This window comes from Procambarus clarkii, chromosome 46 (assembly GCF_040958095.1).
Source record: "Procambarus clarkii isolate CNS0578487 chromosome 46, FALCON_Pclarkii_2.0, whole genome shotgun sequence".
NCBI classification, from domain to species: Eukaryota; Metazoa; Arthropoda; class Malacostraca; order Decapoda; family Cambaridae; genus Procambarus; species Procambarus clarkii.
In genome coordinates, this window is record NC_091195.1 from 5,426,756 (window position 1) to 5,570,934 (window position 144,179).

Consider the following 144,179-nt stretch of genomic DNA (forward strand, 5'->3'; position numbering starts at 1 on the left):
CAAACTGAACTGCATAATCGAAATAGGTCCTTACAAGAGCAAGATAAAGGCAGAGAATAACATTACTAAATGCTACACCGTATATTTCTGTGTGAGAAAATGAGCACCATTACTCTACCTAAACCAGAAGCCAACACCACAATGATCACAGGAGTTAGGTCAAAATATTGACAAGTTTTAAATTATAAAATATATAAAAAAATTCAGGAGGCAGACTTTGGAACTTTATTTGTTTTAGTGATCTCAAAAATGTATTTCTGACCCAATGTTTAACACTAACATCTTGTTTTAATAACGTTAAATTGTTCTTCCAGATGACAGAAATCTGAAGAGTATAAAGACAGAAGAAATTAACTAGTCAAAGAACAAATTGAAAATAACAAATAAAGCTGGAACCGAATATTGCATTAACATGTGAACACATTTTGTAAAATTTGGTTTATTTGGAAATCGCTTATATTTTTGGTCAATTAAGTGACTGAATTGTGGTTAATGCAGTCGGATCATCACCGATTAGATCCGAGTTTGATTCCCTGGCAGTGTGAGATGCTCAGCCTCCTGATACCTCTGTTCACCTAGCAGTAAACATTAACCTGGAAATTAGTCAACTGTTGAGGGATGCATCCTGAGGAAGGTCTGTCGTTGGCTTAGGAAGGCCTACACAAGCCTAACAAGCTGCCCGTCTCCGACAGTGAGAAACAATGTTATGTTTTTAAACATAATATAATAACAAAACCAGCGTGGGACATTTACTGCTTGTGTGAAACTTGACAACAGTTGTGTGAGGTGAGAATCATACGGGCCAATATGGCGGCCTCGAGTCCTGTTATCCAACCGGAAGATGTGAACAGATTGCGGTATGGACTGGCTGTGACTAAGGCAGGACGAGACGCGCTAGCAAGTGTGTTTATGTGGTCGTACCGGGGCACCTTCCCAGTAGTGACTTACCTCACTCAGGACTTGGGGTACACCAATGCTCAGTACAGGCGTGTCTTCGATGCTCAACAGAGGGATAAACTCGAAGCTTCCTCTGACGCAGCAACTTTTGACATCACCCTGTTGTATAAACTCCTGCAACGTGTGTGTGGTCTGGCTGTGAAGGATGACCCCACGTGGACCACTCCAGGGCCTCAGGGACCATCACTTGAACACCTCATTTACAGCGTGAAGCAACACCGAAACACGTTGGCCCATGATAATGTGGGAATGTCAGAGCAAGATCTTACGTCAACACTGACGGAGCTCAGTGACTTATTGGCTAAGATGCTGGCTGAGGCCGGCGTCCGGTGTGGGACAAACAGCCAGGATGTGGACCACGTGACCAGAGATGTCACCAAGTATATTGGTGATCTGCTAGCGAAGGTCAGAGAGCCGCTGGATCCCTCAGATGTGGCGTACTTGCCTCAGCTCCGCCAGGAGATTAAGATGTTCAGAAGCCACATCACAGAAGAGGTTAAGCAGATGAGCAAGCAGGAGCTAACTGACGGGTTTAAACTGCTGTACCAGATTGTTCCCGCACCCTGGCTCCTCCTCAACATTAACCACAACCCAAGTCTTGCTTTTACAGGACAGCGACTCCTTGAAGATCCCGTCATAGGGGCAAGACCCTCCCACGCTGCCAAGGGTCAGGATATAAACTATGAAGACATCTTGAGTATGAGACGAGAGGACGGAAGAGTCCCTCAGTGTGTCCTCCTGACGGGGGAAGGTGGTATGGGCAAGACAACTTTACTCAAGCTCATCCTCGAGAAGTGGGTAGAGGAACCTGATGTCATATGTCACCTGGGCACTGTGGACCTCGTTTTCTATGTACAGTGCAGGGACACACATCTTAATACCTTCGATGGTCTACTCCGCCAGTTACTGCCTCAAACACTTAGTGATTCTGACGCTGACTTCCAGCTGTTTAAGGAGATAATCTTGAGCTTAAATATATTAGTCCTGATTGACGGCTACGACGAGGTCAACGACCATTCAGGAAGGCTGGTGAAGGAGCTGTTGCACCTGCCTGGCAAGGATGTGAGGTTGGTGATAACCACACGGCCGGGGTGGGACCAACAACTGTCACAGCTCGTCCCACACACCAGACCTCGCTGCAACATCCTCGTCTTGGGCATCACTCCAGAACGTCGCGTGGAGTTCGCCGAGAGAACCATCAAGGTGCTGGTGGAGGAAGAGAGCCAACGGAGTGTTATCACAGGGAGGTTTACCCAGCGGCTGGAGCAGATGAGTCAGTTCCTGGGTGAGTACCTCAACACTCCACTCACCTTGACCTTGTTGGCGCTGCTGTGTGTCGAGGCTCCAGAAGAATTTAACAACCTCACCACAAACACTCAAGTCTACGAGAAGATTCATGACTTCATAACCAGTAAACTGGTGTCCAGACTCACAGACAAACACGTGACCGAACCCAAAGGTAAATGTGACGAAAATGTGAAAAAGTTTTTGAGGTTCTTAGAAGAGATTAGTTTAAGAGGGATCCAGAGGAAGGAGTACGACCTTTGGCCGGAGACGGAAGCGGAGATTAGGGAGAAGTGTGACACTCTGGGACTGCCGCAGGAGGAGGTCTTGTCCAACTATTTCACAAGAACCAGCTACCGTCGGGGCCTCAATGTGGTGTGGGTGTTTGGCTATTTTCACGCCAGGTACCAGGAGTATTGTGCCAGCAGGGGGCTGGTCGATCTCTTGTTGAGGGCTGAGCAAGACCGAGGTGATCCAGCATCACACCGTGTGTCAGGGGAAAGGTCTACAATCATTGACCTCTTGGTGGATGTTGTACGTAAGGAAAAACGCTCCTTGGGAGATCACCTGAGAGGGTCAAAGTTTGATATTAGCGACGTGCAACAAGAGTTTAGGGAGCGCCAGAGATGGCAGAACATTTTACTCAGCACTACCGGGGTGCTGTGTCCCCGGGGAGTAGAGCACAGGTTCATTACTCACATAATTGACCTGTGCGTGATGGTTACATATGAGACTGACGAGCTGTTGAAGCATGTAGCAGAGTCCCGCGGGAGTGAGCACGTCATCCAAGCTGTGTGTGAGAAGCTGCGTACAGAACAAGAGTGGAGAATAATGAATGTTGACTCGTGGGTTGTCCTGCCGCTTGTTCTTAAGAAGGTGACACCTAAGAACATTTACCTAATCATATACGATCCATCCACACTAAAGCAGTGTCTGTCTACACTGTCAGTGCTGGCAAAAATGAAGGTAACCATATTCTTAGATTTTGTCTATAGTTTAGACATCAAAGGGACAAGTGTTATATCAAAACAATGTATGGAGAGGCTGACAGCTCCCGGCAGTAAGTGTACCTTAGAGAAGTTTGATGGTGTCTTGTCTGAGGCAGCCATACCCCTCCTGCCTCACACCCTCGAGAGCCTCCACCTGTGCCTCACACTACAGCAACTGACCGTCCTCATCCGTCACCTGCCTCACCTTCCTCACCTGCAGTATCTTGGTAAATATTCATATTTTCCACCATAATTTTTAGAGTTATTTATTAATTCCAAAATTACACAAAGGGCTTCATTCGTCATGTTTAATATAGTAATTCAGATTTACATTGTTTACATATATGTTTACAACCTTATTTACGAAAGATTCCTTATATTGTTTACAAACATAATCACCTTAAGGGAGACAAACACCAGATATTGTTTACAAATATATTCATCTTATGGACAACAAACACCTGATATTGTTTACAAATATAGTCACCTTAAGGGAGACAACCCCCTTACATTGTTTACAAATATTGTCACCTAAAGGGTGACAAACCTTCCACTTTGATTACAAATATAGACTTATTAAGGGCGACTACTCCATGAATAATAAATTTTCGAAACATTCCGCTGCTGTATATATTCTTGTGCATAAATAATTTCATGAAGTATTTAGCGACGCCAAACTTTTGGTTCAGATGACTTACCACTTTGACTTTGACTCGTGGTACAGATCTCCTTTCACTGTGACCTAATTCCTGTTCAGGATGACCTTTCACTGTGACCTAATTCCTGTTCAAGAAGACCATTCACTGTGACCTAATTCCTGTTCAGGATGACCTTTCACTGTGACCTAATTCCTGTTCAGGATGACCTTTCACTGTGACCTAATTCCTGTTCAAGATGACCTTTTACTGTGACCTAATTCCTGTTCAGGATGACCTTTTACTGTGACCTAATTCCTGTTCAAGATGACCTTTCACTGTGACCTAATTCCTGTCCAACATGACCTCTCACTGTGACCTAATTCCTGTTCAGGATGACCTTTCATTGAGACCTTATTCCTGTTTAAGATGACCTTTTACTGTGACCTAATTCCTGTTTAAGATGACCTTTCACACTGACCTAATTCCTGTTCAAGATGACCTTTCACTGTGACCTAATTCCTGTTTAAGATGACCTTTCACTGTGACCTAATTCCTGTTTAAATTGACCTTTCACTGTGACCTAATTCCTGTTCAAGATGACCTTTCACTGTGACCTAATTCCTGTTTAAGATGACCTTTCACTGTGACCTTGATCCCTTGGTTAATTAGACCTTCCGTAACTTTGATCCTTAATTCAGGTGACCCATCTATCCCTGTGACCTTGATACTTGGTCCAGATGACCTTTCACTGTGACCTTCACTTAGTTTATATGACCTAATAATGAGACCTTGACCATTGATAAAGATGACCATGACTGTGACCTTGACCATGATACAGATGACCTTGACCATTGACACAGATGACCTTGACCATTGACACAGATGACCTTGACTGTGACCTTGACCATTGATACAGATGACCCTGACTGTGACCTTGACCATTGAAAGAGATGACCTTGACCATGATACAGATGACTTTGACCATTGATGCAGATGACCTTGATTGTGACCTTGACAATTGATAGATAACCTTGACCATTGATACAGATGACCTTGACCATTGACACAGATGACCTTGACCATTGATACAGATGACCTTGACCGTGGCTTTTAAAAGCTATTAATACATAGTTTAGATGCTATTAATACTGTCCAAAATACGGACTTGTCATCTGGTAATAAACCCAGCAGTAAGGTGAGTGGATGGCTCAGTATGTCTTCTTGTTATATCTTAGAACATACCAGTAACGACAGTGACTGTATCTCAGTGTATGTCTTCAGACATTACCCTGGACGCCAGGGGCTATGTGGACCCGGACACCCTGGACGCCACGGGCTACGTGGACCCGGACACACTGGGCAGTCTGCCGTACCAGGGAAGGGAGCTCCGCCTGACCATCACGCGGCGCCTCACTGATGACGACCCCGCCATAGACTGGTGCTGCCGCCTGGCGGCTCAGCTGTGTCCTCCCTCAAGAGGAGGGTATAGTCGCCTGGACTTCCGTGACACGCGTCTCACCAGTACGTATTGACTACATTTTAACACGTGAATATCTGTAACTCAGTTGTTTAATTCACAGTGCTTCCAGTGGTTTCAAAAATATTTTTACATTAAAAGTCATGAATTAGAGAACTTATAATGCTTCTTGAGTAACTTTGAGCACCGTTTAGCGACCAAGAATATTCGTTAAGCAAGCTTCACTGCTTATAAGATAACACAGATCAATATTTAGCCCAACATTGTCTTGCTTAATACAAGCTAGATTTACTTGATATAAGTTTTCTTTGGCATGAGTGTGTGACATAGACAGGTGTGGGTGGAGAGAGTAGCCAGGTGTGGGTTTTAGTGTTCCCTCTCATGTGCAGGTGTGGGAGGGGAGAGTAGCCAGGTGTGGGCTTCCGTGTTCCCTCTCATCTACAGGTGTGAGGAGGGAGAGTAGCCAGGTGTGGGCTTTAGTGTTCCCTCTCATGTACAGGTGTGGGTGGGGAGAGTAGCCAGGTGTGGGCTTTAGTGTTACCTCTCACGTGCAGGTGTGGGTCGGGTGAGTAGCCAGGTGTGGGCTTCCGTGTTCCTTCCCATCTGCAGGTGAGGGGAGGGAGAGTAGCAGGTGTGGGCATCAGTGTTCCCTCTCATGTGCAAGTGTGGGGGTGGAGAGTTACCAGGTGTATACTGCAGTTTTCTCTCTCATCTGCAGGTGTGGGTGGGGAAAGTAGTCAGGTGTGAAGGAGACAGGTGTTGGTTTACTGTTCCGTCTCATCTGCAAGTGGCGCTGGCAGTGGTCCCAGCTGTAGAATTCAGTATTTACTCTGAGATGCAGGTTTGGATGAGGAAAATAGGCTGGTGTGGGGCTCCTTCTGTAGGTGTGGGTGGGGAGAGTAGCCAGGTGTGGGCTTCCGTGCTCCCTCTCATCTACAGGTGTGGGTCGGGAGAGTAGCCAGGTGTGACAACGTTTGTTTTCATGTATTAGCTACGTTATTGTGTGGTTGTAAATAAGTTGCCACAACTTACTGCACAACTTTGGCTAAACAATTTTGAGACCGTGTCGCAACCTTAAATGTTGCATAAAAATCGTTTTCCTGATTGATGGAATATATACAAAAAATGTAGAAATATATTAAAAATATATTTCTACATATACTAGAAATAAAATTGAAGCATAATAAAATGTAGGTTAAAAATATTTTATTCATTACTTTCACTTAATGGAGAATCCATGGTAGTGGTGGTGGAATTGTTGGTGGGTTGTAGTTGGTGGCTGTGGTGGTAGGTTGTGATTGGTGGCAGTGGTGGGTAATGTTTATTGTTGGTGGTAGTGGTTGGTTCTACTGGTGGTTAATAGTTGTGATTGGTGGTGGTGGTGGTTGATTGCTGTGGTTGGTAATTGTGGTGGCTGATGGTTGTGATTAGTGGTAGTGGTAGTTATTGTTAATGGTGGTCGAGGTTGTCGTGGTTTATGGTATCTGGCTCTGCTCCACTACCCTCCTCCACATCTGCAACACTGCCCTCCTCCTCCTCTGCACCACTACCCTCCTCCTCCTCTGCTCCACTAAACTCCTCCACCTCTGCACCACTACCCTCCTCCTCTGCACCACTACCCTCCTCCACCTCTGCACCACTACCCTCCTCCACCTCTGCACCACTACCCTCCTCCTCTGCACCACTACCCTCCTCCACCTCTGCACCACTACCCTCCTCCTCTGCACCACTACCCTCCTCCTCTGCACCACTACCCTCCTCCTCCTCTGCTCAACTACCCTCCTCCACCTCTGCACCACTACCCTCCTCCTCTGCACCACTAACCTCCTCCGCAGCACCACTACCCTCCTCCTCTGAACCACTACCCTCCTCCTCTGCACCACTACCCACCTCCTCTGCACCACTAACCTCCTCCTCCTCTGCTCCACTACCCTCTTTCTCCTCTGCACCACTACCCTCATCCTCCTTTGCACCACTACCCTCCTCCACCTATGCACCACTACCCCCTCCTCTGCACCACTAGCCTCCTCCTCTGCTCCACTACTCTCTCCTCTGCACCAAAACTCTAATCCCCGTTTGCACCACTACCCTCCTCCTCCTCTGCACCACTACCCTTATCCTCCTCTGCACCACTTCCCTCCTCCTCTGCACCACTACCCTCCTCCTCTGCACCACTACCCTCCACCTCTGCACCACTACCCTTCTCCCCTGCACCACTACCCTCATCCTTCTTTGCACCATCACCCTCCTCCTCCTCCTCTGCACCACTACCCTCTTCTACCTCCTCCTCCTCTGCACCACTACCCTCCATCGCTTTCTCTGCACCACTACCCTCCTCCTCTGCACCACTACCCTCCTCCTATGCACCACTACCCTCCTCCTCCTCCGCTGTACCACTACCCTTCTCCTCCTCTGCACCACTACCCTTCTCCTCCTCTGCACTACTATCCTCCTCCTCCTCAGCACCACTACCCTCCCCCTCTGCACCACTACCCTCCTCCTCTGCACCACTACCCTCCTCCTCCTCCTCTGCACCACTACCCTCCTCCTCCTCTGTACCACTACCCTCCTCCTCTGCACCACTACCCTCCTCCACCTCTGCACCACTACCCTCCTCTTCTGCACCACTACCCTCATCCTCCTTTGCACCACTACCCTCCTCCACCTATGCACCACTACCCCCTCCTCTGCACCACTAGCCTCCTCCTCTGCTCCTCTACTCTCTCCTCTTCACCAAAACTCTAATCCCCGTTTGCACCACTACCCTCCTCCTCCTCCTCTGCACCACTACCCTTATCCTCCTCCTCTGCACCACTTCCTTCCTCCTCTGCACCACTACCCACCTCCTCTGCACCACTACCATCCTCCTCTGCACCACTACCCTTCTCCCCTGCACCACTACCCTCATCCTCCTTTGCACCATCACCCTCCTCCTCCTCCTCTGCACCACTACCCTCTTCTACCTCCTCCTCCTCTGCACCACTACCCTCTTCTACCTCCTCCTCCTCTGCACCACTACCCTCCCTCGCCTCCTCTGCACCACTACCCTCCTCCTCTGCACCACTATCCTCCTCCTATGCACCACTACCCTCCTCCTCCTCCGCTGTACCACTACCCTCCTCCTCTGCACCACTACCCTCCTCCTCTGCACCACTACCCTCCTCCTCCTCTGCACCACTACCCTCCTCCTCTGCACCACTACCCTCCTCCTCCTCTGCAGCACTACCCTCCTCTTCCTCTGCACCACTACCCTCCTCCTCTACAACACTACCCTCCTCCTCTGCACCACTACCCTCCTCCTCCTCTGCACCACTACCCTCCTCCTCCTCTGCACCACTACCCTCCTCTTCTGCACCACTACCCTCCTCCTCCTCCTCTACACCACTACTCTCCTCATTCTTTGCACCACTACCCTCCACCTCCTACTCTGGACCTCTACTTTCCTCCTCCCCTGAACCACTACCCTCCTCCTCTGCACCACTACCCTCCTCCTCTGCACCACTACCCTCCACTTCCTACTCTGGACCTCTACTCTCCTCTTCCCCTGAACCACTACCCTCCTCCTCTGCACCACTACCCTCCTCCTCTGCACCACTACCCTCCTCCTCTGCACAACTACCCTCCTCTTCTGCACCACTACCCTCCTCCTCCTCCTCTGGACCTCTACTCTCTTCCTCCTCTGCACCACTACCCTCCTCCCCTGAACCACTACCCTCCTCCTCAGCACCACTACCCTCCTCCTCTGCACCACTACCCTCCTCCTAGCACCACTACCCTCCACCTCCTCATCTGGACCTCTACTCTTCTCCTCTGCACCACTACCCTCCACCCCTGAACCTCTACCCTCTTCCTCTGCACCACTACCCTCCTCCTCTGCAACACTATCGTCATCTTCCTCTGCACCACTACCCTCCTCCTCCTCTGCATCACTACCCTCCTCCTCCTCCTCTGCACCACTACCCTCCTCCTCCTCCTCAGTACCACTACCCTCCCACTCTGCACCACTACGCTCATTCTCCGCACCACTACCCTCCCCCTCCTCCTCTGGACCTCTACTCTCCTCCTCCTCTGCACCACTACCCTTCCCCTGCTCAGCACCACTACCCTCTTCCTCTGAACCACTACCCTCCTCCTACTCTGCACCACTACCCTCCTCCTCCTCTGCACCACTACGCTCCTCCTCGTCTGCACCACTACCCTCCTCCTCTGCACCACAACCCTCCTCCTCTGCACCACTACCCTCCTCCTCTGCACCACTACCCTACTCCTATGCACCACTACCCTCCTCCTCTGCACCACTTCCCTACTCCTTTGCACCACTACCCTCTTCCTCATCTGCACCACTACCCTTCTCCTCCTCTGCACCACAACCCTCCTCCTCCTCCTCTGTACCACTTCCCGCCTCCTCCTCTGCACCACTACCCTCCTGCTCCTCTGTACCACTACCCTCCTCCTCCTCTGCACCACTACCCTCCTCCTCCTCTGCATTACTACCCTCCTCCTCCTCTGCACCACTACCCTCCTCCTCCTCTGCACCACTACCCTCCTCCTCCTCTGCACCACTACCCTCCTACTCTGCACCACTATTCTCCTCCTCTTCACCACTACCCTCCTCCTCTGCACCACTACCCTCCTCCTCTGCACCACAACCCTCCTCCTCTGCACCATTACTCTACCCCTCCTTTGCCCCACTACCCTCCTCCTCTGCACCACTACCCTCCTCCTCTGCACCACAACCCTCCTCCTCTGCACCACTACCCTCCTTCTCCTGTGAACCACTACCCTCCTTTTCCTCCACCACTACCCTCCTCCTCCTCTGCACCACTACCCTCCTCCTCCTCTGCACCACTACCCTCCTCCTTTGCACCACCACTCTCCTCCTCCTCTGCACCACTATCCTCCTCCTCCTTTGAACCACTACCCTCCTCCTCCACTGCACCACTTCCCTCCTCATCTATGCACCACTACCCTCCTCCTCCCCCTTTGCACCACTACACTCCTTCTCCTCTGCACCACAACTCTCCTCATCCTCTGCACCACTATCCTCCTCCTCCTCTGAACCACTACCCTCCTCCTCCTCTGCACCACTTCCCTCCTCCTCTCTGCACCACTACCATCCTCCTCCTCCGCACTACTACCCTCCTTCTCCTCACCACTACCCTCTTCCTCCTCCGCACCACTACCCTCCACCTCCTCTGCACCACTTCCCTCCTCCTCTCTGCACCACTACCATCCTCCTCCTCCGCACGACTACCCTCCTCCTCTGCACCACTACCCTCCTCCACCGCACCACTACCTTCCTCCTCCTCCGCACCACTACCCTCCTCCTCCTCCTCCGCACCACGACCCTCCTCTGCACCACTACCCTCCTCCTCTGCACCCCTACCCTCGTCCTCCTCTGCACCACTACCCTCCTCCCCCTCTGCACCACTACTCTCCTCCTCCTGTGCACCACTATCCTCCTCCTCTGGACCACTACCCTCCTCCTCCTCTGCACCACTACCCTCCTTCTCCTCTGCACCACTTCCCTCCTCCTCTGGACCACTATCCTCCTCCTCTGCACCACTACCCTCCTCCCCCTTTGAACCACTACCCTCTTCCTCCTCTGCACCACTACCCTCCTCTTCCTCCTTTGCACCACTACCCTCTTCCTCCTCCTCTGCACCACTACCCTCCTCCTCCTCTAGACCACAACTCTCCTCCTCCTCTGCACCACTATCCTCCTCCTCTGCACCACTACCCTCTTCCTCCTCTGCACCAGAACCCTCCTCCTCCTCTGCACCACTACCCTTCTCCTCCTCCTCTGCACCACTACCCTCTTCCTCCTCTGAACCAGTACCCTCCTCCTCCTCTGCACAACTACCCTCCTCCTCTTCTGCACCACTACCCTCCTCCTCTGCACCACTACCCTCCTCCTTCTCTGCACCACTACCCTCCTCCTCTGCATCACTACCCTCCTCCTCCTCTGCACCACTACCCTCCTCCTCCTCTTAACCACTACCCTCCTCCTTCTCTGCACCACTACCCTCCTCCTCCTCTGCAACACTACCCTCCTCCTCTGCACCACTACCCTCCTCCTCCTCTGCACCACTACCCTCCTCCTCCTCTTAACCACTACCCTCCTCCTCCTCTGCACCACTACCCTCCTCCTCCTCTGCACAACTACCCTCCTTCTCCTCTGCACCACTACCCTCCTCTTCTGCATCACTACCCTCTTCCTTCTCTGCACCAGAACCCTCCTCCTCCTCTGCACCACTACCCTCCTCCTCCTCCTCTGCACCACTACCCTCTTCCTCTGAACCAGTACCCTCCTCTTCCTCTGCATCACTACCCTCCTCCTCTGCAACACTACCCTTCTCCTCTACACCACTACCCTCTTCCTCCTCTGAACCAGTATCCCCCTTCTGCTCTACACCACTACCTTCCTCCACCTTTACACCACCACCCTCCTCCTCCTCTGCACCACTACCCTCCTCCTCCTCCTCCTCCTCTGCACCACTACCCTCATCCTCCTCCTCTGCACCACTTCCTTCCTCCTCTGCACCACTTCCTTCCTCCTCTGCACCACTGGCCCCTCCTCGGCACAACTACCCTCCTCCTCTGCACCACTACCCTCCTCTTCCTAGCTGCACCACTACCCTCCTCCTAATCTGCACCACTACCATTCTCCTCTGCACCAATGTCCTCCTCCTCCTCTGCACCACTACCCTCCTCCTCTGCACCACTACCCTCCTCCTCCTCTGCACCACTACCCTCCTCCTCCTCTGAATCACTACCCTCCTCCTCTGCACCACTACCCTCCTACTCCTCTGCACCACTACCCTCCTCCTCTTAACTACTACCCTCCTCCTCTTCTGCATCACTACCCTCATCCTATTCTGCACCACTACCCTCCTCCTCTGCACCACTACCCTCCTCCTCCTCTGCACCACTACCCTCCTCCTCCTCTGCACCACTACCCTCCTCCTCCTCTGCACCACTACCCTCCTCCTCTGCACCACTACCCTCCTCCTCCTCTGCACCACTACCCTCCTCCTCTGCACCACTACCCTCCTCCTCCTCTGCACCACTACCCTCCTCCTCTGCACCACTACCCTCCTCCTAATCTGCACCACTACCATTCTCCTCTGCACCAATGTCCTCCTCCTCCTCAGCACCACTACCCTCCCCCTCTGCACCACTACCCTCCTCCTCTGCACTATACCCTCCTCCTCCTCTGCACTACTATCCTCCTCCTCCTCTGCACCACTACCCTCCTCTTCTGCACCACAACCTTCCTCCTCCGCACCACTACCCTCCTCCTCTACACCACTACCCTACTCCTATGCACCACTACCCTCCTCCTCTGCACCACTACCCTCCTCCTAATCTGCACCACTACCATTCTCCTCTGCACCAATGTCCTCCTCCTCCTCAGCACCACTACCCTCCCCCTCTGCACCACTACCCTCCTCCTCTGCACTATACCCTCCTCCTCCTCTGCACTACTATCCTCCTCCTCCTCTGCACCACTACCCTCCTCTTCTGCACCACAACCTTCCTCCTCCGCACCACTACCCTCCTCCTCTACACCACTACCCTACTCCTATGCACCACTACCCTCCTCCTCTGCACCACTACCCTACTTTTATGCACCACTACCCTCCTCCTATGCACCACTACCCTCCTCCTCCTCCTCTGCACCACTTCCCGCCTCCTCCTCTGCACCACTACCCTCCTCCTCCTCTGCACCACTACCCTACTCCTCCTCTGCACCACTTCCCTCCTCCTTCTTTCCACCATATCCTCCTCCTCTTCCTCCTCTGCACCACTACCCTCCTCCTCCTCTGCACCACTACCCTCCTCCTCCTCTGCACCACTACCCTCCTCCTCCTCTGCACCACTACCCTCCTCCTCCTCTGCACCACTACCGTCCTCCTCTGCACCACCGTCGTCCTCCTCTGCACCACTACCCTCCTCCTCTGCACCACTACCCTCCTCCTCCTTTCCACCATATCCTCCTCCTCTTCCTCCTCTGCACCACTACCCTCCTCCTCCTCTGCACCACTACCCTCCTCCTCCTCTGCACCACTACCCTCCTCCGCCTCTGCACCGCTACCCTCCTCCTCCTCTGCACCACTACCGTCCTCCTCTGCACCACCGTCGTCCTCCTCTGCACCACTACCCTCCTCCTCTGCACCACTACCCTCCTCCTCTGCACCACTACAATCCTCCTCCTCTGCACCACTACCCTCCTCCTCTGCACCACTACCCTCCTCCTCTGCACCACTACCCTCCTCTTCCTCCACCACTACCCTCCTTCTCCTCTGCACCACTACCCTCCTCCTCCTCTGCACCACTACTCTCCTCCCCCTCTGCACCACTACCCTCCTCCTCCTCGGCCCCACTACCCTCTTCCCCCTCTGCACCACTACCCTCCTCCTTTGCACCTCTACTCTCCTCCTCCTCTGCACCACTATCCTCCTCCTCCTTTGAAACACTACCCTCCTCCTCCTCCGCACCACTACCCTCCTCCTCCTCTGCACCACAACCCTCCTCCTCTGCACCACTATCCTCCTCTTCTGCACCACTACCCTCCTCCTCGGAACCACTACCCTCCTCCTCCTCTGCACCACTACCCTCCTCCTCTGCACCACTATCCTACTCCTCTGCAACACTACCCTCCTCCCCCTCTGAACCACTACCCATTTCCTCCTCTGCACCAGAATCCTCCTCCTCCTCTGCACCACTACCCTCCTCCTCCTCTGCACCACTACCCTCCTCCTCCTCTGAACCAGTACCCTCCTCCTCCTCTGCACCACTACCCTCCTCCTCTGCACCACTACCCTCCTCCTCTGCACCACTACCCTCCTCCTCCTCTCCACCACTACCCTCCACCTCCTCTGAATCACTACCCTCCTCCTCTACACCACTACCCTCCTACTCCTCTGCACCACTACCCTCCTCCTCTTAACTACTACCCTCCTCCTCTTCTGCATCACTACCCTCATCCTATTCTGCACCACTACCCTCCTCCTCTGCACCACTACCCTCCTCCTCCTCTGCACCACTACCCTCCTCCTCCTCTGCACCACTACCCTCCTCCTCCTCTGCACCACTACCCTCCTCCTCCTCTGCACCACTACCCTCCTCCTCTGCACCACTACCCTCCTCCTCCTCTGCACCACTACCCTCCTCCTCCTCTGCACAACTACCCTCCTCTTCCTCTGCATCACTACCCTCCTCCTTCTCTGCACCCCTACTCTCCTCCTTCTCTGCAGCACTACCCTCCTCCTCTGCATAACTACCCCCCTTCTCCTCTGCACCACTACCTTCCTCCTCCTTTACACCACCACCCTCCTCCTCCTCTGCACCACTACCCTCCTCCTCTGCACCACTATCCTCCTCTTCTACACCTCTACCCTCCTCCTCTGCACCACTACTCTCCTCCTCCTCTGCACCACTACCCTCCTCCTCTGCACCACTACCCTCCTCCTCCTCGCACCACTACCCTCCTCCCCCTCTGCACCACTACTCTCCTCCTCCTCTGCACCACTATCCTCGTCCTCCTCTGCACCACTACCCTCCTCCCCCTCGGCACCACAACCCTCCTCCTCCTCTGCACCACTACCCTCCTCCTCCTCTGCACCACTACCGTCCTCCTCTGCATCACTATCCTCCTTCTCTGCACCACTACCCTCCTCCCCCTCTGAACCACTACCCACTTCCTCCTCTGCACCAGAACCCTCCTCCTCCTCTGCAGCACTACCCTCCTCCTCCTCTGCACCACTACCCTCCTCCTCCTCTGAACCAGTACCCTGCTCCTCCTCTGCACCACTACCCTCCTCCTCTGCACCACTACCCTCCTCCTCCTCTGCACCACTACTCTCCTCCTCCTCTGAATCACTACCCTCCTCCTCTGCACCACTACCCTCCTACTCCTCTGCACCACTACCCTCCTCCTCCTCTTAACCACTACCCTCCTACTCCTCTGCACCACTACCCTCCTCCTCTGCACCACTACCCTCCTCCTCCTCTGCACCACTACCCTCCTCCTCCTCTGAATCACTACCCTCCTCCTCTGAACCACTACCCTCCTACTCCTCTGCACCACTACTCTCCTCCTTCTCTGCATCACTACCCTCCTACTCCTCTGCTCCACTACCCTCCTCCTCCTCTTAACCACTACCCTCCTACTCCTCTGCACCACTACCCTCCTCCTCTGCACCACTACCCTCCTCCTCCTCTGAATCACTACCCTCCTCCTCTGCACCACTACCCTCCTACTCCTCTGCACCACTACTCTCCTCCTTCTCTGCACAACTACCCTCCTACTCTTCTGCATCACTACCCTCCTTCTTCTCTGCACCACTACTCTCCTCCTTCTCTGCAGCACTACCCTCCTTCTCTGCAACACTACCTCCTCCTCTGCACCACTACCCCCCTTCTCCTCTGCACCACTACCTTCCTCCTCCTTTACACCACCACCCTCCTCCTCCTCTGCACCACTACCCTCCTCCTCTGCACCAAAACCCTCCTCCCCCTCTGTACCACTACCCTCCTCCTCTGCACCAAAACCCTCCTCCTCCTCTGTACCACTCCCCTCATCCTCCTCTGCACCACTACACTCCTCCTCCTACTCCTCCTCTACACCACTACCCTATTCCTCCTCCTCTTCACCACTACCCTCCTCCTCTGCACCAATACCCTCCTCCTCTGCACCACTACCCTCCTCCTCCTCTGCACACTGCCCTCCTCCTCTGCACCACTACCCTCCTCCTCCTCTGCACCACTACCCTCCTCCTCTGCACCACTACCCTCCTCCTTTGCATCACTACCCTCCTCCTCCTCTGCACTACTGCCCTCCTTCTCTGCACCACTACCCTCCTCCTCTGCACCACTACCCTTTTCCTCCTCTGCACCACTACCCTCCTCCTCTGCACCACTACCCTCCTCCTCTGCACCACTACCCTCCTCCTCTGCATCACTACCCTCCACCTCCTCTTCTGCACCACTACTCTCCTCATTCTCTGCATCGCTACCCTCCTCCTCCTCTGCACCACTACCTTACTCCTCCTCTGCACTACTACCCTCCTCCTCCTCTTAACCACTACCCTCCTCCTCCTCTGCACCACTACCCTCCTCCTCTTCTGCACCATTACCCTCCTCTTCTGCACCACTACCCTCCTCGTACTCTGCAGCACTACCCTCCTCTTCCTCTCACTCACTACCCTCCTCCTTCTCTGCACCACTATCCTCCTCCTCTGCACCACTACCCTCCTCCTTCTCTGCACCACTACCCTTCTCCTCTGCACCACTACCTTCCTCCTCCTTTACACCACCACCCTCTTCCTCCTCCTCCTTTCCACCACTACCCTCCTCCTTCTCTGCAACACTACCCCCCTCCTCTGCTCCACTACTCTTCTCCAATGCACCACTACCCTCCAATTCTGCACCACTATCATCCTCCTCCTCTGCACCACTACCCTCCCCCTCTGCACTACTACCCTCCACGTCCTCTGAACCACTTTCCCTCCTCCTCTGCACCACTACCCTCCTTCTCTGCACCACTACCGTCCTTCTCCTCTGCACGACTACCCTCGTTCTCCTCTGCACCACTACCCTCCTCCTCCTCTGCACCACTACTCTCCTCCTACTCTGCACCACTAACCTCCTCCTCCTCCTCCTCTACACCATTACCCTCCTTGTCCTCTGCACCACTACCCTCCTCCTCTGCACTACTACCCTCCTCCTCTGCACCACTACCCTCCTTCTCTGCACCACTACCCTCCTCCTCCTTCTCCTCTGCACCACTACCCTACCCCTCCTCCTCTGCACCACTCCCCTCCTCCTCCTCTCCACCACTTCCCTCCTCGTCCTCTGCACCACTACCCTCCTCCTCCTCTACCTCTTCTGCACCACTACCGTCCTCCTCCTCTACACCACTACCTTCCTCTTCCTCTGCGTCACTACCCTCCTCCTCCTCTGCACCACTACCCTCCTCCTTCTCTGCAGCACTACCCTCCTCCTCTGCACCACTACCCTCCTCCTCTGCACCACTACCCTCCTCATCTGCATCACTACCCTTCACCTCCTCTTCTGCACCACTACCCTCCTCCTACTCTGCACAACTACCTTCCTCCTCTGCACCACTACCCTCCTCCTCCTTTGCACTACTACCCTCCTCCTCTGTACCACTACGCTCCTCCTCCTCTGCACCACAACCCTCCTCCTCCTCTGCACCACTACCCTCCTCCTCGTTTCCACTACGCTCCTCCTCCTCTGCACCACAACCCTCCTCCTCCTCTGCACCACTACCCTCCTCCTCCTCTGCACCACTACACTCCTCTACCTTTTCCTCCTCTGCACAATTGCCCTCCCCCTATTCTTCTGCACCACTACCCTCCTCCTCTGCACCACTACCCTCCTCCTCTGCACCACTACCCTCCTCCTCCTCTGCACCACTACCCTCCTCCTCTGCACCACTACCCTCCTCCTTATCTGCAATATTACCCTCCTCCTCTGCACCACTACCCTCCTCCTCTGCACCACTACCCTCCTCCTCCTCTGCACCACTACCCTCCTCCTCTGCACCACTACCCTCCTCCTTATCTGCACCATTACCCTCCTCCTCTGCACCACTACCCTCCTCCTTTGCATCACTACATTCCTCCTCCTCTGCACCACTACCCTCCTTCTTTGCACCACTACCCTCCTCCTCTGCACCACAACCCTCCTCCTCCTCTGCACCACTACCCTCCTCTGCACCACTACCCTCCTCCTCTGCACCACTACCCTCCTCCTCTGCATCACTACCCTCATCCTCTGCACCACTACCCTCCTCCTCTGCACCACTACCCTCCTCCTCTGCACAACTACCCTCCTCCTCTGCATCACTACCCTCCACCTCCTCTTCTGCACCACTACCCTCCTCCTACTCTGCAAAACTACCTTCCTCCTCTGCACCACTACCCTCCTCCTCCTCTGCACTACTACCCTCCTACTCTGCACAACTACCCCCCGCCTCTGCACCACTACTCTCCTCATTCTCTTCACCGCTACCCTCCTCCTCCTCTGCACCACTACCTTCCTTCTCCTCTGCACCACAACCCTCCTCCTCCTCTGCAACACTACCCTCCTCTTCCTCTTATTCACTACCCTCCTCCTTCTCTGCACCACTACCCTCCTCCTCCTCTGCACCACTACCCTTTTCCTCTGCACCACTACCTTCCTCCTCCTTTACACCACCACCCTCCTCCTCCTCCTCCTTTCCATCACTACCCTCCTCTTTCTCTGCAACACTACCCCCCTCCTCTGCACCACTACCCTTCTCCAATGCACCACTATCCTCCAATTCTGCACCACTATCATCCTCCTCCTCTGCACCACTACCCTCCTCCTCTGCACCACTACCCTTCTCCTCTGCACCACTACCCTCCACGTCCTCTGCACCACTTTCCCTCCTCCTCTGCACAACTACCCACCTCCTCTGCACCACTACCCTCCTCCTCCTCTGCACCACTACCCTCCTCTTCCTCTGCACCACTACCCTACTCCTCCTCTGCACCACTACCCTCCTCTTCCTCTGCACCACTAACCTCCTCCTCCTCCTCCTCTACACCACTACCCTCCTTATCCTCTGCACCACTACCCTCCTCGTCTGCACCACTACCCTCCTCCTCAGCACCAGTACCCTCCTTCTCTGCACCACTACCTTCCTCCCCCTCCTCCTCTGCACCACTACCCTCCTCCTCCTCTCCTCCACTTCCCTCCTCGTCCTCTGCACCACTACCCTCCTCCTCCTCCTCCTCCTCTGCACCACTACCCTGCCCCACCTCCTCTGCACCACTTCCCTCCTCCTCGTCTGCACCACTACCTTTCTCCTCTGCACCACTACCCTCCTCCTCTGCACTACTACCCTCCTTCTCCTCTGCACTACTACCCTCCTCCTCTGCACCACTACCCACCTCCTCTGCACCACTACCCTCCACCTCCTCTGCACCACTACCCTCCTCCTCCTCTGCACCACTACCCTCCTCCTTCTCTGCACCACTACCCTCCTCCTCTGTTCCACTACGCTCCTCCTCCTCTGCACCACAACCCTCCTCCTCCTCTGCACCACTACCCTCCTCCTCCTCTGCACCACTACACTCCTCTACCTCCTCCTCCTCTGCACAATTGCCCTCCCCCTATTCTTCTGCACCACTACCCTCCTCCTCTGCACCACTACCCTCCTCCTCCTCCTCTGCACCACTACCCTCCTCCTCTGCACCACTACCCTCCTCCTTATCTGCACCATTACCCTCCTCCTCTGCACTACTACCCTCCTCCTCTGCAAAATTACCCTCCTCCTTCTCTGCATCACTACCCTCCACCTCCTCTTCTGCACCACTACCCTCCTTCTCCTCTGCACCACTACCCTCCTCCTCCTCTGGACCACTACCCTCCTCCTCCTCTGCACCACTAACCTCCTCCTCTTCCTCCTCCTCCTCCTCCTCCTCTACACCACTACCCTCCTGGTCCTCTGCACCACTACCCTCATCCTGTGCACCACTACTCTCCTTCTCTGCACCACTACCCTCCTCCTCTGCACCACTACCCTCATCCTCTGCACCACTACCCTTCTTCTCTGCACCACTACCTTCCTCCTCCTCCTCCTCTGCACCACTACCCTGCCCCTCCTCCTCTGCACCACTACCCTCCTCCTCCTCTCCACCACTTCCCTCCTCGTCCTCTGCACCACTACCCTCCTCCTCCTCTCCATCACTTCCCTCCTCGTCCTCTGCACCACTACCCTCCTCCTCCTCCTCTTCCTCCTCCTCCTCTGCACCACTACCCTGCCCCTCCTCCTCTGCACCACTACCCTCCTCCTCTGCACCACTACCCTCCTCCTCCTCTTAACCACTACCCTCCTCCTCTTCTGCATCACTACCCTCCTCCTCTTCTGCATCACTACCCTCCTCCTCTGCACCACTACCCTCCTCCTCCTCTGCACTACTACCCTCCTACTCTGCACAACTACCCCCCGCCTCTGCACCACTACTCTCCTCATTCTCTTCACCGCTACCCTCCTCCTCCTCTGCACCACTACCTTCCTTCTCCTCTGCACCACAACCCTCCTCCTCCTCTGCAACACTACCCTCCTCTTCCTCTCATTCACTACCCTCCTCCTTCTCTGCACCACTACCCTCCTCCTCCTCTGCACCACTACCCTTTTCCTCTGCACCACTACCTTCCTCCTCCTTTACACCACCACCCTCCTCCTCCTCCTCCTTTCCATCACTACCCTCCTCTTTCTCTGCAACACTACCCCCCTCCTCTGCACCACTACCCTTCTCCAATGCACCACTATCCTCCAATTCTGCACCACTATCATCCTCCTCCTCTGCACCACTACCCTCCTCCTCTGCACCACTACCCTTCTCCTCTGCACCACTACCCTCCACGTCCTCTGCACCACTTTCCCTCCTCCTCTGCACAACTACCCACCTCCTCTGCACCACTACCCTCCTCCTCCTCTGCACCACTACCCTCCTCTTCCTCTGCACCACTACCCTACTCCTCCTCTGCACCACTACCCTCCTCTTCCTCTGCACCACTAACCTCCTCCTCCTCCTCCTCTACACCACTACCCTCCTTATCCTCTGCACCACTACCCTCCTCCTCTGCACCACTACCCTCCTCCTCAGCACCAGTACCCTCCTTCTCTGCACCACTACCTTCCTCCCCCTCCTCCTCTGCACCACTACCCTCCTCCTCCTCTCCTCCACTTCCCTCCTCGTCCTCTGCACCACTACCCTCCTCCTCCTCCTCCTCCTCTGCACCACTACCCTGCCCCACCTCCTCTGCACCACTTCCCTCCTCCTCGTCTGCACCACTACCTTTCTCCTCTGCACCACTACCCTCCTCCTCTGCACTACTACCCTCCTTCTCCTCTGCACTACTACCCTCCTCCTCTGCACCACTACCCTCCTCCTCTGCACCACTACCCTCCACCTCCTCTGCACCACTACCCTCCTCCTCCTCTGCACCACTACCCTCCTCCTTCTCTGCACCACTACCCTCCTCCTCTGTTCCACTACGCTCCTCCTCCTCTGCACCACAACCCTCCTCCTCCTCTGCACCACTACCCTCCTCCTCCTCTGCACCACTACACTCCTCTACCTCCTCCTCCTCTGCACAATTGCCCTCCCCCTATTCTTCTGCACCACTACCCTCCTCCTCTGCACCACTACCCTCCTCCTCCTCCTCTGCACCACTACCCTCCTCCTCTGCACCACTACCCTCCTCCTTATCTGCACCATTACCCTCCTCCTCTGCACTACTACCCTCCTCCTCTGCAACATTACCCTCCTCCTTCTCTGCATCACTACCCTCCACCTCCTCTTCTGCACCACTACCCTCCTTCTCCTCTGCACCACTACCCTCCTCCTCCTCTGGACCACTACCCTCCTCCTCCTCTGCACCACTAACCTCCTCCTCTTCCTCCTCCTCCTCCTCCTCCTCTACACCACTACCCTCCTGGTCCTCTGCACCACTACCCTCATCCTGTGCACCACTACTCTCCTTCTCTGCACCACTACCCTCCTCCTCTGCACCACTACCCTCATCCTCTGCACCACTACCCTTCTTCTCTGCACCACTACCTTCCTCCTCCTCCTCTGCACCACTACCCTGCCCCTCCTCCTCTGCACCACTACCCTCCTCCTCCTCTCCACCACTTCCCTCCTCGTCCTCTGCACCACTACCCTCCTCCTCCTCTCCATCACTTCCCTCCTCGTCCTCTGCACCACTACCCTCCTCCTCCTCCTCTTCCTCCTCCTCCTCTGCACCACTACCCTGCCCCTCCTCCTCTGCACCACTACCCTCCTCCTCTGCACCACTACCCTCCTCCTCCTCTTAACCACTACCCTCCTCCTCTTCTGCATCACTACCCTCCTCCTCTTCTGCATCACTACCCTCCTCCTCTGCACCACTACCCTCCACCTCCTCTGCACCACTTCCCTCCTCCTCCTCTGCACCACTACCCTCCTCCTCCTCTGCACAACTACCCTCCTCTTCCTCTGCATCACTACCCTCCTCCTTCTCTTCACCACTAACCTCCTCCTCCTACTCCTCCTCTACACCACTACCCTCCTCCTCCTCCTCCTCTTCCTCCTCTGCACCACTACCCTCCTCCTCTGCACAACTACCCTCCTCCTCTGCACCACTGCCCTCCTTCTCCTCTGCACCACTACACTCCTCCTCTGCACCACTACCCTCCTCCTCCTCTGCACCACTACCCTCCTCCTCTGCACCACTACCCTCCTCCGTTGCATCACTACATTCCTCCTCCTCTGCATCACTACCCTCCTCCTCCTCTGCACTACTACCCTCCTTCTCTGCACCACTACCCTCCTTCTCTACACCACTACCCTCCTCCTCTGCACCACTACCCTCCTTCTCTGCACCACTACCCTCCTCCTCTGCACCACTACTCTCTTCCTCCTCTGCACAACTACCCTCCTCCTCTTCTGCACCACTACCCTCCTCCTCTGCACCACTAGCCTCCTCCTCCTCTGCACCACTACCCTCCTCCTCCTCTGCATCACTACCCTCCTTCTCTGCACCACTACCCTCCTCCTCTGCACCACTTCCCTCCTGCTCCTCTTAACCACTACCCTCCTCTTCTGCATCACTACTCTCCTCCTCTTCTGCATCACTACCCTCCTCTTCTGCACCACTACCCTCCTCTTCCTCTGCATCACTACCCTCCTCCTTCTCTGCACCACTAACCTCCTCCTCCTACTCCTCCTCTACACCACTACCCTCCTCCTCCTCCTCCTCTTCCTCCTCTGCACCACTACCCTCCTTCTCCTCTGCACCACTACACTCCTCCTCTGCACCACTACCCTCCTCCTCCTCTGCACTACTACCCTCCTCCTCCTCTGCACCACTACCCTCCTCCTCTGCACCACTACCCACCTCCTTTGCATCACTACATTCCTCCTCCTCTGCATCACTACCCTCCTCCTCCTCTGCACTACTACCCTCCTTCTCTGCACCACTACCCTCCTCCTCTGCACCACTACCCTCCTCCTCTGCACCACTACCCTCCTCCTCTGCACCACTACCCTCCTCCTCTGCATCACTACCCTCCACCTCATCTTCTGCACCACTACCCTCCTCCTACTCTGCACAACTACCCCCCTCCTCTGCACCACTACTCTCCTCATTCTCTGCACCGCTACCCTCCACCTCCTCTGCACCACTACCCTCATCCTCCTCTTAACCACTACCCTCCTCCTCCTCTGCACCAGTACCCTCCTTTTCTTCTGCACCACTACCCTCCTCTTCTGCACCACTACCCTCCTCTTCTGCACCACTACCCTCCTCCTCCTCTGCAGCACTACCCTCCTCTTCCTCTCACTCACTACCCTCCTCCTTCTCTGCACCGCTACCCTCCTCCTCCTCTGCACCACTACCCTCCTCCTCCTCTGCACCACTACCCTCCTCCTCCTCTTAACCACTACCCTCCTCCTCCTCTGCACCACTACCCTCCTCCTCTTCTGCACCACTACCCTCCTCTTCTGCACCACTACCCTCCTCCTCCTCTGCAGCACTACCCTCCTCTTCCTCTCACTCACTACCCTCCTCCTCCTCTGCACCACTACCCTCCTCCTGCTCTGCACCACTACCCTCCTCCTCTTCTGCACCACTACCCTCCTCTTCTGCACCACTACCCTCCTCCTCCTCTGCAGCACTACCCTCCTCTTCCTCTCACTCACTACCCTCCTCCTTCTCTGCACCACTACCCTTCTCCTCTGCACCACTACCTTCCTCCTCCTTTACACCACCACCCTCTTCCTCCTCCTCCTCCTTTCCACCATTACCCTCCTCCTTCTCTGCAACACTACCCCCCTCCTCTGCTCCACTATCCTTCTCCAATGCACCACTACCCTCCAATTCTGCACCACTATCATCCTCCTCCTCTGCACCACTACCCTCCTCCTCTGCACCACTACCCTCCACGTCCTCTGAACCACTTTCCCTCCTCCTCTGCACCACTACCCTCCTCCTCTGCACCACTACCCTCCTTCTCCTCTGCACGACTACCCTCGTTCTCCTCTGCACCACTACCCTCCTCCTCCTCTGCACCACTACTCTCCTCCTCCTCTGCACCACTAACCTCCTCCTCCTCCTCCTCCTCCTCCTCTACACCACTACCCTCCTTGTCCTCTGCACCACTACCCTCCTCCTCTGCACTACTACCCTCCTCCTCTGCACCACTGCCCCCCTTCTCTGCACCACTACCCTCCTCCTCCTCCTCCTCTGCACCACTACCCTGCCCCTCCTCCTCTGCACCACTCCCCTCCTCCTCCTCTCCACCACTTCCCTCCTCGTCCTCTGCACCACTACCCTCCTCCTCCTCCTCCTCCTCCTCCTCTGCACCACTACCCTGCCCCTCCTCCTCTGCACCACTACCCTCCTCCTCTGCAAAACTTCCCTCCTCCTTCTCTGCGTCACTACCCTACTCCTCCCCTGCACCATTACCCTCCTCCTTCTCTGCATCACTACCCTCCACCTCCTCTTCTGCACCACTACCCTCCTCCTCCTCTACACCACTACCCTCCTCTTCCTCTGCGTCACTACCATCCTCCTCCTCTGCACCACTACCCTCCTCCTTCTCTGCAGCACTACATTCCTCCTCTGCAACACTACCCTCCTCCTCTGCACCACTACCCCCCTTCTCCTCTGCACCACTACCTTCCTCCTCCTTTACACCACTACCCTCCTCCTCCTCTGCACCACTACCCTCCTCCTCTGCACCACTACCCCCCTTCTCGTCTGCACCACTACGCTCCTCCTCCTCTGCACCACAACCCTCCTCCTCCTCTGCACCACTACCCTCCTCCTCCTCTGCACCACTACACTCCTCTACCTCCTCCTCCTCTGCCCAATTGCCCTCCCCCTATTCTTCTGCACCACTACCCTCCTCCTCTGCACCACTACCCTCCTCCTCTGCACCACTACCCTCCTCCTCTGTGCCACTACCCTCCTCCTCCTCTGCACCAAGACCCTCCTCCTCTGCACCACTACCCTCCTCCTTATCTGCACCACTACCCTCCTCCTCTGCACCACTACCCTCCTCCTTTGCATCACTACCCTCCTCCTCCTCTGCACCACTACACTCCTCTACCTCCTACTCCTCTGCACAATTGCCCTCACCCTCCTCTTCTGCACCTCTACCCTCCTCCTCTGCACCACAACCCTTCTCCTCTGCACCACTACCCTCCTCCTCCTCTGCACCACTAACCTCCTCCTCCTCCTCCTAATCCTCTACACCACTACCCTCCTCCTCCTCCTCTTCCTCCTCTGCACCACTACCCTCTTCCTCTGCACCTCTACCCTCCTCCTCTGCACCACTACCCTCCTCCTCTGCACCACTACCCTCCTCCTCTGCACCACTACCCTCCTCCTCCTCTTCTCCACTACCCTCTTCCTCTCCACCACTACCCTCCTCCTCCTCTTCACACCTACCCTCCTCCTGTGCACCACTACCCTCCTCCTTTGCATCACTACATTCCTCCTCCTCTACACCACTACCCTCCTCTTCCTCTGCACCACTACCCTCCTTCTCTGCACCACTACCCTCCTCCTCCTCTGCACCACTACCGTCCTCGTCTGCACCACTACCCTCCTCTACTGCACCACTACCCTCCTCCTCTGCATCACTCCCCTCCACCTCCTCTTCTGCACTACTACCCTCCTCCTCCTCTTCTCCACTACTCTCCTCCTCTGCACCACTACCCTCCTCCTCCTCTGCACCACTACCCTCCTCGTCTGCACCACTACCCTCCTCTTCTGCACCACTACCCTCCTCCTCTGCATCACTCCCCTCCACCTCCTCTTCTGCACTACTACCCTCCTCCTCCTCTTCTCCACTACCCTCCTCCTCTGCACAACTACCCCCCTCCTGTGCACCACTACTCTCCTCATTCTCTGCACCGCTACTCTCCTCCTCCTCTGCACCACTACCCTCCTCCTCCTCTGCACCACTACCTTCCTCCTCCTTTACACCACCACCCTCCTCCTCCTCCTCCTCCTTCTTTCCACCACTACCCTCCTCCTCTGCACCACTACCCTTCTCCAATGCACCACTACCCTCCTCCTCTGCATCACTACCCTCCACCTCCTCTTCTACACCACTACCCTCCTCCTACTCTGCACCACTACCCTCCTCCTTCTCTCCACCACTTCCATCCTCGTCCTCTGCACCACTACCCTCCTCCTCCTCCTCCTTTGCACCACTACCCTCCTCCTTCTCCTCCTCTACACCACTACCCTGCCCCTCCTCCTCTGCACCACTACCCTCCTCCTTCTCTCCACCACTTCCATCCTCGCCCTCTGCACCAATACCCTCCTCCTCCTCCTCTTCCTCCTCCTCCTTTGCACCTCTACCCTGCCCCTCCTCCTCTGCACCACTACCCTCCTCCTCTGCAAAACTTCCCTCCTCCTTCTCTGCGTCACTACCCTCCTCCTCCTCCTCTGCACCATTACCCTCCTCCTTCTGTGCATCACTACCCTCCACCTCCTCTTCTGCACCACAACCCTCCTCCTTCTCTGCACCACTACCCTCCTCCTCCTCTGCACAACTACCCTCCTCCTCTGCACCACTATTCTCCTCATTCTTTGCACCACTACCAACCACCTCCTCTTCTGCACCACTACCCTCCTCCTCTGCACCACTACCTTCCTCCTCTGCACCACTACCCTTCTCCTCTGCACCACTACCCTCCACGTCCTCTGCACCACTTTCCCTCCTCCTCTGCACAACTACCCACCTCCTCTGCACCACTACCCTCCTCCTCCTCTGCACCACTACCCTCCTCTTCCTCTGCACCACTACCCTCCTCCTCCTCTGCACCACTACCCTCCTCTTCCTCTGCACCACTAACCTCCTCCTCCTCCTCCTCTACACCACTACCCTCCTTATCCTCTGCACCACTACCCTCCTCCTCTGTACCACTACCCTCCTCCTCAGCACCAGTACCCTCCTTCTCTGCACCACTACCTTCCTCCCCCTCCTCCTCTGCACCACTACCCTCCTCCTCCTCTCCTCCACTTCCCTCCTCGTCCTCTGCACCACTACCCTCCTCCTCCTCCTCTGCACCACTACCCTGCCCCACCTCCTCTGCACCACTTCCCTCCTCCTCGTCTGCACCACTACCTTTCTCCTCTGCACCACTACCCTCCTCCTCTGCACTACTACCCTCCTTCTCCTCTGCACTACTACCCTCCTCCTCTGCACCACTACCCACCTCCTCTGCACCACTACCCTCCACCTCCTCTGCACCACTACCCTCCTCCTCCTCTGCACCACTACCCTCCTCCTTCTCTGCACCACTACCCTCCTCCTCTGTTCCACTACGCTCCTCCTCCTCTGCACTACAACCCTCCTCCTCCTCTGCACCACTACCCTCCTCCTCCTCTGCACCACTACACTCCTCTACCTCCTCCTCCTCTGCACAATTGCCCTCCCCCTATTCTTCTGCACCACTACCCTCCTCCTCTGCACCACTACCCTCCTCCTCTGCACCACTACCCTCCTCCTCCTCCTCTGCACCACTACCCTCCTCCTCTGCACCACTACCCTCCTCCTTATCTGCACCATTACCCTCCTCTTCTGCACTACTACCCTCCTCCTCTGCAAAATTACCCTCCTCCTTCTCTGCATCACTACCCTCCACCTCCTCTTCTGCACCACTACCCTCCTTCTCCTCTGCACCACTACCCTCCTCCTCCTCTGGACCACTACCCTCCTCCTCCTCTGCACCACTAACCTCCTCCTCTTCCTCCTCCTCCTCCTCCTCCTCTTCACCACTACCCTCCTGGTCCTCTGCACCACTACCCTCATCCTGTGCACCACTACTCTCCTTCTCTGCACCACTACCCTCCTCCTCTGCACCACTACCCTCATCCTCTGCACCACTACCCTTCTTCTCTGCACCACTACCTTCCTCCTCCTCCTCCTCTGCACCACTACCCTGCCCCTCCTCCTCTGCACCACTACCCTCCTCCTCCTCTCCACCACTTCCCTCCTCGTCCTCTGCACCACTACCCTCCTCCTCCTCTCCATCACTTCCCTCCTCGTCCTCTGCACCACTACCCTCCTCCTCCTCCTCTTCCTCCTCCTCCTCTGGACCACTACCCTGCCCCTCCTCCTCTGCACCACTACCCTCCTCCTCTGCACCACTACCCTCCTCCTCCTCTTAACCACTACCCTCCTCCTCTTCTGCATCACTACCCTCCTCCTCTTCTGCATCACTACCCTCCTCCTCTGCACCACTACCCTCCACCTCCTCTGCACCACTTCCCTCCTCCTCCTCTGCACCACTACCCTCCTCCTCCTCTGCACAACTACCCTCCTCTTCCTCTGCATCACTACCCTCCTCCTTCTCTTCACCACTAACCTCCTCCTCCTACTCCTCCTCTACACCACTACACTCCTCCTCTGCACCACTACCCTCCTCCTCCTCTGCACTACTACCCTCCTCCTCTGCACCACTACCCTCCTCCTCTGCACCACTACCCACCTCCTTTGCATCACTACATTCCTCCTCCTCTGCATCACTACCCTCCTCCTCCTCTGCACTACTACCCTCCTTCTCTGCACCACTACCCTCGTCCTCTGCACCACTACCCTCCTCCTCTGCACCACTACCCTCCTCCTCTGCACCACTACCCTCCTCCTCTGCATCACTACCCTCCACCTCATCTTCTGCACCACTACCCTCCTTCTACTCTGCACAACTACCCCCCTCCTCTGCACCACTACTCTCCTCATTCTCTGCACCGCTACCCTCCACCTCCTCTGCACCACTACCCTCATCCTCCTCTTAACCACTACCCTCCTCCTCCTCTGCACCAGTACCCTCCTTTTCTTCTGCACCACTACCCTCCTCTTCTGCACCACTACCCTCCTCTTCTGCACCACTACCCTCCTCCTCCTCTGCAGCACTACCCTCCTCTTCCTCTCACTCACTACCCTCCTCCTTCTCTGCACCGCTACCCTCCTCCTCCTCTGCACCACTACCCTCCTCCTCCTCTGCACCACTACCCTCCTCCTCCTCTTAACCACTACCCTCCTCCTCCTCTGCACCACTACCCTCCTCCTCTTCTGCACCACTACCCTCCTCTTCTGCACCACTACCCTCCTCCTCCTCTGCAGCACTACCCTCCTCTTCCTCTCACTCACTACCCTCCTCCTCCTCTGCACCACTACCCTCCTCCTGCTCTGCACCACTACCCTCCTCCTCTTCTGCACCACTACCCTCCTCTTCTGCACCACTACCCTCCTCCTCCTCTGCAGCACTTCCCTCCTCTTCCTCTCACTCACTACCCTCCTCCTTCTCTGCACCACTACCCTTCTCCTCTGCACCACTACCTTCCTCCTCCTTTACACCACCACCCTCTTCCTCCTCCTCCTCCTTTCCACCATTACCCTCCTCCTTCTCTGCAACACTACCCCCCTCCTCTGCTCCACTATCCTTCTCCAATGCACCACTACCCTCCAATTCTGCACCACTATCATCCTCCTCCTCTGCACCACTACCCTCCTCCTCTGCACCACTACCCTCCACGTCCTCTGAACCACTTTCCCTCCTCCTCTGCACCACTACCCTCCTCCTCTGCACCACTACCCTCCTTCTCCTCTGCACGACTACCCTCGTTCTCCTCTGCACCACTACCCTCCTCCTCCTCTGCACCACTACTCTCCTCCTCCCCTGCACCACTAACCTCCTCCTCCTCCTCCTCCTCCTCCTCTACACCACTACCCTCCTTGTCCTCTGCACCACTACCCTCCTCCTCTGCACTACTACCCTCCTCCTCTGCACCACTGCCCCCCTTCTCTGCACCACTACCCTCCTCCTCCTCCTCCTCTGCACCACTACCCTGCCCCTCCTCCTCTGCACCACTCCCCTCCTCCTCCTCTCCACCACTTCCCTCCTCGTCCTCTGCACCACTACCCTCCTCCTCCTCCTCCTCCTCCTCCTCTGCACCACTACCCTGCCCCTCCTCCTCTGCACCACTACCCTCCTCCTCTGCAAAACTTCCCTCCTCCTTCTCTGCGTCACTACCCTCCTCCTCCCCTGCACCATTACCCTCCTCCTTCTCTGCATCACTACCCTCCACCTCCTCTTCTGCACCACTACCCTCCTCCTCCTCTACACCACTACCCTCCTCTTCCTCTGCGTCACTACCATCCTCCTCCTCTGCACCACTACCCTCCTCCTTCTCTGCAGCACTACCCTCCTCCTCTGCAACACTACCCTCCTCCTCTGCACCACTACCCCCCTTCTCCTCTGCACCACTACCTTCCTCCTCCTTTACACCACTACCCTCCTCCTCCTCTGCACCACTACCCTCCTCCTCTGCACCACTACCCCCCTTCTCGTCTGCACCACTACGCTCCTCCTCCTCTGCACCACAACCCTCCTCTTCCTCTGCATCACTACCCTCCTCCTTCTCTTCACCACTAACCTCCTCCTCCTACTCCTCCTCTACACCACTACACTCCTCCTCTGCACCACTACCCTCCTCCTCCTCTGCACTACTACCCTCCTCCTCTGCACCACTACCCTCCTCCTCTGCACCACTACCCACCTCCTTTGCATCACTACATTCCTCCTCCTCTGCATCACTACCCTCCTCCTCCTCTGCACTACTACCCTCCTTCTCTGCACCACTACCCTCGTCCTCTGCACCACTACCCTCCTCCTCTGCACCACTACCCTCCTCCTCTGCACCACTACCCTCCTCCTCTGCATCACTACCCTCCACCTCATCTTCTGCACCACTACCCTCCTTCTACTCTGCACAACTACCCCCCTCCTCTGCACCACTACTCTCCTCATTCTCTGCACCGCTACCCTCCACCTCCTCTGCACCACTACCCTCATCCTCCTCTTAACCACTACCCTCCTCCTCCTCTGCACCAGTACCCTCCTTTTCTTCTGCACCACTACCCTCCTCTTCTGCACCACTACCCTCCTCTTCTGCACCACTACCCTCCTCCTCCTCTGCAGCACTACCCTCCTCTTCCTCTCACTCACTACCCTCCTCCTTCTCTGCACCGCTACCCTCCTCCTCCTCTGCACCACTACCCTCCTCCTCCTCTGCACCACTACCCTCCTCCTCCTCTTAACCACTACCCTCCTCCTCCTCTGCACCACTACCCTCCTCCTCTTCTGCACCACTACCCTCCTCTTCTGCACCACTACCCTCCTCCTCCTCTGCAGCACTACCCTCCTCTTCCTCTCACTCACTACCCTCCTCCTCCTCTGCACCACTACCCTCCTCCTGCTCTGCACCACTACCCTCCTCCTCTTCTGCACCACTACCCTCCTCTTCTGCACCACTACCCTCCTCCTCCTCTGCAGCACTTCCCTCCTCTTCCTCTCACTCACTACCCTCCTCCTTCTCTGCACCACTACCCTTCTCCTCTGCACCACTACCTTCCTCCTCCTTTACACCACCACCCTCTTCCTCCTCCTCCTCCTTTCCACCATTACCCTCCTCCTTCTCTGCAACACTACCCCCCTCCTCTGCTCCACTATCCTTCTCCAATGCACCACTACCCTCCAATTCTGCACCACTATCATCCTCCTCCTCTGCACCACTACCCTCCTCCTCTGCACCACTACCCTCCACGTCCTCTGAACCACTTTCCCTCCTCCTCTGCACCACTACCCTCCTCCTCTGCACCACTACCCTCCTTCTCCTCTGCACGACTACCCTCGTTCTCCTCTGCACCACTACCCTCCTCCTCCTCTGCACCACTACTCTCCTCCTCCCCTGCACCACTAACCTCCTCCTCCTCCTCCTCCTCCTCCTCCTCCTCCTCCTCTACACCACTACCCTCCTTGTCCTCTGCACCACTACCCTCCTCCTCTGCACTACTACCCTCCTCCTCTGCACCACTGCCCCCCTTCTCTGCACCACTACCCTCCTCCTCCTCCTCCTCTGCACCACTACCCTGCCCCTCCTCCTCTGCACCACTCCCCTCCTCCTCCTCTCCACCACTTCCCTCCTCGTCCTCTGCACCACTACCCTCCTCCTCCTCCTCCTCCTCCTCCTCTGCACCACTACCCTGCCCCTCCTCCTCTGCACCACTACCCTCCTCCTCTGCAAAACTTCCCTCCTCCTTCTCTGCGTCACTACCCTCCTCCTCCCCTGCACCATTACCCTCCTCCTTCTCTGCATCACTACCCTCCACCTCCTCTTCTGCACCACTACCCTCCTCCTCCTCTACACCACTACCCTCCTCTTCCTCTGCGTCACTACCATCCTCCTCCTCTGCACCACTACCCTCCTCCTTCTCTGCAGCACTACCCTCCTCCTCTGCAACACTACCCTCCTCCTCTGCACCACTACCCCCCTCCTCCTCTGCACCACTACCTTCCTCCTCCTTTACACCACTACCCTCCTCCTCCTCTGCACCACTACCCTCCTCCTCTGCACCACTACCCCCCTTCTCGTCTGCACCACTACGCTCCTCCTCCTCTGCACCACAACCCTCCTCCTCCTCTGCACCACTACCCTCCTCCTCCTCTGCACCACGACACTCCTCTACCTCCTCCTCCTCTGCACAATTGCCCTCCCCCTATTCTTCTGCACCACTACCCTCCTCCTCTGCACCACTACCCTCCTCCTCTGCACCACTACCCTCCTCCTCTGTGCCACTACCCTCCTCCTCCTCTGCACCAAGACCCTCCTCCTCTGCACCACTACCCTCCTCCTTATCTGCACCACTACCCTCCTCCTCTGCACCACTACCCTCCTCCTTTGCATCACTACCCTCCTCCTCCTCTGCACCACTACACTCCTCTACCTCCTACTCCTCTGCACAATTGCCCTCACCCTCCTCTTCTGCACCTCTACCCTCCTCCTCTGCACCACAACCCTTCTCCTCTGCACCACTACCCTCCTCCTCCTCTGCACCACTAACCTCCTCCTCCTCCTCCTAATCCTCTACACCACTACCCTCCTCCTCCTCCTCTTCCTCCTCTGCACCACTACCCTCCTCCTCTGCACCTCTACCCTCCTCCTCTGCACCACTACCCTCCTCCTCTGCACCACTACCCTCCTCCTCTGCACCACTACCCTCCTCCTCCTCTTCTCCACTACCCTCTTCCTCTCCACCACTACCCTCCTCCTCCTCTGCACCCCTACCCTCCTCCTCTACACCACTACCCTCCTCTTCCTCTGCACCACTACCCTCCTTCTCTGCACCACTACCCTCCTCCTCCTCTGCACCACTACCGTCCTCGTCTGCACCACTACCCTCCTCTTCTGCACCACTACCCTCCTCCTCTGCATCACTCCCCTCCACCTCCTCTTCTGCACTACTACCCTCCTCCTCCTCTTCTCCACTACTCTCCTCCTCTGCACCACTACCCTCCTCCTCCTCTGCACCACTACCCTCCTCGTCTGCACCACTACCCTCCTCTTCTGCACCACTACCCTCCTCCTCTGCATCACTCCCCTCCACCTCCTCTTCTGCACTACTACCCTCCTCCTCCTCTTCTCCACTACCCTCCTCCTCTGCACAACTACCCCCCTCCTGTGCACCACTACTCTCCTAATTCTCTGCACCGCTACTCTCCTCCTCCTCTGCACCACTACCCTCCTCCTCCTCTGCACCACTACCTTCCTCCTCCTTTACACCACCACCCTCCTCCTCCTCCTCCTCCTTCTTTCCACCACTACCCTCCTCCTCTGCACCACTACCCTTCTCCAAAGCACCACTACCCTCCTCCTCTGCATCACTACCCTCCACCTCCTCTTCTACACCACTACCCTCCTCCTACTCTGCACCACTACCCTCCTCCTTCTCTCCACCACTTCCATCCTCGTCCTCTGCACCACTACCCTCCTCCTCCTCCTCCTCCTCCTCCTCCTTTGCACCACTACCCTCCTCCTTCTCCTCCTCTACACCACTACCCTGCCCCTCCTCCTCTGCACCACTACCCTCCTCCTTCTCTCCACCACTTCCATCCTCGCCCTCTGCACCAATACCCTCCTCCTCCTCCTCTTCTTCCTCCTCCTTTGCACCACTACCCTGCCCCTCCTCCTCTGCACCACTACCCTCCTCCTCTGCAAAACTTCCCTCCTCCTTCTCTGCGTCACTACCCTCCTCCTCCTCCTCTGCACCATTACCCTCCTCCTTCTGTGCATCACTACCCTCCACCTCCTCTTCTGCACCACAACCCTCCTCCTTCTCTGCACCACTACCCTCCTCCTCCTCTGCACAACTACCCTCCTCCTCTGCACCACTATTCTCCTCATTCTTTGCACCACTACCAACCACCTCCTCTTCTGCACCACTACCCTCCTCCTCTGTACCACTACCTTCCTCCTCTGCACCACTACCCTCCTCCTCCTCTGCACTACTACCCTACTCCTCCTCTGCACTATTACCCTCCTCCTCTGCACCACTACCCTCCTCCTGCTCTGCACCACTACCCTCCTCCTCTGCACCACTACCCACCTCCTCTGCACCACTACCCTCCTCCTCCTCTGCACCACTACCCTCCTCCTCCTCTGCACCACTACTCTCATCCTCTGCACCAATACCCTCCTCCTCTTCACCACTACCCACCTCCTCTGCACCGCTACCCTCCTCCTCCTCTGCACCACTACCCTCCTCCTCCTTTGCACCACAACCCTCCTCCTCAGCACCACTACCCTACTACTCCCCTGCACCACTACCCTCCTCCTCCTCTGCACGAATTCCCTCCTCTGCACCACTACCCTCCTCCTCCTCTGATCCACTACCCTACCCCTCAGCACCACTACCCCTCCTCCTCCGCACCACTACCTTCCTCTTCCTCTGCACCACTTGTCTCCTCCTGCTCTGCACCACTGCCCTCATCCTTTTCTGCACCACTACCCTCCTCCTCCTCTGTACCACTACCCTCCTCCTCCTCTGCACCACTACCTTCCTCCTCTGCACCACTACCCTCCTCCTCCTCAGCACTACTACCCTCCTTCTCCTCTGCACTATTGCATTCCTCCTCTGCACCACTACCCTCCTCCTGCTCTGCACCACTACCCTCCTCCTCCTCTGCACCACTACCCACCTCCTCTGCACCACTACCCTTCTCCTCCTCTGCACCACTACCCTTCTCCTCCTCTGCACCACTACCCTCATCCTCTGCACCACTACCCTCCTCCTCCTCTTCACCACTACCCACCTCCTCTGCACCACTACCCTCCTCCTCCTCTGCACCACTACCCGCCTCCTCCTCTGCACCACTACCCTCCTCTTCCTCTGCACAACTACCCTCCTCTTCCTCTGCATCACTACCCTCCTCCTCCTCTGCACCACTACCCTCCTCCTCCTCTTAACCACTACCCTCCTCCTCCTCTGCACCACTACCCTCCTCCTCTTCTGCACCACTACCCTCCTCTTCTGCACCACTACCCTCCTCCTCCTCTGCAGCACTACCCTCCTCTTCCTCTCACTCACTACCCTCCTCCTCCTCTGCACCACTACCCTCCTCCTGCTCTGCACCACTACCCTCCTCCTCTTCTGCACCACTACCCTCCTCTTCTGCACCACTACCCTCCTCCTCCTCTGCAGCACTACCCTCCTCTTCCTCTCACTCACTACCCTCCTCCTTCTCTGCACCACTACCTTCCTCCTCCTTTACACCACCACCCTCTTCCTCCTCCTCCTCCTTTCCACCATTACCCTCCTCCTTCTCTGCAACACTACCCCCCTCCTCTGCTCCACTATCCTTCTCCAATGCACCACTACCCTCCAATTCTGCACCACTATCATCCTCCTCCTCTGCACCACTACCCTCCTCCTCTGCACCACTACCCTCCACGTCCTCTGAACCACTTTCCCTCCTCCTCTGCACCACTACCCTCCTCCTCTGCACCACTACCCTCCTCCTCCTCTTAACCACTACCCTCCTCCTCCTCTGCACCACTACCCTCCTCCTCTTCTGCACCACTACCCTCCTCTTCTGCACCACTACCCTCCTCCTCCTCTGCAGCACTACCCTCCTCTTCCTCTCACTCACTACCCTCCTCCTCCTCTGCACCACTACCCTCCTCCTGCTCTGCACCACTACCCTCCTCCTCTTCTGCACCACTACCCTCCTCTTCTGCACCACTACCCTCCTCCTCCTCTGCAGCACTACCCTCCTCTTCCTCTCACTCACTACCCTCCTCCTTCTCTGCACCACTACCCTTCTCCTCTGCACCACTACCTTCCTCCTCCTTTACACCACCACCCTCTTCCTCCTCCTCCTCCTTTCCACCATTACCCTCCTCCTTCTCTGCAACACTACCCCCCTCCTCTGCTCCACTATCCTTCTCCAATGCACCACTACCCTCCAATTCTGCACCACTATCATCCTCCTCCTCTGCACCACTACCCTCCTCCTCTGCACCACTACCCTCCTTCTCCTCTGCACGACTACCCTCGTTCTCCTCTGCACCACTACCCTCCTCCTCCTCTGCACCACTACTCTCCTCCTCCTCTGCACCACTAACCTCCTCCTCCTCCTCCTCCTCCTCCTCTACACCACTACCCTCCTTGTCCTCTGCACCACTACCCTCCTCCTCTGCACTACTACCCTCCTCCTCTGCACCACTGCCCCCCTTCTCTGCACCACTACCCTCCTCCTCCTCTGCACCACTACCCTGCCCCTCCTCCTCTGCACCACTCCCCTCCTCCTCCTCTCCACCACTTCCCTCCTCGTCCTCTGCACCACTACCCTCCTCCTCCTCCTCCTCCTCCTCCTCTGCACCACTACCCTGCCCCTCCTCCTCTGCACCACTACCCTCCTCCTCTGCAAAACTTCCCTCCTCCTTCTCTGCGTCACTACCCTCCTCCTCCCCTGCACCATTACCCTCCTCCTTCTCTGCATCACTACCCTCCACCTCCTCTTCTGCACCACTACCCTCCTCCTCCTCTACACCACTACCCTCCTCTTCCTCTGCGTCACTACCATCCTCCTCCTCTGCACCACTACCCTCCTCCTTCTCTGCAGCACTACCCTCCTCCTCTGCAACACTACCCTCCTCCTCTGCACCACTACCCCACTTCTCCTCTGCACCACTACCTTCCTCCTCCTTTACACCACTACCCTCCTCCTCCTCTGCACCACTACCCTCCTCCTCTGCACCACTACCCCCCTTCTCGTCTGCACCACTACGCTCCTCCTCCTCTGCACCACAACCCTCCTCCTCCTCTGCACCACTACCCTCCTCCTCCTCTGCACCACTACACTCCTCTACCTCCTCCTCCTCTGCACAATTGCCCTCCCCCTATTCTTCTGCACCACTACCCTCCTCCTCTGCACCACTACCCTCCTCCTCTGCACCACTACCCTCCTCCTCTGTGCCACTACCCTCCTCCTCCTCTGCACCAAGACCCTCCTCCTCTGCACCACTACCCTCCTCCTTATCTGCACCACTACCCTCCTCCTCTGCACCACTACCCTCCTCCTTTGCATCACTACCCTCCTCCTCCTCTGCACCGCTACACTCCTCTACCTCCTACTCCTCTGCACAATTGCCCTCACCCTCCTCTTCTGCACCTCTACCCTCCTCCTCTGCACCACAACCCTTCTCCTCTGCACCACTACCCTCCTCCTCCTCTGCACCACTAACCTCCTCCTCCTCCTCCTAATCCTCTACACCACTACCCTCCTCCTCCTCCTCTTCCTCCTCTGCACCACTACCCTCCTCCTCTGCACCTCTACCCTCCTCCTCTGCACCACTACCCTCCTCCTCTGCACCACTACCCTCCTCCTCTGCACCACTACCCTCCTCCTCCTCTTCTCCACTACCCTCTTCCTCTGCACCACTACCCTCCTCCTCCTCTGCACCCCTACCCTCCTCCTCTGCACCACTACTCTCCTCATTCTCTGCACCGCTACTCTCCTCCTCCTCTGCACCACTACCCTCCTCCTCCTCTGCACCACTACCTTCCTCCTCCTTTACACCACCACCCTCCTCCTCCTCCTCCTCCTTCTTTCCACCACTACCCTCCTCCTCTGCACCACTACCCTTCTCCAATGCACCACTACCCTCCTCCTCTGCATCACTCCCCTCCACCTCCTCTTCTGCACTACTACCCTCCTCCTCCTCTTCTCCACTACCCTCCTCCTCTGCACCACTACCCTCCTCCTCCTCTGCATAACTACCCCCCTCCTGTGCACCACTACTCTCCTCATTCTCTGCACCGCTACTCTCCTCCTCCTCTGCACCACTACCCTCCTCCTTCTCTCCACCACTTCCATCCTCGTCCTCTGCACCACTACCGTCCTCCTCCTCCTCCTCCTCCTCCTCATTTGCACCACTACCCTCCTCCTTCTCCTCCTCTACACCACTACCCTGCCCCTCCTCCTCTGCACCACTACCCTGCTCCTTCTCTCCACCACTTCCATCCTCGCCCTCTGCACCACTACCCTCCTCCTCCTCCTCCTCCTCCTCCTCCTCCTTTGCACCACTACCCTGCCCCTCCTCCTCTGCACCACTACCCTCCTCCTCTGCAAAACTTCCCTCCTCCTTCTCTGCGTCACTACCCTCCTCCTCCTCCTCTGCACCATTACCCTCCTCCTTCTGTGCATCACTACCCTCCACCTCCTCTTCTGCACCACAACCCTCCTCCTTCTCTGCACCACTACCCTCCTCCTCCTCTGCACAACTACCCTCCTCCTCTGCACCACTATTCTCCTCATTCTTTGCACCACTACCAACCACCTCCTCTTCTGCACCACTACCCTCCTCCTCCTCTGCACTACTACCCTCCTCCTCCTCTGCACTACTACCCTCCTCCTCTGCACCACTACCCTCCTCCTGCTCTGCACCACTACCCTCCTCCTCTGCACCACTACCCACCTCCTCTGCACCACTACCCTCCTCCTCCTCTCCACCACTACCCTCCTCCTCCTCTGCACCACTACTCTCATCCTCAGCACCACTACCCTCCTCCTCTTCACCACTACCCACCTCCTCTGCACCGCTACCCTCCTCCTCCTCTGCACCACTACCCTCCTCCTCCTTTGCACCACAACCCTCCTCCTCAGCACCACTACCCTACTACTCCCCTGCACCACTACCCTCCTCCTCCTCTGCATGAATTCCCTCCTCTGCACCACTACCCTCCTCCTCCTCTGAACCACTACCCTACCCCTCAGCACCACTACCCTCCTCCTCCGCACCACTACCTTCCTCTTCCTCTGCACCACTTGTCTCCTCCTGCTCTGCACCACTGCCCTCATCCTTTTCTGCACCACTACCCTCCTCCTCCTCTGTACCACTACCCTCCTCCTCCTCTGCACCACTACCTTCCTCCTCTGCACCACTACCCTCCTCCTCCTCAGCACTACTACCCTCCTTCTCCTCTGCACTACTGCATTCCTCCTCTGCACCACTACCCTCCTCCTGCTCTGCACCACTACCCTCCTCCTCCTCTGCACCACTACCCACCTCCTCTGCACCACTACCCTCCTCCTCCTCTGCACCACTACCCTTCTCCTCCTCTGCACCACTACCCTCGTCCTCTGCACCACTACCCTCCTCCTCCTCTTCACCACTACCCACCTCCTCTGCACCACTACCCTCCTCCTCCTCTGCACCACTACCCGCCTCCTCCTCTGCACCACTACCCTCCTTTTCCTCTGCACAACTACCCTCCTCTTCCTCTGCATCACTACCCTCCTCCTTCTCTCCACCACTTCCATCCTCGTCCTCTGCACCACTACCCTCCTCCTCCTCCTCCTCCTCCTCCTTTGCACCACTACCCTGCCCCTCCTCCTCTGCACCACTACCCTCCTCCTCTGCAAAACTTCCCTCCTTCTTCTCTGCGTCACTACCCTCCTCCTCCTCCTCTGCACCATTACCCTCCTCCTTCTGTGCATCACTACCCTCCACCTCCTCTTCTGCACCACAACCCTCCTCCTTCTCTGCACCACTGCCCTCCTCCTCCTCTGCACAACTACCCTCCTCCTCAGCACCACTATTCTCCTCATTCTTTGCACCACTACCAACCACCTCCTCTTCTGCACCACTACCCTCCTCCTCTGCACCACTACCTTCCTCCTCTGCACCACTACCCTCCTCCTCCTCTGCACTACTACCCTCCTCCTCCTCTGCACTACTACCCTCCTCCTCTGCACCACTACCCTCCTCCTGCTCTGCACCACTACCCTCCTCCTCTGCACCACTACCCACCTCCTCTGCACCACTACCCTCCTCCTCCTCTGCACCACTACCCTCCTCCTCCTCTGCACCACTACGCTCATCCTCTGCACCACTACCCTCCTCCTCTTCACCACTACCCACCTCCTCTGCACCGCTACCCTCCTCCTCCTCTGCACCACTACCCTCCTCCTCCTTTGCACCACAACCCTCCTCCTCAGCACCACTACCCTACTACTCCCCTGCACCACTACCCTCCTCCTCCTCTGCACGAATTCCCTCCTCTGCACCACTACCCTCCTCCTCCTCTGAACCACTACCCTACCCCTCAGCACCACTACCCTCCTCCTCTGCACCACTACCTTCCTCTTCCTCTGCACCACTTGTCTCCTCCTGCTCTGCACCACTGCCCTCATCCTTTTCTGCACCACTACCCTCCTCCTCCTCTGTACCACTACCCTCCTCCTCCTCTGCACCTCTACCTTCCTCCTCTGCACTACTACCCTCCTCCTCAGCACTACTACCCTCCTTCTCCTCTGCACTACTGCATTCCTCCTCTGCACCACTACCCTCCTCCTGCTCTGCACCACTACCCTCCTCCTCCTCTGCACCACTACCCACCTCCTCTGCACCACTACCCTCCTCCTCCTCTGCACCACTACCCTTCTCCTCCTCTGCACCACTACCCTCATCCACTGCACCACTACCCTCCTCCTCCTCTTCACCACTACCCACCTCCTCTGCACCACTACCCTCCTCCTCCTCTGCACCACTACCCGCCTACTCCTCTGCACCACTACCCTCCTTCTCCTCTGCACGACTACCCTCGTTCTCCTCTGCACCACTACCCTCCTCCTCCTCTGCACCACTACTCTCCTCCTCCTCTGCACCACTAACCTCCTCCTCCTCCTCCTCCTCCTCCTCTACACCACTACCCTCCTTGTCCTCTGCACCACTACCCTCCTCCTCTGCACTACTACCCTCCTCCTCTGCACCACTGCCCCCTTCTCTGCACCACTACCCTCCTCCTCCTCCTCCTCTGCACCACTACCCTGCCCCTCCTCCTCTGCACCACTCCCCTCCTCCTCCTCTCCACCACTTCCCTCCTCGTCCTCTGCACCACTACCCTCCTCCTCCTCCTCCTCCTCCTCCTCTGCACCACTACCCTGCCCCTCCTCCTCTGCACCACTACCCTCCTCCTCTGCAAAACTTCCCTCCTCCTTCTCTGCGTCACTACCCTCCTCCTCCCCTGCACGATTACCCTCCTCCTTCTCTGCATCACTACCCTCCACCTCCTCTTCTGCACCACTACCCTCCTCCTCCTCTACACCACTACCCTCCTCTTCCTCTGCGTCACTACCATCCTCCTCCTCTGCACCACTACCCTCCTCCTTCTCTGCAGCACTACCCTCCTCCTCTGCAACACTACCCTCCTCCTCTGCACCACTACCCCCCTTCTCCTCTGCACCACTACCTTCCTCCTCCTTTACACCACTACCCTCCTCCTCCTCTGCACCACTACCCTCCTCCTCTGCACCACTACCCCCCTTCTCCTCTGCACCACTACGCTCCTCCTCCTCTGCACCACAACCCTCCTCCTCCTCTGCACCACTACCCTCCTCCTCCTCTGCACCTCTTCCCTCCTCCTCTGCACCACTACCCTCCTCCTTTGCATCACTACCCTCCTCCTCCTCTGCACCACTACACTCCTCTACCTCCTACTCCTCTGCACAATTGCCCTCCCCCTCCTCTTCTGCACCTCTACCCTCCTCCTCTGCACCACAACCCTTCTCCTCTGCACCACTACCCTCCTCCTCCTCTGCACCACTAACCTCCTCCTCCTCCTAATCCTCTACACCACTACCCTCCTCCTCCTCCTCTTCCTCCTCTGCACCACTACCCTCCTCCTCTGCACCTCTACCCTCCTCCTCTGCACCACTACCCTCCTCCTCTGCACCACTACCCTCCTCCTCTGCACCACTACCCTCCTCCTCCTCTTCTCCACTACCCTCTTCCTCTGCACCACTACCCTCCTCCTCCTCTGCACCCCTACCCTCCTCCTCTGCACCACTACCCACCTCCTTTGCATCACTACATTCCTCCTCCTCTACACCACTACCCTCCTCTTCCTCTGCACCACTACCCTCCTTCTCTGCACCACTACCCTCCTCCTCCTCTGCACCACTACCGTCCTCGTCTGCACCACTACCGTCCTCGTCTGCACCACTACCCTCCTCCTCTGCACCACTACCCTCATCCTTTGCATCACTCCCCTCCACCTCCTCTTCTGCATTACTACCCTCCTCCTCCTCTTCTCCACTACCCTCCTCCTCTGCACCACTACCGTCCTCCTCCTCTGCACCTCCACCCTCCTCGTCTGCACCACTACCCTCCTCTTCTGCACCACTACCCTCCTCCTCTGCATCACTCCCCTCCACCTCCTCTTCTGCACTACTACCCTCCTCCTCCTCTTCTCCACTACCCTCCTCCTCTGCACCACTACCCTCCTCCTCCTCTGCACAACTACCCCCCTCCTGTGCACCACTACTCTCCTCATTCTCTGCACCGCTACTCTCCTCCTCCTCTGCACCACTACCCTCCTCCTCCTCTGCACCACTTCCCTCCTCCTCCTCTGCACCACTACCCTCCTCCTTCTCTGCACCACTACCTTCCTCCTCCTTTACACCACCACCCTCCTCCTCCTCCTCCTCCTTCTTTCCACCACTACCCTCCTCCTCTGCACCACTACCCTTCTCCAATGCACCACTACCCTCCTCCTCTGCATCACTACCCTCCACCTCCTCTTCTACACCACTACCCTCCTCCTACTCTGCACCACTACCCTCCTTCTTTGCACCACTACCCTCCTCCTTCTCCTCCTCTACACCACTACCCTGCCCCTCCTCCTCTGCACCACTACCCTCCTCCTTCTCTCCACCGCTTCCATCCTCGTCCTCTGCACCACTACCCTCCTCCTCCTCCTCCTCCTCCTCCTCCTTTGCACCACTACCCTCCTCCTTCTCCTCCTCTGCACCACTACCCTGCCCCTCCTCCTCTGCACCACTACCCTCCTCCTTCTCTCCACCACTTCCATCCTCGTCCTCTGCACCACTACCCTCCTCCTCCTCCTCCTCCTCCTCCTCCTCCTCCTCCTCCTTTGCACCACTACCCTGCCCCTCCTCCTCTGCACCACTACCCTCCTCCTCTGCAAAACTTCCCTCCTCCTTCTCTGCGTCACTACCCTCCTCCTCCTCCTCTGCACCATTACCCTCCTCCTTCTGTGCATCACTACCCTCCACCTCCTCTTCTGCACCACAACCCTCCTCCTTCTCTGCACCACTACCCTCCTCCTCCTCTGCACAACTACCCTCCTCCTCTGCACCACTATTCTCCTCATTCTTTGCACCACTACCAACCACCTCCTCTTCTGCACCACTACCCTCCTCCTCTGCACCACTACCTTCCTCCTCTGCACCACTACCCTCCTCCTCCTCTGCACTACTACCCTCCTCCTCCTCTGCACTACTACCCTCCTCCTCTGCACCACTACCCTCCTCCTGCTCTGCACCACTACCCTCCTCCTCTGCACCACTACCCACCTCCTCTGCACCACTACCCTCCTCCCCCTCTGCACCACTACCCTCCTCCTCCTCTGCACCACTACTCTCATCCTCTGCACCACTACCCTCCTCCTCTTCACCACTACCCACCTCCTCTGCACCGCTACCCTCCTCCTCCTCTGCACCACTACCCTCCTCCTCCTTTGCACCACAACCCTCCTCCTCAGCACCACTACCCTACTACTCCCCTGCACCACTACCCTCCTCCTCCTCTGCACGAATTCCCTCCTCTGCACCACTACCCTCCTCCTCCTCTGAACCACTACCCTACCCCTCAGCACCACTACCCTCCTCCTCTGCACCACTACCTTCCTCTTCCTCTGCACCACTTGTCTCCTCCTGCTCTGCACCACTGCCCTCATCCTTTTCTGCACCACTACCCTCCTCCTCCTCTGTACCACTACCCTCCTCCTCCTCTGCAAAACTACCTTCCTCCTCTGCACCACTACCCTCCTCCTCCTCAGCACTACTACCCTCCTTCTCCTCTGCACTACTGCATTCCTCCTCTGCACCACTACCCTCCTCCTGCTCTGCACCACTACCCTCCTCCTCCTCTGCACCACTACCCACCTCCTCTGCACCACTACCCTCCTCCTCTGCACCACTACCCTTCTCCTCCTCTGCACCACTACCCTCTTCCTCTGCACCACTACCCTCCTCCTCCTCTTCACCACTACCCACCTCCTCTGCACCACTACCCTCCTCCTCCTCTGCACCACTACCCGCCTCCTCCTCTGTACCACTACCCTCCTCTTCCTCTGCACAACTACCCTCCTCTTCCTCTGCATCACTACCCTCCTCCTTCTCTCCACCACTTCCATCCTCGTCCTCTGCACCACTACCCTCCTCCTCCTCCTCCTCCTCCTCCTCCTCCTCCTTTGCACCACTACCCTGCCCCTCCTCCTCTGCACCACTACCCTCCTCCTCTGCAAAACTTCCCTCCTCCTTCTCTGCGTCACTACCCTCCTCCTCCTCCTCTGCACCATTACCCTCCTCCTTCTGTGCATCACTACCCTCCACCTCCTCTTCTGCACCACAACCCTCCTCCTTCTCTGCACCACTACCCTCCTCCTCCTCTTCACAACTACCCTCCTCCTCTGCACCACTATTCTCCTCATTCTTTGCACCACTACCAACCACCTCCTCTTCTGCACCACTACCCTCCTCCTCTGCACCACTACCTTCCTCCTCTGCACCACTACCCTCCTCCTCCTCTGCACTACTACCCTCCTCCTCCTCTGCATTACTACCCTCCTCCTCTGCACCACTACCCTCCTCCTGCTCTGCACCACTACCCTCCTCCTCTGCACCACTACCCACCTCCTCTGCACCACTACCCTCCAACTCCTCTGCACCACTACCCTCCTCCTCCTCTGCACCACTACTCTCATCCTCTGCACCACTACCCTCCTCCTCTTCACCACTACCCACCTCCTCTGCACCGCTACCCTCCTCCTCCTCTGCACCACTACCCTCCTTCTCCTTTGCACCACAACCCTCCTCCTCAGCACCACTACCCTACTACTCCCCTGCACCACTACCCTCCTCTCCTCTGCACGAATTCCCTCCTCTGCACCACTACCCTCCTCCTCCTCTGAACCACTACCCTACCCCTCAGCACCACTACCCTCCTCCTCTGCACCACTACCTTCCTCTTCCTCTGCACCACTTGTCTCCTCCTGCTCTGCACCACTGCCCTCATCCTTTTCTGCACCACTACCCTCCTCCTCCTCTGTACCACTACCCTCCTCCTCCTCTGCACCACTACCTTTATCCTCTGCACCACTACCCTCCTCCTCCTCAGCACTACTACCCTCCTTCTCCTCTGCACTACTGCATTCCTCCTCTGCACCACTACCCTCCTCCTGCTCTGCACCACTACCCTCCTCCTCCTCTGCACCACTACCACCTCCTCTGCACCACTACCCTCCTCCTCCTCTGCACCACTACCCTTCTCCTCCTCTGCACCACTACCCTCATCCTCTGCACCACTACCCTCCTCCTCCTCTTCACCACTACCCACCTCCTCTGCACCACTACCCTCCCCCTCTTCTGCACCACTACCCGCCTCCTCCTCTGCACCACTACCCTCCTCTTCCTCTGCACAACTACCCTCCTCTTCCTCTGCATCACTACCCTCCTCCTCCTCTGCACCACTACCCTCCTCCTTCTCTGCAGCACTACCCTCCTCCTCTGCACGACTACCCTCCTCTTCCTCTGCATCACCACCCTCCTCCTCCTCTGCACCACTACCCTCCTCCTCTGCACCACTACCCCACTTCTCCTCTGCAACACTACCCTCCTCCTCTGCAACACTACCCTTCCCCTCTGTACCACTACGCTCCTCCTCCTCTGCACCACAACCCTCCTCCTCCTCTTCACCACTACCCTCCTCCTCCTCTGCACCACTACACTCCTCTACCTCCTCCTCCTCTGCACAATTGCCCTCCCCCTCCTCTTCTGCACCACTACCCTCCTCCTCTGCACCACAACCCTCCTCCTCCTCTGCACCATAACCCTTCTCCTCTGCACCACTACCCTCCTCCTCCTCTGCACCACTACCCTCCTCCTCCTCAGCACCTCTACCCTCCTCCTCCTCCTCTTCCTCCCCTGCACCACTACCCTCCTCCTCTGCACCACTACCCTCCTCCTCCTATGCACTACTACCCTCCTCCTCTGCACCACTACCCTCCTCCTCCTCTGCACCACTAACCTCCTCCTCCTCCTCCTCTTCCTCCTCTACACCACTACCCTCCTTGTCCTCTGCACCACTACCCTCCTCCTCTGCACCACTACCCTCCTCCTCTGCACCACTACCCTGCCCCTCCTCCTCTGCACCACTACCCTCCTCCTCCTCTCCCCCACTTCCCTCCTCGTCCTCTGCACCACTACCCTCCTCCTCCTCCTCCTTCTCCTCCTTCTCTGCACCACTACCCTGCCCCTCCTCCTCTGCACCACTACCCTCCTCCTCTGCAAAACTTCCCTCCTCCTTCTCTGCGTCACTACCCTCCTCCTCCTCTGCGCCATTACCCTCCTCCTTCTCTGCATCACTACCCTCCACCTCCTCTTCTGCACCACTACCCACCTCCTACTCTGCACCACTACCCTCCTCCTCCTCTGCACAACTACCCTCCAATTCTGCACCACTATCATCCTCCACCTCCTCTGCACCACTACCCTCCTCCTACTCTGCACAACTACCCTCCTCCTCTGCACCACTATTCTCCTCATTCTTTGCACCACTACCAACCACCTCATCTTCTGCACCACTACCCTCCTCCTCCTCTGCACCACTACCTTCCTCCTCTGCACCACTACCCTCCTCCTCCTCTGCACTACTACCCTCCTCCTCCTCTGCACTACTACCCTCCTCTCCACCACTACCCTCCTCCTGCTCTGCACCACTACACTCCTCCTCTGCACCACTACCCTCCTCCTCTGCACCACTACCCTCCTCCTCCTCTGCACCACTACCCTCCTCCTCCTCTGCACTACTACCCTCATCCTCTGCATCACTACCCTCCTCTTCCTCTTCACCACTACCCACCTCCTCTGCACCACTACCCTCCTCGTCCTCTGCACCACTACCCTCCTCCTCCTCTGCACCACTACCCTCCTACTCCCCTGCACCACTACCCTCCTCCTCGTCTACACCACTACCCTCCACCTCCTCTTCACCACAACCATACTCCTCTGCACCACAACTCTTCTCTGCACCACTACCCTCCTCCTCCTCTGCACCACTACCCTCCTTCTCCTCTGCACCATTACCCTCCTCCTCCTCTGAACCACTACCCTACCCCTTAGCACCACTACCCTCCTCCTTATCTGCGCCACTACCCTCTTCCTCCTCTGCACCACTACCCACCTCCTCTGCACCACTACCCTCCTCCTGCTCTGCACCACTACCTTCCTCTTCCTCTGCACCACTACCCTCCTCCTCCTCTGCACCACTACCCTCCTTCTCCTCTGCACCATTACCCTCCTCCTCCTCTGCACCACTACCCTCAACTTCCTCTGCATCACTACCCTCCTCCTCCTCCTGTGCACCACCAACCTCCTCCTGCTCTGCACCACAACCCTCCTCCTCTGCACCACTACCCTCCTCCTCTGCACCACTATCTTCCTCTTCCTCTGCACCACTAATCTCCTCCTGCTCTGCACCACTACCCTCATCCTCCTCTGCACCACTACCCTCCTCCTCCTCTCCCCCACTTCCCTCCTCGTCCTCTGCACCACTACCCTCCTCCTCCTCCTCCTTCTCCTCCTTCTCTGCACCACTACCCTGCCCCTCCTCCTCTGCACCACTACCCTCCTCCTCTGCAAAACTTCCCTCCTCCTTCTCTGCGTCACTACCCTCCTCCTCCTCTGCACCACTACCCGCCTCCTCCTCTGCACCACTACCCTCCTCTTCCTCTGCACAACTACCCTCCTCTTCCTCTGCATCACTACCCTCCTCCTCCTCTGCACCACTACCCTCCTCCTTCTCTGCAGCACTACCCTCCTCCTCTGCACGACTACCCTCCTCTTCCTCTGCATCACCACCCTCCTCCTCCTCTGCACCACTACCCTCCTCCTCTGCACCACTACCCCACTTCTCCTCTGCAACACTACCCTCCTCCTCTGCAACACTACCCTTCCCCTCTGTACCACTACGCTCCTCCTCCTCTGCACCACAACCCTCCTCCTCCTCTTCACCACTACCCTCCTCCTCCTCTGCACCACTACACTCCTCTACCTCCTCCTCCTCTGCACAATTGCCCTCCCCCTCCTCTTCTGCACCACTACCCTCCTCCTCTGCACCACAACCCTCCTCCTCCTCTGCACCATAACCCTTCTCCTCTGCACCACTACCCTCCTCCTCCTCTGCACCACTACCCTCCTCCTCCTCTGCACCTCTACCCTCCTCCTCCTCCTCTTCCTCCCCTGCACCACTACCCTCCTCCTCTGCACCACTACCCTCCTCCTCCTATGCACTACTACCCTCCTCCTCTGCACCACTACCCTCCTCCTCCTCTGCACCACTAACCTCCTCCTCCTCCTCCTCTTCCTCCTCTACACCACTACCCTCCTTGTCCTCTGCACCACTACCCTCCTCCTCTGCACCACTACCCTCCTCCTCTGCACCACTACCCTGCCCCTCCTCCTCTGCACCACTACCCTCCTCCTCCTCTCCCCCACTTCCCTCCTCGTCCTCTGCACCACTACCCTCCTCCTCCTCCTCCTTCTCCTCCTTCTCTGCACCACTACCCTGCCCCTCCTCCTCTGCACCACTACCCTCCTCCTCTGCAAAACTTCCCTCCTCCTTCTCTGCGTCACTACCCTCCTCCTCCTCTGCGCCATTACCCTCCTCCTTCTCTGCATCACTACCCTCCACCTCCTCTTCTGCACCACTACCCTCATAATACTCTGCACCACTACCCTCCTCCTCCTCTGCACAACTACCCTCCAATTCTGCACCACTATCATCCTCCACCTCCTCTGCACCACTACCCTCCTCCTACTCTGCACAACTACCCTCCTCCTCTGCACCACTATTCTCCTCATTCTTTGAACCACTACCAACCACCTCATCTTCTGCACCACTACCCTCCTCCTCCTCTGCACCACTACCTTCCTCCTCTGCACCACTACCCTCCTCCTCCTCTGCACTACTACCCTCCTCCTCCTCTGCACTACTACCCTCCTCTCCACCACTACCCTCCTCCTGCTCTGCACCACTACACTCCTCCTCTGCACCACTACCCTCCTCCTCTGCACCACTACCCTCCTCCTCCTCTGCACCACTACCCTCCTCCTCTGCACTACTACCCTCATCCTCTGCATCACTACCCTCCTCTTCCTCTTCACCACTACCCACCTCCTCTGCACCACTACCCTCCTCGTCCTCTGCACCACTACCCTCCTCCTCCTCTGCACCACTACCCTCCTACTCCCCTGCACCACTACCCTCCTCCTCGTCTACACCACTACCCTCCACCTCCTCTTCACCACAACCATACTCCTCTGCACCACAACTCTTCTCTGCACCACTACCCTCCTCCTCCTCTGCACCACTACCCTCCTTCTCCTCTGCACCATTACCCTCCTCCTCCTCTGAACCACTACCCTACCCCTTAGCACCACTACCCTCCTCCTTATCTGCGCCACTACCCTCTTCCTCCTCTGCACCACTACCCACCTCCTCTGCACCACTACCCTCCTCCTGCTCTGCACCACTACCTTCCTCTTCCTCTGCACCACTACCCTCCTCCTCCTCTGCACCACTACCCTCCTTCTCCTCTGCACCATTACCCTCCTCCTCCTCTGCACCACTACCCTCAACTTCCTCTGCATCACTACCCTCCTCCTCCTCCTGTGCACCACCAACCTCCTCCTGCTCTGCACCACAACCCTCCTCCTCTGCACCACTACCCTCCTCCTCTGCACCACTATCTTCCTCTTCCTCTGCACCACTAATCTCCTCCTGCTCTGCACCACTACCCTCATCCTCCTCTGCACCACTACCCTCCTCCTCCTCTGTACCACTACCCTCCTTCTCCTCTGCACTACTGCCCTCCTCCTCTGCACCACTACCCTCCTCCTGCTCTGCACCACTACCCTCCTCCTCCTCTGCTCTACTACCCACCTCCTCTGCACCACTACCCTCCTCCTCCTCTGCACCACTACCCTTCTCCTCCTCTGCACTACTACCCTCCTCCTCCTCTGCACCACAACCCTCCTCCTCCTTTTCACCACTACCCTCCTCCTCCTCTGCACCACTTCACTCTTCTACCTCCTCCTCCTCTGCACAATTGCCTTCCCCCTCCTCTTCTGCACCACTACCCTCCTCCTCAGCACCACATCCCTTCTCCTCTGCACCACTACCCTCCTCCTCCTCTGCACCACTAACCTCCTCCTCCTCCTCCTCCTCCTCCTCCTCCTCCTCCTCCTCTACACCACTACCCTCCTCCTCCTCCTCTTCCTCCTCTGCACCACTACCCTCCTCCTCTGCACCACTACCCTCCACCTCTGCACCACTACCCTCCTCCTCCTCTGCACCACTACCCTCCTCCTCTGCACCACTACCCTCCTCCTCCTATGCACCACTACCCTCCTCCTCTGCACCACTACCCTCCTTCTCTGCACCACTACCCTCCTCCTCTGCACCACTACCCTCCTCTTCCTCTGCACCACTACCCTCCTCCTCTGCACTACTACCCTCCTCCTCTGCACCACTACCCTCCTCCTCCTGTGCACCACTAACCTCCTCCTGCTCTGCACCACAACCCTCCTCTGCACCACTACCCTCCTCCTCTGCACCACTACCTTCCTCTTCCTCTGCACCACTAATCTCCTCCAGCTCTTCACCACTACCCTCATCCTCCTCTGCACCACTACCCTCCTCCTCCTCTGTACCGCTACCCTCCTCCTCCTCTGCACCACTGCCTTCCTCCTCTGCACCACTACCCTACTCCTCCTCTACACTACTACCCTCCTTCTCCTCTGCACTACTGCCTCCTATTCTGCACCACTACCCTCCTCCTGCTCTGCACCACTACCCTCCTCCTCCTCTGCACCAATACCCACCTCCGATGCACCACCACCCTCCTCCTCCTCTGCACCACTACCCTCCTCCTCCTCTGCACCACTACCCTCCTCCTCCTCTGCACAACTACCCTCCACTTCTTCTGCATCACTACCCTCCTCCTCATCTGCACCACTACCCTCCTCCTTCTCTGCAGAACTACCCTCCTCTGCAACACTACCCTCCTCCTCTGCACCACTACCATCCTCCTTCTCTGCATCACTACCCCCCTTCTCCTCTGCACCACTACCTTCCTCCTCCTTTACACCACCACCCTCCTCCTCCTCTGCACCACTACCCTCCTCCTCTGCACCACTACCCCTCTTCTCCTCTGCAACACTACCCTCCTCCTCTGCACCACTACCCTCCACCTCTGCACCACTACCCTCCTCCTCCTCTGCACCACTACCCTCCTCCTCTGCACCACTACCCTCCTCCTCCTCTGCACCACTACCCTCCTCCTCTGCACCACTACCCTCCTCATCCTCTGCACCACTACCCTCCTTCTCTGCACCACTACCTTCCTCCTCTGCACCACTACCCTCCTCCTCTGCACCACTATCCTCCTCCTCTGCACCATTACCCTCATCCTCCTCTGCACGACTATCCTCCTCTTCCTCTGCACCACTACCCTCATCCTGCTCTGCACCACTATCCTCCTCTTCCTCTGCACCACTACCCTCCTCCTCTGCACCACTAGCCTCCTCCTCCTCTGCACTACTACCCTCCTCTTCCTCTGCACCACTACCTTCCTCCTCTGCACCAATACCCTCCTCCTACTCTGCACCACTATCCTCTTCCTCCTCTGCACCAATAACCTCCTCCTCCTCCTCTGCACCACTACCCTCCTCCTCATCTACACCAATACCCTCCTCCTCCTCCTCTGCACCGCTACCCTCCTCCTCCTCTGCACCACTACCCTCCTCTTCCTCTGCATCACCACCCTCCTCCTCCTCTGCACCACTACCCTCCTCCTCTGCACCACTACCCCACTTCTCCTCTGCAACACTACCCTCCTCCTCTGCAACACTACCCTTCTCCTCTGTACCACTACGCTCCTCCTCCTCTGCACCACAACCCTCCTCCTCCTCTGCACCACTACCCTCCTCCTCCTCTGCACCACTACACTCCTCTACCTCCTCCTCCTCTGCACAATTGCCCTCCCCGTCCTCTTCTGCACCACTACCCTCCTCCTCTGCACCACAACCCTCCTCCTCCTCTGCACCATAACCCTTCTCCTCTGCACCACTACCCTCCTCCTCCTCTGCACCACTACCCTCCTCCTCCTCTGCACCACTACCCTCCTCCTCCTCCTCTTCCTCCCCTGCACCACTACCCTCCTCCTCTGCACCACTACCCTCCTCCTCTGCACCACTACCCTCCTCCTCCTCTGCACCACTACCCTCCTCCTCCTCTGCACCACTACCCTCCTCCTCCTCCTCTTCCTCCCCTGCACCACTACCCTCCTCCTATGCACTACTACCCTCCTGCTCTGCACCACTACCCTCCTCCTCCTCTGCACCACTAACCTCCTCCTCCTCCTCCTCTTCCTCCTCTACACCACTACCCTCCTTGTCCTCTGCACCACTACCCTCCTCCTCTGCACCACTACCCTCCTTCTTTGTACCACTACCCTCCTCCTCCTCCTTCTCTACACCACTACCCTGCCCCTCCTCCTCTGCACCACTACCCTCCTCCTCCTCTCCCCCACTTCCCTCCTCGTCCTCTGCACCACTACCCTCCTCCTCCTCCTCCTTCTCCTCCTTCTCTGCACCACTACCCTGCCCCTCCTCCTCTGCACCACTACCCTCCTCCTCTGCAAAACTTCCCTCCTCCTTCTCTGCGTCACTACCCTCCTCCTCCTCTGCACCATTACCCTCCTCCTTCTCTGCATCACTACCCTCCACCTCCTCTTCTGCACCACTACCCTCCTCCTACTCTGCACCACTACCCTCCTCCTCCTCTGCACAACTACCCTCTAATTCTGCACCACTATCATCCTCCACCTCCTCTGCACCACTACCCTCCTCCTTCTCTGCATCACTACCCTCCACCTCCTCTTCTGCACCACTACCCTCCTCCTACTCTGCACCACTACCCTCCTCCTCCTCTGCACAACTACCCTCTAATTCTGCACCACTATCATCCTCCACCTCCTCTGCACCACTACCCTCCTCCTCCTCTGCACCACTACCTTCCTCCTCTGCACCACTACCCTCCTCCTCCTCTGCACTACTACCCTCCTCCTCCTCTGCACTACTACCCTCCTCTCCACCACTACCCTCCTCCTGCTCTGCACCACTACACTCCTCCTCTGCACCACTACCCTCCTCCTCTGCACCACTACCCTCCTCCTCCTCTGCACCACTACCCTCCTCCTCCTCTGCACTACTACCCTCATCCTCTGCATCACTACCCTCCTCTTCCTCTTCACCACTACCCACCTCCTCTGCACCACTACCCTCCTCGTCCTCTGCACCACTACCCTCCTCCTCCTCTGCACCACTACCCTCCTCTGCACCACTACCCTCCTACTCCCCTGCACCACTACCCTCCTCCTCGTCTACACCACTACCCTCCACCTCCTCTTCACAACAACCATACTCCTCTGCACCACAACTCTTCTCTGCACCACTACCCTCCTCCTCCTCTGCACCACTACCCTCCTCCTCCTCTGAACCACTACCCTACCCCTTAGCACCACTACCCTCCTCCTTATCTGCGCCACTACCCTCTTCTTCCTCTGCACCACTACCCACCTCCTCTGCACCACTACCCTCCTCCTGCTCTGCACCACTACCTTCCTCTTCCTCTGCACCACTACCCTCCTCCTCCTCTGCACCACTACCCTCCTCCTCGTCTGCACCACTACACTCCTCCTCCTCTGCACCACTAACCTCCACCTCTTCTGCACCACTACTCTCCTCCTCTGCATCACTACCCTCCTCCTCCTCTGCACCACTACCCTCCTTCTCCTCTGCACCATTACCCTCCTCCTCCTCTGCACCACTACCCTCAACTTCCTCTGCATCACTACCCTCCTCCTCCTGTGCACCACCAACCTCCTCCTGCTCTGCACCACAACCCTCCTCCTCTGCACCACTACCCTCCTCCTATGCACCACTACCTTCCTCTTCCTCTGCACCACTAATCTCCTCCTGCTCTGCACCACTACCCTCATCCTCCTCTGCACCACTACCCTCCTCCTCCTCTGTACCACTACCCTCCTTCTCCTCTGCACTACTGCCCTCCTCCTCTGCACCACTACCCTCCTCCTGCTCTACACCACTACCCTCCTCCTCCTCTGCTCTACTACCCACCTCCTCTGCACCACTACCCTCCTCCTCCTCTGCACCACTACCCTTCTCCTCCTCTGCACTACTACCCTCCTGCTCCTCTGCACCACAACCCTCCTCCTCCTTTTCACCACTACCCTCCTCCTCCTCTGCACCACTTCACTCTTCTACCTCCTCCACCTCTGCACAATTGCCTTCCCCCTCCTCTTCTGCACCACTACCCTCCTCCTCAGCACCACAACCCTTCTCCTCTGCACCACTACCCTCCTCCTCCTCTACACCACTACCCTCCTCCTCCTCCTCCTCTTCCTCCTCTGCACCACTACCCTCCTCCTCTGCACCACTACCCTCCACCTCTGCACCACTACCCTCCTCCTCCTCTGCACCACTACCCTCCTCCTCTGCACCACTACCCTCCTCCTATGCACCACTACCCTCCTCCTCTGCACCACTACCCTCCTTCTCTGCACCACTACCCTCCTCCTCTGCACCACTACCCCTCTTCTCCTCTGCAACACTACCCTCCTCCTCTGCACCACTACCCTCCACCTCTGCACCACTACCCTCCTCCTCCTCTGCACCACTACCCTCCTCCTCTGCACCACTACCCTCCTCCTCCTCTGCACCACTACCCTCCTCCTCTGCACCACTACCCTTCTCATCCTCTGCACCACTACCCTCCTCCTCTGCACCACTACCCCTCTTTTCTTCTGCAACACTACCCTCCTCCTCTGCACCACTACCCTCCACCTCTGCACCAGTAGCCTCCTCCTCCTCTGCACTACTACCCTCCTCTTCCTCTGCACCACTACCCTCATCCTGCTCTGCACCACTATCCTCCTCTTCCTCTGCACCACTACCCTCCTCCTCTGCACCACTAGCCTCCTCCTCCTCTGCACTACTACCCTCCTCTTCCTCTGCACCACTACCTTCCTCCTCTGCACCAATACCCTCCTCCTACTCTGCACCACTATCCTCTTCCTCCTCTGCACCAATAACCTCCTCCTCCTCCTCTGCACCACTACCCTCCTCCTCATCTGCACCAATACCCTCCTCCTCCTCCTCTGCACCGCTACCCTCCTCCTCCTGTGCACCACTAACCTCCTCCTGCTCTGCACCACAACCCTCGTCCTCTGCACCACTACCCTGCTCCTCTGCACCACTACCTTCCTCTTCCTCTGCACCACTAATCTCCTCCTGCTCTTCACCACTACCCTCATCCTCCTCTGCACCACTACCCTCCTCCTCTGTACCACTACCCTCCTCCTCCTCTGCACCACTACCTTCCTCCTCTGCACCACTACCCTGCTCCTCCTCTGCACTACTACCCTCCTTCTCCTCTGCACTACCCTCCTCCTGCTCTGCACCACTACCCTCCTCCTCCTCTGCACCAATACGCACCTCCGATGCACCACCACCCTCCTCCTCCTCTGCACCACTACCCTCCTCCTCCTCTGCACAACTACCCTCCACTTCCTCTGCTTCATTACCCTCCTCCTCCTCTGCACCACTGCCCTCCTTCTCTGCAGCACTACCCTCCTCCTCTGCAACACTACCCTCCTCCTCTGCACCACTACCTTCCTCCTCCTCTGCGCCACTACCTTCCTCCTCCTTTACACCACCACCCTCCTCCTCCTATGCACTACTACCCTCCTCCTCTGCACCACTACCCCTCTTCTCTTCTGCAACACTACCCTCCTCCTCTGCACCACTACCCTCCACCTCTGCACCACTACCCTCCTCCTCCTCTGCACCACTACCCTCCTCCTCTGCACCACTACCCTCCTCCTCCTATGCACCACTTCCCTCCTCCTCTGCATCACTACCCTCCTCCTTTGCATCACTACATTCCTCCTCCTCTGCACCACTACCCTCCTCATCCTCTGCACCACTACCCTCCTTCTCTGCACCACTACCTTCCTCCTCTGCACCACTACCCTCCTCCTCCTCTGCACCATTACCCTCATCCTCCTCTGCATGACTATCCTCCTCTTCCTCTGCACCACTACCCTCCTCCTGCTCTGCACCACTATCCTCCTCTTCCTCTGCACCACTACCCTCCTCCTCTGCACCACTACCCTCCTCCTCCTCTGCACTACTACCCTCCTCTTCCTCTGCACCACTACCCTCCTCCTCCGCACCAATACCCTCCTCTTACTCTGCACCACTATCCTCCTCCTCCTCTGCACCAATAACCTCCTCCTCCTCCTCTGCACCACTACCCTCCTCCTCATCTGCACCAATACCCTCCTCCTCTTCCTCTGCACAGCTACCCTCCTCCTCCTCTGCACCACTATCCTCCTCCTCCTCTGCACCACTATCCTCCTCCTCTGCACGACTACACTCCTCCTACTCTGCACCACAATCCTCCTCTTTCTCTGCACCACTACCCTCCTCCTCCTTTACACCACTACCCTCATCCTCCTCTGCACCACTAACCTCCTCCTCCTCTGCACCTCTAATCTCCTCCTACTCTACCCCACTAACCTCCTCCTACTCCTCCGATGCACCATTACCCTCCTCATCCTCTGCACCACTACCCTCCTCCTCTGCACCACTACCCTCCTCCTCTGCACCATTACCCTCATCCTCCTCTGCACGACTATCCTCCTCTTCCTCTGCACCACTACCCTCCTCCTGCTCTGCACCACTATCCTCCTCTTCCTCTGCACCACTACCCTCCTCCTCTGCACCACTAGCCTCCTCCTCCTCTGCACTACTACCCTCCTCTTCCTCTGCACCACTACCCTCCTCCTCTGCACCAATACCCTCCTCCTACTCTGCACCACTATCCTCTTCCTCCTCTGCACCAATAACCTCCTCCTCCTCCTCTGCACCACTACCCTCCTCCTCATCTGCACCAATACCCTCCTCCTCCTCCTCTGCACCGCTACCCTCCTCCTCCTGTGCACCACTAACCTCCTGCTCTGCACCACAACCCTCCTCCTCTGCACCACTACCCTCCTCCTCTGCACCACTAATCTCCTCCTGCTCTTCACCAATACCCTCATCCTCCTCTGCACCACTACCCTCCTCCTCCTCTGTACCACGACCCTCCTCCTCCTCTGCACCACTACCTTCCTCCTCTGCACCACTACCCTGCTCCTCCTCTGCACTACTACCCTCCTTCTCCTCTGCACTACTGCCCTCCTATTCTGCACCACTACCCTCCTCCTGCTCTGCACCACTACCCTCCTCCTCCTCTGCACCAATACCCACCTCCAATGCACCACCACCCTCCTCCTCCTCTGCACCACTACCCTCCTCCTCCTCTGCACCACTACCCTCCTCCTCCTCTGCACAACTACCCTCCACTTCCTCTGCATCACTACCCTCCTCCTCCTCTGCACCACTACACTCCTCCTTCTCTGCAGCACTACCCTCCTCCTCTGCAACACTACCCTCCTCCTCTGCACCACTACCTTCCTCCTCCTCTGCACCACTACCTTCCTCCTTCTCTGCATCACTACCCCCCTTCTCCTCTGCACCACTACCTTCCTCCTCCTTTACACCACCACCCTCCTCCTCCTCTGCACCACTACCCTCCTTCTCTGCACCACTACCCCTCTTCTCTTCTGCAACACTACCCTCCTTCTCTGCACCACTACCCTCCACCTCTGCACCACTACCCTCCTCCTCCTCTGCACCACTACCCTCCTCCTCTGCACCACTACCCTCCTCCTCCTATGCACCACTACCCTCCTCCTCTGCACCACTACCCTCCTCCTCCTCTGCACCACAACCCTCCTCCTCTGCACCATTACCCTCATCCTCCTCTGCACGACTATCCTCCTCTTCGTCTGCACCACTACCCTCCTCCTGCTCTGCACCAATCTCCTCGTCTTCCTCTGCACCACTACCCTCCTCCTCTGTACCACTACCCTCCTCCTCCTCTGCACTACTACCCTCCTCTTCCTCTGCACCACTACCCTCCTCCTCTGCACCAATACCCTCCTTCTACTCTGCACCACTATCCTCCTCCTCCTCTGCACCAATAACCTCCTCCTCCTCCTCTGCACCACTACCCTCCTCCTCATCTGCACCAATACCCTCCTCCTCCTCCTCTGCACAGCTACCCTCCTCCTCCTCTGCCCCACTATCCTCCTCCTCCTCTGCACCACTATCCTCCTCCTCTGCACGACTACACTCCTCCTACTCTGCACCACTATCCTCCTCTTTCTCTGCACCACTACCCTCCTCCTCCTTTACACCACTACCCTCATCCTCCTCTGCACCACTACCCTCCTCCTCCTCTGCACCTCTAATCTCCTCTTAATCTACCCCACTAACCTCCTCCTACTCCTCCGATGCACCACCACCCTCCTCCTCATCTGCACCACTACCCTCCTCATCTGCACCACTACCCTCCTCCTCCTCCTCTGCCTCATTACCCTCCTCCTCCTCCTCCTGTGCACCACTACCCTCTTCCTCTCTACTACTACCCTCCTCCTCCTCCGCACCACTACCCTCCTCCTCCTGTGCACCACTACCCTCCTCCTCCTCTGCACCACTACTCTCCTCCTACTCTGCCCCACTACCCTTCCCCTCCTCTGCACCACTACCCTCCTCCTCCTCTGCACCACTACCCTCCTCCTCCTCTGGGCCTCTACCCTCCCCCTCCTCCTCTGCACCACTACCCTCCTTCTCCTCCGCACCACTACCCTCCTCCTCCTCTGCGCCACTACCCTCTTCCTGTTCTGAACCACTACCCACCACCTCTGCACCACTACCCTCCTCCACCTGTGCACCACTACCCTCCTCCTCCTCTGCACCACTACCCTCCTCCTCCTCTGCACCACTACCCTCCTAATCCTCTACACCACTACCCTCCTCCTCCTCTGCACCACAAACATATTCCTCTGCACCACAAATCTTCTCCTCTGCACCACTACCCTCCTCCTCTGCACCACTACCCTCCTCCTCCTCTGCACGAATTCCCTCCTCCTCTGCACCACTACCCTCCTCTTCCTCTACACCACTACCCTCCTCCTACTCCTCCGATGCACCACCACCCTCCTCCTCCTCTGCACCACTACCCTCCTTCTCTGCACTACTACCCTCCTATCTGCTCCACTACCCGCCTCCTTTGCACCACTTCCGTCCTCCTCTGCACCAATACGTTCCTCCTCTGCACCACTACCCTCGTCCTCTGCACCACTACCTTCCTCCTCTGCACCACTACCTTCCTCCTCTGCACCACTACCCTCCTCCTCTGCGCCACTACCCTCCTCCTCTGCATCTCAACCTTCCCCCTCTGCACCACTACCCTCCTCCTCCTCTGCACCACTACCCTCCTCCTCTGCACCACTACCTTCCTCCTCTGCATCACTACCTTCCTCCTCTGCACCACTACCCTCCTCCTCTGCACCACTATCCTCCTCCTCTGCACCTCTACCCTCCTCCTCTGCATCACTACCTTCCCCCTCTGAACCACTACCCTCCTCTGCACCACTATCCTCCTCCTCTGCACCACTACGTTCCTCCTCTGCACCACTACCCTCCTCCTCTGCACCACTACCCTCCTCCTCTGCACCACTATCTTCCTCCTCTGCACCACTACCTTCCTCCTCTGCACCACTACCCTCCTCCTCTGCACCACTACCCTCCTCCTCTGCACCTCAACCCTCCCCCTCTGCACCACTACCCTCCTCCTCTGCACCACTACCTTCCTCCTCTGCACCAATACCTTCCTCCTCTGCACCACTACCCTCCTCCTTTGCACCACTACCCTCCTCCACTCTACACAACTACCCTCCTCCTCCTCCTCTGCACAACTACCCTCCTCCTCTGCACCACTACCCTCCTCCTCCTCCTCCTCCTCAGCACCACTACCCTCCCCCCTCTGTACCACTACCTTCCTCCTCTGCACCACTACCTTCCTCCTCTGCACCACTACCTTCCTCCTCTGCACCACTACCCTCCTCCTCTGCACCACTACCTTCCCCCTCTGCACCACTACCCTCCTCTGCACCACTATCCTCCTCCTCTGCACCACTACCCTCCTCCTCCTCTGCACCACTACCTTCCTCCTCTGCACCAATACCTTCCTCCTCTGCACCACTACCCTTCTCCTTTGCACCACTACCCTCCTCCACTCTACACCACTACCCTCCTCCTCCTCCTCTGCACAACTACCCTCCTCCTCCTCTGCACCACTACACTCCTCCTCCTCTGCACCACTACCCTCCTCCTCTGCACCATTACCCTCATCCTCCTCTGCACGACTATCCTCCTCTTCCTCTGCACCACTACCCTCCTCCTCTGCACCAATACCCTCCTCCTACTCTGCACCACTATCCTCCTCCTCCTCTGCACCAATAACCTCCTCCTCCTCCTCTGCACCACTACCCTCCTCCTCATCTGCACCAATACCCTCCTCCTCCTCCTCTGCACCGCTACCCTCCTCCTCCTGTGCACCACTAACCTCCTCCTGCTCTGCACCACAACCCTCCTCCTCTGCACCACTACCCTCCTCCTCTGCACCACTACCTTCCTCTTCCTCTGCACCGCTAATCTCCTCCTGCTCTTCACCACTACCCTCATCCTCCTCTGCACCACTACCCTCCTACTCCTCTGTACCACTACCCTCCTCCTCCTCTGCACCACTACCTTCCTCCTCTGCACCACTACCCTACTCCTCCTCTGCACTACTACCCTCCTTGTCCTCTGCACTACTGCCCTCCTATTCTGCACCACTACCCTCCTCCGGCTCTGCACCACTACTCTCCTCCTCTGCACCACTACCCTCCTCCTCCTCTGCACCACTACCCTCCTCCTCCTCTGCACCACTACCCTCCTCCTCCTCTGCACAACTACCCTCCACTTCCTCTGCATCACTACCCTCCTCCTCCTCTGCACCACTACCCTCCTCCTTCTCTGCAGCACTACCCTCCTCTGCAACACTACCCTCCTCCTCTGCACCACTACCTTCCTCCTCCTCTGCACCACTACCCTCCTCCTCTGCACCACTACCCTCCTTCTCTGCACCACTACCTTCCTCCTCTGCACTACTACCCTCCTCCTCTGCACCACTACCCTCCTCCTCCTATGCACCACTACCCTCCTCCTCTGCATCACTACCCTCCTCCTTTGCATCACTACATTCCTCCTCCTCTGCACCACTACCCTCCTCATCCTCTGCACCACTACCCTCCTTCTCTGCACCACTACCTTCCTCCTCTGCACCACTACCCTCCTCCTCCTCTGCACCACTACCCTCCTCCTCTGCACCATTACCCTCATCCTCCTCTGCACGACTATCCTCCTCTTCCTCTGCACCATTACCCTCCTCCTGCTCTGCACCACTATCCTCCTCTTCCTCTGCACCACTACCCTCCTCCTCTGCACCACTACCCTCCTCCTCCTCTGCACTACTACCCTCCTCTTCCTCTGCACCACTACCCTCCTCCTCTGCACCAATACCCTCCTCCTACTCTGCACCACTATCCTCCTCCTCCTCTGCACCAATAACCTCCTCCTCCTCCTCTGCACAACTACCCTCCTCCTCATCTGCACCAATACCCTCCTCCGCCTCCTCTGCACCGCTACCCTCCTCCTCCTCTGCACCACTATCCTCCTCCTCCTCTGCACCACTATCCTCCTCCTCTGCATAACTATACTCCTCCTACTCTGCACCACTATCCTCCTCTTTCTCGGCACCACTACCTTCCTCCTCCTTTACACCACTACCCTCCTCCTCCTCTGCACCACTACCCTCCTCCTCCTCTGCACCTCTAATCTCCTCCTACTCTACCCCACTAACCTCCTCCTACTCCTCCGATGCACCACCACCCTCCTCCTCCTCTGCACCACTACCCTCCTCATCTGCACCACTACCCTCCTCCTCCTCCTCCTCTGCACCATTACCCTCCTCCTCCTCCTCCTCCTGTGCACCACTACCCTCTTCCTCTCTACTACTACCCTCCTCCTCCTCCGCACCACTACCCTCCTCCTCCTGTGCACCACTACCCTCCTCCTCCTCTGCACCACTACTCTCCTCCTACTCTGCCCCACTACCCTTCCCCTCCTCTGCACCACTACCCTCCTCCTCCTCCTCTGCACCACTACCCTCCTCCTCCTCCTCTGCACCACTACCCTCCTCCTCCTCTGGGCCACTACCCTCCCCCTCCTCCTCTGCACCACTACCCTCCTCCTCCTCCGCACCACTACCCTCCTCCTCCTCTGCGCCACTACCCTCTTCCTGTTCTGCACCACTACCCACCTCCTCTGCACCACTACCCTCCTCCACCTGTGCACCACTACCCTCCTCCTCCTCTGCACCACTACCCTCCTCCTCCTCTGCACCACTACCCTCCTCCTCCTCTACACCACTACCCTCCTCCTCCTCTGCACCACAACCATATTCCTCTGCACCACAAATCTTCTCCTCTGCACCACTACACTCCTCCTCTGCACCACTACCCTCCTCCTGCTCTGCACCATTACACTCCTTCTCTGCACTACTACCCACCTCCTCCTCTGCTCCACTAACCGCCTCCTTTGCACCACTACCCTCCTCCACTCTACACCACTACCCTCCTCCTCCTCCTCCTCTGCACAACTACCCTCCTCCTCCTCTGCACCACTACCCTCCTCCTCCTCAGCACCACTACCTTCCTCCTCTGCACCACTACCCTCCTCCTCTGCACCACTACCCTCCTCCTCTGCACCACTACCCTCCTCCTCTGCACCTCAACCTTCCCCCTCTGCACCACTACCCTCCTCCTCCTCTGCACCACTACCCTCCTCCTCTGCACCACTACCTTCCTCCTCTGCACCACTACCTTCCTCCTCTGCACCACTACCCTCCTCCTCTGTACCACTATCCTCCTCCTCTGCACCTCTACCCTCCTCCTCTGCATCACTACCTTCCCCCTCTGCACCACTACCCTCCTCTGCACCACTATCCTCCTCCTCTGCACCACTACGTTCCTCCTCTGCACCACAACCCTCCTCCTCTGCACCACTACCCTCCTCCTCTGCACCACTATCTTCCTCCTCTGCACCACTACCTTCCTCCTCTGCACCACTACCCTCCTCCTCTGCACCTCTACCCTCCTCCTCTGCACCACTACCTTCCCCCTCTGCACCACTACCCTCCTCTGCACCACTATCCTCCTCCTCTGCACCACTACGTTCCTCCTCTGCACCACTACCCTCCACCTCTGCACCACTACCTTCCTCCTCTGCACCACTACGTTCCTCCTCTGCACCACTACCCTCCTCCTCTGCACCACTACCCTCCTCCTCTGCACCACCTCTACCCTCCTCCTTTGCACCACTACCTTCCTCCTCTGCACCCTTACCTTCCTCCTCTGCACCACTACCCTCCTCCTCTGCACCACTACCCTCCTCCTCCTCTGCACAACTACCCTCCTCCTCCTCCGAACCACTACCCACCTCCTCCTCTGCACCACTACCCTCCTCCTCTGCACAACTACCCTCCTCCTCCTCCGAACCACTACCCTCCTCCTCCTCTGCACCACTACCTTTCTCCTCTGCACCACTACCCTCTTCCTCTGCCCCACTACCCTCCTCCTCCTCCTTTGCACCACTACCCTCCTCCTCCTCTGCACCACTAACCTCCTCCTCCTCCTCCTCCTCAGCACCACTACGCTCTTCCTCTGCACCACTGCCCTCCACCTCTGCACCACTACCCTCTTCCTCTGCACCACTACCCTCCTTCTCTGCACCACTACTCTCCTCCTCCTCTACATCACTTCCACACCACTATCCTCCTCCTCTGCATCACTACCCTACTCCTCCTCTGCATCACTACCCTCCTCCTCCTCTGCACCACTACCTTCCTCCTCTGCACCACTACCCTCCTCCTCCTCCTCCTCCTCAGCACCACTACGCTCTTCCTCTGCACCACTGCCCTCCACCTCTGCACCACTACCCTCTTCCTCTGCACCACTACCCTCCTTCTCTGCACCACTACTCTCCTCCTCCTCTGCATCACTTCCACACCACTATCCTCCTCCTCTGCATCACTACCCTACTCCTCCTCTGCATCACTACCCTCCTCCTCCTCTGCACCACTACCTTCCTCCTCTGCACCACTACCTTCCTCCTCTGCACCACTACCCTCCCCCTCTGCTCCACTACCCTCCTCCTCTGCACCTCTACCCTCCTCTGCACCACTACCCTCCTCCTCCTCTGCACCACTACCCACCTCCTCCTCTGCATCACTACCCTCCTCCTCCTCTTCAACACTACCCTCCTCCTCCTCTGCACCACTACCTTCCTCCTCTGCACCACTACCCTCCTCCTCTGCACCACTACCCTCCTTCTCTTCACCACTACCCTCCTCCTCTGCAACACTACCCTCCTCCTCTGCCCCACTACCCTTTTCCTCTGCACCACTACCCTCATCCTCCTTTGCACCACTACCCTCCTCGTCTTCTGCACCACTACCCTCCTCGTCCTCTACACCATTACCCTCCTCCTCTGCACCACTACCCTTTTCCTCTGCACCACTACCCCTCCTCCTCCTCTGCACCACTACCCTCCTCTTCCTCCTCTGCAATACTACCCTCCCCCTCCTCCTCCTCTGCTACACTACCCTCCTCCTCTGCACCACTAACCTCCTCCTCTGCACCACTAACCCTCCTCCTCTGCTCATCTACCCTCCTCCTCTGCACCACTACCCTCCTCCTATGGACCGCTACCCTTTTCCTCTGCACCACTGCACCCTTACCCTCCTCTGCACCAATACCCTCCTCCTCCTCCTCCTCTGCACCACTACCCTCATCCTTCTCTGCACCACTATCCTCCTCTTCCTCTGCATCACTACCCTCCTCCTCCTCTGCATCACTACCCTCATCCTCCTCTGCACCACTACCCTCCTCCTCATCTGCACCACTACCCTCCTCCTCCTCTGCACTACTACCCTCCTCCTCCTCTGCACCACTACCCTCCTCCTCTTCTGCACCACTACCCTCCTCCTCCTCCTCTGCACCACTACCCTCATCCTCCTCTGCACCACTATCCTCCTCTTCCTCTGCACCACTACCCTCCTCCTCTGCACCACTACCCTCCTCCTCTGCATCACTACCGTCCTTCTCCTCTGCACCACTATCCTCCTCTTCCGCTGCATCACTACCCTCATCCTCCTCTGCACCACTACCCTCCTCCTCCTCTGCATCACTACCCTCCTCCTCCTCTGCACCACTACCCTCGTCCTCCTTTGCACCACTACCCTCCTCCTCTGCACCACTACCCTCCTCCTCCTCTGCACCACTACCCTACTCCTCCTCTGCACCACTACCCTCCACCTCCTCTGCACCACTACCCTCATCCTATGCACCACTACCCTTTTCCTCTGCACCACTGCACCACTACCCTCCTCCTCTGCACCACTACCCTCCTCCTCCTCCTCCTCTGCACCACTATCCAAATCCTCCTCTGCACCACTTTCCTCCTCTTCCTCTGCATCACTACCCTCCTTCTCCTCTGCACTACTACCCTCCTCCTCCTCTGCATCACTACCCTCCTCCTCCTCTGCACCACTACCCTCCTCCGCCTTTGCACCACTACCCTCCTACTCATCACAACTACCCTCCTCCTCCTCTGCACCACTACCCTCCTCCTCCTCCTCTGCACCACTACCCTCATCCTCTGCATCACTACTCTCCTACTCCTCTGCACCACCACCTTCCTCCTCCTCCTCTGCACCACTACCCTCCTCCTCCTCTTCACCACTACTCTCCTCCCCTGCTCCTCTACCCTCATCCTCCTCTGTACCACTACCCACCTCCTCCTCTGCACCACTACCATCCTCCTCCTCTGCACCACTACCCTCCTCCTCTGCACCGCAACCCTCTTCTCTGCACCATTACTCTCCTTCCCTGCACCACTTCCCTCCTCCTCTGCACCACTACCCTCCTCCTCCTCCTATGCACCATTACCCTCATCCTCCTCTGCACCACTACCCTCCTCGTCCTCTGCACCACTACCCTCCTCTGCACCACAACCCTCCTCTCTGCACCATTACCCTCCTTCCCTGCACCACTACCCTCCTCCTCCTCCTCTGCACCACTACCCTCCTCCTCCTCTTCACCATTACCCTCCTCCTCCTCCTCTGCACCACTACCCTCCTCCTCTGCATCATTACCCTCCTCCTCCTCTGCACCACTACCCTCCTCCTCCTCCTCTGCACCACTACCCTCCTCCTCCTCTTCACCACTACCTCCCTCCTCCTCCTCTGCACCACTACCCTCCTCCTCCTCCTATGCACCACTACCCTCATCCTCCTCTGCACCACTACCCTCCTCCTCCTCTGCCCCACTACCCTCCTCCTCCTCTTCACCACTACCCTCCTCCTCCTCCTCTGCACTACTACCCTCCTCCTCTGCACCACTACTCTCTTCCTCTGCACCACTACCCTTTTCCTCTGCACCACTTCCCTCCTCCTCCTCTGCACCACTATCCTCCTCCTCCTCCTCTGCAATACTGCCCTCCCCCTCCTCCTCTGCACCACTACCGGTTTCCTCTGCACGACTAACCTCCTCCTCTGCACCACTAACCCTCCTCCTCTGCTCCACTACCCTCCTCCTCTCCACCACTACCCTCCTCCTCTGCACCACTACCCTTTTCCTTTGCACCACTACCCTCCTCCTCCTCCTCTGCACTACTTCTCTCCTCCTCCTCTGCACCACTACCCTCCTCCTCTGCACCACTGCCCTTCTCCTCCTTCTCTGCACCACTACCCTCCTCCTCTGCACCACTACCCTTTTCCTCTGCATCACTACCCTCATCCTCCTCTGCACCACTACTCTCCTCCTCCTCCTCTGCACCACTATCCTCCTCCTCCTCATCACCACTACCCTCCTCCTCTGCACCACTACCCTCATTCTCCTCTGCACCACTACCCTCCTACTTCTCTGCACCACTACCCTAATCCTCCTCTGCACCACTACCCTCCTCCTCCTCTGCACCACTACCCTCCTCCTCTGCACCACTACCTTCCTCCTCCTCTGCACCACTATCCTCCTTCTCCTCTGCACCACTCCCCTCCTCCTCCTCTGCACCACTATCCTCCTCCTCTGCACCACTACCCTCCTCCCCCTCTGCACCACTACCCTCCTCCTCCTCTGCACCACTACCCTCCTCCTCCTCTGCACCACTACCCTCCTTCTCCTCTGCACCACTACCCTCCTCCTCTGCACCACTACCCTCCTCCTCCTCTGCACCAGTACCCTCCTCCACCTCTGCACCACTATCCTCCTCCTCTGCACCACTACCCTCCTCCTCTGCACCGCAACCCTCTTCTCTGCTCCATTACTCTCCTTCCCTGCACCACTTCCCTCCTCCTCTGCACCACTACCCTCCTCCTCCTCCTATGCACCATTACCCTCATCCTCCTCTGCACCACTACCCTCCTCGTCCTCTGCACCACTACCCTCCTCTGCACCACAACCCTCCTCTCTGCACCATTACCCTCCTTCCCTGCACCACTACCCTCCTCCTCCTCCTCTGCACCACTACCCTCCTCCTCCTCTTCACCATTACCCTCCTCCTCCTCCTCTGCACCACTACCCTCCTCCTCTGCATCATTACCCTCCTCCTCCTCTGCACCACTACCCTCCTCCTCCTCCTCTGCACCACTACCCTCCTCCTCCTCTTCACCACTACCTCCCTCCTCCTCCTCTGCACCACTACCCTCCTCCTCCTCCTATGCACCACTACCCTCATCCTCCTCTGCACCACTACCCTCCTCCTCCTCTGCCCCACTACCCTCCTCCTCCTCTTCACCACTACCCTCCTCCTCCTCCTCTGCACTACTACCCTCCTCCTCTGCACCACTACTCTCTTCCTCTGCACCACTACCCTTTTCCTCTGCACCACTTCCCTCCTCCTCCTCTGCACCACTACCCTCCTCCTCCTCCTCTGCAATACTGCCCTCCCCCTCCTCCTCTGCACCACTACCGTCCTCCTCTGCACGACTACCCTCCTCCTCTGCACCACTAACCCTCCTCCTCTGCTCCACTACCCTCCTCCTCTCCACCACTACCCTCCTCCTCTGCACCACTACCCTTTTCCTTTGCACCACTACCCTCCTTCTCCTCCTCTGCACTACTTCTCTCCTCCTCCTCTGCACCACTACCCTCCTCCTCTGCACCACTCCCCTTCTCCTCCTTCTCTGCACCACTACCCTCCTCCTCTGCACCACTACCCTTTTCCTCTGCATCACTACCCTCATCCTCCTCTGCACCACTACTCTCCTCCTCCTCCTCTGCACCACTATCCTCCTCCTCCTCATCACCACTACCCTCCTCCTCTGCACCACTACCCTCATTCTCCTCTGCACCACTACCCTCCTACTTCTCTGCACCACTACCCTAATCCTCCTCTGCACCACTACCCTCCTCCTCCTCTGCACCACTACCCTCCTCCTCTGCACCACTACCTTCCTCCTCCTCTGCACCACTATCCTCCTTCTCCTCTGCACCACTCCCCTCCTCCTCCTCTGCACCACTATCCTCCTCCTCTGCACCACTACCCTCCTCCCCCTCTGCACCACTACCCTCCTCCTCCTCTGCACCACTACCCTCCTCCTCCTCTGCACCACTACCCTCCTTCTCCTCTGCACCACTACCCTCCTCCTCTGCACCACTACCCTCCTCCTCCTCTGCACCACTACCCTCCTCCACCTCTGCACCACTATCCTCCTCCTCTGCACCACTACCCTCCTCCTCCTCCTCTGCACCACTACCGTCCTCCTCCTCTGCACCACTACCCTCCTCCTCCTCTGCACCACTACCCTCCTCCTCCTCTGCAGCACTACCCTCTTCCCCCTCATCAAACCTACCCTCCTCCTCCTCTGCACCACTACCCTCCTCCTCCTCCTCTGCACCACTACCCTCCTCCTCTGCATCACAACTCTCCTCCACCTCTGCACCACTACCCTTCTCCTCCTATGCACCACTACCCTCATCCTCCTCTGCACCGCTACCCTCCTCGTCCTCTGCACCACTACCCTCCTCCTCCTCTGCACCACTACCCTCCTCCTCCTCTGCACCACTGCCTTCCTCCACCTCTGCACCACTATCCTCCTTCTCTTCTGCACCACTCCCCTCCTCCTCCTCTGCATCACTATCCTCCTCTACACCACTACCTTCCTCCCCCTCTGCACCACTGCCCTCCTCCTCCTCTGCACCACTACCCTCCTCCTCCTCTGCACCACTACCCTCCTTCTCCTCGGCACCACTACCCTCCTCCTCCTCTGCACCACTACCCTCCTCCTCCTCTGCACCACTACCCTCCTCCTCCTCTGCACCACTACCCTCCTCCTCCTCTGCACCACTATCCTCCTCCTCTGCACCACTACCCTCCTCCTCCTCCTCTGCACCACTACCCTCCTCCTCCTCTGCACCACTACCCTCCTCCTCTGCACCACTACCCTCCTCCTCCTCTACACCACTACCCTCGTCCTATGCACCACTACCCTTTTCCTCTGCACCACTGCACCACTACCCTCCTCTTCTGCACCACTACCCTCCTCCTCCTCCTCTGCACCACTACCCTCCTCCTCCTCTGCAGCGCTACCCTCCTCCTCCTCATCAAACCTACCCTCCTCCTCCTCTGCACCACTACCCTCCTCCTCCTCCTCTGCACCACTACCCTCCTCCTCTGCATCACTACTCTCCTCCACCTCTGCACCACTACCCTCCTCCTCCTCCTCTGCACCACTACCCTTCTCCTCCTCTTCACCACTACTCTCCTCCCCTACTCCTCTACCCACCTCCTCCTCTGCACCACTACCCTCCTCCTATGCAGCACTACCCTCATCCTCCTCTGCACCGCTACCCTCCTCGTCCTCTGCACCACTACCCTCCTCCTCTGCACCGCAACCCTCCTCTCTGCACCATTACCCTCATCCTCCTCTGCACCACAACCCTCCTCCTCTGCACCGCAACCCTGCTCTCTGCACCATTACCCTCCTTCCTTGCACCACTACCCTCCTCCTCCTCCTCTGCACCACTACCCTCCTCCTCCTCTTCACCACTACCCTCCTCCTCCTCCTCTGCACCACTACCCTCCTCCTCTGCATCACTACTCTCCTCCTCCTCTGCACCACTACCCTCCTCCTCCTCCTCTGCACCACTACCCTCCTCCTCCTCTTCACCACTACTCTCCTCCTCTGCACCTCTACCCTCATCCTCCTCTGCACCACTTCCCACCTCCTCCTCTGCACCACTACCATCCTCCTCCTCTGCACCACTACCCTCTTCCTCTGCACCGCAACCCTCCTCTCTGCACCATTACCCTCCTTTCCTGCACCACTACCCTCCTCCTCCTCTGCCCCACTACCCTCCTCCTCTTCACCACTACCATCCTCCTCCTCCTCTGCAGCACTTCCCTCCTCTTCACCACTACCCTCCTCCTCCTCTGCACCACAACACTCCTCTCTGCACCACTACCCTCCTCCTCTGCACCACTACCCTTTTCCTCTGCACCACTACCCTCCTCCTCCTCTGCACCACTACCCTCCTCCTCCTCCTCTGCACCACTACCCTCCTCCTCCTCTTCACCACTACCCCTCTCCTCCTCCTCTGCACCACTACCCTCCTCCTCCTCCTATGCACCACTACCCTCATCCTCCTCTGCACCACTACCCTCCTTCTCCTCTTCACCACTACCCCCCTCCTCCTCCTCTGCTCCACTACCCTCCTCCTCTTCACCATTACCATCCTCCTCCTCCTCTGCACCACTACCCTCCTCCTCTGCACCACTACCCTCTTCCTCTGCACCACTACCCTTTTCCTCTGCACCACTTCCCTCCTCCTCCTCTGCACCACTACCCTCCACCTCCTCCTCCTCCTCTGCAATACTACCCTCCACCTCCTCCTCCTCCTCTGCAATACTACCCTCCCCCTTCACCTCTGCACCACTACCCTCCTCCTCTGCACCACTACCCTCCTCCTCTGCACCACTAACCCTCCTCCTCTGCTCCACTACCCTCCTCCTCTGCACCACTACCCTCCTCCTCTGCACCACTACCCTTTTCCTTTGCACCACTACCCTCCTCCTGCTCCACTGCACTACTACCCTCCTCCTCCTCTGCACCACTACCCTCCTCCTCTGCACCACTCCCCTTCTCCTCCTCCTCTGCACCACTACCCTCCTCCTCTGCACCACTACCCTTTTCCTCTGCATTGCTACCCTCATCCTCCTCGGCACCACTACCCTCCTCCTCCTCCTCTGCACCACTATCCTCCTCCTCCTCTTCACCACTACCCTCCTCCTCTGCACCACTACCCTCATTCTCCTCTGCACCACTACCCTCCCCCACCTCCTCCTCTGCACCACTACCCTCCTCCTCCTCTTCACCACTACCTCCCTCCTCCTCCTCTGCACCACTACCCTCCTCCTCCTCCTATGCACCACTACCCTCCTCCTCTGCACCACTACCCTCCTCCTCTGCACCACTACCCTTTTCCTCTGCACCACTTCCCATTTTCTCCTCTGCACCACTACCCTCCTCCTCCTCCTCCTTTGCAATACTACCCTCCCCCTCCTCCTCTGCACCACTACCCTCCTCCTCTGCACCACTACCCTCCTCCTCTGCACCACTAACCCTCCTCCTCTGCTCCACTACCCTCCTCCTCTGCACCACTACCCTCCTCCTCTGCACCACTACCCTTTTCCTTTGCACCACTACCCTCCTCCTGCTCCTCTGCACTACTACCCTCCTCTTCCTCTGCACCACTACCCTCCTCCTCTGCACCACTCCCCTTTTCCTCCTCCTCTGCACCACTACCCTCCTCCTCTGCACCACTACCCTTTTCCTCTGCATTTCTACCCTCAACCTCCTCGGCACCACTACCCTCCTCCTCCTCTGCACCACTACCCTCCTCCTCCTCTGCACCACTACCCCCCTCCTCTGCACCACTACCTTCCTCCTCCTCTGCACCACTATCCTCCTTCTCCTCTGCACCACTACCCTCCTCCTCCTCTGCATAACTACCCTCCTACTTCTCTGCACCACTACCCTCCTCCTCCTCTGCACCACTACCCTCCTCCTCCTCTGCACCACTACCCCCCTCCTCTGCACCACTACCTTCCTCCTCCTCTGCACCACTATCCTCCTTCTCCTCTGCACCACTACCCTCCTCCTCCTCTGCACCACTATCCTCCTCCTCTGCACCACTACCCTCCTCCCCCTCTGCACCACTACCCTCCTCCTCCTCTGCACCACTACCCTCCTCCTCCTCTGCACCACTACCCTCCTCCTCCTCTGCACCACTACACTCCTCCTCCTCTGCACCACTACCCTCCTCCTCCTCTGCACCACTACCCTCCTCCTCCTCTGCACCACTACCCTCCTCCTTCTCTGCACCACTATCCTCCTCCTCTGCACCACTACCCTCCTCCTCCTCTGCACCACTACCCTCCTCCTCCTCTGCACCACTATCCTCCTCCTCTGCACCACTACCCTCCTCCTCCTCTGCACCACTACCCTCCTCCTCTGCACCACTACCCTCCTCCTCCTCTGCACCACTATCCTCCTCCTCTGCACCACTACCCTCCTCCTCCTCTGCACCACTACCCTCCTCCTCCTCTGCACCACTATCCTCCTCCTCTGCACCACTACCCTCCTCCTCCTCTGCACCACTATCCTACTCCTCTGCACCACTACCCTCCTCCTCCTCTGCACCACTACCCTCCTCCTCCTCTGCACCACTACCCTCCTCCTCTGCACCACTATCCTCCTCCTCCTCTGCACCACTACCCTCCTCCTCCTCTGCACCACTACCCTCCTCCTCCTCCTCCTTAAGAGATGGGTGTGAGGAGTAGCCAGGTGTGGGCTTCAGTGTTCCCTTTCATCTGCAGGTGTAGGTGGGGAGAGTTTCCAGGTGTGGGCTTCAGTGTTCTCTTTCATCTACAGGTGTGGGTGGGGAGAGTTGCCATGTGTGGACTTCAATGTTCCCTCTCATCTACAGGTGTGGGTGGGGAGAGTTGCCATGTGTGGACTTCAATGTTCCCTCTCATCTACAGGTGTGGGTGGGGAGAGACTCCTGCGAGGACTTCACCGGAGGGGCGTCACTGGTGATGACCTTACGGTTAGGATCCAGGACAGTGAGGACAGTGAGGACAGTGAGGACAGTGAGGAGAACAAGTACCTCCGAGAGCTCGGTGCGTCGATTAACAATTTTAATAATGTTTATATATTGTAGATTGTTGAGACCAGCCTCACGAGACCAATAATGTCCAAGGACACATCTACGAGGAGCTGGTTGTTGAGACCAGCCTCACGAGACCAATAATGTCCAAGGACACATCTACGAGGAGCTGGTTGTTGAGACCTGCCTCACGAGACCAATAATGTACAAGTACACATCTACGAGGAGCTGGTTGTTGAGACCTGCCTCACGAGACCAATAATGTACAAGGACACATCTACGAGGAGCTGGTTGTTGAGACCAGCCTCACGAGACCAATAATGTACAAGGACACATCTACGAGGAGCTGGTTGTTGAGACCAGCCTCACGAGACCAATAATGTCCAAGGACACATCTACGAGGAGCTGGTTGTTGAGACCTGCCTCACGAGACCAATAATGTACAAGGACACATCTACGAGGAGCTGGTTGTTGAGACCAGCCTCACGAGACCAATAATGTACAAGGACACATCTACGAGGAGCTGGTTGTTGAGACCAGCCTCACGAGACCAATAATGTACAAGGTCACATCTACGAGGAGCTGGTTGTTGAGACCAGCCTCACGAGACCAATGTACATGTACATTATATAACAATGATTATGATGTACATCTCTCAATGAGATGATTACATCTCATCAAGTATTAGATGTACATGTGTAGATGTACAGTAATCTACAAATGTACATGTGTAGATGTACAGTAATCTACAGATGTACATGTGTAGATGTACAGTAATTTACAGATGTACATGTGTAGATGTACAGTAATCTACAGATGTACATGTGTAGATGTACAGTAATCTACAGATGTACATGTGTAGATGTACAGTAATCTACAGATGTACATGTGTAGATGTACAGTAATCTACAGATCTACATGTGTAGATGTACAGTAATCTACAGATGTACATGTATAGATGTACATGTGTTGATGTACATGTGTAGATGTACAGTAATCTACAGATGTACATGTATAGATGTACATGTGTAGATGTACATGTGTAGATGTACAGTAATCTAAAGATGTACATGTTCAGATGTACAGTAATCTACAGATGTACATGTGTAGATGTACAGTAAGATGTACATGATGTACTCCAGATGTACTCCTTTCATCAAAATATGTGGTTCGTATTTGGTGTAATTCATGTGCCAACCCGCAGATCTTGATGTTGCAACTGCTGTGTACTGGTCACTATATATCTTCTGCATTGCTCTATTGCTAATTACTTTCTTAATCTGTGATAGACTCTGTGGTATGTAAATGTCTACATTTCTTCTCTTAGTTGCAAGTTTTGCAGCATCGTCTGCAATGTCATTTCCAGTTATTCCCATGTGACTTGGCACCCAGTTGACAGTACCCAACGGCCTTGATGTTCGAGTGTTTGCATTTTAGTATGCTGGTGGAATGAATGAGTTTTAGTATGCTGGTGGAATGAATGAGTTTTAGTATGCTGGTGGAATGAATGAGTTTTTGTTTTGATGATAGTGAGAATGAGTTTTGGTATACGTTGTTTGTATGAGTTTTGGCATGTTGGAGGTATGAATGTATTTTATTGTGCTGGTGGTACCTTCCTTGAGGTTACCTTGAGGCCGTTTAGGGCCTTACCGTCCCCGCGGCCCGGTCCTCGACCAGGCCTCCTCGTTGCTGGACAGGTTAACCAGGCTGTTGGACGCGGCTGCTAGCAGACTGTCATATGAATCACAGCCTGGTTGATCAGAGCTTATCAAGTTCTCTCTTGAACACTGTGAGAGATCGGGTAGTTATACCCTTTATGTGTAGTAGAAGGTATAGATAAGCAGCCTTCCAGTCTGTAGTGGAAGGTATAGATAAGCAGCCTTCCAGTCTGTAGTGGAAGATATAGATAAGCAGCCTTCCGGTCTGTATTGGAAGGTATAGATAAGCATTTGTCTCCTGATTTTATGAATAAGTTTTGGTATGTAATTGATATATCAGCATTTTCTACACTTTATTATCAATATGACTTTCTTTACTATTGTTTATTGGATCACTATTATTAGTTTTGGGTCTTTATTTGTTACGAGATCTTAGTTATTGTAACATTTTAGGGATTTTAGACATTTGGGAATTTTTGTCTGACTTTAGTCTGTCTTAACCTTATTATCCCCAAGATCAAGCAGGAGCATATATACACCTGTGCTATTGTAAGTTGCTTAATGTACAACTAAATACAGTAAGTTGCCGACTGTAACTTACAATTATGCATTAAGCAGCTTACCGTATATGTACTTTCATATTATCAGTATCCTATTGTAAACTTGCTCTAATACAGTAGGAAGCCTTTTGGGCACTTACTTTATTACAGTAAGTAACGTATTGTACAAGATCTTTTGTACAGTAAGCAGCTTACTGTTCAAGTAGTTTAATACAGTAAGTGTCCTTCTGCACACTTAAATGAACAATTTCTTTAGTAAAGAAACTACCATATGTACGCCTGCTTTGATACTGTAAGTAGTACTGTACTATATTTTATATAGTAAAGTACTACAACTATTAAAGTAAATACATGCATTATTTGAAATACAGTAACATATAACTTTAAACAATATAAACACTTTTATTTGCCCTCATTTTCTGAGGCCTGTTGTTTGGAGGTATTAACCTGCTAGTGGTATATGATATGACTTTTTCAACAGAAACAGAGTAAGACAAATCCGAGTGGTAAACGTTGTCAATAGTCCTCAGGACTCTGGCTTGAGACCTGTCTTGTTTAAAGTATATAAACCACGTAGATAAAAAATAAATTAATTTTCTTAATAAATTAAGAAAAACTTAATACGATACAAGAAGACTTAAGCTTTTAAAATTTAACAAAACTTTTGCATGTGCTGGTCAAAACTGTTTATGCTCAGTTTAATATTACGTTGACTTTCCTTTAAATGATTGGAGAGGAAAGTCTCATTTTGATAATTTTCTCAAATTCTTCACCTTCATTATACCTCACTATCAAACTGTTGCTGCTGACAGTGAGAACAGTAACCAACCTTAAAACATTTAAACTGGCAGAAAGCCACTATTGCTGACCTGAAAAAGCTTAGTGTCTGTTTAACAGAAAACTTGATAATATTCATATATCAATTATTGTAACTGTCAACACAAATCTTCAGTGTAATATCTATCAAAACAGTTTCAATTACTCTTTTTTTCATCTGTTATGTCAGTGCTGGTTAAGGAAGGGGCGAGAGAATCCTTCTAAAAAACTAATAGAAGAAGTTATGCCTGGTTGGAATTGTCACGTTAAAGCATTCCAAATTACATCTATTATTGGGATACTCTGTGGCAAGATGCTGGGTGTCCCAGAGATGGCTGGGATACTCTGTGTCAAGATGCTGGGTGTCCCAGAGATGGCTGGGATACCCTGTGGCAAAATGCTGGGTGTCCCAGAGATGGCTGGGATACTCTGTGGCAAGATGCTGGGTGCCCCAGAGATGGCTGGGATACCCTGTGGCAAGATGCTGGGTGCCCCAGAGATAGCTGGGATACCCTGTGGCAACATGCTGGGTGTCCCAGAGATGGCTGGGATACTCTGTGGCAAGATGCTGGGTGTCCCAGAGATGGCTGCCTGTCCCAGACCAGACCAAGAAATAGTGCTCTAACCATCATATTATCAACAGGATTTAAGACAAAACAAATATTTTACAATCAAGTGATTTCTGATTGCCTTTAAAGACAAAACGGTTTATGAATTTCGGGATGAAATTATAAAATTATGAGAGAGAAAGGAACGTCTTTCAAGATTCCTCTGGGCCTGTATTACATGTAATACTTTCAGAGATAAGTATTCAACACTATACAGCAGAGCTGTATACAGGACACGAGACTGAACCTGACCTTCCTTCAGTTCTCTGTCACATCTGTTTATATTTGGCTACTAATGTTTTAATATTGAAATAAATTTATTTCAAAATATATTTCATGTTTTGAAATTAAAATAAATTTATTGAGATATAAATTACACACGTAGAGTTGAAGCAGCTCAAGGTATTATCACACCGTCCAGTCCAACGTGTTCATATTTACCTGAATTTGCCTGAGGGCCACTATCTCTCGAGTGGCCTCGACGAGGACAGAACGATCAACAAATTCTTCAACATTTTAAGTTTCGATGAGTTCAGTCGTGTCATGTCTGGTTTGCAGTGTTGTTAACCCTGTAAACTCTCAACTATTCCTCGTATGGGAGCCCACTTAGAGCATAAAGGCATAAACACACAAGGGCATAAAGCCCAGGAGCTCCCGCCATCTACAGGGACGTCCGCGCCTTGGCCCCGCCCACCTCTCTCAGGATTGGTGCGCCAGCCAGCCAATCACAGCCGGCCGGCCGCTCAGCAGCCAGACTTGCTCTCAGTCAGCTACAAGTTCTCTCGTCGCCAAGTCGCGCCGTTGAGGCCTTGGCAATTGAACTGTGACCCAACCAGCTCTACAGACGCTTACAGCAGAATGATGTCCAAATAAACCCATCCCCATCCTCATCCTTGCCCCCCCCCCTCCTCCTCATTCTCTCCCTGCCTGTACAACAACACTCCACACACACACACTCACACAATACACAATGCACAACCTACTAATCATAGAATTAAGATGTGAATAAGGCTGTCTTTCTAAACTATTTCTACCTCTTGTTTTTCGCCATTCCAAACGATCATTCCCGAGCGGTAGCCAAAACTGGGTTCTTGAAATTCTCTCGAAGGTTTGATGGGGAACTAGCAGGCTTAGGCTATCGATAGGTTCAATTACCAACTGTTCAAGTAGCTCTAGTTGCCTAACAATTAGAAGTTAGCGGCCTCGGCCGAACTAACACCCATCAGTCATTTAGTCTACCAAGACACAACACAAACATCCATCTTAGTACAGATTAGATTAGGCTTCCTGGCCCCACAAGGTCATGGCGGCCAAAGTCAGCTTCACTGACGAATCTGGCCAGATTCGTTCTCCAGCCCAACTACTTGAAGTAATTCATGAGATCACCCAGATTACCTACAAAAAATGTGTTCAAAATAACGAATGGAGCCATCTTGTTGGTACACAATACAGACCTTCCAGAACTCCTTTCGACCGACAGTCAAAACAAACAATTGGAGAAGGTGGATCACAGTCTACCCCCCAGCCGAATTCCAAGCAAAACGCACTATCTTTGTACATAGGATCCATGACATCATCATGGATCACTCAGTTGACGAGATATCTGCAGATATCTGGAGATAAAACAGTGATATTAAAATAATTCAGGCCCACTGGTTCACAACTCAATCCCACAACAACCAAGTACTGAAGCTAACTCTGGCTTCACCGGAGCAAGCAGCACAAGTCTGCAACCTTGGCTTTTCTGCATTTGGCATCAAGTCTGGCCCTGACAAAATCACCCTACAGAGGTTTCACAAGCTCAAACAATGCTTCCAGTATGACCACTATTCCAGTGCATGCAACAATGAAATCCCCAAGTGCAGCAGATGTGCAGGGGAACACAACTACAGGGAATGCACAAGCCCAACACCCAAATGTGCACTATGCAATGGTGCACGCATTACAATCTCTCATTTGTGTCCCCATAGAGAGGATGCAATCAAGCAAGCACAAGAAACGGTGACAAAAGCCCGTCAACAAGCAGCAATCACCATTCCTGCCCCTCCTCCACCAGTAAACGCCTGGGGTAACCCCAACCAACAAGAGGCACAATGGCCTGTCCCCTGTCCACATGTCCAAGGACTCGTTGGCCTACCTGTCTCCTAACAACACAACAGCCGCCGGCCAGGACCAAAAACCCAACAACCCCAACCCAAATACTTTCCACTCCCAGGCCTCATCCAACGCTCAAGAGACACCAAACTCCCAGAATCACCCCGGCCCCTCCACCCCGACAAACTAGCAAACACTCAGGTTCGCCCTTCCTACAGTAGTCCCAGACAGGATTATACTCAAAGCCCTCACAATCACCCTTGCCATAAGAAACCCTAGACGCAATCAGCGCCTCACACACCGCAGTTCCAAACACCACTGTTCTAAGAGGCTCAGGGCCAACACTAGCAGCCGAAGCTCATCCCCTGAGGACAGGATTAGGGCAAGCAACCCCCCATAATACTCCATCTGTGAGTGACTCTAGCACTACAGACGTGGACATCGAGAACAGTAGCGTCAACAAAGACCCCTCAATTGTACAGCAACGTGTGGAAAACCTCATCCATCCCCCTGCCGGAACCAAGAACATGATCCCTGGTCCAAAATACCTATCCTCCACCTACACACACATCAGAAGCCAAACCGAAGTTAACAACACTGACACTCGAGCCAAACAAACACATGGGGATCACCATTCTTCAAGTGAATGTCAGACACTACTTCAACAACAGATACCTCCTCACCCTGGAGGTAGCCAGACTTAACCCAGATATTATCTTACTCAATGAAACAGCGGGTAGACAGGACCAGCACACCTCACTTTGGGGATATTCCACTAGGGAGGTCAACTGGGGGGGGGGGGGATGCACAGCAGGGTGGCAATCCTAATAAGGAGAAGGCTTTCCTACAGCCCCATCCTCATAGAAGATGACCACTTCCTTGCAATAGAATTCACCACCTCACACGGCCCCTAATCGTCTGCACCGCATACCTACCCCCAGGACTCACTTACCTCCCCTCTATCCCACTCAACAGGCTGCTCGACAGGGCACTCCCAACTATAATTGCAGGAGACCTGAATGCCCACCACCACCAGGCCCTATTCAACGCTCCTACCAGAGCAGACCTAAAGGGCAGACAGCTCTTTAGTTTAATGCAAAACAGAGACCTCTCCTTCGAAGGCCCCCACTTCAAGACATTCTTTGCTGGCACTGTGAGTGGCTCCCCTGACATATTACTGACCAACAGAGACTGTGACCTGTTCCACTGCAGAGTGACCCCAGGCAAGAACGTGGGGTCGGATCACATACATGTGGTCACCATTCTCTAAGCTACCCCCTTCCAGTTTGTGACACCTCCCAGGCCCAGACTGGAAACCATGCGAGCCAGGGACTATGACACCTTCCTCACTGACGACCCCATCATTGAGTTTGACAACCTACCCACCCAAACAATAGACCAAGCAGTAAACACCATCCACAACCGCATCCAGCTTGCAACTGAGGCCATCTGTGAAAGATCCACCACAAGGGCCCACCACCAATATAAACCGACCCAAGAAATCAGAGGTAAAATGAATGAGTACCAACGAGCCTGTCAAAGCCACTACCAAACTGGCCAGCCACCAGTGTTGTTCCTACAAACACTCAGAAGGGGAACCTTAGACCTAATGCTAATTCATTAGAGCCACATATGGGGAACCCTTGTGAGACAGGCCAACCAGTACAAAAAGGAGCCAGGAGCCTTCTGGCGTAAGATCAGACAGCTCTTGGGATCGGCTAACCCCAGCCTCACCCGCCTCATACACACATTCCTGGATGAAGATGACGGGAAACAACAGGAAAAATTAGAAGACCCACAAGAACAGGCTGACCTCATCAGTGCAGTATGGAAAAAAAGACTCTCACAGCTTTAAACAGCAGAGCCTTCAACAACATTCACTTCATCCGTGTCAACCAATGGACAACAGAAAACGCCGCCTTCCTTCTCAGCACCCCCTTGATAGACCTGACAACCCTCCAAGACGACCACCCACTAACAAGACCCATAACTATGGTAGAGATGAGAGGAGTCATTAAAAACATCCAAGATAAGGCCCCAGGACCATCGGGGATCAAAGCAAAGCAGATCAAATTCCTACCAGGCAATTTTCTGCAATCCCTACTCAACCTATTCAATGCCATGTTGGCTTCTGGTCACATTCCCTTAGCTTTCAAATCGGCCAAGATGATATTCATTCCCAAACCCAAGAAAGACCCCCATCAGCCTGGCAACTACCGTCCAATCTCCCTCTTAGACACAATAGGCAAGTGCTTTGAAAAAATCATGTCCAACCGTTTCAATTTCTACATGGAGTACAGCAACCTCTTCACAAAAAAAACAGTTTGGCTTTCGAGCACAAAGGTCAACCTTGCACACAATAAACATCATCTAAGATGCTGTGAGATCAATTCGCCAGCAAAAACAGGTAGCCCTGATTGCGACGAGGGACGTCCACAAGGTCAAGGACAGCCTATGGCATGATGGTCTGGTGTACAAATTAGCAGAATTACCAGCCCAAAACTGGACCCTCCTTAGGCTGATCAGAAACTTCCTAAAGAACAAACAAGTTACTCCCAGCTTCAAGGCGAAAGCTGCAGCAGTTTTCACCCCAACAGCTGGAGTCCCCCAAGGGTCGTGCCTGAGCCCTGTCCTCTTCAACGTTTTTGTAAATGACCTGCCCCAACCGGAGAACAGGGACACCATTATTGTCCAATTTGCAGACGACGAAACACACGAAATAACATCTGACCCAAGTAGCCAAGCAGCCAAACATGCAACTGTAACCCGTAAGGCGAACATAGAACTAGCCAGGACTGCTAACTGGGAAAGAAAATGGAGGATCACCACTAACCCAGAAAAGATCCAAATAAGCACTGTCAGATGTATGGCCTTCTCAATAGAAAACGAGGGGGGGGGGGGAGGGATAAGGATCAGGGGTGAACCCATAGCCATCTCAAACTCCAACACAGTGCTCGGATACAACTTTAACAGACTACTCAACTCCACCCAGTACGTCTCCCAGAATACAGCGATGGCTAGGGGTTCCCTGTTGAGGCTCTTCCGCTTTAGGCAAGCTCCATCCCACATCAAGCTCCACCTGTACTGAATGATAATAAGGCCTAGCCTGGAGTACCCTTACGACCACCTGAACCTTACCAACAAAACCAACATGCTGAAGATCCAACGGGTACAAAATAAAGCACTTCGGTTTGCAGAGGGCCTGTCACTGATGAATATGGTAAGAACAGACCAACTCCATGAGACACTCAACATGATGCCAATGAACATCAGGCTCAGGTACCTGGCCAGAAGGCAGCTGTACCGCATGAAGCACATGTATGTCCCAGACCCCGAAGATCCCTACGAAGCAATAAACACCACCAGTGACTACGAGATCCATGAACCACCACACAGGACCAGAAGAATAACTTTCTAACAAAAAGTGATCAGACACATCCATGATCAGGCCATCCCAAGACCTCAAATACTAAGTGGCCTACCAGACGACCCAGATGAGTGGCCCATCCCGGACCCGATCTATACCTAATAAAGAATTAAAAGTAAATAAATAAAAATTTAAAAAAATAAAAACAACAAAAACCTTTTTTGTGCTACCAGAAGAGTAACTACCCTGATGTTGCTAAGATTAAACTCTTGCAGCCAACTCCACCTAGGGCTTCCAGACACCAGCTAGGACACAAACACTAGCCACCCAGCCAAAGTACTGGCAACCCAACACACCACAAACCCAAACAAACGACACTCACATGTCAACCCATGGTGGACAGGCCACCGAACTTTCTAACCTCCTCTCTCTCAACACCCGCATCCTCTTCCAGAACTTCCCCTCCCCATACCCTCTACCTTCCCCAACCTTTCCAAACCCTTTGGACATCAAAGAAAAGTAAGAAAAGAGCCCACTTAGTTCAGGAATGATTTTTCTTGCCCGGTGTTGAACTTTTCCTTAAGCAGATGTACCTTTCTGAAGCTGAGGTCTCCATGCTTCGATACAATAATACAAGCACTAGAGATTTATACTGTTGAAAAAAAAAATAGCTACTCTATTTTCAATTAAATCGAAGTTACGTCTGAGTATTCCTCGGATATGGTTGGTTTCTTTTACTGCAGCTTCCACTTGTTGAGCAACTTTTACTGCAGCTTCCACTTGTTGAGCAACTTTTGATTTGATTTGTGGATCCTGACTCCAAGGTCCTTCTTCATCAACCTCCTGCAAGGTAATACTTTTTATTTGATAGTTGTGATGTGCAATGTTATGCCCCACATACAAGGTCTTTGTATTTTTCGTAGTTAAAGAGCATCTGCAAATCGTCCGACACTTGTAGAGTTCATGTAGATCGCTGTGTAAGGCCTCAATATTATGTTCACTCCATACTTTACCATAAATCTTAGCGTCATCTTCAATTTTGATGATATGGTTTGTGATATTCTATTCTATGTCATTGATGTATATGACAAAAAGGGTTAGCCCCAAAATGGAACCTTGCGGTACTCCACTCACCACATTTCTCCAGTCAGAGATATTTCCGTTTAGGACGACACTTTTCTTTCTTTGTTTCAATCACTGTTTGATCCATTCTAGTATTCTACCATATATTCCATGTGTTTGTACTTTCTATGTCCGTCTTTCATGTGGTACATTAGCAAAAGCTTTAGCAAAGTTTAAGTATATTAGATGTACTGGAAGTCCTTGTCTGAATACTTGGTTGCCATTTCCAAAACCTGGAGCAGTTTGTAAGGCATGATTTATTTTTAAAAAGGCCATTGTTGTGACCCAAAGTGAAGGAGTGAATAAATTCGAAAATCTCTCTCAGAGTATGGGGCAAGGAAAGTGTGTATGAATGTGTGTGTGTGTGTGTGTGTGTGTGTGTGTGTGTGGAAGCAAGCTAGTGGAGACATCTGGGACGCCAGAATGTCGGTACCGTCTAAGAATCATCCGCCAGTTATGGCTGCAATAAGGAAGGCGGTACTTCAAGGACACAGGGTGGCCGGAAGCGCACAAGGGCTGGTTGTGTGGAGGGCCAGAGGACATATGTGACAGATGTGGATTTGGGAGTTGACATTTGGCTGGAGCAATTGACGGAAGGTAGTTCTGTCCTGCACGTCAGACTGGGCGGTGATACAATGGAAGCCGAGGGTACATCAACAGAGTAAGTGAGGACATCAGTTGGTGGACATGTCCCAGTCTGGTTGCCTCCACACCTCAGTGTAGCAGTGTAGACCTCTTTGTGGTTTACGTGAGTATACATCTTAAGTAGCATATTATGATGCTACTGATGTTAGCATCAGACTGATGAGATGATGTTAGGTGGTGGGTGCTAGAGCTCCTAGTTAGAGGTCCGATTTCCCGGGTGTTAAGGGCGCGACACAAGTGTTAAGTGGCAGACTAAAGCATAACTAACGAACCTGCAATAAAATATTATCCGAAGTCAACCTGCTCTCGCACAAGACAGCACATATATGACTTATTGCTTATAGTCACTATTTCGCTTGTAAATAAATACATATGTGATATATTCCAAGCCATATATTTTTTCAGAGCACTAACTTTTTCTCAGTTTTATTAAACAATAGATATTTTATAAAAAAAAATGGCAATATCCTACGTTACTTTACAATTTATTTAAATATTTTAGTTTTGTTTTATTATGTTTATAAAACTGTAATATCAGTATAGGTATAGGTTCAGTTCTAATTGTATATCTTAACATACTAAGAAGGTTAGGTTAGGTTGTGGTTTTCTATTCAGCTTTTCAAGGTAAACTTAAATATTCACAATAAATTAGTATGTCGCATATGCACTTATTCATAAGAAATATATTGACTATAAGCAAGTGCGAGAACGGGTTGCAGAAGTGATATACGAGTGGCAGAAAGAGGCCTACGTTTTGGAATTCAAGTGTGGTGCTAACCATAGCTGGCGGCTATCTTGATGTTATCTTGAGATGGTTTCAGGGCTTAGCGTCATCACGGCCCGGTCCTCGACCAGGCCTCCTTTATGTTATAGGAAGCAACCCATAGCAGCTGTCTAACTCCCAGACACGTATTTACTGCTAGGTAACAGGGGCATCAGGGTGTAAGAAACTCTGCCCATTTGTTTCCACCTCCACCGGGGATCGAACCCGAACCTTAAGACTACATATCCGAAGCACTGTCCACCCAGCTGTTAGGCCCTATTTAGGGGGGGGGGTGAAGGGGGGGGGGGAGACGAATGACGGGCAAGGGGAGGGGAGAAAGGGAGAAGGAAGAAGGGGAGAGGGGAGAACCAATGATCTGAGCACCAGATCATTACAACTCCCCCTCCTCGGAAATTAAGAAATTTGTGTGTAAAGAAATTTAAAGCTCACTTTTCTTATCTGGAAAATCCTGCCCTACCATAACCATTATTTCCACAAACAACATTTTTAACCCAGCCATATATTAACCCAATGCCTCAAAAACAAAAGAAATTATCTAATCCTAAATAATTCCTTACAATACTCCAACAACAATAATGGCACCCCCCAAAAGGTGTGCCCCAGCATGTATTTATACCTATCAACACAACAGTAATAATACCTGAAACATAAGGACAGAGACCGCCCCTATACTCCTGGCTGTCCACTTGGGTGCAGCCACGTACCCTTCCAACTACCTGGAAGACAAAACATCCTATACCTGTCTTGATATAGTAACAAATAACTGGAAAAATCCAAACCTAACAACTGCCAACTAGCTAAAATCAGCCGATAGCCTTCAGCTATCCCAGTATTCCTCCTGGAATAAAGATCAAACACATCACATCACGTCACACAGAAACATTAAAAAAAATTAAGTGTCATTAAAAATTAAACCAAAAATCATATAGAGAACACTATCCTTCAGGGTCCTCGTGTTCCACTCCACACCTGTGGCAACTACCCACCATAGCATATCCAGATCCTTAAAATCTAAAGAAAATACACAAAAATATTTTTATTAAAAAAAGTTCAATGTCCACAGACATGTCTCTTAACCAACAACAACACTCTGGATATGAGTTCCTCAAACTCCTAATATCCCAGAGTTCATACTCAAGTCCACAACAACAGCGGGTGAACACATTTTTCAGACTGTGTACCACATCCTTATTGTTCAGTAACCCACAAAAAAAAAGTAAAAAAAAATGTATATTTAACTATCAGTATCTAGGATCTAGAAAAATTTAGATAAAGTTCCTTACTGATCCACGTTTTGTACCGCCGGGAGAGTACACCCATGACTCACCATGGGAACATCCTGGTAAGATCAGCCTGTACCTCAGATTCAGCTAGAGTTAATTGAAATATTAATGATACATTTTGATATTTTTTTTGTACGTCATGGGCAGCTGACGCCCTGATGTGCTGACCAAGTTGGCTGAATCAGCTGGGAACAGGTCCACACCAGACGTTCCCACAACAGTGTAAAACGCACCCCCCCCCCCCCCCACCCTTCTGATTCAGTTGTATATATACCCCTGTATGATAGTTAGAAGGGAGAGAGACAGTGCTGGAGTGTGTGAGGCTGCAGGTCCGTGAGGAGGCAGGTCATCAGGCAAGCCTCAGGAGACAGAGTGACTCCACCCACTGAGAGGCAGAGAGTGGTCTGAAGGTAATGTGTGTGATCTTTGATACGTTTCCATGTCTGGATCCCGTAACAATTGCCAGTGTTAAAGTAGGATTTTATAAGTAGTGAATTATATAATTTGTTCTCAATAAACTCATGTTAAACTTCCCATCTGTATCAATTGTTGAATCCCTGTAACTTCTAATATAATTGGCTAACAACCATCCCATAAATATTAACAGTTAAAGAAAGAGGACTCTCTCTAAGTCAAGCAATGTTTCTTGCCTCGTTGCTTGATACAGTCGCAATGTTCAAGGCAGATGGTGGCAGCGTCATTTAATCCTGTGTAGCATCTCCTTGTTGGAAGGGTACCTTTTGGTTCCGGTGCTATATGGTGGTGTTACAATGGTGCTAGTGGTGGTCCAATAAATTGTGGGTGTGTTTACAGTTTATTGGAGTCTTGGGCGCCTGGCCGTTCGGTTGGCCACGTCGTTGCTTATTTGTTTAAGCGGGCTCGCGATTTCGTTGCTCGGAGCCACAAGTATTTTAAGTGTATTAGTTAAGGCGCGTCATACGGAAAACAAGGAGTGTTTAGGGTATGCACTTCCCCTCTGGAGCTATGGACAGAAATTAGTTCTCGTTTCTCTGCATAGTTTCAGGGGTGTACAACCCAGTTATAGGTTGTACAGCAATCTGCTTGGCAGGTTGTCTGGGAAATTATCAGTGAAGGACGCTTACTGATACATTTCTTAGGTATTTGGAATTGCCTCGAGTTCTAGATTTAGACGTGAAGGTAGTGGACGGTGCATCAAGTCACCTAGAGCATTACTGAGTCTTCATCATAGAGGGGTTAAGCTTTAGCAACGGAGCTTTTCTCAAATTATAGTCGTGAATTGTAGATTCGGTAGGGCGGCTATCGATGTTGGATGTCTGACTACAAGGGCAGGTCAGACGTAGTTGATAGTCGTGGATTACCGAGGAACAATCGTTGTCTTAATCATCACAAGAGTAGTTTTATAATTAGTTAAGGGACTTAGTAGTTAAGTACATTATATTTTTTATTTCATTATTTAACGCATTATTTTAATAAGTATAAGGAATTTCTGTGTCGATAAGGTTGTATGTGCACCTGAGCGCCTCTGGTCTGCACATGTGTATCTCAGGTGGCGATCTGCGTGATTGCTTATACTAAGCTATCAACACCTGTTTCATATCGGGTGGCGCGGTCATAACTCTATTCCACTCAGGAAGAGTAAGGGCCAGATGTCGATGCATCTCTACACAGACGCTCCGCGCGGTGTACATTGTGTTTACAGCGAGTGTGGGTTTCTCGTGATTTAATTTTTAATATTCATTCGATAAATAGAACAGTGTCAAACTTTCAGGTTAATATGACGCTTGGTGGCAAAGTTACAGAAATTGTATTGTTTTGTGGAACTCTTTTTTTTTTTTTTGACGATTTTGTATATTTTATATGTCCAGTCAGATATTATCAGAATGGAGGGGGTTTCTCAATAGGGTTGCAATCCCCCTCTATTCCCTCTCAGTTCCTGCCTCAAGGTCCCTACACCTACCCCACCCAGTTCCTCCTTCCCCTCAGTTTCCACCCCTCCCGCCCTGCAACCTCCCGCCACACCCCGAGTCGGGGTCGCTCATCCACACGCCCTCCACTCTCCATCCACTTCTATCCTCCCCGCCCTGCGCCCAGTCCCTCAACCCCCCACCAGCTCTCTCCGTCTCCCTCATACCTCCTGTCATATCCTCCCCCTCCCACATTCAACACCCCCACCCTGCTTCCCCTCCCCCCTCGCCCATCCCCCCAGTGTGGCTTCCCCGGGGTTAGTTTGTACTTGTGATAAGAAGGTTCAACCGTTGACACTTAGAGAGGGAAGCTTGGTTATGAGGATAAATGAAAAGGCGCCTGCCAATCAAAGTAGGAAGCTAGCACCTAGATGGCGTGGACCATATAGAGTTATTAAGAAGCTTGGACCAGTTAATTTTCTGATCAGGGGAATCTTTGATGACCAGAGTGACACAACTATTCATGTCAACAAATTAAAGTGATACGTTGCCAGGGAGGAACTGGAACTGCCTTCAGTGATTCCCATTCCTGACCCTTCTGAGTTGACTGACCCAGCTGGGCTTGCCCAGGACGGAGAGGAGGACCTTCTGTCAACTCTCATTGGTACCCAGGGTCAGCCTTGTCACAATATGTTAACGAGGTCACGGGCGAGGCAGGGAGAGTTTCAGTAAGCTGTCTTGTCTTGCCCCTTAGTTGTTTTTTATCAGAGTTTTTTTTTAGACTGGCAATTGTTTTCAGATTTTGTCATGGAATGTATTCAGCGAACATACCTTACCTACCCTTGGGCTGTACCCTGTCACCAAAGCCCAGGGGAGAGTCCTTGCTTCCGCCAGTTGGAGTGTATTCTGTCTTCCCCAGGTCTGCTTGTCCACACCGCTCTGTCCCCGGTACCAGCTACTCGCGAACCAACATTGAGGCCAGAGGGGTCACCCCTCTGGTACAGTGGAGAGGGGGTTACGTTACACCCCACTTCCCCCCCAACAATCCCAGTAACCCCACCACTCAGTTACTTGGGAGGGTGATAATGACACCATTCACCCAGCCGACACCTCCCACCACACGAGGTTGTCCAAGCCAGAGTTCCTGCCTGCAGAGCACAGCTGTCCAGATGTCAACGTAGTACCATGGTGAGCCCCAGTCTTGCAGTTCATCATCAGAGGCACCCACCTGCCTGCTGCGACACACCGTGCAGGCACACCGGAAGTGGAGGTGCGAGGTTAACAAGCGGGTATGCCAGCAGCAGTCACCTACCAGTTCCCCCTCGTCCTTGGGGGTGCCACATCACTGACTCCACCAAGATGCGCAACGAGGCGGTCACATTCCAACGGCACCTCCCTACTGAGTGTGCTTGACTCGCCAATAGGGTGCACGTTTCGCACCATCGGCCCAAGGTCAGGCACATTAGGGCATGCGCGATAAGGCGTACCAGCTCAGTAGAATATGACACAAGCAACGCCTGTACAGTGATGGGTCCCAGGAGCTGAAGTTGGGATCCACCTGGTCTGCCGCCACGCCACGACACCTGTACCTGCTAACTTCTGTTGCAAGACATCGTTGACGTCACACTCTCTGCCCTGCTGTCGCGACTCCTGGTATGTAGCTGCTGTCACTCATCATCGACCTTCAGCTTCAAGCAGCTGGAAGCGAGATGTGCTTGCTTACATCTCTCCTAACACCGTTCACCTGTGACCGGCCAAGTCCCCGGCCGCTGTCACTCGCCGCTGCTCTTCACACCACCACCTTCCAGCAGTTGGGCAGCTTGACGAGGAGTCTGTCACCAGTAGACTCGCTCTGTCACCAGACGTACCCCAGAGCTGTTGCAAGAAGATCTCAGGGTATATGCAGGCATCATCGACGGGCAGACGCTGGACCAACATCAGGTCTCCAACATCAGGCCACCACGCGAGAGTACAACGGATGCACGATAGAAAACGCGTATATCAACATGAACATTTAGTGACAAGGTTATAAATGCTTGTTAAGAGAAATGACTCTATTATTTAGGTTTTGCATGAATATGTAATCAGTTGAAAATCTTTAGCATTTATGAGGATGTAAAATAACTAGACCTAGAAAAATGGTCCTAGTGTCGTGACGCTGAACCCCGGTTCATTCCGAACACAGCGATTACACAACACATAACACATTGCCTCAGCAACCGTTACTACCACCGTGTACTCCTACACACACCAGACCCTTGAGGCGTACCACTAGGTTTGTACTGGAACACAATGAGTGAACACATGGAAGGTATTTAAAGGCCGTCGTGTTTTGTCATTTAATTACAAAGAATAGACTCTGACAAATAATAATATATTAACATACTCTATTAGGTCAATACACTTCCAATACCCATAGACCACTTGACCTCCGCGATCACCACACACACTCGTAACTTCCGCCTAAGTCCCTAATACGGAATGATTACTACAACGCTCCACACCCGGTTAGTCTTACATTCAATACTCACATACTGCAGACTTAACTTGGTCACTAAGATCACAACAGGCTCTCGCATAGCTGTCTGCTACACTTCGCTGCTGCCACAAACGGAGACCTCGGAGGACTTGCCAGTTCAACTTCCACAACAAGACTGACTCCAGCCAACCATGGCCTCAATCATTTCACCACGCCTCTCGAGGAAGGTATAATCCGATTAACCTTATCCCTAGAGCGGTAACCTTGATCCTAGAAGCCTGACAAAGAATAATTCCTCTTTCCAGAAATTATTAATTTGGCTAAACAGCTGCGGTCTTAATCCATTGACCTTTCTTAGATATGTGATCCATAGTCTGTCTACTTACATGTACTTTCAATCATCATTCGTTAAGTGTTGTAGTAATGATCCTCTAGCTAATAATTCCTACTAACTTGTGGATTACAACACCACTCCCCTCCTTAAAAACGCATATGTCCCCATATGCATCATTGCAATGGTTCCATTAGTGCAAGGACCTGGAGGATGCACCCACCATATGTGTACAACTAAAAAATCATCCAATAAGTTCATCATACACACAATGAAATAAATTAAAATTTTCCCCGACATGACTCACAACACTTCTCCAACATATACATTATATTCACATCATAGCACAGGTAAAATAGTCTGTAATAATTGTTCCCATCTCCAACAATGCACATATACCTAAACTGCTGACATATAATTACATACAAACATAACCATAAAATTACATGGACCAGAATACTGGCACTTAAACAGAAATGACACTAGTCATTAATATATACACAACACATATATATCTAAGGTTCTTCATCCTTAGTAACAAGTTAATAATTTAACATCTTGCCCTGTACTGTTAACATAAGGGTTTACAATGATCACACAATGTTTCACTGGCCTCCTCCACAATTGGCAGCATCACTTCTCTTGTCTTCGTGTCCCATGGTTGCTAGGTCATAGATCCTCCATGACTCAGACAAAACCCAGGCTGTCCAGCCTGGTGAATGTTGTCAATGTCCCATCGTTGCTCTGAGGTAACGTGATCCTGGCCTCCAGAGCAACGGAGATTCCTACCCCAGGGTCATGTTCCCTTGGGTCTGTGCTGACGTCTCGTTCCAGGGCACCAACCCCAGAACGCTGTAGATACCTCACAGCTCTCTGGTCATCCTTCCTTGCTGTGCTCACCACAGCTGTAGCACATTACTCTAGGCCCATCTGCCCAGTGTGTGTCCTCCTGTATTCACACCTTCCCGACCGCTGTACCTGCAAAATATTCCCTCGGAGCCCCCCTGGCTCGATCCCATTATTACATAACCCCCTCGGCTCCTTACTCTCTCCCCGTATATAGCCTGAGCGCAGCTGCAAAACCATTGCAGCTGGCCCTTATCCCTGCTTTGATGTCAGGGGGCGAATTTCGCCTATAACGTCACGTTGGCTTCACTTCCACCCCCCTTTTTTTTCTAGAATAACTGAGTGTAGCCTCATAGCTTCCCTTCTACTCTACCTGAAGCTCTGTGACATGATCCCGGGGGACCTTCTCATGCCTAACACTCAGTAATGGTGCCGATGAGGTAATATACAGTATATACATACACTTACATTATCACAATAAATACCTCATTAAAATAATTCCACAACTAATGTCACTAAAGCATCATACTGCCACTGGCTCGCCACTAGCGAGATTCCTGTAACAACTTAATTAATGAGAAATTAGTATATCTATTTGGCTCGTCCACTGCAACCACCAACACCTGAATTTTTGAAATTCTACATTATAATCTTATCCATAAGACTTACCCACTCCGACTTATTCATTGAAAATTTTAATGAAAATAATGAATTTTTATTAGTCTTTTATGAGTCTTGCTAGATATATCGACTTGGCTCGCCTACTGCAGCCACCAACTACTGCAATTATCCACATTTCATCTTATCCATACTACTTACCCACTCCGACACACCATTACCTCTGGTCATCCCAACCACTGATGACCTCAATATAACGCCACACATCCCTACAACCACTTCCTGCGTCCTAACGCACCGACCTTGCTACGCCAATACTCACCTTACCGACCACTACATGGCGCCCCTGCGCCACCATATACTCCACAACACCACACTCCATCCCAGGCGTCCAAACGCCACTACACTACACCACCCAATGGCGTCCCCAACGCCCTCAACCCAACACACGGCGTCCCCAACGCCCTCAACACAACACACGGCGTCCCCAACGCCCTCAACACCACACACGGCGTCTCCAACGCCCTCAACACCACAGGCATATGCCTTGCGCCAGAGCGCATCAAAACACCACGAGACATCACCAAACGCAACACACACTGTCCCTTTTCTCTGGTAATCCGTTAATTACCTGACCCACAGTCGTCAGGTATAATATCTTGTGTAGTGGCCACCCGCAACCACCTGCGTTAACAGACTTCAACGCTAATGTCTACAATACACCAGGTGTTACAACAACCAGTTATGCTACAAATGCTACACCTTGGCGCTACAATGCCAACAATGTCATGCACTATACTACATCCATAATATCAACAGTCAAAACATGCACATTACACTACAGTAAACTAGTCATTACGCTGGCGTCTAATACGCCACTACACATGCATTACACTACACACCCCGGCGTACAAACGCCAATACACAACCATGCACTACACTCGGCGTACAAACACCAATACACAACCATGCACTACTCCCGGCACTACACACCCCCACCAACGGGACACGCTCCCCGTGTCCCAAGGTAACACTCTCCATAATGCTACCTGCACCCACAAAAAATCTCCATGGACCTCTCCACGGTACACGAGACATCGAACCCCAGACGTCAAATTACGCGTCACTCGCTATGCCTAGAAGTTCACAATTCACTTCGCCTATTTTCTGTTTCGATGTAACGCCTGAAATCGCTCGAATCTTTACGTAATATTTATTTATCTTTAAAATATTCGATTTACACGTTACATGAAATTTACTTAACTTCAAATTACGTAGTTTTCACGCTTGATTTGTCCTTAGCAACGGTTTCTCACTATTACCACCATACCGACGATATAAAACAAGCTCCAAGGTGAGGCTTGCTTGGCCCACCCATCGCTTGGCCCGCACATGGCCGCACATGGCCAACGCTGGCCCACATTCACCCGCGCTAGTTTACCTCGCCACGCAGTATAATCCGCACTACGAACACTGTATAATCCGCACTACGAACACTGCACTTGTTTTGGATCCCGATGCTTCAGTGGTCCAGACTTTCATCTTAGCCGTCTCTCGTTGCGGGAATCTGGAAAGAAAGAAATAAACCCCACATGTGCCCCACAATGGCCTAGTCCCTTTAATTAACTAACTCCTCTGGCCTGGTCTCACCTGACCCTTCTTTCCTCCGTCTAGTAACCACCAATTTCACCACAACCCGACGTCTACCATTTCCCGAACATTCCCTCACCAACTAAACCAGAACCACACTTCCTTCATCTCGCACAGTGTTCCAAAACTTGTTTGCGCTGCCACCAAATATGTCGTCTACCAATTCCCTAACATTCCCTCACCAACCAAACCAGGAACAAAATGAGTGAACACATGGAAGGTATTTAAAGGCCGTCGGGTTTTGTCATTTAATTACAAAGAATAGACTCTGACAAATAATAATATATTAACATACTCTATTAGGTCAATACACTTCCAATACCCATAGACCACTTGACCTCCGCGATCACCACACACACTCGTAACTTCCGCCTAAGTCCCTAATACGGAATGATTACTACAACGCTCCACATCCGGTTAGTCTTACATTCAATACTCACATACTGCAGACTTAACTTGGTCACTAAGATCACAACAGGCTCTCGCATAGCTGTCTGCTACACTTCGCTGCTGCCACAAACGGAGACCTCGGAGGACTTGCCAGTTCAACTTCCACAACAAGACTGACTCCAGTCAACCATGGCCTCAATCATTTCACCACGCCTCTCGAGGAAGGTATAATCCGATTAACCTTATCCCTAGAGCGGTAACCTTGATCCTAGAAGCCTGACGAAGAATAATTCCTCTTTCCAGGAATTATTAATTTGGCTAAACAGCTTCGGTCTTAATCCATTGACCTTTCTTAGATATGTGATCCATAGTCTGTCTACTTACATGTACTTTCAATCATCATTCGTTAAGTGTTGTAGTAATGATCCTCTAGCTAATAATTCCTACTAACTTGTGGATTACAACACTAGACAGTGATCTTAGCTAGATGACTTGGGTCTCTAGCACAAACTTTATCTCGAATTTTATTTGATTTTATTTCATGTGTCTATGAAATAAGTTTGTCCTGGTGATGAGTGTCCAGGATCTCTATTTTGTACCAGTGTATGGGTACATATTTTTTTTAATAATTGCATGCCTTTATATTTCAATAAAATGTTGTCATGTTATGCAATGTTTATTTTGTGGTAAGAAGTTGTCTTACTATCAGTATGTGCAGGGTGCATGGAGAGTGACCCTGGCATTATTGTCTTGTGCGGTATATGGATTGGCCCACAAGTATTCGGTAAACTTATGGTTCTATTGATGAGTTTTTCATGTCAATTATTTTTATATTTTAACCATGTTTTATAATTGTATAGCTTATTAAATTAGCTGTGGGTCATGAGGTACCCAGCAGATGTTTGGGGTATGTCCCACTTAGGTATAATGTTACCTGTTATTTTTAATTACTTAGAATTAAATGTTAGAGTAGGAATATTATATTTTTTCCATGTTGATCATTTTATTTTGTATGTTTTGTTCTTGAGACCTTCTGAGGAAGACTTGCTAGGCTGCCTAGTGTGCAGGCAGGATATGTCATTGTTTCATAGTATTCTTTAGTGTCATGTATTGTACCTCAGGGTTGTATTATGTAGGATTGCAATATTACTTATGTATTGACATTATATTAATTTTTAATTATTAGTAATTTTTCTGTTCCATTAGGAATTTTTTTTACTTTTTTTATATCATGCTAGTTTTAAGGCGATTTTTTGTTTTGGTCTTCCAGCCTTCGGGGGAAGCCTTGCTGGGCTGCCTCGGGTGCAGTCGGGATTTGTCTTTTATTTTTCATTAATATAATTTATTGTCATATTATCATATTATATTCGCTGGAATTGTATAGCGTGTAAGGGTATCATTTCTTGTATTTTTACCAATATTTTTTGTTTCTTTCATTTTACATTTATGTGAAGTGTAACTGTATAATGTACTTTGCATCATGTTAATTTAGTTAATTTACTTTTATCAATTTTCACACTGGCATTTTTTTTTAATTTTAGGGTATAAGGGATGGGTTGGGATAAGACAAAATCAGGCTTAACTTAGATACACCCTATTGTTGTCTTAATTCCGGGGAGAGGGAGTATTGTAACGCCGGGAGAGTACACCCATGACTCACCATGGGAACGCCCTGGTAAGATCAGCCTGTACCTCAGATTCAGCAAGAGTTAATTGAAATAGCATCTGGCCCCAGCCTAGTCAGCTTGTTCCCTGTTTATGAAAATCCTGATAGTCTTAGCACAACAACCTAATGATACATTTTGATTGCTTTTTTGTACGTCATGGGCAGCTGACGCCCTTATGTGCTGACCAAGTTGGCTGAATCAGCTGGGAACAGGTCCACCCCAGACGTTCCCACAACAGTGCAAAACGCCCCCCTTCTGATTCAGTTGGATATATACCCCTATATGATAGTTAGAAGATAGAGAGAGACAGTGCTGGAGTGTCGGAGAGTGTGTGAGGCTGCAGGTCAGTGAGGCGGCAAGTCATTAGGCAAGCCTCAGGAGACAGAGTGAATCCACCCACTGAGAGGCAGAGAGTGGTCGAAAGGTAATGTGTGTGATCTTTGATACGTTTCTATGTCTGGATCCCATAACAATTGCCAGTGTTAAAGTAGGATTTTATAAGTAGTAAATTACATAATTTGTTCTCAATAAACTCATGTTAAACTTCCCATCTGTATCAATTGTTGAATCCCTGTAGCTTCTGGATATAGTGGCTGACAATCGATTCATAAATATTGACAGTTATAGAAAGTACTCTCGAAGTCAAGCTATGTTTCTTGCCTCGTTGCTTGTTAGTCTCAATGGTCAAGGCAGATGGTGGCAGCGTCTTGTAATTGATCCTGTGTAGCATCTCCTTGTTGGAACGGTACCTTTTAGTTCCGGTGCTATATGGTGGTGTTACAAATGATTATTAATTTTTCATTCTTTTTGTTATGTATATAGTGGTATTACATCAGGGTCAATATGAGCTTGCATTTAGATACACTGGAGTCAAGATACAATGAAGTTTTCAATTGCAGAGCAGTAAAATACTAAATGTGCTGTAAATCTAATTTCTATAATTTTTACAAGTTACAGTAAAATTTTGATATAAAAAAACAATATTAAAAATTCAAAAGTATGTAAATGGAATAAAATTAATAGCAAAAAATAATACTGTAATTGACAAATGAAGAAATGAACAATATAAAACGGTGGGATAAACATGATAAAAAATATGTAAAATTAATGTGCTTATGATGTCCTCACCTAGTTGTATTCACATAGTTGTGCTTGCTGGGGATGAGCTCTGGCTCTTTGGTCCCACCTCTCAACTGCCAATCAACTGGTGTACAGGTTCCTGAGCCTACAGGGCTCCATCATATCTACATTTGAAACTGTGTATGGAGTCAGCCTCCATCACACCACTGCCTAATGCATTCCATCTTCTCTTCTCAAGTCAGTAGCTTGGATGTGTCACAACGGAAAGGTTGATGATATTCTTGAGAGATACAAGAATTTTGCACCAAGACTGTAATCTTTTGTTGAATTATCTGCATGTCTCTTGCAAATTGTCTATACAGTATACCTAAGTCATAAAAGTATTTGTGTGTATGTCTGATGCCATACTACTTGTGTAAAGGAGGAAATGTATATGTTTATCTCTCAGAATATTCGATAATACGTTTATTGCTTGTGATGTGTGTATATGTATGTATTACACGATGTACTGAACGGGGTGAGAATAGCTTGAGCTACCTCATCCCTTTGTGTGTATTTACCTCAATAAACTTATTTCAATTTCAATTTCAATTTCAAATGCATTCCATCTGTTAAGTACCCTGATAGGTATGTATTATTAGTATACTTGTAATGTTGCATTATTAGTATACTTGTAATGTATTATTAGTATACATGTAATGTTGTATTATTAGTATACTTGTAATGTTGTATAATTGGTATACTTATAAACGTGCTTATACAAGAACAAAAGACAATTATATACACATCATGGAACAATCAACATACTATGATGACCAAACCACACCAGAAAAATGGAGAAACGACGACGTTCCGGTTCGTCGTGGACAATTATAAAGTCGAGACACCACATGATAATGGTCCAGGACGGACCGAAACGTTGTCGTTTCTTTATTTTCTGTTGTGTGGTTGGGACATCACATTGTAGTGACTTCAGTACCCACTACAACACGGCGGAGTTGAGGGAAAACGGCAGAGCAGAAGCAACTTCAACACGCAGGGAACAACGGGACCAGACACTGGTTCAACCTTGACGACGAGCGGACGTCTGGACACCTCCTCCGCCTGGGAGCTGCCTGATCACGTTTTGTTTTTGGGTTTTGGCTTTGCTACTGGCGTTTGGCATCCCTCTTCAACGGTTCGGTTGTACGACGCCTGGCCCACATATCGCCTTGGGTCACGGGATTGTTGATAGTTTTTTTTTGGCCGTGTTCTGGCTGCTTCTCCTGGCGGTGTGACGGTGTTCAGGGGCCGGGTTGGCTAAGAGGTGCCGGGAGTTGGTGGGGTCTTGGTGGGCTCCTGGTGTGCCCTCAGTCGTGGTGGGCGGCCGGCTTCTGCTCTGCCGGAGGACACTGGATGACTTGCGTTTTAGTTGGGGGCAGTTTTTTTGGTTTTGCTACCCAGTGTTCTCTGTGTGGGGCGGGGCTGGTGCTTGTCACCCTGAGGGACTCCTGGGGCTCCCCAGTGTTCTCTGTGTGGGTCGGGGCCAGTGCTTGTCACCCTGAGGGACTCCTGGGCCTCCCCAGTGTTCTCTGTGTGGGGCGGGGCTGGTGCTTGTCACCCTGAGGGACTCCTGGGCCTCCCCAATCTTCTGCCTGTCTGCGTTTCTTTGCCGCATGGCATATTAGTGTTCCAGTGATTGGCGTAACTTGTTTCGTGATTCAGCTTGGCGTTTCACCTTGCCGGGCTTCGTGATTAACCCTTAACGCCGGGGCGCATCCGATCCCACGATCGTTGTCGCCCCTAAATCTACAACAACAACAACAACACGGGACCAGACGCTCTCTCACACCCTCCTTAGGTTTGTACAGTTATAAATTATATATATGTGTGGATCAGGGACTTATGTTTACTTTAATCCTTGTCTGGTGGATATTAGGGCACTAAAATGGTGACCCCGGAGACGATTCCACACTAGTGTTTCCCCAGACAGGGTGTAAACAAACCATGGTGCCCACCTTCACGCTACCAGCATATGTTCCGTCTGACCCTGAAGCATGGTTTGCACAGGTAGAGGCCTTCTTTGACGCTTACAAGGTAATAAACGACGCAGAGCAATATGCACTCACTGTGACGGCATTGTCTCCGGATACCATTCTGGAGGCACGAGCTGTGGTTATAACACCGCCAATCACACACAGATTCACTGCCATGAAGACTGCTCTCCTCATTGTTGTTGTTGCTGTTATAGATTCAGCTACTCGGAACAAGTTCGAAGTAGCACGGGCTATGGTGAGCCCGTAGTGGACTTACCTGGCACAGGCGAGGTGCTGTGACTGCTCTCCTCGCTGCAGCCAAGTTATGTAGAAGCCGCCAGCGTGACCTGCTCCTCACCAATAGTAGCTATTGCAGCCTCGGGGATCGGGCACCATCCTAAATGTTTCAGCATATCCAGCTCTTGCTACGACCGGCGAGTGGAACATGTGACAGTGATCTGCTCCGGGTTCTGTTCCTACTACACTTGCTCTTACACATTCCCATGCCCAGAGTGACGACATGACACCAGAGAGCCTGGCGAAAATTGCAGACCGAATCCATAGTGCACTAGGCGACTCACTCTGGTCAGGAAATACCCTTGCTTCTGACCACTCAACAGTGACGACCCAAATGAACAGCCAACACCTCAGTGTTTTTCAGACCCGCCAACATTCCCAGGGCAAGTCCCGCAGCCCGTCCTTGACGGTTGACTACAACCCAGACTACTACTACTACTACCATCACAGGTTTGGGGCTAGAGCCCGGAACTGCCGCCAGCTGTGTGCTTATTCGGGAAAGGGCTCCGGGAGGGTCTGTTAACGGTCAGTAACCCAGCCGCCTTGGCTTTTATATATGGTTGCTGCCAACAGTTCCGTCGTACCTACTTACGGCGACAACCAGGTGCCACTTAACAACCAGGAGCCACTTAACAACCAGGTGCCACTTAACAACCAGGAGCCACTTAACAACCAGGTGCCATTTAACAACCAGGAGCCACTTAACAACCAGGTGCCACTTAACAACCAGGAGCCACTTAACAACCAGGAGCCACTTAACAACCAGGTGCCATTTAACAACCAGGAGCCACTTAACAACCAGGTGCCACTTAACAACCAGGTGCCACTTAACAACCAGGAGCCACTTAACAACCAGGTGCCACTTAACAACCAGGAGCCACTTAACAACCAGGAGCCACTTAACAACCAGGTGCCACTTAACAACCAGGTGCCACTTAACAACCAGGTGCCACTTAACAACCAGGTGCCACTTAACAACCAGGTGCCACTTAACAACCAGGTGCCACTTAACAACCAGGAGCCACTTAACAACCAGGTGCCACTTAACAACCAGGAGCCACTTAACAACCAGGAGCCACTTAACAACCAGGTGCCACTTAACAACCAGGAGCCACTTAACAACCAGGAGCCACTTAACAACCAGGAGCCACTTAACAACCAGGTGCCACATAACAACCAGGTGCCACTTAACAACCAGGAGCCACTTAACAACCAGGAGCCACTTAACAACCAGGTGCCACTTAACAACCAGGAGCCACTTAACAACCAGGAGCCACTTAACAACCAGGAGCCACTTAACAACCAGGTGCCACATAACAACCAGGTGCCACTTAACAACCAGGAGCCACTTAACAACCAGGTGCCACTTAACAACCAGGAGCCACTTAACAACCAGGAGCCACTTAACAACCAGGTGCCACTTAACAACCAGGAGCCACTTAACAACCAGGAGCCACTTAACAACCAGGAGCCACTTAACAACCAGGAGCCACTTAACAACCAGGAGCCACTTAACAACCAGGTGCCACTTAACAACCAGGTGCCACTTAACAACCAGGAGCCACTTAACAACCAGGAGCCACTTAACAACCAGGTGCCACTTAACAACCAGGAGCCACTTAACAACCAGGTGCCACTTAACAACCAGGTGCCACTTAACAACCAGGAGCCACTTAACAACCAGGTGCCACTTAACAACCAGGTGCCACTTAACAACCAGGAGCCACTTAACAACCAGGTGCCACTTAACAACCAGGTGCCACTTAACAACCAGGTGCCACTTAACAACCAGGTGCCACTTAACAACCAGGTGCCACTAAACAACCAGGTGCCACTTAACAACCAGGTGCCACTTAACCAGGAGCCACTTAACAACCAGGTGCCACTTAACAACCAGGAGCCACTTAACAACCAGGTGCCACTTAACAACCAGGTGCCACTTAACAACCAGGAGCCACTTAACAACCAGGAGCCACTTAACAACCAGGAGCCACTTAACAACCAGGAGCCACTTAACAACCAGGTGCCACTTAACAACCAGGAGCCACTTAACAACCAGGAGCCACTTAACAACCAGGAGCCACTTAACAACCAGGTGCCACTTAACAACCAGGTGCCACTTAACAACCAGGTGCCACTTAACAACCAGGAGCCACTTAACAACCAGGTGCCACTTAACAACCAGGTGCCACTTAACAACCAGGAGCCACTTAACAACCAGGTGCCACTTAACAACCAGGTGCCACTTAACAACCAGGTGCCACTTAACAACCAGGTGCCACTTAACAGCCAGGTGCCCAATCACTGTTGTGTGCACAGAGGCGTTTAGTTAAGGACTGGCGCCTAGTCAATCCCCCCCTGGCCAAGATACGAGCCCAGGCCAAATTGCTCGCGAAGCACAGGCGAGTGTGTTATTATTGCCCCATTGGGACTAATAGAAACAGGAACTACCGCACACTTGTGTATATATACAAAATTAATTGATAGCTATACTCTATATTTATAAATGTTCATTCTGTACATTTATAGCTTCGTTAGTTTACAAAGATTTACAGTAAATTATTTACTTTACAGAAAATTATAATAATAACATAACATGAGACATCTGTAATGACAAACTGTGTTTTCAAGAATTAGATTTAGCTACATTTATCTATGATATTAAAATATTACAACTGTCAAATTCAGAACAAGAAACTATTTCCTTAACGACTTACACAAATGGTTTCAATAATGAATGAACTAAACAGGATTACATTAGTCTAAATCAGACCTTACATCTTGGCTAATAGTGAGTAACATTTAGCTTACAGTTTGAGAGGTGATATATGTTGGGAAAATAAAGCGTAGTTTACCATTAGAGCAGTGAGAAATATTGCCACATTTTATATTACAAAAGTAGACGATGAGAATACAATCAGATTCTAGGGCTAACCCAGAGCAAAATCTCTCCCAACACTGTAACATAGATCTGACTTCCATAGCACTCAAGATGCCTGTCAGTTGGTCGTCTCTTTACGACGGAAGTTCCTTCAAAATCTCTGTTATCCAGCTGGGGTCTTCCTGCTTTCTCTGCTGACCAGTCAGTTGCTTTATTCTATAATGTATATCTGCTGCACCATTATATACATCACTTATTCTTAAGTTGTGTTTCCTGGCAATGAAGTTTATATTTCTGAAAAAGTTGGAGTGGCCAGTGACAAGTGAGTGCCTGAAAAAAAGAATTGATTGAGTTTGCTGGATTAGTGATTCCCTTCACACAAAAATATATAATTTTTTGTAAACAACTTCTCCATTTGCAGACGATGAATCACAGGAACGGTGCTGAAGATATGATGACCAAACCACACATCAGAAGATGGGAAAACGACGACATTTGGGTTCGTCTTGGACCATTATCAAGTCGTGTGTATCAAACACATGACTTGATAATGGTCCAGGACGGACCGAAACGTCGTCGTTTCTCCATCTTCTGATGTGTGGTTTCGTTATCGTAATTTCTTTACGTGTGGGTGTGCACATCATGCCTGATATGAGATAACAATGAGTGCGAGGATGGACACCCAAGATTCGCCTTGAACATTTCCTCCATTCACAATTAAGCATACCAAGATCAGCCTTTTGTTGGTCCTATAGTTCACATCTATACAGGCTTAAATATTGAGTGCTAAATAACCTTACGTTTGAAAGATATCAAGATGACCGAATTTACTCCTAATGACATTTGTTCTAACTTTAGGTCTCTAACAGCGTAACAAAATTTGAAAAGTTGCCCCTTTGAGGATATAATATGCCACAGATATTTGTCAGTATACTTTACAGAAATCTCTGCTTAGTAAATATAATTTGGGATCAATATAAATTGAATCCAGTGAGTTAAAACAAGCTAGGGCACACTTGGCAGGATTCAACGTTAGGTTGTATTCTGCACTATATCTTTCTCATATTCCTATCAAGGCGTCCATAGCATCTTTGGTGGGTGCGAGTAGAACTAGATCATCAGCATAACAGAAACATTGGCCGTAATACTGCCTGTGTGACAGCCAGCTTATGGCTCTTGGGATCAAGATAGACAACAAATGATATAGGACTAAACACTGCACCTTGTTTGACTCCATTTTTAGGAAGAAATATTCATAGAGGACAATACTCCAATTCACAGCTAATATACATACCTCATAAGAAATATATAAATAATCAAGTAATGACAGGGCATACTTCTCTGTTAAGCAATTCTCTAAAAATTTGATGCATGCAACTTTTTCAAAAGCTTTGGAAGCATCAGGAAATAAAGAGAGAACATAACTACCTTACGAGTTGTAGAACTGAATCGTTTCCGCCACCATGAAACTACAGAGCGTTGTTGAGTCAACCTGTTCTCGCGAGCGTTCCCAACGTCAAGAACTGTCGTACTGAAGTGCCTTATCCTAACCTACCAGACGACTCACGAACAGAAAAAGGCATATGATATCAATTGCGTGAGCTGCTACCATTTTCTAATGCGACAATTTTTGGCTTTAGGTAAAGTATACGTCAAAATGCGACGTGCTATTAGGAGGACGCGAGACTGAGCAACCATTTCTGTATGCAAACTGAAGGTCAGAGGCGTCCAGTTGGTCAGCTGGAACGTCAGTAAGTAATCAAATTCTTTGTTTAGTTTAGTGTTATTAGTGTTTAGTGGGGGAGTAAAGTGTTATCACTTTACTCCCCTGCGGGCACAAAATTGGGACAACTATTTTTCTCTTGAATCAGAGCGAGCGACATATTTTTATGTCTGATGAACAAATATTTCTAAAAAAATCAATTCTTATCCAATAGACTTGTGGATAGTATGAAGATGTTTGCCATGAAATTTCAATTTACGTTTTCTTTATTAGCCACATAGCCTATTTGAAAGAACAGAATTGTCTTGTATCTTCGTGGTAGAACTATTGTATTGTAGACATGGCGAGTGTGGGCGACGAAGTTTCTTTATTTGGTGCCGGTCTAACGCATCCTTGTGTGATATTTTATAAATATGTTCTTCTAGAACATTTTATTGCGAAAACATTTGTACAAAAATGAAATACATACGTAGAAAATTAAGGTCAGGACAGTGAAAAGAATATTCACTTTTCAATACTGGTTTCACTAATATCCAGTAACAAGTAACACTTCGCCCACTTCCCACACTCTTGCGGGTGGGCCGCTACCATGATTCTACATTTATATGCATATGTCCGTGTAGAGAATTTTATTGTAATCTCAGAGATACCAAATTTAACGCTGTAGGACAAGTGTGGAGTTGACAACCCTGAAAAGAATGAAAACATCTCGTCGCTGTTTGGAGCTCACGGCTAGTGATCGACGAAGATTCTTTATTTGGTGCCGGTCTAACGCATCCTTGTGTGACAGTTTACACATATGTTCTTCTAGAACATTCTATTGCGAACACATTGGTACAAAAATGAAATACGTACGTAGAAAATTAAGGTCAGGACAGTGAAGAGAGTTTACACTTTTCCGGGTTGCCGCTCGATCACCCAAAACACCAGGAGCACTTTGCACTATTTTTGTTGTTGTTTGCCGGGCGCGCTAAAGTGCGTTCATAGTCCGTTTAGGGCAATAGTTCTGTAGTTGTCAGTGGAGGACACAGAAGCTTGACAGTTCTTAGGTATGGTAACAAGTACAGTGTTTATTACAGGTGGTGCTGTACCTGGAGTGTTTATTACAGGTGGTGCTGTACCTGGAGTGTTTATTACAGGTGGTGCTGTACCTGGAGTGTTTATTACAGATGGTGCTGTACCTGGAGTGTTTATTACAGGTGGTGCTGTACCTGAAGTGTTTATTACAGGTGGTGCTGTACCTGGAGTGTTTATTACAGGTGGTGCTGTACCTGGAGTGTTTATTACAGATGGTGCTGTACCTGGAGTGTTTATTACAGGTGGTGCTGTACCTGAAGTGTTTATTACAGGTGGTGCTGTACCTGAAGTGTTTATTACAGATGGTGCTGTACCTGGAGTGTTTATTACAGATGGTGCTCTACCTGAAGTGTTTATTACAGGTGGTGCTGTACCTGAAGTGTTTATTACAGATGGTGCTGTACCTGGAGTGTTTATTACAGATGGTGCTGTACCTGGAGTGTTTATTACAGGTGGTGCTGTACCTGAAGTGTTTATTACAGGTGGTGCTGTACCTGGAAGTGTTTATTACAGGTGGTGCTGTACCTGGAAGTGTTTATTACAGGTGGTGCTGTACCTGAAGTGTTTATTACAGATGGTGCTGTACCTGGAGTGTTTATTACAGATGGTGCTGTACCTGGAGTGTTTATTACAGGTAGTGCTGTACCTGGAGTGTTTATTACAGGTGGTGCTGTACCTGGAAGTGTTTATTACAGGTGGTGCTGTACCTGGAGTGTTTATTACAGGTGGTGCTGTACCTGGAGTGTTTATTACAGATGGTGCTGTACCTGGAGTGTTTATTACAGGTACTGCTGTACCTGGAGTGTTTATTACAGGTGGTGCTGTACCTGGAGTGTTTATTACAGGTGGTGCTGTACCTGGAGTGTTTATTACAGGTGGTGCTGTACCTGGAAGTGTTTATTACAGGTGGTGCTGTACCTGGAGTGTTTATTACAGATGGTGCTGTACCTGGAAGTGTTTATTACAGATGGTGCTGTACCTGGAAGTGTTTATTACAGGTGGTGCTGTACCTGGAGTGTTTATTACAGGTGGTGCTGTACCTGGAGTGTTTATTACAGGTGGTGCTGTACCTGGAGTGTTTATTACAGGTGGTGCTGTACCTGGAGTGTTTATTACAGATGGTGCTGTACCTGGAGTGTTTATTACAGGTGGTGCTGTACCTGAAGTGTTTATTACAGGTGGTGCTGTACCTGGAAGTGTTTATTACAGGTGGTGCTGTACCTGAAGTGTTTATTACAGGTGGTGCTGTACCTGGAAGTGTTTATTACAGGTGGTGCTGTACCTGGAGTGTTTATTACAGGTGGTGCTGTACCTGGCAGACAAAAGACTGTAAGACACACAGACAGACAAACAGTTCCAACATTCCATGTTAATGGTTGTCACAGCACATGTTAAAGGGACTATCATAACTCTCAATGTTTAGCTTTCATAACCATTACAGGTGTTAGAGTGTGCAGGTGTTTAACATTAGGGGCAGGACGCATACAGGTCTCGCATACAGCTGCAGTTAGGTCACTTTCACTCTCATCTCTCCTATCTCTCCCACTCTTGTACAACCTTAAATATTTCTCTTTGGAAACATGAGATGTATTATTGTACCAGAGACTTCGTCACTATTATTGTACCAGAGGCCTCGTCACTATTATTGTACCAGAGGCCTCGTCCATGACTTGTCACCATTATTGTACCAGAGGCCTCGTCCATGACTTGTCACCATTATTGTACCAGAGGCCTCGTTCATGTCTTGTCACCATTATTGTACCAGAGGCCTCGTCCATGACTTGTCACCATTATTGTACCAGAGGCCTCGTCCATGATTTGTCACCATTATTGTACCAGAGGCCTCGTCCATAACTTGTCACCATTATTGTACCAGAGGCCTCGTCCATGACTTGACACTATTATTGTACCAGAGGCCTCGTCCATGACTTGTCACCATTATTGTACCAGAGGCCTCGTCCATGACTTGTCACCATTATTGTACCAGAGGCCTCGTCCGTGACTTGTCACCATTATTGTACCAGAGGCCTCGTCCATGACTTGTCACCATTATTGTACCAGAGGCCTCGTCCGTGACTTGTCACCATTATTGTACCAGAGGCCTCGTTCATGTCTTGTCACCATTATTGTACCAGAGGCCTCGTCCATGACTTGTCACCATTATTGTACCAGAGGCCTCGTCCATGATTTGTCACCATTATTGTACCAGAGGCCTCGTCCATAACTTGTCACCATTATTGTACCAGAGGCCTCGTCCATGACTTGACACTATTATTGTACCAGAGGCCTCGTCCATGACTTGTCACCATTATTGTACCAGAGGCCTCGTCCATGACTTGTCACCATTATTGTACCAGAGGCCTCGTCCGTGACTTGTCACCATTATTGTACCAGAGGCCTCGTCCGTGACTTGTCACCATTATTGTACCAGAGGCCTCGTCCATGACTTGACACTATTATTGTACCAGAGGCCTCGTCCATGACTTGTCACCATTATTGTACCAGAGGCCTCGTCCATGACTTGTCACCATTATTGTACCAGAGGCCTCGTCCGTGACTTGTCACCATTATTGTACCAGAGGCCTCGTCCATGACTTGTCACCATTATTGTACCAGAGGCCTCGTCCGTGACTTGTCACCATTATTGTACCAGAGGCCTCGTCCGTGACTTGTCACCATTATTGTACCAGAGGCCTCGTCACCATTATTGTACCAGAGGCCTCGTCCGTGACTTGTTACCATTATTGTACCAGAGGCCTCGTCCGTGACTTGTCACCATTATTGTACCAGAGGCCTCGTCCATGACTTGTCACCATTATTGTACCAGAGGCCTCGTCCGTGACTTGTCACCATTATTGTACCAGAGGCCTCGTCCATGACTTGTCACCATTATTGTACCAGAGGCCTCGTCACCATTATTGTACCAGAGGCCTCGTCAGTGACTTGTCACCATTATTTTACCACGGACCTCGTCCATGACTTGTCACCATTCTGCGTCAACATTGATTTTATTAATTTATTCCCAAAATTAATCAAACTTAAGTATAAAATTACATCTATATAAAATATATATATTTTTTCATTGATACAGTTACAGATACATTGATAAAGGCACAAAAGAACATACAGGTACGGTGGATACAGTCACAACACACAAGAACATACAGGTACGGTGGATACAGTCACAACACACAAGAACATACAGGTACGGTGGATACAGTCACAACACACAAGAACATACAGGTACGGTGGGTACAGTCACAACACACAAGAACATACAGGTACGGTGGATACAGTCACAACACACAAGAACATACAGGTACGGTGGATACAGTCACAACACACAAGAACATACAGGTACGGTGGATACAGTCACAACACACAAGAACATACAGGTACGGTGGACACAGTCACAACACACAAGAACATACAGGTACGGTGGGTACAGTCACAACACACAAGAACATACAGGTACGGTGGATACAGTCACAACACACAAGAACATACAGGTACGGTGGACACAGTCACAACACACAAGAACATACAGGTACGGTGGATACAGTCACAACACACAAGAACATACAGGTACGGTGGATACAGTCACAACACACAAGAACATACAGGTACGGTGGATACAGTCACAACACACAAGAACATACAGGTACGGTGGATGTTCTTGTACGGAAGGTACGGAACATACAGATAATACCACCAATGGCGGTAAACTCCGCCAGCTGACCTCGATAGCAGCCCTGGCAGAACTACCGGAAGAGGACCAGTAACACCGACTACGACGACCAACACCTCCAACAGCCCAGCAGACAACAACAGCCTCAACAGCCCAGCAGACAACAACAGCCTCAACAGCCGAGCAGACAACAACAGCCTCAACAGCCGAGCAGACAACAACAGCCTCAACAGCCGAGCAGACAACAACAGCCTCAACAGCCGAGCAGACAACAACAGCCTCAACAGCCGAGCAGACAACAACAGCCTCAACAGCCGAGCAGACAACAACAGCCTCAACAGCCGAGCAGACAACAACAGCCTCAACAGCCGAGCAGACAACAACAGCCTCAACAGCCGAGCAGACAACAACAGCCTCAACAGCCGAGCAGACAACAACAGCCTCAACAGCCGAGCAGACAACAACAGCCCCAACAGCCCAGCAGACAACAACAGCCTCAACAGCCGAGCAGACAACAACAGCCTCAACAGACCAGCAGACAACAACAGCCTCAACAGCCGAGCAGACAACAACAGCCTCAACAGCCGAGCAGACAACAACAGCCTCAACAGCCGAGCAGACAACAACAGCCTCAACAGCCGAGCAGACAACAACAGCCTCAACAGCCGAGCAGACAACAACAGCCTCAACAGCCGAGCAGACAACAACAGCCTCAACAGCCGAGCAGACAACAACAGCCTCAACAGCCGAGCAGACAACAACAGCCCCAACAGCCCAGCAGACAACAACAGCCTCAACAGCCGAGCAGACAACAACAGCCTCAACAGCCGAGCAGACAACAACAGCCCCAACAGCCCAGCAGACAACAACAGCCTCAACAGCCGAGCAGACAACAACAGCCTCAACAGCCGAGCAGACAACAACAGCCCCAACAGCCCAGCAGACAACAACAGCCTCAACAGCCGAGCAGACAACAACAGCCTCAACAGCCGAGCAGACAACAACAGCCTCAACAGACCAGCAGACAACAACAGCCTCAACAGCCGAGCAGACAACAACAGCCTCAACAGCCGAGCAGACAACAACAGCCTCAACAGACCAGCAGACAACAACAGCCTCAACAGACCAGCAGACAACAACAGCCTCATCAGACCAGCAGACAACAACAGCCTCAACAGCCGAGCAGACGACAACAGCCTCAACAGCCGAGCAGACAACAACAGCCCCAACAGGCCAGCAGACAACAACAGCTCTAACAGACCAGCAGACAACAACAGACCCATCAGTCGACAGACTGAGAGAGACATCCCTGGAGAACCAGGGGAAGGAATAGTGACAACAACAGACTGAGAGAGACATCCCTGGAGAACCAGGGGAAGGAATAGTGACAACAACAGACTGAGAGAGACCCCTGGAGAACCAGGGGGAGGAAAAGTGACAACAACAGACTGAGAGAGAACCCTGGAGAACCAGGGGGAGGAATAGTGACAACAACAGACTGAGAGAGACCTCTGGAGAACTTGGGGAAGTAATAGTGACAACAACAGACTGAGAGAGACCCCTGGAGAACCAGGGGAAGGAATAGCGACAACAACAGAGAAGGTAACAGGGACCAACATCGTATACCATTTTTTCAGATCCAAGAACAGAGATTGGAGTAGGAACAGAAACTTAGACGATCCAGAGGACCACTGGCGTCCAGACGACGACGACGACGCTGGAGGAGGACGGAGTACCAACCCCAGAGATAGTAACCAGCCGCCCAGAGGAGACGACCCGACGGGAGGACGACCTGCCGAGACGGCGATGGACAAAACAGAACTAGCCCATGCAGTTGTCTCAGAAGTTGACCTGACGGCCCAAGAAAGATTAATGCTCAGAAAAGGACTCACCTTTGTCGCAGAACACCAACACGATGAGCACGGGAAACAGCAATAAACGACTCTCTCAACGATTTAGAAGCCAAAATTAATGTCTCCTGGTTGAAAGTGACGAGAGAACTTAGACAAATCTGCTAGGTTTACCAAAACACAATACTAACATGCTCTCTCACTTTCCTTTTTGGATGAACACGTATGTGCACGCAAAAAAACCACCTGCACATCAAGAATGTGTGCAGGTGTGTGTGCTTGGCCTACACCCAAAGATAAAGGAAGTGAGGACCAACCTGCTCTCAGCTGTCCAAGAGAGGCACAAGCCAAATATGACAGTAGAGGAAAAAGCCGCCCTAAAGAACCTGCAAAACAGGGCTGACATAGTCATCAAACCAGCGGACAAAGGAACAATGGTTGTAATATGAAAAACAGAGAATTACAGGGAGGAAATGATACGGCAACTGTTGGACAGGGGAACATACCAGCCAGTCCAGAACCAGTCCGTGGCCCTTAAGAATACACAGATCAGGAGTAAGACCCTTGGTCGTAAAGTTCTACAGAAATGAAGACTCACGGACGGGACGCCAGGGAGGTCTACTCTGAGCGGAGATAAGAGATATTTTCCTTAACTTAACTGCGAAAGTCTCGGCTCTATACATCCTCGTGTATATCTTTAAAGAAAGGTTAGAAGCAACTGGCTCATGGCCAGGCCGGCCAGTAGTGAGTGGCTGCCAAGTACCAACAAAACCTGTTGTCCTCAGGTGTTCAGCTCTACTCACACCACTATTGAAACTTCTCCCGGAACGACTGAAGGATACTACGGACTTCCTCATACGACTGCGGAACTATAATGACCTTCTGCCACATGTCTATTTTCGCTTGATGTAGTATCCTTGTACCCAAGTAACCCACAACGAGAGTAGCGACTTTTTTGACATAAACAAACCCAAGATCCAGCACGACCTTAGGGAGGCAGGTGTTTGAAGACCCCCGTCCAAAGAGCTCCTACAAGAGGCAATACTACAGGTCATGAGGGACACCATCATGACTTCCGACGGGAAAACCTACAGACAGATTAAAGGAACGGCGATTGGAAATATGGAAATGTGGAAAAATAATAATATGGAAAATATTGACTTGGTAAAAACTTTATCTTAATTATGATGAGTTTGAAAAACTTTTTGATAAAAGTAAAAATACTAATTTAGTTAATAATAACGGTGATGAGTTGTGTACTTTACTGATACTGATCTATATTGCGCTACCAGAGCATAGTGTAAGGGAGCTGAAAATCTGATGTTGGTTGTAAGAAATTGTTTGTAAAGTACAGATAGGTAAGTTTACCTAGATGAGTGGCTCACACGATCATCCACGCTCTCCCACACTTCTCTCACGCTCACTCAGAAATAGTTAGCAAATATTTGAACTACTCCAACTAACGTAAAATCCACACTTAACATGGAGTACAAACAGTCAATCTTTAAAGCCTAAATAGCAATGATGGAAGATACAGAACAATAGAAAGAAGAAGGTATCTCGCTGATACTTCACGTTGGTGTAGTTTATGCTCTGTGTACAGATCAATAAACTTGGTAACATTATAAGACATAAACACAAAGATGCCTATAAGTATTTAGTGTTCGCGTGATGCGTAAAGATCAGCGGTAGTTGTTATGATACGAAACAGTTGTAGGATGAGGTAGACTAGAGAAAGATGTCTTCAGTTCTTTGATACTATGTAAAACAGCAAAGATCCTGAAAGATTGAGTTGGTAAGATTTGTAACTCATAAAACACAAAAATAAAGTTGAACTAATACATGGTCACAGTTGACTTAAAGTTTGACGTAAAGTCATATAGATTTGTTTGAATCATTTTGTTAGAGTAAACGAAAAGATAACTTTGTTATTTCGCAGTAAGATGACTTAGTAAAATATTGTTAATAATAAGAGTAAGTATCTGTTGTACAACTTACTAATTTATTGAACTACGATGCACTACCGAAGTTAACTTATGGGAAGAGTAACACTTTGATTTGTAAACGTAACATGCAACACCCAGGAAAAGAATGAAGAGTGACGAGATTGTCAGGAATTTGAATGGAATGTATAGTTAGGCCTAGGGATGAGGGTCAAAGGTCATCAACGCTCATCTACTCACCTACTCTCGCTCTCATCACACATGCTCACACTAATCGCGCGCGCGCGCACACACACACACACACACACACACACACACACACACACACACACACACACACACACACACACACACACACACACACACACACACACACACACACACACACACACACAAACACACACACACACACACACACACACACACACACACATACACACACATATATAGGGGCCTCGTAGCCTGGTGGATAGCGCGCAGGACTCGTAATTCTGTGGCGAGGGTTCGATTCCCGCACGAGGCAGAAACAAATTGGCAAAGTTTCTTTCACCCTAAGTGCCCCTGTTACCTAGCAGTAAATAGGTACCTGGGAGTTAGTCAGCTGTCACGGGCTGCTTCCTGGGGTGTGTGTGTGTGTGTGTGTGGTGTGAAAAAAAAAAAAGTAGTTAGTAGACAGTTGATTGACAGTTGAGAGGCGGGCTGAAAGAGCAAAGCTCAACCCCCGCAAAAAACACAACTAGTAAACACACACACATACACTCGAGGAGGGGTACTGAAAACAAATGGCTGGCATTCCGAAAGGGTAACTATGAGGAGATAAGAAGACTCCTAACAGATATAACATGGGATACAGAGCTCAGGGGAAAGACGGCCCAAGACATGATGGACTACGTCACGCAGAAATGCAAGGAGGCAGCAAACAAGTATGTCCCAGTCCAAAAGGAAGACAACGAATTGAAGACGAGAAACCCATGGTTTAATCAGAGATGTAGGCTAGCTAAGCAGCAAAGTAAAAGGGCATGGAGAAACTATAGGAATAGCAGGACACTTGAGAGCAGAGAAAGATACCAGGGGGTCAGGAATGAATATGTCAGGATGAGAAGAGAGGCAGAATGACAATACGAAAATGACATCGCGAGCAAGGTAAAGTCTTAACCTAAATTGCTGCACAGCCACATCAGGAGATAAACAACAGTAAAGGAACAGGTAATGAAATTAAGGATAGGGGCACAAAGATTCACTACAAACGATAAGGAGGTGTGTGAGGAACTGAATAAAAAATTCCAGGAGGTCTTCACCTTAAAACAAGGAGAAATTCCAGAGATAAGAGAGGGAATTGTTAACCAGGAACCACTGGAAGAATTTGAGATTACCAGTGAGGAAGTAAGGAAGTTGTTACTAGAGTTGGATGTGACAAAGACTATAGGCCCAGATGGAATTTCCCCTTGGATACTAAAGGAAGGAGCAGAAGCACTGTGCTTACCCCTCTCCATAGTGTAGAACAAATCACTGGCAACAGGGAACTTCCAGAAATTTGGAAAGTAGCTTATGTGGTCCCGATATATAGGAAAGGGGATAGACAGGAGGTACTGAACTACAGACCAGTGTCCCTAACCTGCATACCATGCAAGCTGATGGAGAAGATTGTGTGAAGAAAGCTAGTGGAACATCTGGAGCGAAGGAACTTTGTATCACAGCATGAACATGGGTTCAGGGATGGTAAGTCCTGCCTCACACGGTTAATTGAATTCTACGGCCAAGCAACAAAGATCAGGCAAGAGAGGGATGGGCAGACTGCATATTTTTGGATTGCCAGAAAGCCTTTGATACAGTACCACACAAGAGGCTAGTGATAAAGCTGAAGATGCAGGCTGGAGTGAAAGGGAAAATACTCCATTGGATAAGGGAGTGCCTAAGCAACAGAAGACAACGAGTCACTGTGAGAGGTGAGGTCTCAGATTGGCGAGACCTCACAAGTGGAGTCCCGCAGGGGTCAGTCCTTGGACCTATACTGTTTCTGATATATGTAAATGATCTCCCGGAGGGTATAGACTCGTTTCTCTCAATGTTTGCTGATGACAGAGGAGGATAGTAGGCTACAAGATGACCTGGACAGATTGAATGAATGGTACAACAAATGGCTGCTCATGTTCAACCCAAGTAAATGCAAAGTAATGAAACTAGGCGGCGGAAACAGAAGGCCAGACACAGGATACAGAATGGTAGATGAGGTCTTCGAATGGAAAGAAAGATCTAGGGGTTGATATCACACCAAACCTGCCTCTTGAAGCCCACATAAAAAGAATTACGTCTGTGGTGAACCAGTGGTGAACCAGTGGTGAACCTGTGGTCAGTTAGTGGTGAAACAGTGGTGAACCAGTGGTCAGTCGGTGGTGAACCACTGGTCAACCAGTGGTCAGTCAGTGGTCAACCAGTGGTCAACCAGTGGTCAGTCAGTGGTGAACCAGTGGTGAACCAGTGGTCAACTCACCTTCTAAACACCTGACACAGGTATATGTGTCAGACAAGACACCCGACGTTGTATGCATGTATATCTGTGTGGTGTCACGACATAACACTCGTCAGTGAATGTGACCTTCACATACACCACACATTTAGTTGTTGATTTATTGTGCATGATTATTGCCCGAGTATTCTGTTTGGGACTCCTGTGACCCTTTGTACACCGGCATGTTAGGTACGCCGTGTTAGTTATTGGCTGTCAATCATGTTAAGTTAGGTTTTTGTCCACGAGTGATAATATCCTTACTGAGGTCAATCTAAGGTAAATCAAGCACCATTTTATTAGTGGTTAAGTGTAAATAAACTACTATAAAGCATAATGCGGTGTTTCCGTTGAACCACTTCCAAATACTGCTAAATACTTTACTCTTACTTAAACTTTCAGCCCCAGGTGTCTTCAACACCGAGTTGCCTATTAGTCACTAAACTATAAATGTGATGAGGACCCCAGGAGTCCCTTAAATTGATGTAATTACATTGAGGAGATTCCCACGACCAGTGTGGATCAGGACCCGGTGAAGGCAGTCTGAGAGGAGACCAACAAGGACTCTAACTCGACCGTGCTCCCAGACCTTGTACGCTCGCCCTCGTATCTGATGGGTTCCGACACCTTCGTGAAGCGTCTGCCATATACACATGTGTGACCTTGCACGCAATTGTAGTCATGAAAAGTAAAACCCAACAGTGGTACTGGAGGTGGTGTTAGCTGGGATGAGAGTGGTACTGGAGGTGGTGTTAGCTGGGATGAGAGTGGTACTGGAGGTGGTAATGGTTGGGATGAGAGTGGTACTGGAGGTGGTGATGGTTGGGATGAGAGTGGTACTGGAGGTGGTGATGGTTGGGATGAGAGTGGTACTGGAGGTGGTGATGGTTGGGGTGAGAGTGGTACTGGAGGTGGTGATGGTTGGGATGAGAGTGGTACTGGAGGTGGTGATGGTTGGCATGAGAGTGGTACTGGAGGTGGTGATGGTTGGGATGAGAGTGGTACTGGAGGTGGTGATGGTTGGGATGAGAGTGGTACTGGAGGTGGTGTTAGCTGGGATGAGAGTGGTACTGGAGGTGGTGTTAGCTGGGGTGAGAGTGGTACTGGAGGTGGTGTTAGCTGGGATGAGAGTGGTACTGGAGGTGGTGTTAGCTGGGATGAGAGTGGTACTGGAGGTGGTGATGGTTGGGATGAGAGTGGTACTGGAGGTGATGTTAGCTGGGATGAGAGTGGTACTGGAGGTGGTGATGGTTGGCATAAGAGTGGTACTGGAGGTGGTGATGGTTGGGATGAGAGTGGTACTGGAGGTGGTGATGGTTGGGATGAGAGTGGTACTGGAGGTGGTGTTAGCTGGAATGAGAGTGGTACTGGAGGTGGTGTTAGCTGGGGTGAGAGTGGTACTGGAGGTGGTGTTAGCTGGGGTGAGAGTGGTACTGGAGGTGGTGTTAGCTGGGATGAGAGTGGTACTGGAGGTGGTGTTAGCTGGGATGAGAGAGGAACTGGAGGTGGTGATGGTTGGGATGAGAGTGGTACTGGAGGTGGTGTTAGCTGGGATGAGTGTGGTACTGGAGGTGGTGATGGTTGGGATGAGAGTGGTCTGGAGGTGGTGTTAGCTGGGATGAGTGTGGTACTGGAGGTGGTGATGGTTGGGATGAGAGTGGTACTGGAGGTGGTGTTAGCTGGGATGAGTATGGTACGGGAGGTGGTGTTAGCTGGGGTGAGAGTGGTACTGGAGGTGGTGTTAGCTGGGATGAGAGTGGTACTGGAGGTGGTGATGGTTGGGATGAGAGTGGTACTGGAGGTGGTGATGGTTGGGATGAGAGTGGTACTGGAGGTGGTGATGGTTGGGATGAGAGTGGTACTGGAGGTGGTGTTAGCTGGGATGAGAGTGGTACTGGAGGTGGTGATGGGTGAGATGAGAGTGGTACTGGAGGTGGTGTTAGCTGGGGTGAGAGTGGTACTGGAGGTGGTGTTAGCTGGGATGAGAGTGGTACTGGAGGTGGTGTTAGCTGGGATAAGAGTGGTACTGGTGGTGGTGTTAGCTGGGGTGAGAGTGGTACTGGTGGTGGTGTTAGCTGGGGTGAGAGTGGTACTGGTGGTGGTGTTAGCTGGGGTGAGAGTGGTACTGGAGGTGGTGATGGTTGGGATGAGAGTGGTACTGGAGGTGGTGTTAGCTGGGGTGAGAGTGGTACTGGAGGAGGTGTTAGCTGGGATGAGAGTGGTACTGGAGGTGGTGATGGTTGGGATGAGAGTGGTACTGGAGGTGGTGTTAGCTGGGGTGAGAGTGGTACTGGAGGTGGTGTTAGCTGGGATAAGAGTGGTACTGGTGGTGGTGTTAGCTGGGGTGAGAGTGGTACTGGAGGTGGTGTTAGCTGGGATGAGAGTGGTACTGGAGGTGGTGTTAGCTGGGATGAGAGTGGTACTGGAGGTGGTGATGGTTGGGGTGAGAGTGGTACTGGAGGTGGTGTTAGCTGGGATGAGAGTGGTACTGGAGGTGGTGTTAGCTGGGATGAGAGTGGTACTGGAGGTGGTGTTAGCTGGGATGAGAGTGGTACTGGAGGTGGTGATGGTTGGCATGAGAGTGGTACTGGAAGTGGTGATGGTTGGGATGAGAGTGGTACTGGAGGTGGTGATGGTTGGGATGAGAGTGGTACTGGAGGTGGTGTTAGCTGGGATGAGAGTGGTACTGGAGGTGGTGTTAGCTGGGGTGAGAGTGGTACTGGAGGTGGTGTTAGCTGGGGTGAGAGTGGTACTGGAGGTGGTGTTAGCTGGGATGAGAGTGGTACTGGAGGTGGTGTTAGCTGGGATGAGAGTGGTACTGGAGGTGGTGATGGTTGGGATGAGAGTGGTACTGGAGGTGGTGTTAGCTGGGATGAGTGTGGTACTGGAGGTGGTGATGGTTGGGATGAGAGTGGTACTGGAGGTGGTGTTAGCTGGGATGAGTGTGGTACGGGAGGTGGTGTTAGCTGGGGTGAGAGTGGTACTGGAGGTGGTGTTAGCTGGGATGAGAGTGGTACTGGAGGTGGTGATGGTTGGGATGAGAGTGGTACTGGAGGTGGTGTTAGCTGGGGTGAGAGTGGTACTGGAGGTGGTGTTAGCTGGGATGAGAGTGGTACTGGAGGTGGTGATGGTTGGGATGAGAGTGGTACTGGAGGTGGTGTTAGCTGGGGTGAGAGTGGTACTGGAGGTGGTGTTAGCTGGGATGAGAGTGGTACTGGAGGTGGTGTTAGTTGAGATAAGAGTGGTACTGGTGGTGGTGTTAGCTGGGGTGAGAGTGGTACTGGAGGTGGTGTTAGCTGGGATGAAAGTGGTACTGGAGGTGGTGATGGTTGGGATGAGAGTGGTACTGGAGGTGGTGTTAGCTGGGATGAGTGTGGTACTGGAGGTGGTGATGGTTGGGATGAGAGTGGTACTGGAGGTGGTGTTAGCTGGGATGAGAGTGGTACTGGAGGTGGTGATGGTTGGGATGAGAGTGGTACTGGAGGTGGTGTTAGCTGGAATGAGAGTGGTACTGGAGGTGGTGATGGTTGGGATGAGAGTGGAACTGGAGGTGGTGATGGTTGGGATGAGAGTGGTACTGGAGGTGGTGTTAGCTGAGATGAGAGTGGTACTGGAGGTGGTGATGGTTAAGATGAGAGTGGTACTGGAGGTGGTGTTAGCTGGGATGAGAGTGGTACTGGAGGTGGTGATGGTTGGGATGAGAGTGGTACTGGAGGTGGTGTTAGCTGGGATGAGAGTGGTACTGGAGGTGGTGATGGTTGGGATGAGAGTGGTACTGGAGGTGGTGATGGTTGGGGTGAGAGTGGTACTGGAGGTGGTGTTAGCTGGGATGAGAGTGGTACTGGAGGTGGTGATGGTTGAGATGAGAGTGGTACTTGGGGTGGTGATGGTTGAGATGAGAGTGGTACTGGAGGTGGTGATGGTTGAGATGAGAGTGGTACTGGAGGTGGTGATGGTTGGGATGAGAGTGGTACTGGAGGTGGTGTTAGCTGGGATGAGTGTGGTACGGGAGGTGGTGTTAGCTGGGGTGAGAGTTGTACTGGAGGTGGTGTTAGCTGGGATGAGAGTGGTACTGGAGGTGGTGATGGTTGGGATGAGAGTGGTACTGGAGGTGGTGTTAGCTGGGGTGAGAGTGGTACTGGTGGTGGTGTTAGCTGGGATAAGAGTGGTACTGGTGGTGGTGTTAGCTGGGGTGAGAGTGGTACTGGAGGTGGTGTTAGCTGGGATGAGAGTGGTACTGGAGGTGGTGTTAGCTGGGATGAGAGTGGTACTGGAGGTGGTGATGGTTGGGATGAGAGTGGTACTGGAGGTGGTGTTAGCTGGGATGAGAGTGGTACTGGAGGTGGTGTTAGCTGGGATGAGAGTGGTACTGGAGGTGGTGTTAGCTGGGATGAGAGTGGTACTGGAGGTGGTGATGGTTGGCATGAGAGTGGTACTGGAAGTGGTGATGGTTGGGATGAGAGTGGTACTGGAGGTGGTGATGGTTGGGATGAGAGTGGTACTGGAGGTGGTGTTAGCTGGGATGAGAGTGGTACTGGAGGTGGTGTTAGCTGGGGTGAGAGTGGTACTGGAGGTGGTGTTAGCTGGGGTGAGAGTGGTACTGGAGGTGGTGTTAGCAGGGATGAGAGTGGTACTGGAGGTGGTGTTAGCTGGGATGAGTGTGGTACTGGAGGTGGTGATGGTTGGGATGAGAGTGGTACTGGAGGTGGTGTTAGCTGGGATGAGTGTGGTACGGGAGGTGGTGTTAGCTGGGGTGAGAGTAGTACTGGAGGTGGTGTTAGCTGGGATGAGAGTGGTACTGGAGGTGGTGATGGTTGGGATGAGAGTGGTACTGGAGGTGGTGTTAGCTGGGGTGAGAGTGGTACTGGAGGTGGTGTTAGCTGGGATGAGAGTGGTACTGGAGGTGGTGATGGTTGGGATGAGAGTGGTACTGGAGGTGGTGTTAGCTGGGGTGAGAGTGGTACTGGAGGTGGTGTTAGCTGGGATGAGAGTGGTACTGGAGGTGGTGTTAGCTGGGATAAGAGTGGTACTGGTGGTGGTGTTAGCTGGGGTGAGAGTGGTACTGGAGTTGGTGTTAGCTGGGATGAAAGTGGTACTGGAGGTGGTGATGGTTGGGATGAGAGTGGTACTGGAGGTGGTGTTAGCTGGGATGAGTGTGGTACTGGAGGTGGTGATGGTTGGGATGAGAGTGGTACTGGAGGTGGTGTTAGCTGGGATGAGTGTGGTACTGGAGGTGGTGATGGTTGGGATGAGAGTGGTACTGGAGGTGGTGTTAGCTGGGATGAGTGTGGTACTGGAGGTGGTGATGGTTGGGATGAGAGTTTTACTGGAGGTGGTGTTAGCTGGGATGAGTGTGGTACTGGAGGTGGTGATGGTTGGGATGAGAGTGGTACTGGAGATGGTGTTAGCTGGGATGAGAGTGGTACTGGAGGTGGTGTTAGCTGGGGTGAGAGTGGTACTGGAGGTGGTGTTAGCTGGGATGAGAGTGGTACTGGAGGTGGTGATGGTTGGGATAAGAGTGGTACTGGAGGTGGTGATGGTTGGGATGAGAGTGGTACTGGAGGTGGTGATGGTTGGGATGAGAGTGGTACTGGAGGTGGTGTTAGCTGGGATGAGAGTGGTACTGGAGGTGGTGATGGTTGAGATGAGAGTGGTACTGGAGGTGTTGTTAGCTGGGGTGAGAGTGGTACTGGAGGTGGTGTTTGCTGGGATGAGAGTGGTACTGGAGGTGGTGTTAGCTGGGATAAGAGTGGTACTGGTGGTGGTGTTAGCTGAGGTGAGAGTGGTACTGGTGGTGGTGTTAGCTGGGGTGAGAGTGGTACTGGAGGTGGTGATGGTTGGGATGAGAGTGGTACTGGAGGTGGTGTTAGCTGGGGTGAGAGTGTTACTGGAGGAGGTGTTAGCTGGGATGAGAGTGGTACTGGAGGTGGTGATGGTTGGGATGAGAGTGGTACTGGAGGTGGTGATGGTTGGGATGAGAGTGGTACTGGAGGTGGTGATGGTTGGGATGAGAGTGGTACTGGAGGTGGTGATGGTTGGGATGAGAGTGGTACTGGAGGTAGTGATGGTTGGGGTGAGAGTGGTACTGGAGGTGGTGTTAGCTGGGATGAGAGTGGTACTGGAGGTGGTGATGGTTGGGATGAGAGTGGTACTGGAGGTGGTGTTAGCTGGGATGAGAGTGGTACTGGAGGTGGTGATGGTTGGGATGAGAGTGGTACTGGAGGTGGTGATGGTTGGGATGAGAGTGGTACTGGAGGTGGTGTTAGCTGGGATGAGAGTGGTACTGGAGATGGTGATGGTTGGGATGAGAGTGGTACTGGAAGTGGTGATGGTTGAGATGAGAGTGGTACTGGAGGTGGTGATGGTTGGGATGAGAGTGGTACTGGAGGTGGTGATGGTTGGGATGAGAGTGGTACTGGAGGTGGTGTTAGCTGGGGTGAGAGTGGTACTGGAGGTGGTGTTAGCTGGGATGAGAGTGGTACTGGAGGTGGTGATGGTTGGGATGAGAGTGGTACTGGAGGTGGTGATGGTTGGGATGAGAGTGGTACTGGAGGTGGTGATGGTTGGGATGAGAGTGGTACTGGAGGTAGTGATGGTTGGGGTGAGAGTGGTACTGGAGGTGGTGTTAGCTGGGATGAGAGTGGTACTGGAGGTGGTGATGGTTGGGATGAGAGTGGTACTGGAGGTGGTGTTAGCTGGGATGAGAGTGGTACTGGAGGTGGTGATGGTTGGGATGAGAGTGGTACTGGAGGTGGTGATGGTTGGGATGAGAGTGGTACTGGAGGTGGTGTTAGCTGGGATGAGAGTGGTACTGGAGATGGTGATGGTTGGGATGAGAGTGGTACTGGAGGTGGTGTTAGCTGGGATGAGAGTGGTACTGGAGGTGGTGATGGTTGGGATGAGAGTGGTACTGGAGGTGGTGTTAGCTGGGATGAGAGTGGTACTGGAGGTGGTGATGGTTGGGATGAGAGTGGTACTGGAGGTGGTGATGGTTGGGGTGAGAGTGGTACTGGAGGTGGTGTTAGCTGGGATGAGAGTGGTACTGGAGGTGGTGATGGTTGAGATGAGAGTGGTACTGGAGGTGGTGATGGTTGAGATGAGAGTGGTACTGGAGGTGGTGATGGTTGAGATGAGAGTGGTACTGGAGGTGGTGATGGTTGGGATGAGAGTGGTACTGGAGGTGGTGTTAGCTGGAATGAATGTGGTACTGGAGGTGGTGATGGTTGGGATGAGAGTGGTACTGGAGGTGGTGTTAGCTGGGATGAGTGTGGTACTGGAGGTGGTGATGGTTGAGATGAGAGTGGTACTGGAGGTGGTGTTAGCTGGGGTGAGAGTTGTACTGGAGGTGGTGTTAGCTGGGATGAGAGTGGTACTGGAGGTGGTGATGGTTGGGATGAGAGTGGTACTGGAGGTGGTGTTAGCTGGGGTGAGAGTGGTACTGGAGGTGGTGTTAGCTGGGATAAGAGTGGTACTGGTGGTGGTGTTAGCTGGGGTGAGAGTGGTACTGGAGGTGGTGTTAGCTGGGATGAGAGTGGTACTGGAGGTGGTGATGGTTGGGATGAGAGTGGTACTGGAGGTGGTGATGGTTGGGATGAGAGTGGTACTGGAGGTGGTGTTAGCTGGGATGAGTGTGGTACTGGAGGTGGTGATGGTTGGGATGAGAGTGGTACTGGAGGTGGTGTTAGCTGGGATGAGTGTGGTACTGGAGGTGGTGATGGTTGGGATGAGAGTGGTACTGGAGGTGGTGATGGTTGAGATGAGAGTGGTACTGGAGGTGGTGATGGTTGGGATGAGAGTGGTACTGGAGGTGGTGATGGTTGGGGTGAGAGTGGTACTGGAGGTGGTGTTAGCTGGGATGAGAGTGGTACTGGAGGTGGTGATGGTTGAGATGAGAGTGGTACTGGAGGTGGTGATGGTTGAGATGAGAGTGGTACTGGAGGTGGTGATGGTTGGGATGAGAGTGGTACTGGAGGTGGTGATGGTTGGGATGAGAGTGGTACTGGAGGTGGTGTTAGCTGGGATGAGAGTGGTACTGGAGGTGGTGATGGTTGGGATGAGAGTGGTACTGGAGGTGGTGTTAGCTGGGATGAGAGTGGTACTGGAGGTGGTGATGGTTGAGATGAGAGTGGTACTGGAGGTGGTGATGGTTGGGATGAGAGTGGTACTGGAGGTGGTGATGGTTGGGATGAGAGTGGTACTGGAGGTGGTGATGGTTGGGATGAGAGTAGTACTGGAGGTGGTGATGGTTGGGGTGAGAGTGGTACTGGAGGTGGTGTTAGCTGGGGTGAGAGTGGTACTGGAGGTGGTGTTAGCTGGGATGAGAGTGGTACTGGAGGTGGTGTTAGCTGGGGTGAGAGTGGTACTGGAGGTGGTGTTAGCTGGGATGAGAGTGGTACTGGAGGTGGTGTTAGCTGGGATGAGAGTGGTACTGGAGGTGGTGTTAGCTGGGATGAGAGTGGTACTGGAGGTGGTGTTAGCTGGGATGAGAGTGCTACTGGAGGTGGTGTTAGCTGGGATGAGAGTGGTACTGGAGGTGGTGTTAGCTGGGATGAGAGTGGTACTGGAGGTGGTGTTAGCTGGGGTGAGAGTGGTACTGGAGGTGGTGTTAGCTGGGATGAGAGTGGTACTGGAGGTGGTGTTAGCTGGGATGAGAGTGGTACTGGAGGTGGTGTTAGCTGGGGTGAGAGTGGTACTGGAGGTGGTGTTAGCTGGGGTGAGAGTGGTACTGGAGGTGGTGTTAGCTGGGGTGAGAGTGGTACTGGAGGTGGTGTTAGCTGGGATGAGAGTGGTACTGGAGGTGCGGCGTTAACACTGTTATCAGTCTCTGGCGGATGTGTTCATATCTGTGTGTGTGGTGAGCTTCCACTCCTCTCAGTTGTCTTTTATGGCTCCACAGTGTGTTGAGGAACCTGAAGCTGGCCACTGTGTAGTGAACTACCAGGTTGTTGTGTTGAGGAACCTGAAGCTGGTCACTGTGTAGTGAACTACCAGGTTGTTGTGTTGAGGAACCTGAAGCTGGTCACTGTGTAGTGAACTACCAGGTTGTTGTGTTGAGGAACCTGAAGCTGGTCACTGTGTAGTGAACTACCAGGTTGTTGTGTTGTGGAACCTGAAGCTGGCCACTGTGTAGTGAACTACCAGGTTGTTGTGTTGAGGAACCTGAAGCTGGCCACTGTGTAGTGAACTACCAGGTTGTTGTGTTGTGTTGTGGAACCTGAAGCTGGCCACTGTGTAGTGAACTACCAGGTTGTTGTGTTGTGGAACCTGAAGCTGGCCACTGTGTAGTGAACTACCAGGTTGTTGTGTTGAGGAACCTGAAGCTGGCCACTGTGTAGTGAACTACCAGGTTGTTGTGTTGTGTTGAGGAACCTGAAGCTGGCCACTGTGTAGTGAACTACCAGGTTGTTGTGTTGAGGAACCTGAAGCTGGCCACTGTGTAGTGAACTACCAGGTTGTTGTGTTGAGGAACCTGAAGCTGGCCACTGTGTAGTGAACTACCAGGTTGTTGTGTTGTGGAACCTGAAGCTGGCCACTGTGTAGTGAACTACCAGGTTGTTGTGTTGAGGAACCTGAAGCTGGCCACTGTGTAGTGAACTACCAGGTTGTTGTGTTGTGTTGAGGAACCTGAAGCTGGCCACTGTGTAGTGAACTACCAGGTTGTTGTGTTGAGGAACCTGAAGCTGGCCACTGTGTAGTGAACTACCAGGTTGTTGTGTTGTGTTGAGGAACCTGAAGCTGGCCACTGTGTAGTGAACTACCAGGTTGTTGTGTTGAGGAACCTGAAGCTGGTCACTGTGTAGTGAACTACCAGGTTGTTGTGTTGTGGAACCTGAAGCTGGTCACTGTGTAGTGAACTACCAGGTTGTTGTGTTGAGGAACCTGAAGCTGGCCACTGTGTAGTGAACTACCAGGTTGTTGTGTTGAGGAACCTGAAGCTGGCCACTGTGTAGTGAACTACCAGGTTGTTGTGTTGAGGAACCTGAAGCTGGCCACTGTGTAGTGAACTACCAGGTTGTTGTGTTGAGGAACCTGAAGCTGGCCGCTGTGTAGTGAACTACCAGGTTGTTGTGTTGAGGAACCTGAAGCTGGCCACTGTGTAGTGAACTACCAGGTTGTTGTGTTGTGTTGAGGAACCTAAAGCTGGCCACTGTGTAGTGAACTACCAGGTTGTTGTGTTGAGGAACCTGAAGCTGGCCACTGTGTAGTGAACTACCAGGTTATTGTGTTGTGTTGTGGAACCTGAAGCTGGCCACTGTGTAGTGAACTACCAGGTTGTTGTGTTGTGTTGAGGAACCTAAAGCTGGCCACTGTGTAGTGAACTACCAGGTTGTTGTGTTGAGGAACCTGAAGCTGGTCACTGTGTAGTGAACTACCAGGTTGTTGTGTTGAGGAACCTGAAGCTGGCCACTGTGTAGTGAACTACCAGGTTGTTGTGTTGTGGAACCTGAAGCTGGCCACTGTGTAGTGAACTACCAGGTTGTTGTGTTGTGTTGAGGAACCTAAAGCTGGCCACTGTGTAGTGAACTACCAGGTTGTTGTGTTGAGGAACCTGAAGCTGGCCACTGTGTAGTGAACTACCAGGTTGTTGTGTTGTGGAACCTGAAGCTGGCCACTGTGTAGTGAACTACCAGGTTGTTGTGTTGTGGAACCTGAAGCTGGCCACTGTGTAGTGAACTACCAGGTTGTTGTGTTGTGGAACCTGAAGCTGGCCACTGTGTAGTGAACTACCAGGTTATTGTGTTGTGTTGTGGAACCTGAAGCTGGCCACTGTGTAGTGAACTACCAGGTTGTTGTGTTGAGGAACCTGAAGCTGGCCACTGTGTAGTGAACTACCAGGTTGTTGTGTTGAGGAACCTGAAGCTGGCCACTGTGTAGTGAACTACCAGGTTGTTGTGTTGTGTTGAGGAACCTGAAGCTGGCCACTGTGTAGTGAACTACCAGGTTGTTGTGTTGAGGAACCTGAAGCTGGTCACTGTGTAGTGAACTACCTGGTTGTTGTGTTGAGGAACCTGAAGCTGGCCACTGTGTAGTGAACTACCAGGTTGTTGTGTTGTGTTGAGGAACCTGAAGCTGGCCACTGTGTAGTGAACTACCAGGTTGTTGTGTTGAGGAACCTGAAGCTGGTCACTGTGTAGTGAACTACCAGGTTGTTGTGTTGAGGAACCTGAAGCTGGTCACTGTGTAGTGAACTACCAGGTTGTTGTGTTGAGGAACCTGAAGCTGGCCACTGTGTAGTGAACTACCAGGTTGTTGTGTTGAGGAACCTGAAGCTGGTCACTGTGTAGTGAACTACCAGGTTGTTGTGTTGAGGAACCTGAAGCTGGTCACTGTGTAGTGAACTACCAGGTTGTTGTGTTGTGTTGAGGAACCTGAAGCTGGCCACTGTGTAGTGAACTACCAGGTTGTTGTGTTGAGGAACCTGAAGCTGGTCACTGTGTAGTGAACTACCAGGTTGTTGTGTTGTGTTGAGGAACCTGAAACTGGTCACTGTGTAGTGAACTACCAGGTTGTTGTGTTGAGGAACCTGAAGCTGGCCACTGTGTAGTGAACTACCAGGTTGTTGTGTTGTGTTGAGGAACCTGAAGCTGGCCACTGTGTAGTGAACTACCAGGTTGTTGTGTTGTGTTGTGGAACCTGAAGCTGGTCACAGTGTAGTGAACTACCAGGTTGTTGTGTTGTTTTGTGGAACCTGAAGCTGGCCACTGTGTAGTGAACTACCAGGTTGTTGTGTTGAGGAACCTGAAGCTGGCCACTGTGTAGTGAACTACCAGGTTGTTGTGTTGAGGAACCTGAAGCTGGCCACTGTGTAGTGAACTACCAGGTTGTTGTGTTGTGTTGAGGAACCTGAAGCTGGCCACTGTGTAGTGAACTACCAGGTTGTTGTGTTGAGGAACCTGAAGCTGGCCACTGTGTAGTGAACTTTCAGGTTGTTGTGTTGAGGAACCTGAAGCTGGCCACTGTGTAGTGAACTACCAGGTTGTTGTGTTGTGTTGAGGAACCTGAAGCTGGCCACTGTGTAGTGAACTACCAGGTTGTTGTGTTGTGTTGAGGAACCTGAAGCTGGCCACTGTGTAGTGAACTACCAGGTTGTTGTGTTGTTTTGTGGAACCTGAAGCTGGCCACTGTGTAGTGAACTACCAGGTTGTTGTGTTGTGGAACCTGAAGCTGGCCACTGTGTAGTGAACTACCAGGTTGTTGTGTTGTGTTGAGGAACCTGAAGCTGGCCACTGTGTAGTGAACTACCAGGTTGTTGTGTTGTGTTGTGGAACCTGAAGCTGGTCACTGTGTAGTGAACTACCAGGTTGTTGTGTTGTTTTGTGGAACCTGAAGCTGGCCACTGTGTAGTGAACTACCAGGTTGTTGTGTTGAGGAACCTGAAGCTGGCCACTGTGTAGTGAACTACCAGGTTGTTGTGTTGAGGAACCTGAAGCTGGCCACTGTGTAGTGAACTACCAGGTTGTTGTGTTGAGGAACCTGAAGCTGGCCACTGTGTAGTGAACTACCAGGTTGTTGTGTTGAGGAACCTGAAGCTGGCCACTGTGTAGTGAACTACCAGGTTGTTGTGTTGAGGAACCTGAAGCTGGCCACTGTGTAGTGAACTACCAGGTTGTTGTGTTGTGGAACCTGAAGCTGGCCACTGTGTAGTGAACTACCAGGTTGTTGTGTTGAGGAACCTGAAGCTGGCCACTGTGTAGTGAACTACCAGGTTGTTGTGTTGTGTTGAGGAACCTGAAGCTGGCCACTGTGTAGTGAACTACCAGGTTGTTGTGTTGAGGAACCTGAAGCTGGCCACTGTGTAGTGAACTACCAGGTTGTTGTGTTGTGTTGAGGAACCTGAAGCTGGTCACTGTGTAGTGAACTACCAGGTTGTTGTGTAGAGGAACCTGAAGCTGGCCACTGTGTAGTGAACTACCAGGTTGTTGTGTTGTGTTGAGGAACCTGAAGCTGGCCACTGTGTAGTAAACTACCAGGTTGTTGTGTTGAGGAACCTGAAGCTGGTCACTGTGTAGTGAACTACCAGGTTGTTGTGTTGTGTTGAGGAACCTGAAGCTGGCCACTGTGTAGTGAACTACCAGGTTGTTGTGTTGTGTTGAGGAACCTGAAGCTGGCCACTGTGTAGTGAACTACCAGGTTGTTGTGTTGTGTTGAGGAACCTGAAGCTGGCCACTGTGTAGTGAACTACCAGGTTGTTGTGTTGTGTTGAGGAACCTGAAGCTGGCCACTGTGTAGTGAACTACCAGGTTGTTGTACTCACCTAATTGTACTCACCTAATTGTGCTTGCGGGGGTTGAGCTTTGGCTCTTTGGTCCCGCCTCCCAACTGTCAATCAACTGGTGTACAGATTCCTGAGCCTACTGGGCTCTATCATACCTACATTTGAAACTGTGTATGGAGTCAGCCTCCACCACATCACTTCCTAGTGCATTCCATTTATTAACTACTCTGACACTGAAAAAATTCTTTCTAACGTCTCTGTGGCTCATCTGGGTACTAAGTTTCCACCTGTGTCGCCTTGTTCGTGTCCCACCCGTGCTGAAGAGTTTGTCTTTGTCCACCCTGTCAATTCCCCTGAGAATTTTGTAGGTGGTTATCATGTCTCCCCTTACTCTTCTGTTTTCCAGGGATGTGAGGTTCAGCTCCTTTAGCCTTTCCTCGTAGCTCAATCCTCTCAGTTCCGGGACGAGCCTGGTGGCATACCGCTGAATCTTCTCTAACTTTGTCTTGTGTTTAACTAGGTATGGACTCCAGGCTGGAGCTGCATACTCCAGGATTGGTCTTATATAAGTGGTATACAGGGTTGTGTTGTGTTGTGGAACCTGAAGCTGGTCACTGTGTAGTGAACTACCAGGTTGTTGTGTTACGTTAACCTTTCCCTGCTGTATGGTGGACTGGCAGGTGTGTGGCCAGTGTTATATCTTGAGGTTATCTTGAGATGATTTCGGGGATTTTTAGTGTCCCCGCGGCCCGGTCCTCGACTAGGCCTCCACCCCCAGGAAGCAGCCCGTGACAGCTGACTAACACCCAGGTACCTATTTTACTGCTAGGTAACAGGGGCATAGGGTGAAAGAAACTCTGCCCATTGTTTCTCGCCGGCGCCTGGGATCGAACCCAGGACCACAGGATCACAAGTCCAGCGTGCTGTCCGCTCGGCCGACCGGCTCCCAAAGTTAAGGAGTGTTGGAGTGAAGTTACGGAGGAAAATATTGTTAAGTGACTCACATATTTATATTTATCGTCATTGTTTAAGTTACTGGCAGTAAATTTATTTGAAATGGTTTCATAATTTACTAGTAGGGACACCCGGTGGAGCCCGGGTCTCTCTGTCTCTCTCTCTCACAATTAACTATCTCTCCCTTCTCCCCGTTTCTCTCTCTTTCTCTCCCTCTACCTACACCTCTCTACCCTCTCTCTCCCTCTATCTCCACTCCTCTACCCCCCCTCTTCTTTCTCTCTCTCTCTCTCTCTCTCTCTCTCTCTCTCTCTCTCTCTCTCTCTCTCTCTCTCTCTCTCTCTCTCTCTCTCTCTCTCTCTCTCTCTCTCTCTCTCTCTCTCTCTCTCTCTCTCTCTCTCTCTCTCTCTCTCTCTCTCTCTCTCTCTCTCTCTCTCTCCTCTCTCTCTCTCTCTCTCTCTCTCTCTCTCTCTCTCTCTCTCTCTCTCTCTCTCTCTCTCTCTCTCTCTCTCTCTCTCTCTCTCTCTCTCTCTCTCTCTCTCTCTCTCTCTCTCTCTCTCTCACTCTTCACATCTCTCCCTACCTGCCTCTGTCTCCATCTTCCTCTGTCTTTTGACAACTGTAAAAGTCACATGTTCTCGCAGCTGCGGGCTCGGGATGATGGGAAGAAAATATTTGTTAATATTCCTGTGATCAGTCCGTAATAACTGCTTTCAAATTGTTGTTTACCAAGTATTTGTCCGGAGGCCGGAACCCTAATGTTGTGGGGCTGACTGTGTGACTGTGGCGGGCTGTTCTCTCCTGAACTGTGTTGCTGGTTCACAAGGAACATTGTTGCTGGTTCACAAGGAACACTGTTGCTGGTTCACAAGGAACACTGTTACTGGTTCACAAGGAACACTGTTGCTGGTTCACAAGGAACACTGTTGCTGGTTCACAAGGAACACTGTTGCTGGTTCACAAGGAACACTGTTGCTGGTTCACAAGGAACACTGTTGCTGGTTCACAAGGAACACTGTTGTTGGTTCACAAGGAACACTGTTGTTGGTTCACAAGGAACACTGTTGCTGGTTTACAAGGAACACTGTTGCTGGTTCACAAGGAACACTGTTGCTGGTTCACAAGGAACACTGTTAATGGTTCACAAGGAACACTGTTGCTGGTTCACAAGGAACACTGTTGCTGGTTCACAAGGAACACTGTTGCTGGTTCACAAGGAACACTGTTGCTGGTTCACAAGGAACACTGTTGCTGGTTCACGAGGAACACTGTTGCTGGTTCACAAGGAACACTGTTGCTGGTTCACAAGGAACACTGTTGCTGGTTCACAAGGAACACTGTTGCTGGTTCACAAGGAACACTGTTGCTGGTTCACAAGGAACACTGTTGCTGGTTCACAAGGAACACTGTTGCTGGTTCACAAGGAACACTGTTGCTGGTTCACAAGGAACACTGTTGCTGGTTCACGAGGAACACTGTTGCTGGTTCACAAGGAACACTGTTGCTGGTTCACAAGGAACACTGTTGCTGGTTCACAAGGAACACTGTTGCTGGTTTACAAGGAACACTGTTGCTGGTTCACAAGGAACACTGTTGCTGGTTCACAAGGAATACTGTTGCTGGTTCACAAGGAACACTGTTGCTGGTTCACAAGGAATACTGTTGCTGGTTCACAAGGAACACTGTTGCTGGTTCACAAGGAACACTGTTGCTGGTTCACGAGGAACACTGTTGCTGGTTCACAAGGAACACTGTTGCTGGTTCACAAGGAATACTGTTGCTGGTTCACAAGGAACAGTGTTGCTGCATCACAAGGAACACTCTTGCTAGTATTTGTCAGAAGGAAGACTGTTGCTAGTTCAGGAGTAAGACTGTTGCTAGTTCAGGAGGAAGACTGTTGCTAGTTCAGGAGGAAGACTGTTGCTAGTTCAGAAAAAAGACTGTTGCTAGTTCAGAAGGAAGACTGTTGCTAGTTCAGAAGGGAAGACTGTTGCTAGTTCAGAAAGAAGACTGTTGCTAGTTCAGGAGGAAGACTGTTGCTAGTTCAGAAGGACGACTGTTGCTAGTTCAGAAGGAAGACTGTTGCTAGTTCAGAAAAAAAGACTGTTGCTAGTTCAGAAGGAAGACTGTTGCTAGTTCAGAAGGAAGACTGTTACTAGTTCAGAAGGAAGACTGTTGCTAGTTCAGAAGGAAGACTGTTGCTAGTTCAGAAGGAAGACTGTTGCTAGTTCAGAAAAAAGACTGTTGCTAGTTCAGAAGGAAGACTGTTGCTAGTTCAGAAGGAAGACTGTTACTAGTTCAGAAGGAAGACTGTTGCTAGTTCAGAAGAAAGACTGTTGCTAGTTCAGAAGGAAGACTGTTGCTAGTTCAGAAAAAAGACTGTTGCTAGTTCAGAAGGAAGACTGTTGCTAGTTCAGAAGGAAGACTGTTGCTAGTTCAGAAGGAAGACTGTTACTAGTTCAGAAGGAAGACTGTTGCTAGTTCAGAAGGAAGACTGTTGCTAGTTCAGGAGGAAGGCTGTTGCTAGTTCAGGAGGAAGACTGTTGCTAGTTCAGGAGGAAGACTGTTGCTAGTTCAGAAAAAAGACTGTTGCTAGTTCAGAAGGAAGACTGTTGCTAGTTCAGAAGGAAGACTGTTGCTAGTTCAGAAGGAAGACTGTTGCTAGTTCAGAAAGAAGACTGTTGCTAGTTCAGGAGGAAGACTGTTGCTAGTTCAGAAGGAAGACTGTTGCTAGTTCAGAAGGAAGACTGTTGCTAGTTCAGAAAAAAGACTGTTGCTAGTTCAGAAGGAAGACTGTTGCTTGTTCAGAAGGAAGACTGTTGCTAGTTCAGAAGGAAGACTGTTACTAGTTCAGAAGGACGACTGTTGCTAGTTCAGAAGGAAGACTGTTGCTAGTTCAGAAGGAAGACTGTTGCTAGTTCAGAAGGAAGACTGTTACTAGTTCAGGAGGAAGGCTGTTGCTAGTTCAGAAGAAAGACTGTTGCTAGTTCAGAAGGAAGACTGTTGCTAGTTCAGAAAAAAGACTGTTGCTAGTTCAGAAGGAAGACTGTTGCTAGTTCAGAAGGAAGACTGTTGCTAGTTCAGAAGGAAGACTGTTACTAGTTCAGAAGGAAGACTGTTGCTAGTTCAGAAGGAAGACTGTTGCTAGTTCAGGAGGAAGGCTGTTGCTAGTTCAGAAGAAAGACTGTTGCTAGTTCAGAAGGAAGACTGTTGCTGGTTCAGAAGGAAGACTCTTGCTAGTTCAGAAGGAAGACTGTTGCTAGTTCAGAAGGAAGACTGCTGCTAGTTCAGAAGGAAGACTGTTGCTAGTTCAGAAGGAAGACTGTTGCTAGTTCAGAAGGAAGACTGGTGCTAGTTCAGAAGGAAGACTGTTGCTAGTTCAGAAGGAAGACTGGTGCTTGTTCAGAAGGAAGACTGTTGCTAGTTCAGGAGGAAGACTGTTGCTAGTTCAGAAGGAAGACTGTTGCTAGTTCAGGAGGAAGACTGTTGCTAGTTCAGAAGGAAGACTGTTGCTAGTTCAGAAGGAAGACTGGTGCTAGTTCAGAATGAAGACAGGTTATTCAAGTTACTTGAAAGACTGGAAGTTTCAGTTTAGTACATAAATATATTGAATAAAGGTAAGAGTATTCTGGGATATATTTCTAGATGTTGTAGCACCAATATATCTAATAGAATTGTTCACCTTGCTCCTGCCCTTGTTGAGCCCCAGTTGGATTATACTGTTCATTGTTGGTCTTTGTATTACAGAATGAACATAAGTTCACTTGGTCTTGTTCAGAGAATAATAACAATCAATAACAGGAATTAGAAACCTCCTTTATGAAGAGAAATTAAGAAAAACTAAATTCACATTCTCTTATTCGTCCTTTATGTGCCTCTAGGCGGCCCCTTTATGTGCCTCTAGGCGGCCCTTTATGTGCCTCTAGGCGACCCTTTATGTGCCTCTAGGCGGCCCCTTTATGTGCCTCTAGGCGACCCCTTTATGTGCCTCTAGGCGACCCTTTATGTGCCTCTAGGCGGCCCCTTTATGTGCCTCTAGGTGGCCCTTTATGTGCCTCTAGGCGCCCCTTTATGTGCCTCTAGGCGGCCCTTTATGTGCCTCTAGGCGGCCACTTTATGTGCCTCTAGAAGGCCCTTTATGTGCCTCCAGGCGCCCCTTTATGTGCCTCTAGGCGGCCCTTTATGTGCCTCTAGGCGGCCCTTTATGTGCCCCTAGGCGCCCCTCTATGTGCCTCCAGGCGCCCCTTTATGTGCCTCTAGGCGGCCCCTTTATGTGCCTCTAGGCGGTCCTTTATGTGCCTCTAGGCGCCCCTTTATGTGCCTCTAGGCGGCCCCTTTATGTGCCTCTAGGCGGCCCCTTTATGTGCCTCTAGGCGGCCCTTTATGTGCCTCCAGGCGCCTCTTTATGTGCCTCTAGGCGGCCCTTTATGTGCCTCTAGGCGGCCCCTTTATGTGCCTCCAGGCGGCCCTTTATGTGCCTCTAGGCGGCCCTTTATGTGCCTCTAGGCGGCCCTTTATGTGCCTCTAGGCGGCCCCTTTATGTGCCTCTAGGCGGCCCCTTTATGTGCTTCTAGGCGCCCCTTTATGTGCCTCTAGGCGGCCCCTTTATGTGCCTCTAGGCGGCCCTTTATGTGCCTCTAGGCGGCCCTTTATGTGCCTCTAGGCGGCCTCTTTATGTGCCTCTAGACGGCCCCTTTATGTGCTTCTAGGCGGCCCCTTTATGTGCCTCTAGGCGGCCCCTTTATGTGCCTCTAAGCGGCCCGTTATGTGCCTCCAGGCGCCCCTTTATGTGCCTCTAGGCGGCCCTTTATGTGCCTCTAGGCGCCCCTTTATGTGCCTCTAGGCGGCCCTTTATGTGCCTCCAGGCACCCCTTTATGTGCCTCAAGGCGCCCCTTTATGTGCCTCTAGGCGCCCCTTTATGTGCCTCTAGGCGCCCCTTTATGTGCTTCTAGGCTGCCCTTTGTGTGCCTCTAGGCGAACCCTTTATGTGCCTCTAGGCGGCCCTTTATGTACCTCTAGGCGGTCCTTTATGTACCTCTAGGCGGCCCTTTATGTGCCTCTAGGCGGCACTTGATGTGCCTCTAGGCGGCCCTTCATGTGCCTCTAGGCGGCCCTTTATGTACCTTCTAGCCGGCCCTTTATGTACCTCTAGGCGGCCCTTTATATAAGAACATAAGAACAAAGGCAACTGCAGAAGGCCTATTGGCCCATACGAGGCAGCTCCTATTTATAACCACCCAATCCCACTCATATACTTGTCCAACCCGCGCTTGAAACAATCGAGGGACCCCACCTCCACCACGTTACGCGGTAATTGGTTCCACAAATCAACAACCGTTACTGAACCAGTATTTACCCAAGTCTTTCCTAAATCTAAACTTATCCAATTTATACCCATTGTTTCGTGTTCTGTCTTGTGTTGATACTTTTAATACCCTATTAATATCCCCTTTGTTATGACCATTCACCCACTTGTAAACCTCTGTCAAGTCACCCATAACTCTTCGCCTTTCCAGTGAATGCAACTTAAGCTTCGTTAATCTTTCTTCATATAAAAGATTTATAATTTGGGGAATTAACTTAGTCATCCTACGCTGGACACGTTCAAGTGAATTTATATCCATTCTATAATATGGCGACCAAAACTGAACTGCATAATCTAAATGGGGCCTAACTAGAGCAAGATATAGCTTGAGAACCACACCAGGTGTCTTGTTACTAATGCTGCGATTAATAAATCCCAGTGTCCTATTTGCCTTATTACGAACATTTATGCATTGATCATTTTGTTTTAAATTCTTACTAATCATAACTCCCAGATCCCTTTCGCAATTCGACTTCGCAATCTCAACACCATCTAGCTCGTATCTTGTAACCCTATCATCATTACCTAACCTCAGAACTTTACATTTATCAGCATTAAGCTGCATCTGCCAATCCTTCGACCATTTCAAAACCCTATCTAGATCAACTTGAAGTGATAGTGAGTCCTCCTCCGAATTAATTTCCCTACCGATTTTCGTATCATCGGCAAATTTGCAAATGTTGCTACTCAAACCTGAACCTAAATCATTTGTATATATTATAAACAACAGAGGTCCCAGGACAGAGCCTTGAGGCACTCCACTTACAACATTTTCCCACTCTGACTTAATTCCATTTATACTAACTCTCTGTTTCCTTTGGTATAGCCATGCCCTAATCCAGCTTAATATAGCACCCCCAATACCATGAGACTCTATCTTTTTAATCAGTCTTTCATGTGGCACTGTATCAAAAGCTTTGCTGAAGTCAAGGTACACAACATCACAATCCTTACCACTATCAACTGCCTCAACTATGCTAGAATAAAAAGATAACACATTTGTTAAACATGAACGGCCATATATAAAACCATGTTGCGACTCAATTATTAATTTATGTTTTTCAAGATGAAGACGAATTTTATTTGCTATTATAGATTCGAGTAACTTTCCCACAATAGACGTTAGGCTAATTGGTCGATAGTTAGACGCAAGTGATCTATCTCCTTTCTTAAAAACAGGTATCACATTAGCAACTTTCCAAAACTCTGGCACTCTGCCTGACTCTATTGATTTATAAGAACATAAGAACAAAGGTAACTGCAGAAGGCCTATTGGCCCATTCGAGGCAGCTCCTATTCTATAACCACCCAATCCCACTCATATACTTGTCCAATCCGCGCTTGAAACAATCGAGGGACCCCACCTCCACCACGTTACGCGGCAATTGGTTCCACAAATCAACAACCCTGTTACTGAACCAGTATTTACCCAAGTCTTTCCTAAATCTAAACTTATCCAATTTATACCCATTGTTTCGTGTTCTGTCCTGTGTTGATACTTTTAATACCCTATTAATATCCCCCTTGTTATGTCCATTCACCCACTTGTAAACCTCTATCATGTCACCCCTAACTCTTCGCCTTTCCAGTGAATGCAACTTAAGCTTTGTTAATCTTTCTTCATATGAAAGATTTCTAATTTGGGGAATTAACTTAGTCATCCTACGCTGGACACGTTCAAGTGAATTTATATCCATTCTATAATATGGCGACCAAAACTGAACTGCATAATCTAAATGGGGCCTAACTAGAGCAAGATATAGCTTGAGAACCACACCAGGTGTCTTGTTACTAACGCTGCGATTAATAAATCCAAGTGTCCGATTTGCCTTATTACGAACATTTATGCATTGATCCTTTTGTTTTAAATTCTTACTAATCATAACTCCCAGATCCCTTTCGCAATCACAACACCATCTAGCTCGTATCTTGTAACTCTATCATCATTACCTAACCTCAGAACTTTACATTTATCAGCATTAAACTGCATCTGCCAATCCTTTGACCATTTCAAAACCCTATCTAGATCAACTTGAAGTGATAGTGAGTCCTCCTCCGAATTAATTTCCCTACCGATTTTCGTATCATCGGCAAATTTGCAAATGTTGCTACTCAAACCTGAATCTAAATCATTTATATATACTACAAACAACAGAGGTCCCAGGACAGAGCCCTGAGGCACTCCACTTACAACATTTTCCCACTCTGACTTGATTCCATTTATACTAACTCTCTGTTTCCTTTGGTATAGCCATGCCCTAATCCAGCTTAATATAGCACCCCCAATACCATGAGACTCTATCTTTTTAATCAGTCTTTCATGTGGCACTGTATCAAAAGCTTTGCTAAAGTCAAGGTATACAACATCGCAATCCTTACCACTATCAACTGCCTCAACAATGCTAGAATAAAAAGATAACAAATTTGTTAAACATGAACGGCCATTTATAAAACCATGTTGAGACTCAATTATTAATTTATGTTTTTCAAGATGAAGACGAATTTTATTTGCTATTATAGATTCGAGTAACTTTCCCACAATAGACGTTAGGCTAATTGGTCGATAGTTAGACGCAAGTGATCTATCTCCTTTCTTAAAAACTGGTATCACATTAGCAACTTTCCAAAACTCTGGCACTCTGCCTGACTCTATTGATTTATTAAATATGGTTGACAGTGGGTCACAAAGCTCCTCTTTGCATTCTTTAAGCACCCTGGCAAACACTTCATCCGGCCCTGGGGATTTGTTTGGTTTGAGTTTTACTATTTGTTTAAGAACATCCTCCCTGGTAACTGCTAAACTCGTCAACCTTTCCTCGTCCCCACCCACATAGACTTGTTCAGCTGAAGGCATATTGTTAAGTTCCTCTTTAGTAAATACAGATACAAAATATTTATTAAAAATACTACTCATCTCTTCATCACTATCTGTTATTTGACCTGTATCAGTTTTTAATGGACCTATCCTTTCCCTAGTCTTAGTACGATATAACTGAAAAAACCCTTTAGGATTTGTCTTTGCTTGCGCTTTCCTTATCTCTTTTTTAACATTTCTAACCAGTTGTACGAATTCCTGTTCTAAAGTGACCTCCCCATTTTTAATCCTTTTGTACCAAGCTCTCTTTTTACCTATAAGGTTCTTCAAATTCTTTGTTATCCACTTTGGGTCATTAGTATTCGATCTATTCAATTTGTATGGTATACTACGTTCCTGTGCTTTGTTTAGAATATTCTTAAATAAGTTATATATTGAATCCACATCGAAATCCCCATTTAAGTCACCTATCGCTGGGTTCATGTCTCGCTCCAAGACCGGCCCACACCCCATACCCAAGACTTTCCAATCAATTTGACCCAAAAAATTTCTTAGGCTATTAAAATCAGCTTTTCGAAAATCTGGCACTTTAACAGAATTTTCTCCTACTGGTCTATTCCATTCTATGCTAAATCTGATTTCTTTGTGATCACTGCTCCCTAGCTCACTCCCTATTTCGATGTCATTAATTTGCGTTTCCCTGTTAGTTAACACTAAATCTAAAATATTATTTTCCCGTGTTGGTTCCTTAATGTGTTGCGTAAGAAAGCAATCGTCAATTAATTCTAGAAAATCTTCTGCTTCACTATTCCCTGTTTTGTTCAACCAGTTTATTCCGCTAAAATTAAAGTCACCCATGACATAAATACTGTTAGATCTAGATGCTCTAGATATTTCATCCCATAGATGCTTTGCTTCCATTCTGTCTAAATTTGGTGGCCTATATATAACTCCTATTATAATATTATTAGCTTTTTCGTTTAATTCTATCCAAATGGTTTCTGTGTGTGGCTCTGTTTTGATTCCCTCTTTGAGACTACATTTCAAATTGTCCCTAACATATATGGCTACTCCACCTCCTCGTCTAATATATCTATCTGTGTGAAATAGTTTAAATCCGTATATTTGATATTCAGCTAATAGTTCTCTATTTTCTACATTCATCCACGTTTCGGTAAGTGCAATTAATTATGGTTGACAGTGGGTCACAAAGCTCCTCTTTGCATTCTTTAAGCACCCTGGCAAACACTTCATCCGGCCCTGGGGATTTGTTTGGTTTGAGTTTTACTATTTGTTTAAGAACATCCTCCCTGGTAACTGCTAAACTCGTCAACCTGTCCTCGTCCCCACCCACATAGACTTGTTCGGCTGAAGGCATATTGTTAAGTTCCTCTTTAGTAAATACAGATACAAAATATTTATTAAAAATACTACTCATCTCTTCATCACTATCTGTTATTTGACCTGTCTCAGTTTTTATTGGACCTATCCTTTCCCTAGTCTTAGTACGATATAACTGAAAAAATCCTTTAGGATTTGTCTTTGCTTGCCCTGCTATGCGAACTTCATAGTTTCTTTTTGCTTTCCTTGTCTCTTTTTTAACATTTCTAACCAATTGTACGAATTCCTGATCTAAAGTGACCTCCCCATTTTTAATCCTTTTATACCAAGTTCTCTTTTTACCTATAAGGTTCTTCAAATTCTTTGTTATCCACTTTGGGTCATTTGTATTCGATCTATTCAATTTGTATGGTATACTACGTTCCTGTGCTTTGTTTAGAACATTCTTAAAAAGTTATATGTTGAATCCACATCGAAATCCCCATTTAAGTCATCTATCGCTGGGTTCATAAGAACATAAGAACAAAGGTAACTGCAGAAGGCCTATTGGCCCATTCGAGGCAGCTCCTATTCTATAACCACCCAATCCCACTCATATACTTGTCCAACCCGCGCTTGAAACAATCGAGGGACCCCACCTCCACCACGTTATGCGGCAATTGGTTCCACAAATCAACAACCCTGTTACTGAACCAGTATTTACCCAAGTCTTTCCTAAATCTAAACTTATCCAATTTATACCCATTATTTCGTGTTCTGTCCTGTGTTGATACTTTTAATACCCTATTAATATCCCCCTTGTTATGTCCATTCACCCACTTGTAAACCTCTATCATGTCGCCCCTAACTCTTTGCCTTTCCAGTGAATGCAACTTAAGCTTTGTTAATCTTTCTTCATATGAAAGATTTCTAATTTGGGGAATTAACTTAGTCATCCTACGCTGGACACGTTCAAGTGAATTTATATCCATTCTATAATATGGCGACCAAAACTGAACTGCATAATCTAAATGGGGCCTAACTAGAGCAAGATATAGCTTGAGAACCACACCAGGTGTCTTGTTACTAACGCTGCGATTAATAAATCCAAGTGTCCGATTTGCCTTATTACGAACATTTATGCATTGATCCTTTTGTTTTAAATTCTTACTAATCATAACTCCCAGATCCCTTTCGCAATCCGACTTCGCAATCACAACACCATCTAGCTCGTATCTTGTAACTCTATCATCATTACCTAACCTCAGAACTTTACATTTATCAGCATTAAACTGCATCTGCCAATCCTTTGACCATTTCAAAACCCTATCTAGATCAACTTGAAGTGATAGTGAGTCCTCCTCCGAATTAATTTCCCTACCGATTTTCGTATCATCGGCAAATTTGCAAATGTTGCTACTCAAACCTGAATCTAAATCATTTATATATATTATAAACAACAGAGGTCCCAGGACAGAGCCTTGAGGCACTCCGCTTACAACATTTTCCCACTCTGACTTGATTCCATTTATACTAACTCTCTGTTTCCTTTGGTATAGCCATGCCCTAATCCAGCTTAATATAGCACCCCCAATACCATGAGACTCTATCTTTTTAATCAGTCTTTCATGTGGCACTGTATCAAAAGCTTTGCTAAAGTCAAGGTATACAACATCGCAATCCTTACCACTATCAACTGCCTCAACAATGCTAGAATAAAAAGATAACAAATTTGTTAAACATGAACGGCCATTTATAAAACCATGTTGAGACTCAATTATTAATTTATGTTTTTCATGTCTCGCTCCAAGACCGGCCCACACCCCATACCCAAGACTTTCCAATCAATTTGACCCAAAAAATTTCTTAGGCTATTAAAATCAGCTTTTCGAAAATCTGGCATTTTAACAGAATTTTCTCCTACTGGTCTATTCCATTCTATGCTAAATCTGATTTCTTTGTGATCACTGTTCCCTAGCTCACTCCCTATTTCGATGTCATTAATTTGTGTTTCCCTGTTAGTTAACACTAAATCTAAAATATTATTTTCCCGTGTTGGTTCCTTAATGTGTTGCGTAAGAAAGCAATCGTCAATTAATTCTAGAAAATTTTCTGCTTCACTATTCCCTGTTTTGTTCAACCAGTTTATTCCGCTAAAATTAAAGTCACCCATGACATAAGAACATAAGAACAAAGGTAACTGCAGAAGGCCTATTGGCCCATACGAGGCAGCTCCTATTCTATAACCACCCAATCCCACTCATATACTTGCCCAACCCGCGCTTGAAACAATCGAGGGACACCACCTCCACCACGTTACGCGGCAATTGGTTCCACAAATCAACAGCCCTGTTACTGAACCAGTATTTACCCAAGTCTTTCCTAAATCTAAACTTATCCAATTTATACCCATTGTTTCGTGTTCTGTCTTGTGTTGATATTTTTAATACCCTATTAATATCCCTCTGTTATGTCCATTCATCCACTTGTAAACCTCTATCATGTCACCCCTAACTCTTCGCCTTTCCAGTGAATGCAACTTAAGCTTTGTTAATCTTTCTTCATATGAAAGATTTCTAATTTGGGGAATTAACTTAGTCATCCTACGTTGGACACGTTCAAGTGAATTTATATCCATTCTATATTCTATATTCTTCTATATTCATCCATTCTATATCCATTCTCAGTCGGTCAGGTGAAGTCACAGTGAGAGGTTGTGTTAACCGGAGCTCCTGAGTGTTGTTATATTATCATAGCAATATGGAAGTTGTAGTGAAGGACCTGGTGACTCTAGTGGGAGCCCTGAGGACAGAGTTGGACTCTCTGCGGGAGGAGGTGCGTCAGCTTAAAAAACAACGAGAAGTAACGAAGGAGGAGACCAGCAGTAAAGGGACCTCGTCTTGGAGAGTTGCGAAAGACAGGGGCCTTAAGAAGACTTTGATAAAGCCGCCTTCAAACGCCATAGCAACTTCAAATTCATTTGACGTTTTGGAGGACGAGTGCTGTGGAGAGACTGTGGATCGCGCAAAAGGGAAAGCAACGAAGAGAAAGGAAGCGCAGGCCCCTCAGAAAGTAAAGGAAGTACCTAAGCAAACATTAGTTGTGGGAGATTCCCAGATAAGGTATTTGGATAGAACGTTTTGTGCTAGAGATAGGGGGAACAGGTTAAGTGTTTGCTATCCCGGAGCTGGCATTGGTGATATTATAAACAACATGAATGATATTATGGCTGGTAATGGGAACAATCCCATTATTTGCATTAGCGTGGGAGGAAATGATGTTGGTCGAGTCAGGAGTGAGGAACTGATTCAGAGGTATAAAACAGCCATAGAGTTAGTTAGGAGCAAGGGAGGAATCCCGATCATATGTGGCATTCTTGCAAGAAAGGGAGTGGGAAATGAATGGATATCGAGGGCACTTGGTGTCAATTGCCGGCTGGAAAGATATTGCAAATCAAATGCAATATCTTTCATAGACAACTGGGAACACTTCTATGGAAGAAATGAAATGTATGCTCGTGATGGGGTGCATCTATCGAGAGCTGGGGTTGTTGCTGTTGCGAACTCGCTAGAAGAAGTGGTTAGAGGTGTTTGTTTGGGTTTAAACTGTTAGTAGATAGAGGTATGGGAATTGATTTGGAGGAAGGAGGTAATAAAAGTATGTGTTTGTGGGAGAAAGGAATTGGCAAAACGATCAGGGAAAGAGAAGGTCCGCAAAATAACAATTCACTTAGGGTATATTACACTAACAGTAGAAGTCTAAGAAATAAAATTAACGAATTAAATGCTCTTGTCTGCACAGAAAAAATAGATATTATTGCACTTACCGAAACGTGGATGAATGTAGAAAATAGAGAACTATTAGCTGAATATCAAATATATGGATTTAAACTATTTCACACAGATAGATATATTAGACGAGGAGGTGGAGTAGCCATATATGTTAGGGACAATTTGAAATGTAGTCTCAAAGAGGGAATCAAAACAGAGCCACACACAGAAACTATTTGGATTGAATTAAACGAAAAGCTAATAATATTATAATAGGAGTAATATATAGGCCACCAAATTTAGACAGAATGGAAGCAAAGCATCTATGGGATGAAATATCTAGAGCATCTAGATCTAACAGTATTTATGTCATGGGTGACTTAAATTTTAGCGGAATAAACTGGTTGAACAAAACAGGGAATAGTGAAGCAGAAGATTTTCTAGAATTAATTGACGATTGCTTTCTTACGCAACACATTAAGGAACCAACACGGGAAAATAATATTTTAGATTTAGTGTTAACTAACAGGGAAACGCAAATTAATGACATCGAAATAGGGAGTGAGCTAGGGAGCAGTGATCACAAAGAAATCAGATTTAGCATAGAATGGAATAGACCAGTAGGAGAAAATTCTGTTAAAGTGCCAGATTTTCGAAAAGCTGATTTTAATAGCCTAAAATTTTTTTTGGGTCAAATTGATTGGAAAGGCTTGGGTATGGGGTGTGGGCCGG

At 51.7% G+C, this 144,179-nt stretch overlaps 1 protein-coding gene and 1 long non-coding RNA gene across 2 annotated transcripts; both read left to right on the top strand.

Moving 5' to 3' along the window:
• Nucleotides 1-1,263: 1,263 nt before the first annotated feature.
• On the top strand, nucleotides 1,264-3,483 carry LOC138350499 (NLR family CARD domain-containing protein 4-like). Its single transcript, XM_069301519.1, has 2 exons — nucleotides 1,264-2,534; nucleotides 2,646-3,483. Exons 1-2 carry the CDS (start codon nucleotides 1,264-1,266, stop codon nucleotides 3,481-3,483), a joined length of 2,109 nt encoding a protein of 702 aa, XP_069157620.1.
• A 1,653-nt stretch (nucleotides 3,484-5,136) lies between these two features.
• On the top strand, nucleotides 5,137-76,757 carry LOC138350624 (uncharacterized). The gene is made up of 2 exons (XR_011222163.1): nucleotides 5,137-5,389; nucleotides 74,018-76,757. It is a non-coding gene; the product is annotated as an uncharacterized lncRNA (long non-coding RNA).
• Nucleotides 76,758-144,179: the final 67,422 nt, after the last annotated feature.

Excerpts from the sequence above, each read along its gene's own strand:
- LOC138350499 (XM_069301519.1), top strand. The coding sequence starts at position 1,264 with ATGCTGGCTGAGGCCGGCGTCCGGTGTGGGACAAACAGCCAGGATGTG. Across the intron at positions 2,535-2,645 it reads GAAGCGGAGATTAGGGAGAA|GTACCAGGAGTATTGTGCCA; the intron begins GTGTGACACTCT and ends TTTTCACGCCAG.